The 128,788-nt window shown below is 39.5% G+C and overlaps 12 protein-coding genes across 17 annotated transcripts; 4 read left to right on the top strand and 8 right to left on the bottom strand.

Annotated features, from left to right (window-relative positions):
- Nucleotides 1-10,555: 10,555 nt before the first annotated feature.
- LOC115766157 lies at nt 10,556-12,084 on the top strand. Its single transcript, XM_030709997.1, has one exon. It carries the CDS (start codon nt 10,647-10,649, stop codon nt 11,871-11,873), a length of 1,227 nt encoding a protein of 408 aa, XP_030565857.1. The 5' UTR covers nt 10,556-10,646; the 3' UTR covers nt 11,874-12,084.
- Nucleotides 12,085-22,391: 10,307 nt separating this feature from the next.
- Nucleotides 22,392-25,064, bottom strand: LOC115766027. Its single transcript, XM_030709798.1, has 2 exons — nt 24,560-25,064; nt 22,392-22,435 (listed from the first exon to the last, which is right to left on the bottom strand). Exons 1-2 carry the CDS (start codon nt 25,062-25,064, stop codon nt 22,392-22,394), a joined length of 549 nt encoding a protein of 182 aa, XP_030565658.1.
- LOC115766144 lies at nt 24,509-26,302 on the bottom strand. The gene is made up of 2 exons (XM_030709979.1): nt 26,242-26,302; nt 24,509-26,187 (listed from the first exon to the last, which is right to left on the bottom strand). Exons 1-2 carry the CDS (start codon nt 26,300-26,302, stop codon nt 25,667-25,669), a joined length of 582 nt encoding a protein of 193 aa, XP_030565839.1. The 3' UTR covers nt 24,509-25,666.
- Nucleotides 26,303-47,515: 21,213 nt separating this feature from the next.
- LOC115766083 lies at nt 47,516-54,568 on the top strand. 3 transcript variants are annotated; one of them, XM_030709889.1, is made up of 7 exons: nt 47,516-47,971; nt 48,505-48,803; nt 50,471-51,139; nt 51,215-51,438; nt 52,304-52,476; nt 53,026-53,149; nt 53,970-54,568. In XM_030709889.1, the coding sequence occupies exons 1-7, from the start codon at nt 47,520-47,522 to the stop codon at nt 54,099-54,101; spliced, it is 2,073 nt and encodes a 690-aa protein (XP_030565749.1). In that variant the 5' UTR covers nt 47,516-47,519; the 3' UTR covers nt 54,102-54,568. The 3 variants fall into 3 exon arrangements, with proteins under 3 accessions (XP_030565749.1, XP_030565750.1, XP_030565751.1); XM_030709890.1 differs by lacking the exon at nt 53,026-53,149; XM_030709891.1 differs by lacking the exons at nt 53,026-53,149; nt 53,970-54,568 and adding an exon at nt 52,537-52,934.
- A 5,997-nt stretch (nt 54,569-60,565) lies between these two features.
- On the bottom strand, nt 60,566-61,383 carry LOC115766149. The gene is made up of 2 exons (XM_030709985.1): nt 60,912-61,383; nt 60,566-60,720 (listed from the first exon to the last, which is right to left on the bottom strand). The coding sequence occupies exons 1-2, from the start codon at nt 61,276-61,278 to the stop codon at nt 60,686-60,688; spliced, it is 402 nt and encodes a 133-aa protein (XP_030565845.1). The 5' UTR covers nt 61,279-61,383; the 3' UTR covers nt 60,566-60,685.
- Nucleotides 61,384-61,924: 541 nt separating this feature from the next.
- Nucleotides 61,925-66,838, bottom strand: LOC115766182 (polycomb protein Scm). Its single transcript, XM_030710024.1, has 4 exons — nt 65,944-66,838; nt 64,956-65,873; nt 63,856-64,896; nt 61,925-63,779 (listed from the first exon to the last, which is right to left on the bottom strand). Exons 1-4 carry the CDS (start codon nt 66,430-66,432, stop codon nt 63,642-63,644), a joined length of 2,586 nt encoding a protein of 861 aa, XP_030565884.1. The 5' UTR covers nt 66,433-66,838; the 3' UTR covers nt 61,925-63,641.
- A 4,463-nt stretch (nt 66,839-71,301) lies between these two features.
- Nucleotides 71,302-88,744, top strand: LOC115766165. The gene is made up of 4 exons (XM_030710008.1): nt 71,302-71,697; nt 77,813-78,041; nt 83,856-83,978; nt 87,650-88,744. The coding sequence occupies exons 2-4, from the start codon at nt 77,814-77,816 to the stop codon at nt 88,301-88,303; spliced, it is 1,005 nt and encodes a 334-aa protein (XP_030565868.1). The 5' UTR covers nt 71,302-71,697; nt 77,813; the 3' UTR covers nt 88,304-88,744.
- Nucleotides 80,704-82,075, bottom strand: LOC115766164 (proteoglycan 4). Of its 2 annotated transcripts, XM_030710007.1 has the most exons (2): nt 81,115-82,075; nt 80,704-81,033 (listed from the first exon to the last, which is right to left on the bottom strand). In XM_030710007.1, exons 1-2 carry the CDS (start codon nt 82,073-82,075, stop codon nt 80,897-80,899), a joined length of 1,098 nt encoding a protein of 365 aa, XP_030565867.1. In that variant the 3' UTR covers nt 80,704-80,896. The 2 variants fall into 2 exon arrangements, with proteins under 2 accessions (XP_030565867.1, XP_030565866.1); XM_030710006.1 differs by having other exon boundaries at nt 80,709-82,075.
- LOC115766166 (proline-rich proteoglycan 2-like) lies at nt 85,257-85,773 on the bottom strand. The gene is made up of 2 exons (XM_030710009.1): nt 85,601-85,773; nt 85,257-85,543 (listed from the first exon to the last, which is right to left on the bottom strand). The coding sequence occupies exons 1-2, from the start codon at nt 85,770-85,772 to the stop codon at nt 85,308-85,310; spliced, it is 408 nt and encodes a 135-aa protein (XP_030565869.1). The 5' UTR covers nt 85,773; the 3' UTR covers nt 85,257-85,307.
- A 2,013-nt stretch (nt 88,745-90,757) lies between the features above and the next one.
- LOC115766145 (dynein heavy chain 5, axonemal) lies at nt 90,758-122,444 on the bottom strand. Of its 2 annotated transcripts, XM_030709980.1 has the most exons (39): nt 122,334-122,444; nt 121,206-121,343; nt 120,987-121,146; nt 120,776-120,926; nt 119,568-120,312; nt 118,834-119,044; nt 117,911-118,779; nt 117,730-117,849; nt 117,513-117,669; nt 117,348-117,402; nt 116,709-116,842; nt 116,430-116,650; nt 116,076-116,372; nt 115,568-116,012; nt 114,632-114,831; nt 113,412-114,578; nt 113,334-113,352; nt 113,070-113,149; nt 112,817-112,974; nt 112,307-112,757; nt 112,079-112,251; nt 109,679-109,834; nt 109,380-109,590; nt 106,272-106,658; nt 105,624-106,209; nt 105,334-105,567; nt 105,196-105,267; nt 101,962-104,648; nt 101,653-101,901; nt 99,859-101,596; nt 99,649-99,801; nt 99,293-99,585; nt 97,802-98,294; nt 95,718-95,907; nt 95,486-95,642; nt 93,502-93,597; nt 93,385-93,441; nt 92,571-92,703; nt 90,758-91,048 (listed from the first exon to the last, which is right to left on the bottom strand). In XM_030709980.1, the coding sequence occupies exons 1-39, from the start codon at nt 122,442-122,444 to the stop codon at nt 90,795-90,797; spliced, it is 14,208 nt and encodes a 4,735-aa protein (XP_030565840.1). In that variant the 3' UTR covers nt 90,758-90,794. The 2 variants fall into 2 exon arrangements, with proteins under 2 accessions (XP_030565840.1, XP_030565841.1); XM_030709981.1 differs by lacking the exon at nt 105,196-105,267.
- On the bottom strand, nt 93,640-94,460 carry LOC115766146. The gene is made up of 2 exons (XM_030709982.1): nt 94,352-94,460; nt 93,640-94,295 (listed from the first exon to the last, which is right to left on the bottom strand). Exon 2 carries the CDS (start codon nt 94,267-94,269, stop codon nt 93,751-93,753), a length of 519 nt encoding a protein of 172 aa, XP_030565842.1. The 5' UTR covers nt 94,270-94,295; nt 94,352-94,460; the 3' UTR covers nt 93,640-93,750.
- Nucleotides 122,445-123,205: 761 nt separating the features above from the next.
- LOC115766133 (heterogeneous nuclear ribonucleoprotein H2) lies at nt 123,206-128,308 on the top strand. Of its 2 annotated transcripts, XM_030709954.1 has the most exons (8): nt 123,206-123,340; nt 123,616-124,044; nt 124,111-124,242; nt 125,151-125,295; nt 125,858-126,006; nt 126,501-126,752; nt 127,059-127,546; nt 127,612-128,308. In XM_030709954.1, exons 2-8 carry the CDS (start codon nt 123,642-123,644, stop codon nt 127,888-127,890), a joined length of 1,848 nt encoding a protein of 615 aa, XP_030565814.1. In that variant the 5' UTR covers nt 123,206-123,340; nt 123,616-123,641; the 3' UTR covers nt 127,891-128,308. The 2 variants fall into 2 exon arrangements, with proteins under 2 accessions (XP_030565814.1, XP_030565815.1); XM_030709955.1 differs by lacking the exon at nt 126,501-126,752 and having other exon boundaries at nt 123,209-123,340.
- The last annotated feature ends 480 nt before the right edge of the window (nt 128,309-128,788 follow it).

Below are 128,788 nucleotides of genomic sequence, written 5' to 3'. Positions count from 1 at the left end.
CATAGTACGAATAATATGTAGATAAAAAGACAGAGTAGGAAGAGAAATTATTAACTAGTGAGTGCTTATATTTCTCAAAGCTTATTAACTTCTTTTTGTACAAAGAGAAGGTTTGCAGTCTTGCTCCTATATTTTAAAGTTTTTTAAATTCTCAAACGTGTGTTTGCTGGAAACTTCGCCTAGACATGGAAGTTTACGTGACAGAACTCTAAGACTAGTTTTACACGAGTCAAATCGAAACATTTATTGCAACTGGTTGCGAGTATTGCTTAAATTGTTTCAACTAAAATAAGTTTCGGAAATGTGACAGTTTATGACACTTTGCCGGGGCTTTACTCGTATAAATAAACATGTGTGTGCTGCAGGCGCGCAATTGAAAATTGTGCATTTCAGTGACAGCACATTCAATCCAAATGTTGACGAAATAAATGCGCTGTCAGCGCATTTCTGGAGACCGCAACCCTTTTGGGTATTCCGCGACAAGCAAAGAAACGAATGTTACTGACAAGGGGATTTAAGCATAGAAACGCAGAGAATACAGTTAAAGTCAAAATCGATGCGAAATCAACGTGGCAGCCAATTGAATCGACCCTTTAGTCCCACCTCAGACACACAGAATTTTGATACAGAGCGAGAGTATTTGAGTGCGAACGAGGAAAATATCTTGGTATTGGTAACTAGCATAGCATAAGGTGAGTCTAAAGTACGCAACAATGGAATACAATTTAGAAGCTTTTCCTCTGATTTATTTGTATCGAACGTGCCGTCTGCTGCCTCACAATTCACGATTTCGAAGCTAACATTGTGAAAGGTGCTAACAGGTCTGTGTCAGGGGCAATATTTGCTTATTTGGCTGCCCCAAACAAAGCAGCCCCAGATTTCTGCTTTAAGGTGTTTAATCTCTTAAAGTACATAAAAGCTTTGAGACTAAGCAAAGAACTTATCTGCCTAGACTTAAGATTGCCATAACTATTTCAAATTCGAGTCGCTTATGTAAAGGAATATCATAATATCATAATTTGCAAACTTTAATTTTTTTAAGAGTTACTTAAGTTTAAATTGGATAATGAACAAAAGAGTGACAAGTGAAAGCTATCATAAACTGTAGGCAAAGTAAATAAGCCATGTGCCAAGTTTGTTTGCTGCGCATTGTTTTAAGTTTTGTGCTTAGTTTAAGTTAGTTTGGGATAACAATGGGTATTTGGCTTTGAGCCTAAGCGCCCAACCTATGCCAAACTCATTTGGCAAACAAGCCGGCAATATTGCGAGAATGTGCAGCGCAGTGGAAGCGACGATGGCATGTCGGCACTCATTTATGCCTCAATGCATCACAAGGTCTTTGTTGCTTTCTGTTTAGATCTTGCACAATGATAAGTGCAAATCAAATTAAACTTTTCGATATAACAAAGTTTTTACCCAAGATTAATGTGGAAATAGCATCAGTCAGGCAATAAATTACATTTCAAAGCAGCGTGCTATCAAAAACTAGCCAAACTGGCCCTGTCATCAATAGTGCTAGTAACAGCACCCCTGAGATATATATTTATGCGCAAAAAAAAAAAAAAAACTAAAAAGTGGCTAAAAACGGGCTGATTTTTATGCTCGGCTCACAAAGCGTTAAAGGGTATATGCATTTTGTGCAGTTCCCGGCCGTTTCCTCATATTTCTAAAAGCTAGAGACTTAGAGAAATAATAAAAGTTGTTGTTTCTGAGCAAAGGGCTAAACAATTTTACTTCCTCTGAAGATTGAGTCAAAAATATGGGCCTAAAATGTGTAATGTTTTAAATCATATTGTTGACGGTCAGCAGCATTAAGAATTACATATTTTGATGGTGCCCATACTTTTAAAGAGTTGAGGTCCTTACAACAATTAAATTACTTTTTTTTTACTTTTTCAAAAAACTTTTTTTTTGTTGAGTGAAAAGGTCACTTTATTTCAAAACACCAATGGAAAGCCAATAGTCTATTGCATTCCTTTACATGTTCCATTTTTTTTAGGATAAAGAGAGAAAGGGAGAAAGCGAGAAATGGATTTCTTTCTTACAATTTTTAGCTGTTTTTACACTCTGAACAGAGTATTGCGCCGTCGGTTACCTACGACTTAGAGTTCTTATGTGCTTTTGTTCAAGGCGCACAAAACTTGAATGCGACAATTAATTTTAGTGAATTATGACCGCAGAGTGGAAAATGGCGCTAATGTGATGGTCGCCATTGGCAGAAAACACGAACAGCTGTCAGCAGACGCCAACAGATGCACACACACAAATACACACTCTTTTATGTGTGTGTTACTATGCGCCATGTCCGAAATGTGGTTAGAAAGTTGTTGGCTAACAGCCTTTTGGTCAGCCTTTTTGGCTTAATGCAGCGTAATGCGAACCGCAGTTCAAAAATGTACAACTCCCCGATGTGTCATTTGGCATATATGTATAAATGTGTGTGTTTGTGTGCGTGTGTGTGTGAGACGCCAGCGGCGTATACGTGATATTTGCATGCTTTAAAGGCAGCCTCAGATGTGAGTGCCAACTGTCGCCACATTCGCTATGACATTGCCCATTATTTATGGCCAAACAATTGAGGCAGCCCTGGGTTCAAACTATTGTTCGATGCACGTGCAACAAAAAAATAAGAATAGTCACACACACACACACACGCGCAAACATACAGAGGCAAAAAGGCGGATGACAACAAAACCTAACAAAATGGCGGCAAAACAACGCGGAAGTCGCGAACTCAGTCGAGCTAAAAATGCTCGTAAAGTACAATGAACCGCAAGAGTTGCATTCAATGTGAGTCTATATGTGTGTGCGTGTGTGTGTGTGTGTGTGTGTGAAGCTGAGTGGATTTCAGTAAAAGAAATGCTAGAGAATTGTGCTGGCAAAAAGCAAGGCGCAGTGTTATTGTTTTGCAGCATTTGGCATCATTTATTTTGTGGTCCAAACAAAGCGTTAAGTGGGTTGATATGTACGCCAAAAAGGACACACATAGGAGAGCATCTATAGAGCTGTCTACCACTGGCTTCCATGTGGCACATCTGTTGTCAGTGCCAAAGAGAAATATAGATATGGCTAACGGGTCAAGAGTGTCCATGTGAAGCACTCAATTCGAGCAGGCACAATCACAATCACAATCACAATCATAAGCTTGTGGCAGTTCGTCTCGAAACATTGCCTTGCTTTGCACATCTAGATTTTGGATCGGGCCTTGTGACGTCATATTTTTTACATTTTTTTAAATACATAATTTTGTAATATATTTTGTATAAGGGTATATTGTATTTGTGCAAAATCCAAATGTAAGTAACAGGCAGAAGGAAGCATCTCCGACCCCATAAAGTATATATATTCCTGATCAGCACCAATAGTCAAGTTGATTTAGCCATGTCCGTCTGTCCGTAGGTATGAACGCAAGGATCTCAGAACCTATAAGAGCTAGAGACTTGAAATCTTAGATGTAGATGCTCCTAGTTCAGGCGCAGATCGAGTTTGTTTCCGATAATCGATAACTTCCTCCGTTTCCAAGCAATTGATAAAAATCTATATCGATATCCTGTTTTTTGGACAATTTTGGTAAATAATAGGAGCTAGAGTCACCAAACTTGACATATAGCTTCTAAAATAGAATATATATATGCATTTGATGTTGGAAGAAGAGGGTTCAGGGTATCCCCTAGTCGGGAGCTCCCGACTAGAATCCTTACTTGTTTTAATTAATATTTGCAAATATCAAAGATATTTATTTTACATCAAGGCAGTCAGGCTTAGGCTTGGCTGTTCCATATCCACCTAATCCGATTAGTGCTCGGTACCTGCTAATTACAAAATTGGATATTTGGGTCTTGAACAGGTCTTGTCTCAAATATGTCTAAGCCTGCAAACAAAATATGAGGTTTTTAAGACAATTAATATGTGCCCTGGACAAGCACAAATGAATGAGACAAACAAGTTTTGAAAGTTACATCTTAGATTTTAATTAATCATTTTATATAATGAAATAATATAATTTTGATGGTGCACATTCATCGGCTTAGCGTGGCAAAAGTTGTAATTAATTTTCTGTTATACGTGTCGTATGCGTGATACGCTTTGATATTTGAACACAATATTAACGCTGCTCATCGATTGTGATTATATTTTTTTCTCAGCGTATTATTCACTTTAAGCTGTCATTTAAATATTGAATGAATACCACAATGAATGAGCGTAATGCGTGTTAATTAAATTGTTACATTTTTTGTCGGTTTTACTTTATTTAATATTAATTCAATGATGCTGAAACTGAGCGCATTCATTTCAACAGCTTTTAATAATTAATCAAAATAAAAAGACAAGTGTATTGAAATAAATTTAAAGCACGAGTACAAAAACTGAGCTTGTGTAAGTAAGACTAAACTTTTTGCCTAGAAATATTTTCATATAGTTTAAATGATTAAAAATAATTAAATTAAATCAAAAATAGCGAAAATATAGTTGAAAAATAAACGATGCATATTGAACATCCAAAATTTTGCTTTCAAAAAGTTTTTTGAATATTCAAATTATGCTTCAGATCCGGATAGTTTTTGGAATTCAAGGTTTTATTTTTGTAAAATTTAAATTTGTTTTTAGTTTAAATAAATTAGATTTTTCCTAGAAATTATAATAAGTATATTTTGATTTTTAGTTTCCTAAATACACTACAATTACCGCCTGGTCAACTGCTCGTAAACCTAATCAACTAAGTATAAGAAAACAAAGTGAATAAGAATAAAAATGAAAGGAACTTGGCAACTCGAACGGCAAACAGCCTGCGAACGATAAGCAAATCACGCAATCTGCTTAAACTCGACCTTAGGTTGCAACCGACTTCATGGTGCCTGGTTCGGGGTTTGCCTTATGAACCGCATTCAGTTTATGGTACCCGCAGACGCAGTTTTCAGAAACTTTTTCATTCAATTCACTTAGGTTTGCTGTTTGCGTTTTTGTTGCTGCAACATCTTCTACACTTCGACTGCGAGCTGCTGGCACTCTTTGCTTACCTTGTGGCCTCGATTTTTGTGCTACTTTGCTGCAAAAGTTTGTGTAGCAAAAGTAAAACATGAACACAAGTCCTGGAACTCTCTGCATGCGCAGCCTGGCGTCGTTTTTGCCATCGCAGCTAATGGTGTTTATTGCATTTACTCTCTCCTGCTTGCACTTAAATCGGCATCAGAAGGACAGAACGGCATTCAGCTGTGACACTGTGTCGGCCATCCCACCCGCTACCCATAACCCGGCATAAAGTCAACGGACATTGGGAGCACCTGCAGCAACACGCAAATATTCAGACAGTCAGCAGGCAGCAGCCAGCAGCCACCAGACGGCAGCCGGAGACGACTTCGAGTCCAAGTCAACAGCTGACGGTGTCCAAGAAAGTGCTAAGTAAATTCACAATACAAAGTGTACAAGTTTGGTCAGAGGTCCTGTGGTTCGCCTAGCCATCTGCCCGTTCCGACTACACCCATCAAAATGCACAGTCAGCGCCACGCCCACATCCTGCCTCCCACAAGTGGCGACGATTACGTACAAGATTTGACTGCAGCAAACTTTGATTAAATCACATGACAAACTCTTCGCCAGCGGGAGTAAAATGTTGGGCCACAACCTCAAGACTTTTCATGCTGGCAGTGCTTGGGGCTGGGGTTGGGGCTGCGCCTGGGTCTGGGTCTGGGTCGGATAGACTCAAGTGGTTTGCCACGGAGCCAATTGACTGAGTGTGGTGCCGGGTGGCGGCAGTGGCCGCAGCAGTCTGGGGTAAATAAATTCATTAAGCGATTAGATTCGCTCTGCAGGTGATGCACCAACCAAGAGCCTGGCTGCTGAGTCCTTTTTTGTTGCATATCCTTTGTGCCGTGCTGAAGTATTCAGTTGCTCGGATTAAATGGGTTTACTGTCAGCTATTATTGCCATTGTTTTCCCTCCAGCTGGGGGATAACCACTTTAAATCGTTCGAGCAACACAGCTGAGCACAGACTCTCTGAATTTAAATGAAGAGAATGTTTAGTCGAACTAAGATCAAATAAAAGTTGACTATACATATATACATATATGCAATATGCTGGAGATCAGTCGAAATTATAGTAAATGTTAAAATTTAATAAAGCTCAAGCACGCACGGTGCCTAAAACTTTGATACCCTTTCCAGTTAACAACTGGTATTATTAGTTTAATACAAGAGTTGGTTTACAAATTGGCAGGAAAAAATTAATTAAATACGGCGAATTAACAAAAGACCGTGTTGAGCTTTATTATTTTTAAAATGTTAATCAAACTTGTGAAAAAGTTATTCAAACAGCAGGAAAACAGAGAATTTCTCTTAATTAAAAGCAGAACTTTGATGCATAACCAATATATTTTCATATACATTTTAATAAAAGCCCTTCTCCCTATATTATTTGTTCATTATATTGGGTATGATAAATAAATAAGTGTAAATGTAATTACGCCGGTATTTAAAAATTTGTATTACTTTTAATACCTGTAATAATTCATGGACTGCAAATTAAGGTGCAATAACATAAAGTTAAGCAGAGCAGGTATTTAAATATAATATAGATACATATACATGTACATGTATAAATTATATATTATATATGTATTCCTAAAATTATTTAAGCCCCAAATTTAGAGCTGCTTTCAATTGCATTTCGATTAGCTGGTTTGTCTTATTAGCCATCTTATGCGAATTAGCCATTATTCCTAATCACAGTCCACATGGCTCCATTTAACCAGATTCAAGTCAGGTCGGCCCATGTTCTTTGATGGGGACACGTAATTTATCTCAATTAAACTTGGATTACAAATTATGAATATTGATTTATGGCCGAGTCTGTTTGTCTGCCAGTTAATTTGATTTGGAACAAAGGTATGTGAGCTGTCCAACCCTATTCACGGAGATGGCAACTGCAAATTGTATTGTTTCCTGTAAGTTTTGCGCTCTGTTTGCTGCAAATTCATTAGCAGAAGCTCCTGCTGCTCCTCAAGCTGCCAAGCGAGACAAGATGAAAAGATTGCGCTAGAAAAGGGGGATAAACTGGAGTGCAGGCCAAATTTCGCCTCGCTGCACTTTTGTCTTTTCCCAATTATAGATGAGCGTCAAAGTTTTGTGACAATTTGTGCTGTCCTGATATTACGCGAGTTCTTGAGATAGTTCTCTCCTTTCAACTAAATGTTGAGTAGTTGATTTTTAATTTTGCTTGCCAGCGATAGCTTTATGCTGCTAAGTGTGGAACGCTGTCATAAGGACATTTTATGATTTAGCTGTGCAATCGCTACGCTTGCCTCCTCTGATAGGGCGCAGAATGCAGGACACAGAACACAGGACACAGGGCACAGGGCACAGGGCATAGGACACTTTAACGGCCAACAATAAAAGCAACAAAAACAACACTAAAAGCTAACGTTGACCTAATGAGCTCCCAGCCACAGGCGGCAAAATGAAATTGAGACGCCGCAGCGGCATTTCATTTAATTGTGCAAACTGTGTGGCAGACAGTCCTTGGTCCTGGCTCCTAATGAAGCCGCCTGTTGTCGCTGCTAATGTCGATAAGGTCATACGGGGCGTGGCATCGTAAAGAGGCGCCATAAAAGCGAAACGCCACTTGGCAATGCCGTGCAGCCAGCAGAAGGAATGGGGCCAAGCGGTTGGCGCTTATCAGTGCCGTGTACTGAGCGCAAGACAGATATAACATATATATTATTTATACACATATATATTTCTATATATATCAGGATATGTACATAAATGTGTCCTTGCTGCCTGAAATACGCAGAATTCATTTCATCAGCTCAGTCGCCAAACTTGGAAACTCTAGAATCTTGCTCCTGCGTCAACTTTGGCCCCCGCCCGACGCGTCGTTGACTTTTGTTTGTTGGCCTCAAATTAATGTTCATCTAGTTTTTGGTAACCCCTTTCTTCTCCTTCGCGGGTGGAGTTAATGTGGTTGCTCATTAGTAAAATAATTGCCAACTAATTGGGTTGCGCGACAACAGAGTGTGTTGCCCGGCAACTGGATTAGTCGCAGCGAGATTGCAATATTTCAATTTGCCATAGAATATACATTTCAACAGCGTTTATTGTGCATGATTTAAGATTAAAGAGGGGTTTAGATAAAACACTAAATCTTCTTATCGATTTAATTTGAATTTGTAAGAATCTTAAGAATAAAGGCTCCATTTTGTATTACGCCGAAAATTATATATTAGACTAGAGGGTATTGCCAGGCATTGTCCGTGTAACGTTTTGTGCCAAAATTTTTAGATATTTCCTTTCCAAGAAGTACACGCCCGTGGAAAATTGAAATCTACCCGTTCCATCTTGAACTCCACTTTTATTTAAAAATATTCTTAAAGAGCATTGAATAAAGAACCAAGTGTTGAAATCAGAGGTTTCCGCCATTGTTAGTGGTAAGAGTCTTAAGGCTAAATTAAAAACTTGCGTTTTCAGACCCGCATTTTCAATCCAATAGTGGTAAACTTTGCAAAGGCGTGTCAAATAAGTTCTGATAAAGATCTTTGCAAATTAGTTTGAAGCTGATAATAAATAAATAATAAGTTATTAAGTAGAGCTTTGAAAATAAGTTTGATGCGAATCCAATAAAACTTAAAGCTTCACCAAAAAATTCTTTGAATCGCTACCGAGGCAGCTTTTGTTTTGCGAAAAATGTGAAACAGGTCTCAAATGATTTTTCTTATAGATACTTAGAAATTTATTAAAGCGCGCAACGTCACTCACTAAATCTTTGACCCCCATTTCCGCCAAGGAGGGATGGATTTTCCAAAAAGTGCGCAACACCCCTCAAGATCTTTGAAAATAAGTTTGATGCCGATCGGATGGTAAACAAAAAAGTTTCATAGTCAGTCAGTCAGTCAGGAATAACAGTTTTATATATAGAGATGATGGCAAATTATTTATATATAAATACAGAGCTGCAAAACTATATGTATTATAATATAGATAATGTTTATATATTAAACTTATTATCAATATAATATGATCGATAAAACTGTCGATCATATAAAGCAAGTAAGACGTTCTAGTCGGGAGCTCCCGAATAGGGGAACCTGAACCCTCTTCTTCCAACATCAAACGCATATATGTATATATTCTATTTTCGAAGCTATATGTCAAGTTTGGTGACACGGGATATCGATATCGATTTTTATCGATTGCTTGGAAACGGAGTAAGTTATCGATTATCGGAAACAAACTCGATCTGCGCAGGCACTAGGAGCACCGACATCTAAAATTTCAAATCTCTATCTCTTATAGGTTCTGAGATCCTTGCGTTCATACATACGTACAGACGGACAGACAGACGGACATGGCTAGATCGACTCGGTTATTGATGCTGATCAAGAATATATATACTTTATGGAGTCGGAGATGCTTCCTTCTGCCTGTTACATACATTTGGATTTTGCACAACTACAATATACCCTTATACTCATTCAGGGTATAAAAAGTCAGTTATATAGTTGAAGAATTTAATTATTATTATGTATTTGTTATATTATTATAAATGTTCATCTATTCCATGTTCAATCAATAATTGGCCGTTTCACCCAAATTTGGCATCTACCCAATAATTGGATGAGCTTCAAGATAATTTATTTATTAAACTAATTATCAATAATATCACAGATAAATATGTAATCGATATACATTTGGCAGGTAAATCGATTGGTTGGTGTATGTTGTCACCTGAACCCAAGTTTTGTATTTTATACCAAAATATTTTGAGGAAAAATTGATTTAGTTCGGATGGCAGACCGACTCTAATTGGGGCAGTTGATTTTAGGTTCAATTCATATGCAATTGAAATCACCAAATGCACGCTCATAAATATAACCAGGTTCGAAATATTTAAAATATTTATGTTTTCCTTAGAGTCTCACTCTTTTGGCACAAGCTATTCTCAGTGCTTTTTATATATCCCTATGTATTACTATTCTTCCATGCAACGAGTTCAATTTGCTCTCCAATTAACCAGCAATTTTGTAAGTTTATCGCATTATAGCTTCACCTTTTCGGCTGCAGTTCTCTCCCTTAAATGGAATTTTACCGTATAATTTTCTTTTTTATTAACGCTCTTAATGCTCGCCGTTGCCATAAAAACACAATCAAACTTTACTGATTAAAGTGAAAATGTGAAAAATTATGAATCAATTTTTCACTCAACGAACGAAAGTGCAGTCATCAGCTTTATGCATAAGCCGAGGCCGATTCAATGGGGGCAGGACGAGTTGCTGTAGTTGCACTTTTGCATTTATTTAAAGCTCAGGACAGGGGCGTTTAATTCGTAGCCAATTTTATTTTTCAACATAGCTTATAATAAAATGGCAAAACTCTAAAAGTGTATTTTATTCATCTTTGAAACTCTTGAAACACTCAGTTTAATACAGATATTTCTCAAAATGGTAGTAGCTGTTAATTAATTGTCAAAAAAAAAAAAAAAATCAATAATAGAATTGATAAACCTAGTAGACTATGGAAATTTACATAGTTTAGGTAACCAGCTTTGTACGCTTAGAGCTAGAATATTCAGTAGTTTTTATTCTTTCATAGGGAACGGTTCGTGTTTAGTTCGGCAGTAAAAAAATCATTTTTTTTTACACTTTTTTAAACGATGGACTTTGCGACAGTTGATTCGGTGTATGAAAATCTTTTTTCAGCTCAAAATTTTTTTGCACTGCACGAGCAGCAACAATTAGATAAGCAAAATTACACTGATATGGTCAATACTGCGGTCGGAGAACTAGATATGTATCGCTTTGAAGATGGTGGCGGTGATGCGCGCGGTTCGCTGCTGCTGGGCGACGACTACTGCAGGACCTTCAGCGAGGATACAGTCGGGGCTGCGGCCGCGGTAGCAATTCCATCAACATCTGAAACAGCTGCCGCAGGAACAACAGCAACAACAACAACAACAACAACAGCAACAGCTGTATCGGCAACATCGGCAACTGTAACAGAAACAGCAGCTGCACCAAACACAATAAAAGAAACAGCAGCAGCAGCAGCAGCGTCGAATACAGCATCCTTGTTACAGCCGAAGGACAAGGACGAGACTACAAAAGCTATAAATGATTTTGATCTTTTGACTATAATGGGCTATCGCCCATCAAATGATTGGACATCACAATTCCGGCTGCAGCGTCCAGCGCCGACTATACAAATAGGCGAGGAGAAGTTCGTGCTTCGCTTGGACACGATATTTGTGCTGGGCATGCGTCTGAATGTAACCAAAAATGACATAATTATATTCTTCGGTAAATTGGGACGCATCAAAATGGACGAGCTGACCATGAAGCCAAAGATCTTTGTTTACAAAAACAAGCTAACGGGGCGCTCTAAGGGTGAGGCAACCATTACATACACAAGCCCCTATGCTGCTCAGGCGGCCATACATTATCTAGATGGGGCCAAATTTTTGGGCCAAGTGCTCAACGTGGTGCCCGCCTATCTATCCACACGCCCCGGCAAGAGCGTACGCTTTAGCTACGCCCAGGAGACCGGGATCGAGCAACAGCGCCGTCAGCGACAGAAGAAATGGAAGCCAGCATTTGACAACTGGGTCTGTGAGCTATGCCGTAACAGCAATTTTGTGTGGCGCATGAGCTGCAATCGGTGTCGTGTCAGCAAGAGTGAGGCCATTGCCATGGCCAATGCTGGGCAGAGCAGCAATTGGCGTCCACGGAAGCACGACTGGACCTGTGGCTACTGTTTCAATGTGAATTTTTGGTATCGTCAGAAGTGCAATCGTTGTAGTGCGCCCAAAGCTGAGCTGCATTCCAGCTCGGAATCAGACAGGGACAAATGGGAGCTGGTAGTTAGCCAGACCTCTGTAGTTTAGTTTAATCCAATTCATAATAGGCCTAAACACCTTTCTTCAAATTGATAGTGATAATATATGGTTACAGTTATCGAGCTGCCAGTTTTTTTTTTAATTTAATAACAGTTTGCAAAGGAGCGCCTACTCCAGCGAAACTCAGGCCTCCCAAACTGTCAGTGTTGTTAAAGTTTTCAATAAATGAAAAGTGGCGTCTTTACATGTAAACCTAAAATAAAACTTTTTCTTCAATCCGTTTATACCCTAAAAGTATCCATTGATCCATCCATTCTTTTAAGTCATATTCAAGCCCTTTCACCCTCAAAACGTAAATTAATAAATTACATAAATTAAATTCCATTAGATCCAAGGGATTGAGTTTATATATATAATATATATATACGGTTTAAGAATTACTCTTCTATCTAACTTCGTAATTTTGTCTGGGGCAGCTTAAAATGTTTTACAGTGAGGCACTTCGCTTCGAATTAAAGTCTTTTGATTTATTGCTTGATATTCAAACGCTTTAGGCAAACACTATATTTATTGAGTTGTATGCCGTACGCGTACAGCTGGAGGGCACTGTGTCGCAAAAGCAATTTGCTATTAGCAGATGGCGAACGCCAGGACAACAAAGGATTTGAATTTAACCAGAACCGTAGACAAGACTCGGGACAGCCCCAACAACATTAACCAGCAATTGTTTATATTTTTTGTTGTTGTTGCTGCTGGGGCTTGTTGGGTTTATGTGGTTGTTGTTGTAGTTCTTCTTATTGTAGTTGAATGCCTTGTGCTGCAGAGCAGATTTTGATGTTGCGCAGTCTGTGGAAGCTGTATCCGTGTATGTGTGTGTGTGTGATATACCCTCAGTGTGGAAATACATGCAATAAAATATGTACGTGTCTAAATTTTAATATGCCTGCGTGTCTGTTTAGCATTTGATTCAATTCGCTGCGTGTTTGTCTCCGTGACACTGCCATCTCTTGGTCTGCATTCTCGCCTACGCTCTACTTGGGTTATTTGACTTGCTACTTATTTATTGTACATATAATGAAATTTCACGTAATCCTCATTAAGACCGAAATACCCCACACACACACACACACAAAAAGAGACGAGCCTGAAACAAGGCGAATCATTGACATTAGCTTGTCTCGCTTGCTTTGTTTTTGTTGATTCTGACACTAGCTGAGCTTGGAAAGTCTTTGTACTCTGCGCCAGAACGACAGCCAGAAAATAGATGGAGTAACTAAAGTATTATACCCCTTGAAAATGTACTGAGTTTTGCGCAGAGCTGCAAACTGCTTCAAGCTGGCTTTGATTGAAACTTTGGATCTGGCTGAATGTGAACAGGTAAGTTCACAAAGTGAACTAAAAATAAACCAAAGGTGTGAGTCGTGAACGGATAATTTTCATTAGATTGTTTTGCAGGACTGCAAACTGCTTCAACCTGGCTTTGTGGACAGACAAGTTCACGAACTGAACTAAAGCTGTGCACAGATTATTTTCATTTGATTGTGTTGCAGCCTTGGCTTAACAGTTGTGCCAAGCGGAACATAGAACTACTTTTTGGTTGTTAAAAGTTTTCAAAATATTAAAATGAAATAACAACAGCTTAATTCATTGCAGTCCCTTTGAAGCCCAGCGAACTGTACTCAAAAATGCTTTTTACATAATTTCGGTTGTTTATGTTTTTCGTCCCGTTTGTGCCAGTCAGCTAAAAAATAAGAATATGAGGCAACAAAAAGTGAAGTGTTTTGCAAATTATGCAAAACATAATAATAAAATTTAATAAAAATGCCAAGCAGGGAGACGGCATGTGCAAATGGGCTTACGTAGTGCGATGATTGTCCCAAATGTGGGCGGGGCCAGTCTGCAACATTTTTATGCAAATTCCTGTGTCCGCATTTTCGAGTGGCTCAATTTTGAGGCAGAGCCTGAGAGCTCGAGGCAACGGCTGCCGAGATTATGTGTAAAAGGGCTGCGTTTGTTTTCTTTTTTCCAATCTCCCCTCCTGCCCACTCTCTCTCTTTCACTCACTCTCTCTATCTCTCTCTCTCTCTCTCTCTCTCTCACTCTCGCTCTCTATTCCAGTCTAACAATATGTTTATCAGGTAGTTGTTTATTCAGCTGCACTTTTAAACTAATTTTATTGCATTTCTTGAGAAAGTCTATGACTGAAGACACCTCTCTCATTTTTCCGCGCTCTATCTCTCTCTTCGTTTGGCTTTCAATATCTCCCTCTCTTTCTACCCAACCGCTTCTTCATTGTCGGATTTAAGACAATGCCCATCCTTGTATTGTTGTTGCCATATACGAATGGCTTTTAAAATAGGCAAATAAGTACTTTGTAAGTAATTTGGGTGCCAGCTGCTTGACTTGAGGGGAGGGCGGCAGCTCAGTGGGTTTGCTTGAGGGGCGCCCATCGGCAGACACTCGTAAAAGTAAGTGAAGAGACAGCCCTCGCGCAATGCTGGCATTCAAATGCTAAACAAAATGCGAGCAGGGAAAGTCCCGCAAAGCAAAAAGTTGAAAAACTTTTGTTTTGTTTTATTCGGTTGCGAGGTTATAAAATGAAACGAATGTAGACAAAAGTTTTCGCCGTTTGAAAAGTCGGCAAATACGCGTACCCAACACGCCCATTGACGTCGCACCGCCCAGCTCCAGTGTGGGTTGCCTTGGTGGAAGGGGGGGGGGAGGGTCGTTGTCAGCAGTCAGTCAATGTACAATGGTCTAGAAAACGAATGTTGCTGGCAAATATGCTGAACTTAGTAATTTATCCTCAATACATCCTATAACTGATATTCTAACTAAATTTAAACAACATATAAAACGATAGTTCGATCGACTTTAGTTGGATAATTTAGCATTTTTCTGGAAATTTCTATAAATTTTAAGCTCAGAGAATACTCCAGTGAATATGATAACCAGAACTTAATTGAAAAGGCAAATTTAATGTTTAGTTTAGTTAAAGGGCACCGTCTAAACTTAAATATAACTTAAAATCATAAAGAATATTTCAGAACTCATTTTGTTTCCAAATAAAGTTATTGGTAACAAGTTTATATCACATAAATTTGATTTAATAAATAACAAGGCGAATTATTTATAATATCCACCTTTCAATTAAATTTAAATAAGTTTAGATCAGTCCCACTGTTGCCTAGCCCTGCCGCCTGCCGATTCGAATGCGGCCGGAAACAATAAAAATGCCGGTCCGACAATGCGCGCTGCATAAAAACGGCTTATTACGCCGTATAGTAGACTACGGTATTTTTTCTATGCTGGCCCCCACTCTTGTCGATGGCTGCCAAAGCTTCAACAACAATTGAAATAAATGAATTTGCCAAAAGGATTGCGGTACGAGCGCACATAAATTGGCATATTACAATACCAAGTGGGGGAGAGAAACCAAGGGAAAATATTCATTTTTTGTGGCTGCGAATTTTGAAATTCAATCGGGGCGTTCACCATCTTATTTGCAGCGAAACCTGTACAGAAAATTAAAATCAAATTCATTTCAAACTCGTCAAAAATTGTGTCCAACTCAAGCCGCAAAAGGCCCTACGCGTTAACTTAATTAACTTTGGCAAAAAAGGTGCACATCCAGGGGGCAAGCCCCCTTAGTGTAAGTGGGATTAAAAGAACACACTCCCACACGCACACACCAACACCCACTCTCACACACGCACACACAAACACACACACACACACAGACACTCAAATGTAAGCCAATTTCATGCGTCGTCGTATTCCTGTCAAATTTTGGTCCCAAAAAACTGGCACCTATTTCAAACTCAATTAAACACGGCAGCGGTCGGGCAATGTACCAAACCAATTGGAACAGTTGGGCTGCGAGTTGGCTAAAAGCTTACTCTATACCCTGCCTATTTGCACAAATTGTGCACAGCTGTTTTCAATGTGTGTGTGTGTGTGTGTATGCTTGTGTATTCTCCAACTATAATAACCCTGTTCCACCTTTTTGGATTAACCGGTTGCCAGATTTTTACGCTTTTTCTGTCTTTTGTTGAGTTTTTGTTAATGCAATCGTATATAACATCTAAAAATGGTTGCTTTAATCATATCGAAACTCGAAATTATAACTTTAATCATTCTCATGTTTCTTGTACGCTTGAAATGCTATAATACGATTTCGAAATTAATTGCAGTCTTTAATTCAGACCGATGAGTTCTCTGCTGGATCTTGAACAATTTGCCACTTTTTTTGGCAAACGATTTCACAAATTCCACTAAAATCATTTTGATTGTGGCCTTCGTTAATTTGATAGATTTTTATTCTTCTAAAATCATAAAAATTGATACAAAATGTCATGAATACCCCATTTGTTTCCTTGGTAATAAGTACACATATATTCCTTAAGATTCTATAAGATTATGTCCAAACAGTCATCCAACTTACAGCAAAACGATCAATAAATACCATATTAAACCTGTTTACTCCCTGTAGAGGGTATCTACATATCAAGCACACCCGACCAAAGCGTTCTTACTTGTTTTGTGGTAACAAACAGCAGAAATTGGCAACAGTCTCTTGCATTTAAATGACTTAACTCTGTCATTGTTGGGATTATTTCATTTCGTGCCAACTAAGAAAATTGGCAACGAAAATTTACATATGCATGAAAACTGAACAAGAAGAAGACGAAGAAGATGTAGCACAATAAATTCTCAACTATTTCCGCTCTTGTGTCCCATTCATTTACAAACACTCACAACATACACTCACAGACACTCACTTGCACACGTGTGCACCCTTTTTTGTGGACGGATTGGGTCATTTTGTGCCCCATAAGGCTTTACATTTGAATGGGGCAACTGACCCGCATATGACCACGCATAATTAGATCATTTTTGGGGGCATATTATGGCCCAAATATTTGTGTCGGCAAATTGATTTCCTTGGGCCAGTTGCTTTATTTTTGTATCACATAAAAAGCGAGGTGTTTCGTGTTGAGGTTGCTTATGTTTCTTTAATGGTAATATCGCAAATGATATGTAAAAAGCAATTTAAGGTGCAAGCCTTTAAGAAAAACAGTTTATGGCTGTGTGGCTGTTAAGTGCGTGGGAGTGCTGACAACTTAACCTTCTTGGATTCGAGGAAAACCCAAAAAGCAAACAAAGAAAATTGGTCTTGAAATCGAAACAGAGCCCATTCATTTTTTATGAAAATGCCAATTATTTTCAACATAAACAAACTGTTGACACTTTTTGTTTGAATTGCTAGCTTGTTGGCAAAGTTAGCACATTAGCAGACCTTCAGGCAATACCCTAAATAATACCGTTGGCGAGTTACCACTGTAGTTGATAACATATTGCATGCCTTTTTGTAATTCCAGGTACATAACACGCTTTCAAATGCCATGGTGCTTTATGATTTTACCCCGACTATTCAGTTCGTGTCATCAGCCATTCGCATCTCGACTACTCAACTAATTGCTTATCCGTAGCTATGCGAGCACACAGCCACGCCTACCGCCCCAATTGTTGTCTCTCAAATGTGAGTTTCTTGGGCTGTGCTGAATAGTTGACTGCCTCTGTCTGAAAGAATGATTCTCATCAAATGCTTCTGCATTTTAAAATTCCTGCGTGCAACGTTCAATTCACGCAATAGTGATGCCTTCGGGGCGTGGCAGCCGCCCATAAGCAGCGAACTTGACAGTTGCTGATGGATATGTTGTTGTTGTTGTTGTTGTTGCTATTGCAGGTGGAGCTGTTGCTGTTGCTGCTGTTATTGCATTTGTTGTTGTTGCCGCCGCTATTGCTATTGTTGTTGCTGATAGATTTGTTGTTGTGGTATTCTGTTGCTAATATTGCTTTTGTTTTGCTGTTGATACCGCTGTTATTGCTGTTGTTGTTGCTGACTGAGCTGATGTTTTGATATTCTGTTACTGCTACTGCTTTGGCTATTGTTTTGCTGTTGTTGTTTTTCTGCTGCCCTGTTGATGTTGAAGTTGCTGTCGCTGCTGATATTGTTGTAGCTTCTGTTTTGATGATTGTAGTTGTTAATGGAAACTTTGTTTTTGCTGTTGCTGTTATAGCTGCTGCTGCTGATGTTGCTGTCGACGCACTTGTTGCTGCCGCTGCTTATTAATTTCCTTAACAACGCAGCAGCAACAACAAGAACAACGACAACGAACAGCAAAAGCTACAGCGTTTACATATTTGTACATGTGCCCTTTCATTGAAAAATTCTTGAGCCAGCAAGCAGAAAGCGGCGAAATGGTAGAACAATAACAACAAGTTTTCTATTAGCAAGAACAACAACAATATTTGCTGCAGCTGTCATCAACTCGAGCTGACGTAAAAGAAAATGTATGCAACAAATTGTAGGAAAATGTCATAAAATTAATGGGCCAAAGGCAGGCAATCAGGGCGCATCCATTTTAATGAGAAGGAGCATTTGTTTATTTTTCCCTCGTGTTTATGTCTGTGACACATTAGCGAAATTGCGTTAAATCATTTTTGTGTTGCGGCTATAAATTTAACGTTGCATTAACCTAAGCGAAGGACAACAGCTAATGAGCAAAAGTTTAAAGTCGCTGCTGCGCCCCTTGGCCTGGGACGGGACGGAAGGGGAGGGGGACGGGGGGTGAGCATTCAGTGTCGTTCATTTGCAATCATTTGGCAGCCGTGACTTTCGGTTACATTCCAGAACGGAAACAACCAGACGCTTGCTAACTTCCGGCCGACTGTGAGGCCAAAGTCGTTGAGAATTTTAACATTTCAACTTGGCACATTTGGAGAATTATTCAAATTCTTGTCACTGCAACACGCAAAAAGCACAAAAAATAAAGGCAACGCAAAAAATATATATGTGTATATATGTTAAGACAGCAGGCGAAATAAAAGCAAAGGCAGCCGGCTATAAGAATTGCCAAAAGATTTATGCCAGTTCGCATACAGGCAACTGGCAACTGGCAACAAAGTTAAAAGCGCAAATAAAATGTTTGCTCACATTTTTGTAATTTCGAGAAAATTGCACGTTTATTGCCGCATCGCATGCTTGTCTCTGGCTTCAACTTTAAATTCAGCACGGGCAAAGCGGAGGCAGACACTGAGTTGAAGAGCAGAAGAAATTTCCTTTTACCCTATCTGCATATCTACACGCCACGCATTGAATAATTAATATTGCGCATACGACGTGTTGCCATCACGTAATGACGCAACACTGTGCAGCTATGTGCCATTTACAACACTGACTGCTCCCGTCACATTATTGTGATAATCAGCGCAGACAACTTGCAGTTGCGTTAACTTAAGATGCGTAGTTATTAGTTATGACATTTCAAAAAAGGCTGTTAACGGCGTTGGGTAATTTAAAGTGTGCGGCAAGTACGTAAAAGAAAACAATCCCTTTCTTAAGTGAGATGTATCTGCTCTTAAGTCATGTAGGCAGGTATCCGAATATTTAAATCTCCAAATTTTTGTGCCTTTTCGGACTCCTTAGGATCAGGGAAAAAAAGTGCACATATATAAAAGCGAGATAATATATAAATTTCTTACAAACAGTACTTAATGGTCAAGGAACAGATATAAACTACACTACAAAGATAAGTGTTTATGGATATAGGGTATACCCAAGTTGAGCAGCCTCTAGAGCTGCCACACACACACATCACAGTAATATTTGCCTGATAAAGCTGATAAGCTACCAAATTGGTTTCCGTCAGCTGTGTAGTGTTTAGGACTATCTGAACTGTTGCATGAAATACAAAATCATAATTTACGCTAAGCTGACAACCCTAGCTACTCGTCCATGAAGTTGCCAACACTGTCAAATGCTTGATTGTAAATTATTTAAAGCCACATAAATCAAAGAACACAAAAGCATTTCAAATGTGTGAGGAGGCGACAACATAAACATGAACTTCAAGCCGCCCACTGTGCCACACACACCCATCCATCTACTTATGCGCACAATAACAACAGTAATAGGTAGACCCACAATAACGATTGGGGCAGCGACAACATATTTGTCAACGAACCGCGTAAATGGCAAGCGTTGAGTTCGAGCTGTAACATTTTGGCATTACATCAATGCAACTGGGGCTCGGGCGAACTCCCAAGCGGGGGTCTGGTCTATAGAATAGGAATTACCATGTCATGCATGCAAATTGGCAAAAACGGAAGAAAACTTAACAACGACTCCGACGAGCTTCAGTTGAAGCAACGGAAACTGATGATGCGCTTGCCAGGTGCTGCTTCAAAGCGCGCCAGGTGAATCAATTGCGGTTAACGGGCGGGGCAAACAGGGTTTCAAGTTGTTGAGTCGTTGAGTCACGCTATGAGCCAATAAATAATCAATAGTTATCAATATTTGCATACACATATTCGATTTTATTTCATGGTGAATAAATGTTAATAAAAGCAGGTTTTACTCTACTTAACGTCTTTGAGTAGTTACAAATAATGTACAGTGATAATGTGTGCTGAAAAGGAATCGATAATTATCGATATTTACTCATCGATTCTTCTGTGTTTTACCAATTAATATTATTATTGAAAGCATTATATAATCGAAATAATGGATTAAACTTCGATAACAGTTGATTTTTAAATGTCTTTGATACACTTTCAATATATTTACAGTCGATCGGCTTTTTTTGAAAAGTTCGTCAATTGTCGATAGTATTTGAAATTTGCGTACATTCGATAATTACACAAGTCTGTGCGGTGGAATGTCTGCTGAAAAATATTTGATTATCGATATAGCAATTCAATCGATTTTTTCTTAACTTAGGTAAAACTATCGATAACAATCTCATATTAACCGAATAAATACAAAATGTTCCTTAAAAGGAACAAATTTATTTCTGACTTACGGTAAACATTCGTCAGTTTATCAAGAACGGATTGAGATCAAATGATTGAGATTTACTGTCGGGATTTATGGGCCTTTTACAGAATTGCATAAGTAACCACAAGAAGTTAATTGCGACAATCGATAAAAGTCAAGCGAATCTGCTGCATTAATCGATGGCATTTATCGAGCATTTAAGCCGGCTTCAAAAGGACTGCCGAGTGCTTAATTGAGAACAATTAATTTCGAGTAATGCGTACAACAATTGTTTATTGAATACGGTGTCGAGTAGTTCGTGGCCGTTTCCGGAACAGTTGCTGCAGTTCATTTGTCAATGTCAATTTTAAAGCCAATTTTAAAATGTTGTGCCACAAAATTTAATAAAATTGACTCCTTGCCACTTTGTTGTTCTCGTGCTGCCAGCAACTGTTGTTGTTGATGTTATTGTTGTTGTTTTTGTTGCATGAGCAGAGTACGTGCTGTTTGTTTTGTTGTTGGGCACCCTTTACCCTCTCTCTCTCTCCTTACCCCCGCACTCTCCTTGTCCTTATCTTCGGCACTAGTCGCTTGGCTGTGGTTCAAGAAACTCACAAGTGACACTTGCACGAAAGATAAATGCGAACGTAACTTTTGCCATCAAATGTTGCCAATCTATGCGCACTCCTTCTGTGTCCTTCGTCCTGCATCCAGCTTCCTGCCTCCTGCAGCGACGGTGCCTCTCTCTTTCTGCTAAGCCAAGGCTCTGCCTTCGTTGAAGCCTCCTGCACAGCAAGAATCCCTCAACTGCTTTGGCTGCATTTGGACTCTGGTCCCTTCACCTTTTCGTTCATGCAGCACTTGGGTCAGGCCAGGCCAGTACAGTCGTCCTTTTTTGCCTCCCTGTTGCGCGTCAAGTGTTCGACAAAGGAGGAAGTCACATTTACTTACTGATTTATGGGCGCATCCGTTTTGCCAGCGTTTTATCTGTTAACTTTTCGGCGCAATCATTTCCAGTCAAAATATTTTCCAAAAGACCCCCAAAAATACTTTCAACCTGAACTCCCCATATAATAGTTGCTCTGTGGTTATTTCCCTAGGCAATGGCCAGCAATGCCCGACAACGACTCGTTAATCAATGACACTACGTTTATCTTTAACGTCTGCCCATAAATTTCACACTACAAAATTGCAAATCTTTGACAAACAACACACACACGCACACACCAGTACGCCACACCTCCGGCTACACCCCCTAAAATTTGTTTTGGGTAAAGGGATTTTCAGTTTAGTCAGCTATTTTACATATTTAAAACTTGCCTTCAAACTTGTCAGTTGGGGTATTTAGCTGAGCAATTTATTGTAGTATTCGTAGAAATGTATGTAAGCATTGGCTTAAATGTGAATCTGTTATTATAGGAAAAAGTTTTCTTTTTACAGATATCATGAGGAAACTTTGCTGAGATAATTGTTGTTCTCATTATCAATATTTATTTAATATTTTTATTATTTTTCAGGGTCCAATATGCAATATAGAAAATAAAAATATTTTTTTTGTTTTCTTTTAACTAAATATTAGATGTTTATTAAACGGCATTTAAGGTTGCTAATGGCCTTTAGTTAAGCTCGCTAGGTTTTTATTGAAAAACTAGTTTGGATTTGTTATGTTTCCTGAGGAGAGGTGGCTTCCTCTGGGGATGGTGGGCGAAGTTGGGGGTGGAGTATCTGGGCAAGAGTTTTTCCTCTTAATCTCCTGATGGGACGGGCACCTTAAATAATGCTTGCGAGCCTATTGTTGTATAGGGAATGGATATTAATATTATTATCATTAATTTTTTTATTATAAGAATTACTTATTCCTAGGAGAATAATATAAAAATAATTATTTTTTGTAGAATTTTTAGTAGGTTTACGAAAAAACTGTATCTGTTTCAAAGTAGTTTCAGTTTTTCATATCGATTAAGGGCATTCAATCTTCTGCAATATTTTTCCTACCTTCTGCTTTGCTAATTTGATTAAAAAGTAAGTTCAATTTGGCGAACTTCTCTCTACGGCACTCGAGTGCCTGTGCTCACATGGGTCTCAAAGGTAGACAGACATTCATTTGTATTTGGCTAAATAATTTAGCAAATATGTTTGCCCCTTTGCTTGTTTCGAGTGGCCTGCGGATAGGTTGAAATTAAAGGCAAACCGCCTGTGCTGGCCAACCGAACCGGAAGTTGCCCGGGCTGGCAGTCAATATGCTGCTCTACGACTTTTAGTTGCTATGATTTCAATTATCATATTGTTATTTTTATGTGGCAAAAAATTTTAAAAAGACTGCTTGGAGGGGCTTATGGTTGTTTGTGGAGCATTTAAGATAAACATAATATGTTTGAGCTCAACAAATGAAGCTGTGCTCTGTGCTTACCAAACAATATTTTGATTTAATTTACCGTGTGATAGGGCCGCTCGGGACCACAAGGCCCACAGGGCGTATACGCAATGAGTTCCAAGGGATTTACTCGTTTGGTTTGCCGACTGCGTCGCCAGCCAGCTAATTAATATTAAATCCGTTTGGTTGAACGGCATTGAAATGCCAAAAGCAAACGGTTTCAGTTTGTCCAGCTACGCCCCAGCCTAAATAGACCCCTTTCCCCCTCACGGGCCAAAGGCGTGCCTGGTTAAGGGTGAGGGTCGGTTGATTTGTTTCTGTTTCATGTCGCGTTTTATTCAATGTATGTAATTATTTTACGGCTGTGTGAGCACTGGACATGGACATGAACTCGGCCAAGCCGATTGCGTGCCAAAGTATTTAAGCCCATTACGAAGTGGGCGTGTGCTAGAGGGCGGTGGCTGCTAGTACGTGTTCTGAATGTGCTCTAATGAGGGAGGCGTTGAAATAAATTTGTATTAAACGCATGTAGCCAGCACATAATTCATATAAATTATATTTACTATTCAAATTTAAGTATTATATACATCGCCCTTACACACACATACGCACGCACACACTCACACACACACACACATACACACAATTGCACTCGCATTACGCATACGCCGCGTATGCCCCAAATAACACACATGCGTAGTTACAATTGATGCTGATTACTATGCGAATCACATGCCGTACGAAAACTAATTAAAATGTTTATTAACTTTGCAATTATCACACCTTTACCTACGTGATTTGTACAGCAACAACAGCTGAAGATAGATGTGCACTTGACAGTCAGTTGTCAACATGTCAGATTAGAATGTTAGCCAAAAGGTTATTTACAACAATTCTGTGATATTTTTAATAATAATTATGCATATTTACATCTACCTGTGTTTGTACTCCACATAAGCTATCAATTTATTCAAATATTTTTAAATAATTGTTACATATTATGTGGCATTGTGACATTGTGGGATATTTTGAAAGGAAATAAAAGTAGAAAATAACAAAATGTATCTCGTTTAATCAGACTCTAAAATATATGTTTCCAAAAAATTTGATTATTTTACTGGCATTCAAGTACTTAATGCCATTAAATTATAATTATAATAACAATCTCTGTTAGCGCTAATAATATATAAATATGTTAAAATATTCATGTCTCTTCAAAATACAGGTCGGTTTCTGTTTGTGCATATTTAAATGAAATAATTCCAAATTGAATGAGGCTTAAAATATCGATGAACGAATACGCCGCATATGGCAGCATTCTAACAAAATAATCCACAAGCTATTTACATACTGATGAAATTAACACAAATTACTGAATTGTAAATTTCAATTTTTAATAACTTCATTTTTATATAGTTAAACTCTTTTATAGTGATTTATTTTATTTTGTCTGTCCTTATACTAAAACTGTTATCAAGTCTAGAGTCGACCTTTTACATGTCCTGTCAAAGGCAGACGCGCAGTTGCCCCCACGCCTACCAAAACGCTCCGCCAATAAATAGGTGCGATCCTTGCGCCTTTCCAGCAGATCCTTCGTGCTCGACGGCGTTAAGAGGATATGCAGCAGCTCAGCCAGCAAGCCGCTTTCATGACTGAAAGGCAGCGCCGCGTGCTCGCAGATCACACGCAGCAGGCAGCTGTGTCCAGGCAAATTCATGCTTTGTAAAACCATCTCAATGCCACGATAGAATATCCAGCGATAAACTGAACCCAAGTTTAATTCATCTTTAATACATTTTCTATCCGTTATGGGCTGTGGCTTTAGATAGACGCGTGTAATCTCCGTCGCATTGTTGGGCAGAAAGTATTGCATCCGGAGCGCATAGCCAGAGACAACAGACTCAAAGGGTAAATCCTCGACAGGAATGCCAATGGCGCAGAGGAATGTAATCGGTGAGGGTGCAATCTTTGGATAGATCATTGTACTACTGGCCACAGCAGCTAATGATATTAGGGCAGTTGCTGGTTTCACGATATGCTCCATTGAAGATCTCGCCAAGAACTAAGCGTTAAGAGCTCTAACTTTTATAGTTTTCTTTCGATTTAAAAAGTTCTCAAATGCATTTACACCTATTTCATCTAATATTTCAAATTAACAAACGATACATTGTGTAAAATTTCTTGTATAAAAGATTAATGCTAGCGCAGAGAAATTTCTTTATTTGTCCAACAAATTTGAGCAGTCAAGTGACGACAGGCATGTCAATATTTGGATATGGAATTATGGTTAATGCCAAGTTTTAAGTACACATTAAGAGTGCGTATTGCTAGAATAAATCCACCCACAGCTGCTATGAATAAACCTCTAAATTTGGTCAGATAATATGTTTTTGCTGTAACTCATATTTTTACAAATAATTGGCCACCAAGCTGCTGTCTCTTTTTATTTGGGGTATTTTGAGAATTGTAAACTGTCATCGATAAAAACAGATATTTGTTTTATAAGACTGTCTTGATGATCTTTTTAGCTATAAAGTTCTGTTTTCTTTTGGCTTATTCTCGATCCTAAACACCCTGCAACTGGAACACTGAACAACGTTCTTTCCGATAATGCATTTGATTTCACTTTAATACAAATTTACACAGTCACAGCAACACTGTGATCAGTTCCATGGGAGAACTTGGACATTTACGGCCATAGGCAGCCGCACAGTTGGCGCCACGTTTGCCAAAACGTTCCGCCACCAAATACTCGCGTTCGGTGTGCAGGGCATCGTGATCCGAGGAGCTGGAAGGAGTCAGAACAATGTGCAGCAGCTCACCCAGCAAACCACTTTCGTGACTCAAAGGCAGCGCCGCGTGCTCACAGATCACGCGCAGCAGGCAGCTGCGTCCAGGCAGATTTATGTTCTGTAAAACCATCTCGATGCCTCGATATATGACCCAGCGATACATGGAAGCCATGTTGGATGGCTGTTCCATAGCTTCCATATGCTTTCTGGCCGTTATGGGCTGCGGCTTCATGTAGACTCTGGTGATCTCATCCGCATTGGTGGGCAGAAAGTATTCCGTCTTCAGCACATAGCCCGAGGTGACCGACTCAAAATGCAATTCTTCCACTGGTATGCCGATGCCGCCAATGAACTGGACACGCGTCGGGGAGGTAGCTGGAAATATCAGCGATCTGCTGAAGCGTTTCAGGTGATCAACTTGATAGCTACTCAAGCTGCTGGCCAGTGTGAAGGCTGTCAAATAATAGCAAACGAAAATTGCTCTCAACATGATAGCAGAGCCTCTATACGGTCGAAGATCTTATGTAGAACTGAGCCAGTCGAAGAACCCAAGAATTCTCACACTTTGCAGTCACTTTATTTGTTTACACAGTGGGGCGAGAGAGAGGTACTTAAATCAGTTCAATTAGCAACCACTTGACAGCTTGTGACTCGGTCAACCAGTTAAATCGTTGATCTACTTAAAACCCATTTCACTAAAGCTCACAATAATGTGACAAAGGGCTTCATAAATGGGTTTTTGTACGAGAATTAACATTGCATGTGCTAAACGTCCTCTATAAGAAGGAAATGGTAAACATTTTGTTTGAAGTGTGTCTTTGTTTACCAAACTGAAAGTACAATATATATTGTGTACTTGACCATGATACGGCTAACGCTAATGATTGGAATTTTTTTTTGGGATCAAAGCAAGACTAAGCGTGCTTTAAGTATGATTAAATAGATTTGCGAAGGATAAATAATTCAGTTGAAATACTAATTTGCTTTATTTAGTTACTAAATCAATTTTATATTCCTGTATTTCATTGCCTTTATGCCAGTTAGTTCAGCTATTTACTTCACTTAACTCTAATATCTAATAGGACATGTAATTGATTATTATAATTATATTACATAAAACATTTTTATACCCTGAACCCATTAAAAATGGGTATAAGGGTATATTGTGTTTGTGCAAAATCCAAATGTATGTAACAGGCAGAAGGAAGCTTCTCCGACCCCATAAAGTATATATATAGCCGAGTCGATCTAGCCATGCCCGTCTGTCTGTCCGTCCGTCCGTCCGTATGTATGAACGCAAGGATCTCAGAACCTATAAGATATACAGAAATTTTAGATGTAGGTGCTCCTAGATCCTGCGCAGATCGAGTTTTTTTCCGATAATCGATAACTTACTCCGTTTCCAAGCAATCGATAAAAATAGATATCGATATCCTGTTTTTTGGGCAATTTTGGTAAATAATAAGAGCTAGAGTCACCAAACTTGACATATAGCTTCTAAAATAGAATATATATATATATTTGATGTTGGAAGAAGAGGGTTCTAGAGGGACTAGAACCTCTTACTTGTTAGCTTTATAAGCTTGCAGCAAACAAATTCTTTTAATATGCGCACGTTTTTGAGACTAACTGTCTCAAGAGGCTCGGCTTGAGCCAGCTCTATATTTTCAGATGTTTTCGCTTGATTGGCGCAGATTTGCAGCTTCGTGTGCTTAGCTGTTGCCAACTGTAAATAGGGACCCGTATTACAGCCAACAGTAACTCGACTCGCACAATTACGCCTGGCCCCAGCGCCAGTCCCTCAATCTGCTCTCTATGGTTAAATAAAGCGTACAAATGCACGAACCAAAGGATCTCGCAATGTATACATCTTGGAAATTGTATAAAATGTGTGTGAGCATTGGCATTAAAACACTAAGCGCCAAGCTCAGCGTGTGGGATGACTATACCGCCAGGATTTAAGCGCTCTGATTCTACTCCTTTTTACTCCATTTTTTTATTTTTTTGAGGATTGTAAAGGAGTGCAGAGAAGTGCGGAAGTTATGCCGACAACGACTTGAGTAAGTTAAGTGAATTGCTGTTGCATCAAGAAGTGCAAAGGAAATGCGCCACAAGGCAGGCATGGAACTGAGAATGGGGCAGAGATTAAAGAACAGCATGGAATGGAAAGCGGAATACAAGAAAGCGCCCAGTTCTAGGACGGCAAAAGGACGACGCATAAAAATAGATGACGTTTAAGTGAACGACGGTAAATGCATTTCTGCAGAGCCAGCTTACGACAGGACACGGAATATGTATGTTTATAGTACTATCTGCAACAACAGCAAATAAAGGCGGCTATTTATTAAATAAACGAAACAGAAGCTGAAATGCTGCACGGTCTTCATGAATCATCTTTAAGATGCACACAAATATACTCAAGTGAGCACACATAAAGAGAGCTTTAAATGAAAACATTTAAAGGCTTTTTCTTAAAATATATATTTGGGTTAAGTTTTCAATAGGCTTAAGCTAGTTCGTTCAGGAATATGAACATTTTAGTTTTCTTTATTTTATCAAGAAGGAATAAACAAGTTGAAAGAAAAAGAAAAAAGTGAGCCGTTTGCCTGTTGTGCTATTTTAAGAAGCTTACTATAGAATCAAAGCTTGCTGCTGTCTGGTCAGTCATGGGAAGCCAAAACTCGCTGTGAATTATAACGGCTTTAGCGAGAAAATCAGACAAAGTTTATGTGCTATGAAAAGCATGAACATTATTTTCAATTAATTGATATCCTAAAACATATTCTACATCAAATATTTGGATCAATAGTCCATTTGCTGTCCCCATTCGTTTAAGTATTAGTTATAGCCAAATTGTGATCATCTAATTATGATTACATTTTATTTATTTGTATGTACTTGCCAGTAATCAGTATTTGCCCTAATCAGATACATAAACAGGCAATGCGCCAAACTAAGTGCCAAATGAAAATTCGCAAATTTGTAATTCGGCAAACCAAAATGGGAGACCAACTTTGGCAAAAGCCGAGCAACAATATTGGACGAGGCGAAACTTTTGCTGCAACACTTTGAACTTGGCTTGCAAGTGGCAGTGGCAAGTGGCATGCGGCATGCGGCAAGTGGAACATTTTATGTGGCTCTTTAGACTCCGCAAAGTTCATGCAGCGCGCAACTTGCCGCCGGGCCAAAGTTTGCACAGTGGGTTCAGCTCGGCGTATGCAAATTGCAATTTGAATGGCATCCGAATGTCCAAAGGCAGCGAGTCCTGTCAAAATAGCTCAAGACTCTGAAAGTTGACAAAATCAATTAAACTGCAAATGGGCAATTGCCGCAAAGTAATTGATGAGCCATTGACAGTTGTTGCAACAACAGCTTTAAAACTACATGCAACTTGGGGCAAGTCTAAGACAAGTTGGGTGTGCCCGACTAGAAGACGCCCTACACGCAGCACCGAATTGCTGTATCGTCAAAATATGAGGTTGTTATCGTTATTTATCTGATCTGCGTGCGCCTTAGAAAATATATCTGATATGAAGGTTAAGATTTTATAGTTTCTGTGGTCGTACATAGTACGAACGAACGGAATGATATATGATATACTTAATACAATATATGCATGTTACATACACTCATACAAAACCAGAATACTTTCCATTTACCATGGCTACTGGGTATAATGATGAAAACGTTTAAGAAACTGCAACACTCAAGCAGTTAAGGTTTTGTATGTGCGTGCGATGGTGTCGTTGTGTGTGTGCGTGGTTGTGTGTGTGGGTGTGTGAGTGTGTGCCCAGCCGCATCTTGACCTCATAGTTGCCTTAAGAATTGCCACTTGCCGGCACATGTGAAGCATAAATCCTTTTGCAACGTCTGGCAAATAAATGTATCTTCTGCACATTTAGTTGGAGTGGAAGATGTTGATTAAGGGAGAGGAGATGCTCGGGGCTAGTTGCAATCCTAGGAAATGTAATGAGTTAAATTATTATGCAAACGAAGTCTCTGTGCATGTGCATACACATAAGCAAAACACTTGGAAATGTGTGCCGGGGACAAGCAGCAAAGGCATCTTATGCAGAAGACGATGATGATTCAGATGATGAAGATGATGATAATGTTGCTGTTGATGATGTTGATGAAGCAGCAGCTGTTGCACTTAGGGCAAGTGTCTTTTAAAGCACTTGCAATGCCGACAACGAGCACCTTATAACATTTCCTCACTCAACCCTGCCTCAGACCCCGCCTGCCACCAACTGCCTACCTCTTCCAAGCAACCCCAAACAATGCCTTGCACGCATATTATTCATGGAATTCTGCATCATATAATTGGGTTGCTTCACATTTCAAAGCACATGAAAAGTTGAATGATATCAATTGATGTTTGATGGCGTCGATACAGTAGGCAGGTGGACAGCTGTTCAAATGATGAGCATTGACAAAAAGCCAATTTGAGGAGAAATATACAATGTGAAATTTCTATTGACAAAATGTTGTCAAGCATCAACAAACACTGTCGTCGGCCCATTAAAATGAGAACTTAAACATTGATGAGAGGAAATTGAATACATTGTGATGTATAATTGTCGATTGTAAATTGATAAAGATGGACAAAACATCTTATATCTTAAGTTAGTTAGTTAGTTGGCGATAAACTATATTCACAGGTTTATGGAAGTAGTTTGTGACAGATTATCTATATAGATGGTTAGGCAGTTATAAAGAATATTTGTCTGATCGAGTTTATACCTGTAAGCATTACAAAGTGCAGTTGATTTGTATGTATGATACTTTGTAAAATCTATTTTACCTCAGATATTGATATTAATCAAGCAAAAAGCAGAAAAGTTTGTGCACATATGTATGATAGACAGTATTCCGTAAGTAGCTACAGGGTATAATATCCTGTTTAGTGCGGGGTATAAACATAGGAATTTAAAACCTCGTTGATCTGTAGACTTAATGGACTCGCCACTGGCAAGTACCCGACTAGATTAAGTCTGGTATTAGCACCAGCTCCTTGACCTCAAGAGCTTGAAGCTATGGCAAACGCATTTGAGAGCTCATTAATTATGTAGTCGATTGTCAAGCATTCATGTGGCTAAGCCTGATAAATGCAGCACTTTCATCAACCAAAAGAATACTCAGCCGACTTATGCGCTGTGGGTGTATTTAAATATATAATATATAAAACATAAAAGCAATTAAGCCGGGAAAAGTCAAAATGCGAGGTATGTATATAAATATATATCTACACTCAAGCAAAAATTCGCTGCAAAATGGAATATAATTCCTGTCGTTATCATATTCAAGTTTCGCTTAAACAAAGTAATATAAATATTAAATTCATTTAAAATACCATTTAAATAATAAACAATCTCAATAGCAATAGAATTACGCAATTATGCCCTTAATTAAGAAATTTGGAAACTCTAAAATCATTTAAAATAAAAAAATAATGTTGTGTGCTTTAATATATAAGTATTTAGCCTATATTAATGCTCATATCTTTAAACGTGAACGCCAAATGAGTGTGTGTGTGTGTGCTTATGGGCTTGTGTGTGTGTGTATGGGTGTTGTGCAGGATAATAATTTTCTGGGATCTGCTGCCTGCCCTGCCTGTGGCAAATAGTACTCGTATCCTTGAGCATTAAAGCGCCGTTCATTTATCACACATTTCTCATTTGCCTTTCTCTCTCTCTCTCTCTCTCATTCTCTCTCCTATTCTCTTTCTCTCCCGCACTCAAGTCGAGCCAAAATTAATATGCGAAAATAAATTATCAAGCCAAATGAGCAGCGTGTTTTTCGCCAACAAGGTTTTGCGCCAAAAATAGGTTGGTGGATTCTGGATGCCCAGGGCGGGGTGGGAGGGCCAGTTTGGGAAGATGCCTGCAAAAAGGCATTCCATTTGCACGCATGTTTGACCACATGGAATGCGTTTGGAGGCCTTTTCAGCTTCATCAGCCACAGCATTAAACATCATTTGTTATGCGATTTTACGGAGAGCAACGTCAGCAACTGACTGGCCAATAGGCCGGATGGGGCTGGTACAAGGAGTGCTAGGGCGACTGGTGCAGAAGAAGGTAACAGGTCAGGCGGCAGTAGTCAAAGCTGTAAATGGCCAACAAATAATGTACACCCAGTCATACAAAGCTTACTAAAAAACAGAAAATCCAAATCTTCATGAACCATAAAGACTTTCAACTACTCTTTCCTTTTTTACGCCAGCAACAAGACTCTATGTATATGTTGAGTAATAATTACTCTCGTTATATTCAAGGTAATTCCTACTTATTAATCTTAACTCTGGCATAATGCAAGTAAAATACTTCAACAAATTGCATTTTAATTGATTAATTTAATGTATATTTAAGACACATTCTAACTGTAATAAATTAAATTATTTAATAAGTAAATTGTGGCAACAATTAATTTAGTAATTACTTTTCATTGCTTATTTCAAATAGGTAACATTTTAATGTCGCATTGTGAATTCAACTAATAAAGCAATTTAATTTTAAATACATCTTAAATAATTTCTTAAAATTATGAATCATACTCATATATTTGCAGAGCATTCTGTAGCCAAGAACAGATCACATGGAAGCTAAAATAGCTCGAATGCGTGTCTGGCCAATGCCTGCAGGACCTTTATACACGCATTCGTAGGGTAATTGAAAGTTGGTCAACTGTGAACGACAGCTCTGAAATTGGATAGAGATATGTTTGTGCCACCTCTCTCTCCGCTCACCCACCCCCAACTAAAAGCTAACCCCTGCACAGAGCTCGTCTATTATGGGGACTCTGCTTAACGGCTTGAAAAACGATAAAATTCAACTAGGCTCACAGCTGGGCAGCAGCTTAAAGAAACTTTCTGTACAAGTATTAAGTAGTATTTAATAAACTTTAAAGAAGCCACCGCCAACGCCCAAAAGAAAATCCCAGCACGAGACACATGCACACATGCTATTTTGGGCGAATAATCTGGCAACGTAATGAGCCTAATTTGGGCGCATTCATTTGGAAAATTAAAAATTAAATTGCTCTTGTCTCGCTGTTTTCTCATCATGAAAATATTGTTACAATCTGTTGTAATAAATCTCATTAACGTGCGACAGACAACAAAATGGCATGGCAAAGAAAAAAACGCGCTGACATTCGTTTGTGCCTGAAGGAACTCAAGAGGAGCTGCTCAATTTTTGGTATCAAGTATCAAAAAAACAAAATATATGTAACCAAAATGAAAGATAGACGAGGCTGCCCGATTTGGTGACACCCTGGAAAGAAGCTATGATACGTACGTTCGGAAATAGTTATAAAAGATGTAATTTTTATACCCTGAACCCATTAAAAATGGGTGTAAGGGTATATTGTATTTGTGCAAAATCCAAATGTCTGTAACAGGCAGAAGTAAGCTTCTCCGACCCCATAAAGTATATATATTCTGGATCAGCATCAATAGCCGAGTCGATCTAGCCATGTCCGTCTGTCTGTCCGTCCGTCCGTCCGTCCGTCCGTCTGTCCGTCTTTTAGATGTAGATGCTCCTAGTTCACGAGCAGATCGGGTTTGTTTCCGATAATCGATAACTTCCTCCGTTTCCAAGCAATCGATCTATATCGATATCCTGTTTTTTTTTGGAAATTTTGGTAAATAATAGAGTCACCAAACTTGACATATAGCTTTTAAATAGAATATATATTTGCATTTGATGTTGGAAGAAGAGGGTTCAGGGTATCCCCTAGTCGGGAGCTCCAGAATAGAATCTTTTACTTGTTATATGTATATAGGTATTCAGAGATTGTTAAACTAAAATTATATCACTTATAATGTACTTATAATGCTAAACATAGTTTTCTGTCTTATATTTTTAATATATCTAATTCTTATCGATTTTATAATCGATACTTCTCGATTTGGTAATCGATACTTATCGATTTGACAATTATTAAAAACAATTTGATTTGCATACGACACAATCGACAGACGGACAGACAGACGGACTATATATATTTTCTCCTCTTCTTGTTACAAACAATCGTCAAATTTCGTTAAACCCATTTCTAATCATACACTGTGTTTACTGGATATACAACATAATTTATTTGCATGGAGTGTTTGGCTGTTTTTCTTAGAATCGCAATTCAACAATGGTTGATAATATACGAATATAATTTCGTAAATTGGTTCAAGCTGCGCAAAAGTGTTTCTGAACAATCGCTTGCATTTGGTTTTGTTTGCGTTAATCGCTGATAAAAGTTGCTAAGCAAAGAAACAGAAAATGAGCTGCAATTTAACAAATTTTAACACCGAGCAAAAAACAAAAAAAAAAAATCTAATGGCAGTAGTATAAATAATTAAGTTGCAACTCAACTCTTTTTTTATTTTACCTTATCTGAACCAATCCGCACTTTGAGTACTCCTTAAGCTGTCATGTGATATCAATCAGATGTATATACTGAACCCCAGAAATGGTGAGTCATCGATGATGCGTTGATAAAATAATTGTGTAAGAGTTAAATGTATTCCAAAGATATCGCATATTTATGTATATTTTTTATATCTAAACCAAGTGGCTTTTCATCGCAAAGCATTTGCATAGCTTGAGGTAAAGCTGGGAAAAAAAGGTAACGCAGACAATTCGCTTATGGCAAATGCAGGTTTGAAATTGTATTTTATCGGCAGCCAGATGCTTGGCAACAAATATGGCCCGTAAATATACACAATAACCGGAAAGCAATTGCTTCACGCCATTCGAGCCGCTGAAATATTAGCCTCGTTTGCCCGGCGGCCCAACCGGCGGAGGACCAGTTGTTATCCAAGTCCCGAACCCCTCCTCTTCCTTGACCTGGTTACGGTAGATATTCCTTTCATTTTCCTTTTTTTCTTACACTGATTGAATATGGCCAAACATCTGGTCGGGAAGGGAATTTAAAGTGAAGCAAAAAGAGGTATTGAAGATGTTGCGCACGAATTGTTAAATTAAATATTTAAATATTCAGCAGCAGCTTCTTCAAATTTATGTTTGCATGCACTCTGTAAGCCTGGCATAAGCTGGAGGTCTTAAATTTAAGCAGGTAATTGAGAAGGAAACTCGCAGATCAATGCCGATTGGGAATACTTATGTTATGTAAATATTTATAGTCAGAAATATGACAAAAGATATGGAGATGCAAGGCGAGAGTGGGCATCTTGTAGAGAGAATGCTCTTGGATGAATAATAAAAATCCATTAAGTGCCAGTTTTACAGAATTCCATCGCAAATGTAAAAGCATTATGAAAATCGGGCATATTTTTCTTTTTGCTTACCATCCGATCACGCGTTTTCTTTAAGATATGTGAAAACTGTGGCGACTTGCTTCGTGAAATTCATCCCCTGGGTGGAAAAGGGATATAATAATATATATTAAAAGGGCGAAAGTTAAAGTGTGTATAATATGTTATGCAAAACATAAGCCAATTCGTCCGTAGCAGTTTTACATTATAAAAAAAGTTCTTCACCAATCTATGCGATTCTCGTAAGTCGATGTAAGACTTGCAAGTTTATAATACTTACTTTATAATATAATGCTCTGTTGCCAAAAGATTAATTAATGGATTAGTTATAGATGCCAATCACATAATCATGCTTGTTTATTCGCATTTATTTATATCTATATTAAATATAGTATATTTGTTATCTTTTTTTTTTTATTTGTTGTTTATCTCCAGCTAAACTCATCAAGCAACGTCGTCTAATAATACCAGTTCGTATTAAATAATTGATATACCATTGCCATTTTATTTTGCAACCAAGCACATTTACCGTACCACGCACCCGCATCAATCATCAAGTGTTTGGCAAAATAGACTTCAAAGCCATAAACCCATCAACAGCTTGAAGCAAGCGGCTAACACGGCACTTGCCTCAACCAACTCAAATATTGACGGTTCAGACACACACATAATTGAGCCAGCGTTCAGCGCACTCAAAGAAAACACTCTAACACATCGTTTTTTTATACTCTATTTACACAGCGAAAGAGAGTATATTTGTTGCTCTCCAGTCGACACCACGGTAACTCACAGTTCGAAATGCACGGACTAAATGTAGTCGATGTATGTACAGAGTATGGCCCAGTCGGTTTTACTTGATTGCAGCGGTCATGTGTTTTTTTTTTTTTTGGTTTAGTATCGTTGAGTATTTGGTCAATAGGTTTTTGGCTTTTTGGGCAGTAATAAACTTTTTGCAGGCTCACAATGCATGCTCAGCCGCATGCCCATGCTCCTGCTTATCCTCACTACCCTGCTGTGTCCGCCTCCAATTAGAGTTGTGCTGATTTGGCGTACTTAGCAAACGGCACGCCTCGCTGCCCACCCTCTCCCCTCACCTACCCTTCCCATAAGGGTGGTGTTAGGCTGATTCGGTTTAGCTCGCTTTGGACTGCCTGTTGTTGAAAACCCATTAAGATCATGCTCCATTAATTGAGTACTAATGAAAACGCCAGTCCCGGCCTGACCAGGCCAGGCCAGACCAGACCAGGCCGTACGTACTTGTAACTGGGCGTGTCTGATGCCGCATCGAAGGCGGGGTGGGTGTCAAAATTGTGCATGTACCAAATGGTTTTTGGCTACTGTAACCGCCGTCGAGGTAACAAATTAAGTTACACTTGCAGAACGCCAAACGAATCGTGGTCAGAGAGAAAAACTGAAACAGAGCACTATGAGCCATAGAAATGGGCATGGGAACGAAAGTGGAAATGGAAAATGGGGTAGGCAATTTGCCAGAAATTTTTCCGACTACACAGAGAATAAAATATGCATGGCTATGTTTGGAGTTTCGATGGGACTATGCCGCGAGCAGCTCTCGCCCCGACACACTCCCGGCGATTGGATGGATTGTAATTAGCGTTGAAGCGAATCAGGCGTACAAAGAAGCCGTCGGGATGAGGTCGGAAATGTTTGTAGTAGCTGTGGGTGTGAAATTGGCACACCGCTTAAATTGTTCTAAGTGGGTTAACACAGCCGATAAGGGGCATACGAAATGAGTTAGGATCGTATCGTCGATAATATGCAACACTTTTTCCTTTTTTGGCAGCTGTAATGAATAAGTGCAGAGGGCGTGTTCTACATAGAACGATTGATTTATTTGCTTTTTCAATAATTTATGACTCAGTTCTTGGATCTTTGTTGATGAATCTTAAAAACACTTCACTTTTTTTGAAGCGGGTTTGCTTTTAAGAAAATATCTAAAGGTTACAGCTGAATTCGAAATTGATTTGAGAAGAATGTATTTATAGATTTGTTTAGGTTTGAAAATCCGAAAAATTGTTGCGGAGAGGAGGGAGAGAGGAATATGTTATTTTTATTAAATTGCATTTACAATTACAAATTACATGAATTAAATTATTTATTAATAAATGCTAAAGTTTATTTTAAATTAAAATAAAAACCTTTCCATAAATTAAGCTAATTACGTACCCATTGAATTTCCCACATATTCTAACAAAAACTTCTTAAAGTATCTTTACTATCGAATCTTGTCCCTGAGCGGGCAATACAAAAACTGCCACACAAAATGCACAAAACGTTCCTTACAAAAGGGGATTAAAATGAAGTTGGTGGCTGCTGCACTTAACCAAAACGCAATAAATCAAAACACCTGGCAGGGTACTTATAAACTCTGCCAACAACAAAAAACAATGGCGCGAAAAGAGCAGCAACTGAAACAAAAGCGAAATCAAAAGTTTTGCTACAGGCAAAATCTAGAGAAAAGGCTAAGTAAGAAACAAACTGAGGGCAACAGCAACAGCAATAACGACAACAACAAACTTCCAGGTAATACAACAATAACAACAGGTGTTCGACACAGTTTCTATCAGCCACACACACATACACACGCAGCACACACGCACACAGCACGCGCTTAGCAAATGAACATTTTATGTTGCCTACTTTTGAGCGCCACCTTCCCACGTACGTATGCGTGTCGTTTGTTTTCAATCCGAAATTTTTGAAGTTGTCTTTTAGGTAAAAAAATAAAAGAAGCATAAGATATAACAAAATAAAAACAAAAACGGAGCAACTGCGATAATGCCGCATCAAAAGTGAAAAACTTTAAAGCTGTAAAGTTTTGTTGCACAAAACTTGGCTCACACCTTTTGTGGCTTTGGGGTTGTGTGTGAGAAATGCAGCTGAAAACTTGCCGCCGCAATTCAATTAAAACTTCACTGTAACACACACACACACACACCCACTCCTACACAAGCACACATAGTTGCATCTTAAGCAACACTGGGATGAAATGCCAAGTCTCTGACTTCAGCTGTCGCCATATGTAAACAAACGCTGCCGAACGTTGGCAAAAGAGCAGCGCACACAGCCGGCATCCTGTGCATGCTTTGGCTTCTAGCTGCGTTTTATCCGCGCAGACGCATTTGAGAGGACCGCAACGCAGTATAAAAGCAGCTGCCTCAAAGTATTTGGCAAGCAGTTGGCTCGCGTCGCGTTCACCGAATGCCACAAAACTTGGCTACGAGCGAAGTTGGCAACAGTCAGTTGGACAACTTGTAGATGTTGATTTCGTAGCCAAATAGTGTAAAGTTTTAGTGCCCAAATTGACTCAATTAAAAGCTACTCAAATATATTACAAATAGAAAAATCAAAAAACTTTTAACTCCAATCAAGCAATTTAAACTTGCAACAGCTTGTGGCGCGTTTTAGTTATTGTGTTGCAGCATGTTGCGATTTGCAATTAAGTAAACTGTAATTGGTTTTTGATTGTGGTTACGTGTAATTTAATTGGCTTGGCAATTAGCTGGGCAATCAAACTATTTAATGAAATACTGTGAAATGCGCACAATAATTACAAAGCCATCAGTTTAATGTTAGTTTGTGGTTTTGTGGAAACGTTTCAAACTATTTAAAATTGCTTGAATAAATCTGTTTATTAATTAATACAATTAATTAATTGCTTAAAATGCCATAAATATTTAATTTCATATAATTACTTTTCTCACATGATATTTATTATTTCAAAATACATTTAGAAATTTTAAAAGCAAATATGTTTTTTTACTTCGTTTATATTTATATTTTAACTAAAAAATCGTTTTTTTTTTTAATTCTACATTAAGTTTATGCATTAACATCATAAATAAACCGAGTGTTGTTTTCCTTTGCGCTGTTAAATAAATATTTTCACAATGCTAAGGCCATAGCAAAAACTTGTGAAACTATTTATTAAACTTAATTTAAATGAATGCAACATTTGAATTGAATAAATTACGGCGTGAATTATTGAAGCATAAATGGCAATATGCACACACTACACGGAACGAGCATAAACATTTAATTAAAACTTTCAGGTTAAATAGCAGAACTTTTGTAAGAATACAAATTTATCTGTGAACTTATTTAATCACTTAGATACAGTTTTTTCATAGACTCTGTGTTTCTTCGAGCGGGAAATATCAAAGAGTGGGCAGCTTTAAAGAGAGCTGCAACCAAAAATAACTATTAGGAATTCGCCACAATAAACAAGATTCTAATTAAGTAAGTGTCTTTGATGCATATGTCCACAACAGACATTGGCAAATTTTATCTATAAGAAATTCCAACTGAGAACCAAAATTGAATATGATGGATACTTAAAAGCACCGTGGATAGGTCAGTTAAATCAAGAAAAGAGCGGTGAGTAACAGTTAATAAAACCTAGGGGAAACTACAATACACAGATCCATTTTTAATCTTAAGATGGTTATTTACATGTTTATTTATATTTTTTTATTTTTAATAGGCTAACTATTTGAGAATTATGATAAAATCATATTCTATGCTTTTTGGCTGCCTAATTCGATATCTTCAACGATAGATCAAATTTTAATTTAAATATCAACTTGACTTTTATAAGAATAAATTAAATACTTGCATACTTGCACACAGCTTTTCCAAAACACATACAAATTGTAAACAGAACGGAAAAGACAAGGAACCCACAAAATATATTTAACTCTGGGCTGTCTTTGCTCCCTTATAAAGCTGGCTGCTTTGAAGATTGATTTATGCGCTTGTATATTTTTATGTGGATCTGGGCGGATATGTGTGTTTGGGGCAGAAATATGCTGCAAAGGACACATGTGCCGCATTGTGCATAATTGAATATGGGGCAGCTTGTTTTAAGCCATTTTACAGTCGCAATTGTTTCTATAAAACACAATAAAAAATCTCGCATTGTTAATGGCAATGGGGCAATGACAAAAGCAGCACTTGCTGTTCAGAAAGAATAAGAGAAAACGCTAGAAAATAGACAAAGATAGAAGAGGTAACAGGTTAATGTGAAAAGTTTTGCAGCGATAGCGCAGAATATTCTACGATTTGTATATGTAAAATGCAATAAAATTAATGTATACATAAAGATAATATAGATAATATATGAATGGAATGTGTTTGTGTGTGCGTAAGTGTGAGTGTGTGTGGCTCAATAGTGCCCGCATCATTGTGGCATTCTGATCTATGGTAATTTGCAAGTTAAATGTCCTTAGCGATAATGTTCATAATTTACGAGCAAGAGCATTACAGGAGCGGAATTGACACTAAGCGAGCAGTTGGGCGCCAGTGTGAATGGGGCTGTTGAGCTGTTGAATCAACAATAAGCTACTCAAATTTTTGTTGTTTATTAATTAACGAAATAAATAATAATAATAAATATATAATTATGCACAACATATCTCCGCGCGAAATTATGGCGTTTTCAAATGTCGAGATATGTCGATTTAAGATCTCGTCGAAGCTATGTCGCTTTAAAACGACATAATCGCCCCGTGGTCAACGTCGGTGTTATGTTGTTTCTAAACGTAGATATGTAAACATTAGCTTAAACTTTCTGTTAAGTTGTTCCGGTAAAGTCTGTTACCGCTCCTGAACTTCAAGCGCATAATGCCCATGGCATTGTTAGGGAAGCAGAACAGAAGAAACGCAGGAGCATGGCTATAGGTCTTATGCCATTAAGTGGAATTATAATTATCATCTGCACAGCGAGCAGCACTAAGTGCTGAGAGCAAAGAAGCTTTTCCTTTACCCGAGCAGCTCTTTCACCTATAAAGTTCGCTTTTGATGTGCTCATTAAACCATGAATGAGGCCACTTAAATCGCACGGGTTAACTGCTAATGCTTATGCCGTGGCTACTGCCACTGGTTATCAGCCAGCAAATAAGTATTTGGAGAGGCGCCTAATCACAGCCGAAAATTAAAAGCCTGCCCAATTAGTAAATAAGGCGCTTAGTTTTTAATTGATTGCTCAGGCGAGACAGAAGGAATTAAATGTGCTTGTAGAAGGCGAAGAGGGGTTGGATAATCTTGTAAGCAAAAGATCCTTGTTTTGCTTGAATAGCTTATTGAGCTTAGAAAAATTTGAATCCGATGATTTTCAATTTCATATATAAGTTCTCGGTGGGAATTTTATTCTCATGCTCAAACCTTCGTACCAGCTCATTTCTCAGCATAATTCTAAATTTTTGGTAAACCTTAAATAAAATACGAAACAATTATAAACAGGAAAAATATTCAAACAGATAATTGATAGGGTTCGCAAGAATATGCTTATGACATACTATGGTCCATATCTCATAGTCTATCATATCCAGTTGATAATAAACATTTTTTTTTTTAGATCAATAACACTCGCAGCAGGTGTATACTTTATAAACTTGTAGCGTGCCCTTCTTGCCTGTTAACCATGTTGATATTGTCTGAGATTAGGATTTTAAAATTAATTGTGCGCATAAATTTGCCGGAATGCGCTGCGGGCCGAGGGCCAGATTCAACATCCTTTCAGTTTCCGGTGCCAGGGCATTTGGTTAATGGAGCACACAACCTTTTGGCCTTTTGTTGTTGTTTCTGTTGCTGTTGTTGTTGCCGTTTGCTGATGGGCTATAAATTTACTTTCGTCTCAAATAACTTTGCATAAACAAAAGCTGAAAATTGAAATATATATTCGACTTCTCCGACTAACTTATTTGCTTAGTTATTAAGTGGATTTACGTAAAATCATTATTCTCGAAATTGGCATCAGAATTAAGTAATTTCGATGCCTGATAAATGGTGGAATTAGTGCAACTCCCTTTGGGCCAATAATCTTCAATAATAATTCAAAGGATTTAAATATCTTAATGAGCTCAATCGATTTTGAGTTCCTCAATAAAAGTGAAAAGCTTAAGTAAAAGGTCCAAAATTTAGCTCATTAGCTGGGTAAATATTTAGATAATCAGCTAAACAAAGTTCAGGTATGTTACTTAAAAGCTTTGAGCTTTGAATTGGTCAGAATATTTATTTAATACAAATAGTGGCTACGATTATTTATTTAACTAAAAGCTAACATATTTCAAGATAAACAAGCTACAAATTTCAAATTGGATAAACAGAAGCTCTTCAGAGACTCTTTAAATTCTACAACATTTTACAGCACAGACTTTTTAAATGGAGTACAAATAAGTATATATGTTCTTCGGTGATTATATTATCATTGTCATGCCGAGACAGATGCGTAAAGCTGTTGCTGCTGTCTAAGTGAATAAAAAGTAGAAGACGCATGAGATATAAATCAATAAAATCGGAATTTAATATAGCCACAATACGTGGCTCGACAAAAAGAGAAGAAGAAATGAGAGAAGAGTTTAGAAAGCGCGGGGAGTCGACCTTTGAATACCCTTGCACAAATCTATGTTTGCACAGCTAACTTTATTTTAAATAGTAATCAGCAGAGACTGTAATGTATTCTCTTTTGATTTTATGCATGGCTGATAAAAAAAGTATATATATATACATATATAAACATATATTATTTAAAGCCATCTTATGCCTAATTTTCCACATTAGCCCAGTTTCGAATCTTGATTCGCTGCATTTTTCTTAAATGAAATAAATCAATTCAGGTATTTATTTGCACAAATGTTTATTTATCGAAATTTTCTTGATTAATAATAAGAAGAAACAAAGAAGAGGAAGAGAAAAGAGAGGCTTGCACCAGTTGGGTTTGAACCTTGCCTTTATTTTGGATAAAAGAATTTGGGTATTTGTACAAGGTAATATGCTGAAATATATGATTGTATTAAAATAGCTCAATTCATACAACAAGCGCTCAGCTTATATTATTTTACCCTTATACTAATTTTTTACGAAATACTCATGCCGCATGACACATCGAATGTGCTTTTTGCTAGGGCATACGCGCAGTGCAAGGCAGGCGAACAAAATGCTATGCAGGAATTTTTGCGTTCATTGATAAAGTTCGTCAGCAAACAAGGGAATCAACGCAACCCAACCCAGCCCATCCTGTCATTCGTCTTCTCGCCCCGTACACCCCACTGCCCATGGCAGTTGGCTCAATTGTGTTGGGTGCAAAATAATTTACATATTATGAGAGCTGGCAAAAAAAGTGGGATAGTACGGAAAAACTGCACGAGTGCGTGGCAAATGGCGGGGAATGGAAAACAGGAACCACTCGATTGAATGGCAGTCGCTGCTGTCGCCTGACAATGGTTGCGGACACCTATCAACTACTTGGATGTCCTTTTTTTATCATCTCTATGGCATGTGGAATATGCGACACTAAAATGGAGCTCCAAAGTGTATGGGTTTTTTTTGTGTCTTTCTTTCGAATGGTGCGCGACAAATCTGTGTGGCATATGGGTTGGCAATTGGTTATTTTATAGCAGTTTTTATTGTGGTTTAAGTGCGGATAGAGAAAGCGCAGAAAGCATTATTTATGCCAAGCAGAGGACACGAATATCAGTTGCCGTAATCCGCATAATGGTGGGCCCCAGCTTACGGCCCAGCGAATGTCTGGCTCTTTGAGGTGACGCCATAAAATTAATTTTAAAACATTTCGAGCTTAATCATTCGTGCTGATAAAAGGCGACAGTTGTCCCCGAGGATAATTGCGTATGCGTGTGGCACACACAAGCAACTCAGACCCAAAACAGAGAGAGAGAGAGAGAGAGAAAAAAAAGAAACGAGGATGCCAAGTCAAAATGACTACGTCCAGGGGCATTTAAGGCATAATTTGTGAACAAAATATATTTGCTGGCTTATGCAGAAAATTTGCCTCCCAAACAGGAACCCAACTTTGAACCACCGACCGCCAACAGCCCAGTGGCAATTCTCTCTGCGCCACTTGTAGAACTTTACGAAAACGTGCGGCGCTTTTCAACTCTGGCCAGGCGTACGAGTGGGCGGCTATCAGTTTTACGAGTCCTTTGAGAGTCATACTTGTTAAATTTTCGACCCGTCGCTACTCTCTGTTGGGACTCGGGTTTGGGTGTCCGGGGAACCGCTCGAAACATGCCAGAGATTTGCGTTTGGCAACTGGCTTTTGATATTCAATCATGTCGAGCATTGCTAAAGAAACGCACAACTTACCAGCACACACACCCGGACACACACACACACAGCCGGACAAACGCACACACACACCGATTGGGAGACATTCAACTGGCCTTCAATTTATTTGTAATAATGGTCTCTCATTTTTAAATGTGGCCTTTTTTGCTTTGGCTATTTTTTTCTCCTTTTTTTATTTATTGTCTGCGTTGCCTTTTATTATTCAATCGCAAACGAAATGTATGTTTTTTTTTTAATTTTATTTCTTTTAAAATTCAAACTGAAATGATTCCATGATTTTTTACGGATCAACAGCTGGTCCCATATCAAACTGATTGAGGCAAAAAGTTTCCTAGAAAATGAAAAGTTTTTACTAAATATATTTAATTTGAAAAATGACATTTGATTGATAAATAGAAAAAACATTTTTTTTTTTTGGACAAACGTTATAAATGTGAGAAAAAGTGCTAATAAATGGCGTGCATTATATATTACTTAGCGAAAAAAGTTACATAACTAAAACGCCAAATTTAAAAAATGGAAATTCATTTAAAATTTCTCCTTTGTTATCCATGTTCACTTTTCATATATTGTTTTAGACCTGTTTGTACTAAAATTAACTTTTGTCTAACAAAATACTCTTTACATTTGTCTAGTTGAAATTTAAATGCGCTCAACTGGATCTATGTGGTTATATTTTAATTTAAATTGTCTACTTTCTGAATTCGAAAGCATTTTATCTTGCACATTCGAATCAAATTGTGAGTACATATTCAAAAATTAAATGCGACATATGCATTTAAAATTCTAGTCATTGGAAATTCCATCTCTTAAGCCTTATAACTGGTTTATTTGGTATTCAACTGCTTTTAACCGATTGCTTGTCTATTTGGGAGAAAAAAGTTCAGCAACGAAATAAAAGTGGCTACCAGGGGCAATGGAAAAATAAAAACAAAAAAACAATAACAATTACACTGATTGCCGCCCCCGGAGACTCTGCTGAAAGTTGAAAGTGAACTGACGAATGGTCACGAAATGGAAAATGCCATCGGAACCCCTAGACCGTAACTCGGTCGCTTCTACGGTAGACTTGACCGAGTTACTAGCCCTGTACCCTGAAAACGGGTATTATAAGGTTGTCCCAGAATGTGTCACACATGGCAGTATGCATCTACGATCGCATTGAATATGATCCTGAGTCGAGTCGTCATAGCCATGCCTGTCTTGATGAAATTCGGCATCCGTCTTTTATCGTATCATATACATAAAGATATCATATATATTTCGGGCTTAGTACTTTTTCAAGATAGTTTAAGCTTAAATGTCAATTACAAGCTTTATTGATTTATAAGTATATATATGGACCTACTGTACAGAAGATATATTTGCCACATGTAACATTGTTCGAAAATTGAGTTCTACAAGAACTGTGTTCAGCTGGGAAAGTATGCAAGGGTGTACAATATTCGTCTATTCTGGACATTGTTCTGAAGATTCTTGTTTTTTGTTTTCTTTGTTTTACTGGAACAGGCAATGCCATAAAACAATTGAGAGCTCAATTTTGCACGGCCGGTGGGTTTTATTTTACATAACTCCTTCTGTTCGAGAAAAAGGATGCGCCTGCAGCGCAGGATATGCACATTGCGAATGATTTCAGTGCCAGTCGTAACTTTGTTAGTCCCGCACACACACACGCACACACACCGCCAAGGGGCAACTGCCAACATTTATCTGGCAAAATGTTTTGCCCTGCCATTACTCGCATTGTTTCTGCCAGCAGCAGGATGTGCTGCCCGGATAAGGATGGGGCAAGCTAGAGGGTTATGCATCGCTTATGTGCGTAAAAATTCTATTTGATTATTGCACGTTTATGTTGGCGAAGAATGGCCCAGGAGCCAGCAGCCAGGAGCCAGGAGCCAGCAGCCTGGACAATGCATGGCTATTGAATTTCGTTTGCTTCTGCTGGCTTAGAGAGCTACGAAATAGCTAAAATATTTATTCGAAATATTTATTTCCTGCAGCAGGATACGAAAGAAAATGCATTGACTTTGATGGCGCACACACTGCGTTATCCCCCTCTTTAAAGAGCGGCACCCTATCAACTCGTGTGCTGACCAAAGCAAATATCTTAAATGGACTGCATCAAAGGATTGCGTTTAATTATTTCTGTGGTCTGTGCGGGGAATGGAAGCTAGCTCTTCAGTAACATGGCAACGTTTCTTCTACTTTAATAGCTGCAATAAATTTCAAACTGAAACATTAAACATGTCCCAGCTATATATATCCCGGGTCATGTTGTGCACGTTCCACCCATGTGATCCCCAATTGCATGGCCAGTATGCAAATAAATGTCCAGAATCTGCAAGTAAAATTATTTTCTTTTAAGTAGGTAATCAAGAGCAATGAGCTCGCCGTGCACAGTATATAGTCCGATTGCGCTCATTTTGAAAGGGTTAAGTTTGGATATGCTTAAGACGGGCAAATACTTTTGACTTCTTGCGCTTCTCGCTTCACTTCTTACTTCGCTTTACGCATTGCTTCACGGTTTCTCTCTACGCGTCTCTTTTAATTTATTGCTTCGCTTCTCTCTTTACTTTACATTTTAGCTGCTCCCTTCGCTTCTCGCTTCCCTACGCCTCCCATTTCTCGCTTGACGCTGCTTCTAACTTCGGTTCTTGCCTTCTTAATAATTTGTCTTCTCAATATGTTTCTCGCATCGCTTCCTTAACTAACTTCTCTTCTCACTTTAATTTTCACTGTGCACATGCTGTTTACTTTTAAGCTCTCTTTTAACCTTAATTCGTTTCTCACTTATCTTCGCTTCGCTTCTTACTTAATTTTATGCTTTGCACAATTCACTTCTCACTTCTCATCTCCAATTGTTTCACTCCACTCACCTACTTACCACCCTTTCTGTGCAGTTAACGAGGCTCTACGCCTCGCTTTGTTGCGCAAACTGTCATTTTTCGGTTAGTTTCGTTTCTCTGACGACCTGCATAATCATAAATTATGGTTTACCTAAGAATAACATTCAATTTATTTAAATGAGCTTTACCCATTGTCCCTGCCATCTTTTTTTCTCTAACTTTTTTGTGTGTTTTATCTTTGCAGCATAGAAATGAATGTCAACGCGTTTTAAGGGCGCTCAGCTCTCGCTGCTGGTGGCCCATAAAAGAATCAGGGCCGGAACGTGACTTTTGGCGCAAGTAAATTGAAGCCGCAGAGCAATAAAAAAGTGCAATGCCAACCTGAGCGTAATTCGTTAGCGAAATCAAACAGATAAAGGAGATATATATATATATATATATATATATATATACATAGTTTGTCCATGGCGGCCACTTCAGCTGCATCAGGAATGGGCGCAGCCAGGCGACTGCATCATTTACCCAGCCCGGCCATTTGGATGCTGTTACTGCCGCTGCTTGCCGCAGCTGCGACGGCAGCCCCGACATCAACGCCGACCGCGGATCGTCGTCGGTGCGCACACAAAGGCATCGCAGAGCTTATTCGCACCAGTCCGGTAATTGTCAAAGCTCTGGCAGCTCGCATCTTCACCGATGCCGAACTGGCCGATCAGGCGGTGGACATGGCCTCCGCACCGCAGGCTGCCACAATTTTAATCACATTAACTCCTGAAACGATATACAAAGGCGCCTCGCTGCTCAAAATGGCCAATGGCGCCGCTGCTGGGACAGGCGATGGCAGCCTGGGCGCCGACGGCTTTGCATCCAACGGAGCGCTACGCGGAGGATTTTTTAGCGGTTCCAGTGCTTGGAGCGGGAGCGGTTCAGCCTATCAGTATGAGGGGTAAGTGCAGCTAATTTTTTAATAAAAATCAAAAATCATATTTAAAATTTGCAAATTGCAATGTTTGGATTTATCCTTAAGGAAAGCTCATGTTTCAAGAAAATAACTTTTGATTCCCGATAATCATTAAGAATATTTCCTTAAAAAATTGTTTATGTTTTTTTTACAGGGTTAGCTTCTGAATCTGAAATATGTACAATCTTAGGTATTGGAACAGCTTAGATCGTAAATAAAACTTTTACCATACCTGCTGTATATGAAATATACAATCCAATTAGGGGCATTGCTCAGTATTAAAAATATAAAATGAATTATCGGAGTATCTCGATATTTAATTTGGGGTATGTGCATCGGCTTCATAGTTAATTAAGAACTGAAGTAGGGGAATGCCACTATGAATTGAATGCCTAATTGCATTTTCAACAGATATGTGCATCCCATACTTAGTGGATGTGCGGCTTTTCATTTTGTGCTGACTCTTTATTGGCTTTAACTTTGTCTACCCGTTTTCCCCTCTCTTGGCTCTCTCATAGGCAACTGAATGCCACATTGCAGCCGCTGCAATGCTTCGATGCTAATATGCTGAAAATGTTGCCCACGGAATTAATTGCTTTTGGCAAATTACTGCCTGCCTCAGCGGTAACCGGCACCGGCTTTCCAGGCAGCCCGGGGGGCGCAGCTGTGGCCTCCAGGCAGATGCAGCGACCACCGCAGGGATCAGGCTTGGGTGGTGCCGTTGACATGGCCAACGACAAGGAAGTGCTGCATATCAGCGTCAACGGGCTGCATCGTTGGACGCCGCAATTCGAGAATCATATCTGGAAGCATTTGGGTAAGTTGACCCTTTACGCCTGCTTCTTGTTGTTGCCCCAATTTTCGCAGTGGTTGTTGTTTTTGTTGTTGTGACATTTCCGCTTGTTAATCGCATTTCGCTTGTTGGTTGCATTGTTCAGCAAATCTCCTTTGCGGATGTTTGTGGAGTTTACGTGCATCTCCGGTTCGAGTTTCGGAACAACAACGCATAACTAGCTCGATGGACAGCTCAGTCGGCCAATCAAACCTAAATGCTGGCTTCCAAATTTCCCCCATATCAAGTTTATCCACGTGTATTCGAATTTTTCTTGTTTTCCTTTGCCTTGCCTGAAAGCTATCAGGTTCACTTGATCTGATTTTAAATTAAGCAAATATTTCAAATAAAAAAGAAGAGAAACTTATTCTATGTTATACTATATACATATATTCAATAATTTTATCAAATTATTTTTCTTTAATTAAATTATTAAATTCCAAAGGTTCTACGGAAAATGAACCTTTTACAAGCAAATTTAAAGCTTCCAACCATTTGACAAAACTTATTAAAATTGATTTTCAAAGGCTTTAAGCTTCCTAATTGAGTTGCTTTAAATACAAAATACTTTACAAATGTGTAACGCTTAGCTAAATTATGTTGCAACTTTTAAGGACAACGCGTAGTTCGATATTTTTTCATTCATACCTTTCATATTTCTAATCAATTAATCTGGGATGAAGATTGATAACTGGCAGCCCATTGAAATTACCCAACAAACTTGTTGTCATGCCTGTGTGCATAGCACAGTTCGTTCTATAAAAAAAATATATATACTATATAGAAAAATATTTCGATGATGATGACGCAGCATGTGACTAGCTGCGAGTCCGTGTGTCCGATTATCCTCCTGTGCTGACAGCACAAGCACGAGGCGCTTTCAAACTGGCGGCAACCCTTGAGGAAAGTAACACTTGACTTTTGTGTCAAGAGATAGATAGCATGCCCCCCCCCCCCCCCCACCCACAGACACACACACACGCTAAAAAAATTGTGGCAACAATTCAAGAGGGTTTTTTTTTAGGTGAAAGGCAGAACATAAAAACCAAGCTTAGATTTTTTTTTTATTTTTAGTGATTATGACTGGCATAGTTGCATAGATACAAAGATTCATAAATGTTGTTACATAAATACATGGATACAAAGATGCACAGATACATGCGTACATATACACACAGTGCTCAGCATATGAGGCATTTTCTTTTTTTTTGCAAAAATATTTAGTTTTCCAATGTCTGCTTGTGCTACATATTTTTTGTTGTTTTTTTTTTTAGCCATAGTTGAATTCAGGGTGAATTTCCTGTGTAAGGCCTTGCTAGCTATTTCAACACTTCACATTTGATATTTGATTTCTGCTTTGTGTCGCATCCTCAAATGGTTTTTTAGCAAAAAATAAAATTGCAAGTTTCTCGTTAGACGTTTCGTAAACCTAGTTTCATCACATTTCTTTCAATTTTGAAATTGATTTCAACTTATTAAATATTTACTTATTCGCATTGAAGCAAGGTTTTGAATGTACCCCTTAATAGTTGTCATTATTGTTAACTGCAAAGAGCTAGCAATATGCCGCCTATTTCACAGAGTTTATAAAATGCTAATCGTTCCGAGATTTGGGCAATTTAATGGACAAGTGCTTCATTCATCAATTATAGGCTGGGACGATTGGAGCGATTTTACGCTTTGCAGCGTCACATGCGGCAAAGGTGTGCAGCAGCGTTTCCGTCGCTGTCTGCTGGACAATCCACTGGTGAACATTAACATGAATATGAATCTGAATCTGGACGATGACGATGCGATCGAAGAGGAGGAGGAGGTGGCAGAGGAGGAGCAGTTGGATGTCGAGGACGCTGACGAGCCGAATAATGATGCAGCAGAGACAACGACAGCGGCAGCAGCAGCAACAGCAACAGCAGCCGCATTCAATGCTGATAATAATGAAGTGCTCAGTCAGGACGACGTTGCCAGTGCGGGTGGAACACAGGACGAGCCTGAGGATGCGCTGCTGCTGATGATGCAACCAGCAGCAGCTGTTGACTTCCCACTCGACCCAACGAAGCAGCAGTCGATGAGCACCCAGACAACGACAAGAGCAACTGCAACTGCAAATGCAGCAGCAGCAGCAACTGGGCCAACAAGCGGCGGTAATGAAGCGACAGGCACAGGTGTCAGCTTTGTGGCAGTTGCACGTAATGACCGTCGCAGGACACGTGCAAATAATCAGCACAAAAAACGCAAAGTGACCAAGAGCCTAGCCCTATCCACACTACTATGCGAGGGCTACAACATCGAGCAGCGCAACTGCAACAGTTTCGAGTGTAGCGGTAAGTGTTGCCCTCATCCTGCAGAGTCCTTTACTATGTACTCACTGCCCAGCCCCGCCCCTTGCGCATTTACAGATGATATTAGCGATTTGCTCAAGTTCTACAAGAAGCTGCCCGTGCCAGCCGCTGAGGAGCTGCCAACTGTCACCAGCTATGACAATGCGGCAGCTGAGATCTCAGAGCTGACAACACCCGTTTCTGTGGGCGTGCCCTCCTCGTCGACGCCCGCAAATATGGGCTACATCCGCAGCTGGCGGAATATGCTGAACTTTACATTGATGATCACTCTGAGAGCAAAGGTAACGAAATTGTAAAGATATATTTCAATTTGAACACACTTAACCGATCTCTCAGCAATGTCTATCGATAACTAACCACCGATAGAAATGTTGTCCTAGTTGATCAAATACCGTAGCTTAAATCAATAGATATATCCTACATACATTTATGAAAACAAGTGTAAACGGAACTTATCGATAATAATAATCTTGTTATCGATTTGCTTGATGTAGTTCCTAGAGGGGGCTAATGATTTAGTACCATGCAAAGAATATGAGCGCATGTACTAAAATTATTTATAGGCTTTCCCGGAACTGTTACTCAAGCAAACGGAAAATAATCGCAAGTAAGCTGATAAAGATATTTGGTTAATAGATCTCTCTTTCTCGGCGGAGTTATGTCAGTTTAATAGGATTGCTTTTCAGCTAGAAGATGCTCAGCACAACACTAACACAGGTCCTAACGCGTTAATTGCAACTTGTATATCTCTATATATAAAACTGATTGTCCCTGGCTGACTGACCGACTGACTAGCTGGCTGACTTATTGACTGACTTGGAGATCAACGCACAGCCCAAACCGTAAGAACTAGGAAGCTGAAATTTTCACTGTAGTTACCTTATGTGATTAAGGTGCACTTTAAGACGGGTCTTAGGGGTATTTCACATGCATGTGTGGAAAAATCACAAAAAACCTTTTTGTTTACCATCCGATCGGCTTAAAACTATTTTTTAAAGACCTTCGCGACAATTAATTTTTTACGTGCAACGGGCAAGGTCGGGTATACCCGACACAAAGCATTGCACGTAAAGTAATTATAATCTATGCGTCAGTAAACATTGCCAAAGAGCTTTTCCACTTTTCATCAATTCATTCATTTTGCAGAATGATACGAAAAATGATTCGACACTTTTCTCCATACGCAACGGGACACACAATTTGTATCTGGAGTCGTGCAAGGATGGACTTCGTTTGTATCTGGAGCGCGACAATACAACGGAAATGTTGCCGGTGAAATTCAATTTATATGATTATCGTTGGCATCAAGTGGCTATCAGGTGAGTGTGCGAGAAAGAGAGAGATTAAATAGACGGAGCTGTTGTTGTTGTTTTTTCTAGATAGGCAATCAGTGTGCGTGCTTTAAATGGATTTATGTGGGTGTGCGTGTGTGTGAGCGTGCTTCTTGATGGCCATTTCCGTCATTGACACTTTCATTTTATTTGCATTTTCAATTTATTAACATAAATCGCTTGGGCCAATGAAACGCACACAGTGGAGAAACTTGAAGCACACACTTGACACACATGCAAATGGCACGCACAGTCGCACATAAAAGTACGCACTCACACACGAGCACGCACAAACACTCGTATGCACTCAAATACATGAATATCGAGTGTCGCCTTGCTTGTGGCTGTGGTTGTGTGTGTGGATTTTTATATACGATACAGCTACACCAGCTGCCAAATTGACACTTGGTTAAAGTGGGTGCCATTTGTCATCGGCCGTTGGCACATTTTTCTATGCCACTGTACATAATACTCTGTATGTCTTTTAATTATTTGCACCTCTCGCCACTCGTGTTGCCGCATTTTTGCTGCACACAGCATACAAAATGGCGATTTCATATCGATTTACGTCGATTGCTTGTGGACAAACAGTTTTGTTGTCTCGAAGCGACTGTTTACGCTGCCCCTGGACGCGGATGTGGAAATTGGACGCGGCTTTAATGTGAGTATTGGGACAAATTCCAAAAAAATAAATTGACAAACGCACAGCAATAAATTGTTGAGCACTTGTTGGCTGACATATTTAATAACTATAGCTTAACGCATTTGGTGATAAATTAATCGAAATTACATAAACACTCTGTTGAGAGGCAATAACATTTCATTTAAGATCAATTATTGCTATGGAAAGTTTTTAGTTCAACAATTTTTTATTTTGATTTTAAATAATGTTATCGATAATTTATGGAATTGATAATCACTCTTCAGTTTATAAAGGATAGAATAACTAAGATTATAAATTAATTGGAATTATATGATGATCAAATTTTTAGTGAAAGGCATCATTTTGTGTTTATCAATATATAATATCACCAAATATCATTAAAAGCAGTTTTAATAACGCTTTGACAACCGTTGAATGCAATTTGAAACATTTTCGTACACAGCTGAACCATAAACGGAAACAATTTTTGTATTATTAATTTCCCAATTGATTTTCACCGAACGTACCGCCCGCAGCGCTGCGAAAAACAACGTGCGACATTTTACAAGCAATTTCGGAATTGCAACTGCCACACTGTGAACGGGCATGGTGGGGGTGGGGCTGTGGGCGATAGCCCATAAATTGTGCAAACAATTTAATGCGATAACTGTGAATGCTACGCGGCGTATGCGTTATGCACTTTAAATTCTGCATAAAGCCGATAACGCATACGCCTCATTGGTCCCATAAAAATACTTAATATGCAGATAATTGCCATTCAAACGTTCACTTTTAATATATTTAAGCAAAATACATGCATACATATATATATTTGCAGGGGGAGCTGCAACAGTTGCTGGTCCTGCCGGAGCACCAAGAGCGGCTGCAGTGCAGCAACAAGAGGACATCTATTAACGAGGTGAAGCGCTACATTATTGACACATTCATCGAGGACTATGCCAGCAATTGAGGCGTGACGGCATTTATATATGCATGGTAAACACAGCCTATACAATGCCAATAACAGGAGCCAAATCAAATGAGAATCATAAATGTATTTGAGTGGCAAACATGTGAATGTGTAATGAATAATGCAAATCATTTTGAATGTGGCATTCAAATTCAATGGCTAGAAATTTCAGTCTATAAAACTACATATAAATATGCAAAAGCAAAGATAAATATAAACACACTACATATATACATATATTGTGATTGATGTTTCCTAGCAGCGCATTCAAGTATTGTAAATTATGCTCTCGTGTGTGTGTGTGTGTGTGTTATTTTGTAATTATAAATGCACCCACAGTATACGCACGAGTGTTTATCAAGTACTCACCGTAGTATGAATACAATTACGATTAATGCTTACGATATTGCACTATATTACACATGAACACATGTATGTGAATGCCAAAAAAATGTATTTGTAATAATTTAAGTTGATTTGACATAAAACAATAATTATAATGCAAAAAAGAAATGAAATAGTAAAATCAAAAAAAAAAAAAAAAACGATAATTATATTGATGTAAAATGTGCGGCAAAATGCGTAAATGTATTACGAATATGATATAAGAATGGCGCAAAAAGTAAAAATAAATCAATAAACTAATTAACTAATTAATTTTATGCATAAGTGTAAAATGCGAAAAGCGTTGTCATTTTTATATTTATTTAAAGGTTTTTTTTAAGTTTTTTCTTTATTTAAAGAGTTAAGTAAATGATTAAAATTGGCAGATCTAAAACTTGTACGCAATTTCTGAATTTATTTTGACCGGCATGAATATAGGTATGATATAGGGGACACATCCGGCCAGCTATACGTAAGTCAACGGCCGTGCGATCATAGACCATCCGCTTGGGCTAAGTAGAGTATTAGCGAATATGAGTCACTGGGCTAGCTTCGCTTTAAGAATATTTCTAAAAGAATAGTACCTTCTATAACTTAGTGACATAGCACAAGCACTATGCTTTATCTTGTTATCCTCTGCATTCGAAAGATTCCTTTAAGATGTATATTGCTTATTCAATTTTGTGTTCCAACTCAGAGTTTAAAATATGTTAGTTCTTGTCACTTTTACCCTGACAGTTTGTACGTTTCGCATTTACATAGAATGCAAAATTGAAATCTAAGTATGTATTCTAATAAGCCAATCTATAGCCAATTTTTTTATTTTCTATTTTATTTTTTAGGGCTTTGCTTGTTTCTATGCCTCACTGGCTCTGTCTCTTGGCTGTGTGTTGGCTGACTAAGCTCATTTCTGGCCAAACAAAAAATGTGAATTTACATATTGTTCAGCTCTTTCCAGGCACAGAGAGAGAGTGTGTGTGAGTGTGTGTGTGTGTGTGTGTGTGTGTGTGTGTGTGTGTGTGTGTGTGTGTGGGTGGGTGGGTGGCTGTGGTGTTAATGTAAGTGGTTGGTTCGGTGGTTTGGTGGTTTGCTTCGCTCGCTTTGCAGTCACTTTTGTGGATTTTGCGCATTTGAGTACGCTTGACTGATTTGACAAAGGATCAAGTTGTTAATTTTGCTCGCCGCGCCGACTGCCACTGACAAGTGCCAAGTGACTGGCCAAACAGACAGGGCATTTCGAGACAGCAAACATGAGCCATGTCAGATTAAAATACGACCACATAAGTACATATTTTTATGATTTCTTTTCAGCAAATTCTCTTTTTGTGCGCCGTGCTACAGACTGTTGCAAGTAGTATATGTTCAATCTTTAAACAGATATGTGGCTTAAGTACTTGCTTTAGTCATTTAACCAAAAATAAATAGAGTTTCGCTTGTGTGTAGACAGCTGCAAGTGTCTTACTCTTATATCAATTCAATGAAATGACAGTAGATAGCTTATCGGAAACGCTTACAAATTTGAACCTTCAGGTCAATGATTTCCCATCACATAAACAATATAATACGTCTTCAATCCTTAAAAAATTGCAATGCTTTTTTATAAACTTTTTTCATTTTTCTTAACTTTCTTACTACTTACCTAATTTCTTCCTATAATATACACCTTCCTGCTTAGCGGCACATTCTTATAATGTCATAGTTTAATGTATTAAATACTTTGGCTAACACTCGTTTTGTCGACCAATAATAAATAATAATAAAATAATTAATAAGTATTAGAGATGGTTACCTAAATATCATAGGTAAAGGTCCTTTCATTTCTTTTTCACTTATTCAAAGAGAAAACTCAATGCGGAATACCTAATGGCCAGTCTAAAGTTAATATTCCCTATCACTAGATGGCGCCAGCTCATCATCAAAGTAGCTGCTTTACATTAAATTTGCAGCCTTAAACAAAAATTGTAATGTAAAAGCGAATGGCAAAAAAAAATCATAATTTCCTCTTTGCTAAAAAAAAAATTAAGGAGCAAAGGAAGAAATCGCAGTTGCTTCGCTTCCTTTTGCGTGGTTTTCGCGCTGTCTCCGGCCCGTAAATAAGCCCTGCCCCCAACAGAACCCCAACGTGTCTCCTCGTTTGCTGACATTCCGCTTATTTCGCTTTGCAACGCTTCTCAGAGTTGTAGGCAATTACAAGCTCTACTGAAACATGGGGTACGCCTCGGATGTGGGCAACAGACGCTGCAGACATTGATGAATTTCCTGTCGCATCCTCATCGCCAGTCAGTCTGCCACCAGGTGAGGCAACCGAATCCTACTCAGCGCCATCCACACCTGGCGCAGCGCAAATAAATTTTTATCTGCACAAATGTCGCTCCCTTTGCCGTTTCCCCATTGTGACTTAATAATTTCCTACTCACGTCCTGGCGGTGCATTGAATTGCGCTGCTGAAGATGCTCCGCATCAGTGGGGGGCACTTGGTGGGTTATGCACTTCAAAGTTGATACTTTTTACATGTATATAATTATGTTTGCATCTGCTCATATACGAGATATAGTTTGACAGAAGCCCCCTCGAACTGGGCAGGACGTGTGCATGTATCCAGCTGCATGTCAATGCAAAAATATTGCAATTAGTTTCAGTTGGTTGGAAATTCACGGAAAATGCTCTATCCATGTTAACTTCATAACTTTATAAAAGCTTGACACACAAATAAACTCACACAACTATTTGCATTTGGATCTTCAACTAAACTCAAAACTAAGGGCTTGCATAGTTAAAATACATAAACATACCTGTATATAGCTTGAATATTTAGTCAAATCTTTTCAAATTTTATTAATAAGTTACTATGCGGATTTATCTATAAAATTGTCGATCTATACATTAAAAATCAGCTCATAACCGACGCCTATATTTCCTGTATTTTCATCATGTTGTACTTCATTGTGGTCGAAAGAAACGTTTTAGGATAGAAGACATATAATAATGTCACTCAATGTCAATTGATTTAAATATTGAAAAAATGATTTATATTATTTTAATAGAACTTACTTTAAATTTATGTTATATACTGATAAAAGTAAACCTGATAAAGCTTTCAGTTTTCATCGAAGAATATATTAATCCTATCTCCAGTCCCAGTAGCAACTGCCTGACGAATTTATATAAATGCCGCTCACGTAAGAAACTCGTCTACTTTTATACTGAGTTTCTGGGTTGTATTTCCCCTCTATCCGCAGGACCCCGTTACTTTGACTACGTAGGCGACCCTTCGCCCTAAAATGCACTTAACATTCCTTTTATTATTCTCTTGCGGCAGCATTACGCATGTATGTATATTATGCCCTGTAATCACAGCCAAGCGCATTAGTTGCATAAATTAATAGCTTAACAATTACTAGCATAATTCTATGTGCAGCCTGCTCCCCCTTCTCCTCATTTGTTCCCTTGACTTTACGCGCAACGTGTTGCACTTGATGGGCCGCTCCCCGTTTGCTCTTTTTTTTTGAGTTTCCGCTGCAAATTGCAGACGTAAATCTTGCCAAGTTTTTCCTGACTAGAAACAAGAACAAAAATTATGGGAGCAATGAAAACTTTGTCACAACGAAGCTCAAATACACTTAAAACAAATCTCATTTATAGAAACTATAACAAAATAATTGGGTATACTTTGATATTATCAAGTCTCGTATTTATAGCATATTTGTATTTATTTTAAATAGAAAAGAAATATATATGCTTTATGCATAAAAATGTCATCATATTTCTGGGAATTGTTGGAACTGTCCAAGACGTAGCCCAACGTCGACTTAAGGAATTCGTTTCAAAGTTTTATAAAAAGCGCAAAAATTGTGTGCCACACACAGCCATGCTGACACACACACACATACCTTACACACATTTGTATAAGTAGAATTTTATTTATTTATGACTGCGTCGGCAGCAGAAACAACTTTCACACGGCTTCACGCGCACAAATTTTACTTGCATTTGTCCAATTTCCACTTGGACCCAGTTTTTATGGTTCTTCTTGTGGTTCTTTGACCAGTAGCGTAATTTAAACTATTTAATGCTAACTTCAGTTGGTTTAAACAAGAGAATTTATTGCCCAACTCTCATTAAATGCGGAATTCTCATGGGAAATTGTAATGGGAATTACGCTAAATTAATTATTTATAAGGATGTCCGAACTAGTTTTCTTACGTCTTCCTTATTCCAGCTTATTCCATAGTCCAATCAAGCCTTCCTTAAAGTACTTTAGAATAATTTGTATAACCCATGGAATCCTTTCAACTTCACCCAATAATTTTATGATTTTATCCTTTACATTTGACTTGTAAATTAAACTTAAAATTGATCCAATCATAAAGAAAGCTATAGTCAAAATTTGGAGCTCAATATAATAAAATTAATAAAATAAAATATTTAAAAGCTACTCTAGCGATATATAGCCTATCATCCGCTGCTATAATTTTGCAACAATTCAGTTTCAGCAATTTTACATGTTTGTGTGCTTTCAGAATTATCAATTAAGCAACACTTTGATAACAAATAGATAACACATCAATAGCTTAGTCTAAATTGCAGATAAATACTCATAGTTTCTGTGCATGCTTATATCTAAGAACCCAACTCTACTCCCCTGCCCATAAATTATCAATCAAAGCAAAACTCTTAAAAGTTCAGCAATGGAATTTGAACTCTGAAGGGGTGTGCCGAAACCCTGAGATTTGGCCGGCATGTAGCATGCAAAGTTGGCCCGCAGAAGCCGGCTGAAAACTGTTTTGTGCTCAATGCCAATTCAATAGACCAGGCCCGCAAATACGCCCACTCGCCCACACGCCCACACGTTGACGCCCATATGCAAGGGCAAACTGGGCATTCGCCAAGGCAAATAGCACAATCTGGTTGAGATGGTGCCCACGGTCAGGCCGGGCATGCCGGGCAACTTTGCTTTGGGTGATGCATAAAATGCTTTATTTGTCGAGGGCAAACAAAATGAACTGTAACAATATTGATACAGCTGACAATCGAGGGTTCAAGCACAAAAGGATTGTTGTACAGCCCGGCACAGGATGCCCGACTGCCGTCGCCCTACTCCTGACTGTCACGTCACGTCTAGACGCCAGCCATTGTCCATTGTGGATTTTTGATTTCCGTCGTGGAGCAGCTTCATTAACTCTGCCCACAAAGGTTGTCATTGCCTTTGGTTAACTCACATGATTAAAAGAAGCGACAGGGCCAAAGTTTCAACCAAATCCCAGGCTGTGTCCTGCAGCAAATGATTTGCATGCCAAAACAAAATCCAATTTATTTGCCCTTTTTTTTTTTTTGTCCAACGTCAAAATGCATAAAAAAGCAAACCGCCCCCAATTGTGGGGGCAGTAAAAAATGCCATTTGATTTGTCTATAAATTGAACGATGATCGCTTAAATCCAATAAAAAGGGAAATCAACTCTCCCGCAGCGACAACGGCTGACCGCAAATTGTAAATGCACCAAAGGTGGGTGGCGGGTGGATAATTTGCGGGGTAAGAGAGACGGCTTAACGCTTTTGTTATGCGGCTATCGTCGGACCACGGGCCAATGACATGACAACAACCGATGTTGATTTCACAATGAACCCAACTTTGAGAGTTGGTTTGGAGTTGTCCGCTTTTTCAGGTTAGTTTTACTAACTTTCCGCTTCCTGAAACAACACATAAATCGTATTCTCTTTGTCGACTATTTACAACTTTGACACAATACGAAGGCTACACAAATACCCATGCCGGAGAACAGAATGCTCGACTAAGAGATACCCTGTGCAAAGCTCTAATACAATCCCAACTATGATTTTGTCACGAACCCGTGCGAAATCCCAATAAAAACCAATCCTTGAACCGAAACAATTGACAATAACAATTATTATATTGTATACATCCTTGATGAGCAATAACTTAAGGTTACCCTGCGAAAAATGGACTAATTTGGACTGATTAACTCGATTCTTACATGCGTTCGAAAGTAAGTGGATGTATAAACCTAGTTCACGAATTCAATTTAAAAGCACTTCATTGATTTGAATTAAGAATTCAACTACTGAACATTTTCTTTATTTACAAGGATTCGAAAACTGTTTAACTAAGGAATACATTTTATCTTCCCAGTTTCCTGGAGAACCTAAGCAATCTTCGGCCAGTTAGTCGTGGCTTGACATATTTACAGCCAAATGTTAAATAAACCATGGTAAAATTCTAGGAAGAACATACATAAAAATCTTGATATATCTTGATAAATGAATATTTTTTTTTAAATACAACATTTCCGATAATACAACTAAACTAAAATCGCGAAACTCAACTCAAAAACCAAATTTTAACACTAAAAAAAATATTTCCAAAGTCCTACCCTATAACGCAACCAGTATGACTATAGATTTGCTCACTTTCGATAATATCACGGCCCCAATGGTGCTTTGCTTTACGTTTTGGTGGCTTTTCGGATCCATCGACTGGTGGGTCTAGGCTACGCTTTATTCCCCAACAACGGCGGTGAATAGTTTCCGGCGATTCCTTTTCTAGTTCCACATAATGCTCATCAAAAAGACCCGATCTTGGTATATCAGGTGTCATTTCCTTGGGACAGCTACATTTACTGCTTTCTCTTGCCTGAGCCGGAGCCAGTCGTTTTATATTGCACAAAGGAAATGGATCGTGCAGCTGATAGCCATAATAAACAGATCTTCCGCCTTGCCCAAGGGATGTTTCACTAACATTTATCCACAAATCGTCACCAGTTGTGCGCGATTCCATTTCGTAGTTGCTTGAAGTATATATTTGTTATTTATATTTATATTTGTTAATTTACATGTTTTTTTTAATGATTTCTAAGGCAGTAAAGGAAACGAAAGGTTTGCCGTGATGATTGACTACAAATAAAACTTTTCTATTCCTTTTTAATTTGAGAAAAAATTGTAAAATGCCAATCATCGGTAGAAGAATTATCCAAGTTAACTAAACTGAGCAAAGAGGGTACAAATTTGAATCCGGGATCGAATACAAGTTTTAGAGAGTCGTGTCTTGTACTTTCCCTTCGGTAAGTCCTAAGTTGTATGGGCTAATAATCAATATTGTATTTGGATATAATGATCTCTAATACTTATTAAACACTACCTCTAGCTCTGAATATGAAAAAATACGCCCTACTATGCGAATCTCATTAATTCTCATAGTATTATGTATATATAATATGGTTAGCAAAATAAATGATGAAAACATCGTTAGCGGAAAGTGAAATTTGTAAAAATATTATAATAATATTTACAAATACCAAACACAAATTTTGCGTTTTTTTTTTAGGTTTGATTTCTTAGTTTGATATTTGATACAATTGATTGAAAGCTTAAAACGGAATAAATAAGTCAGCCCTTATAGAAGGCCAACAGAGTTTGATGTTGAGGTATAACATAATTTAATAGTATTTAAATACTTATCAATATGCATATGCTTTGCTTTATTCAGATTTCAATTGTCTGATACAATTTTGTGGTTCATCTCTATACATACATAACGTGAAAGGAATTAAATAACTATTCACTTAGTACCTAATTTAATGTAAATGGCAAAACAAAATGAATACATTATAATAATTTGTATATGAGTGTGTGTATGTGTATTTGAACTAGCGTGTGAATGTGTGGGTGTTTGTGTGAGAGACTGGGTGATTTTAGGAGATAATTGTTTTTTTCGCATATATTCAATAATTGTATTCCAATTTGTTCATTAGTGCTAATTTTTTTTTGGTGTAAGTCGTATATCAGCATCTGATAAAAGTCCGTTAATTTTCTATATATTTGTTTCTAAAGATTAGCCAAGGGTTAATACGGGATATTATTACTCTCGTTTTTCAAGTATACATGAAGTTTTTGACTAATTTTATGATTATATGCAACTGCTTTTTGCTTTATTCGAAATTTACCTGTGTCAATCCGAAAGTTTAATATGTATACATCGTATATTTGGGGCTTATGTATATGAAGTATGTGAGTGTTATAGTTTGGAAGTATATATATAAAATAAGCGCTCTGCAAAACTTAGCTGGAAGAAAGGAGAGCCATAGACCCTTCAGTTGGCAATCTAAAATTTTAGATTGAGTACTACAAATGTTAATACTTCTATGGTTCCTAGCAGTTTCGTCTTTCATAAGCAGCAATTATTATTAAAGTGAAAAAAATAAAATATTTGTTGTTGACCAAGTTTAATAATGTTTACAGTTTGCTATATGTATGGTATAAGTATATCTTATGTGTAGATGTCTGTGAGTTTTTGTGTGGGTGTGTAAATAAACATAATGAGAAATATTGCATAGAAGTGTATATATATATATATATATATATATATATATATATATCTGATTGTGTTATATGTATCCGCTGTCGGTTCTTTCGAGTTAATATAGTTTACAATTTAAGTTTGGGTTTTTCATTTAGTTTTGTATTTTAGGTTTCTTATGTGTCTACAAATAAAATTAAACAGATTGTTCTTTTGTTTGTTTGTTGATTTCACTTAAAAGTAAATTACTAAAATTAAGCAAACATTGTAATAGTTTAAGTTTAAAGAAACGCAATCAGTACATACATAATTACAAAATTATATGTAAAATTATGTACAATATTTTCAAGGGATTTTTTTGTCGTATATATTTTTATTAAATACAAACTGTTTTGGGTTTCCGTGCCTAATGTGCGTGTGTGTAATAAATATTTTGCGTATGCATTTTAAAGGTAATGTGTTATTTTTTTGTTTTATACGTTTTTCTTGCTGGAAAAACTGATATTTTGAATATGAGTTTTTGGAATTTCAAGTTATTTTTTGCTCGACATTTGTTTTGGTTTCCTTCGCGCATGTTTAACATAGTTCGCATTAGAATTTTAGGTTGAAAATTAAATATTTTAAAGTAATTTGTTAACGTTATTCAACTTCATCAATGCCCGAACACATTACAAATATATTCTGCATATCTGTTTTCTATTATGTGATTATCTTTATTTTTTTGTTTACTTTTACTTTTTAAGGAGGTACTAATTTGTTAACACTTCTGCGCTGGCCTTGTTCCTTTTCTTGCGCTTTATTTTGTTCCATTTCCATATCCATGTTTCTTTTATGCTTCTGGCAATTTACAAAGCCATGTTGTTTCTTCGTCCATTGACCTTATTCACTAGATTGCATATTTTTAAGGCTGGCCCCAGCTTAAGGCCCATATATTTCATCATCATCTCCGAGTTAAGTAAAAGCAAGGCTTTGCCATCAATTTCCTGCAAGATTAAAGTCAAATGTATACAATTCATGACTATTCAGGTATATAAGATCTATCTCATATTGGTTACTCACGTGCTTTCTGAAGAGATCGCCATGCACGGCCAGCGAGTTGTCATTGCTCTCGATATACTGGATGACCTCTTCGATGGACCAGTCGATAGGCTGCGCTCGTAGATGCGAACAGGCCGTCGATGTGGGTGTGCTAAGCGGTGAGGTGATGGCTGTACCCGCATAACTGCTGGATGCAGATGCAGCCACTGGCGCTGTTGCCGCTTTGGCAGCGCTGGCAGCCGGCGCCGCCGGACAGGCCGACTGTGAGGCGGTGAAAGGCGTGGATACCGAAGACGGAAAGGAGGCGCTTGATGATAATGTAGTTGGCGATTTATAGTAGCTGCTGGGCGGCTTGGCGCTCAGCTGCTCTGGATGCACCTCGGCGACGAGTGGTGCCAAATATTTGGCATTTGCTGTGCCGCCGGCTAGGCTATTGCTACTGTTTCCGCTGCTGCTGCTACTGCTGGAGGAGTTAGAAGAGGAGGAGCTGTTACTGTTGCTGCCAGTTGAGCCCAAGTTGTTGCTCGTCTCCAGCTGGCAGTTGCCATTGTTATTGTTGTGATGCTGGAAGCGCACCTTGCGCAACGCCTGTGCTTGATTCTGCGCTGAGGCTGTCGCTGGGACGCTGTTTGGTTCCACTTTGATGGCCAGCTTGGCACTGCTAACATTATTGTTGCTGTTATTGTTATTGTTGTTGTTGTTAGTGTTGTTGTTGTTGTTGTGGCTTAATGTCTCCTTAGTGGCTTTGCTTGCGGGCTGCTGCGTCTGCGCCTTGACGCCCGCCTCCTGCTTGATAATTAGCGGCTTCTCGGCGGGCGATGTGGGCGTGGGCGTGGCGGATTTCGATTGACGGCTGCGTTTCTCGGCCAGCACAGGCGACGCTGGCGGCGTTGCGGTCTGCAACAACTGACGCTTTCGGCTGTGTGCGCACTTCTTGCACTCCTCGGTCTCCGGCATCAATGAGATAAGATTTGCACATGCTCGGCATGTGATGCATAGCGTCTCAATAAACTGGGCCAGGCTTTCATCATCCTTCATGCGCAGCGGCGAGGGTATTTTGACCTGAAAAACAGCAGGGGATTAGCTATAACTGGAAGTTTGATAAATTAACATGAAATTACCGTAAAATTCTTGCCAGCAGCGGTCACAATATGCACATCTCCGTCGAGCGCGAAGAGCAGCTTGGACAACTGCTGTGTATCTGTGCTGGCGGCCAGCACCTCCTGAAGGCAAAGCTTGGCGAGCGTCTGATGCGTCGGCCCCGTCACCATAGACGGCAGCTTGGAGCCATTAATAAAGGGTCCGCCCTTGCAGTTGGTGTGAAAGTGCGCCGTTACCGGGGAGGCGGCCACCATGGCATCCGATTCAGCGACAACGGTATATCTGGGACGCGGGCAACGCTGCTTGCCAGAGCTGGAGTCCATGCGCGACTTATGACCCGGCGGCTGCATAGGATGGCAGCTGCGCGCGCACCATCCAGCTGGGAAAATGTCACGAGAACGATAATTGCACCAATAGTCGAAGGCGCCGCGCCAGCCATCGAAAGTGACATGAATTTGATCATCCTTGATGGCATCAACTGTTGCGCAGCAAATCAGTTGGGGATTCTTTTTGTCCACCGCCTCCAGTTTCTGGCCAACCTTAAAGAGATTCTCAGTGGGCGTCGGAGGCTCCGGTTGGAATATCTCCTCGGGCGCAACCATTGCATTGTTGAGTATCTTGCAGAGATAGCCGGGCCAGCTGGAAGCATTCATGCGGAAACCAAGAGGCGGCTGCAGCATGCCGCCATTCTTCTCGCAATGCCCGATCGCATGGATCTCCGTCGAGTCGACCAGGCGCCAGAAATCGTTCTGTGAGTCGCTGCCGTCAAGCCGCAGGCGCAATCGTGAGCCCAACACACCCACTACAGTCGCAATACAGGTGGAAGTTACGTTGCGTGGATCCAGTGCCTCCAGTTTCATCCCAATCTTAAAATCGTTGTTGGGCGGATTCAGCGCCTGCTTGAAGCACTCGGCGGGCGCCGCATCACTGCCAGTTTCCTAACACACACCATAGACAAGCAAAGATTAGGCGATCGCTTCAAGAGCTGCTAGCAACAACACTACTCACCTCTAGATAGGCATCCCAGTCGAATACATGAAAGCTCTCGTACTGAAAGGGACCCGTGGGCGCCGGCGCACCGCTGCTCAGCAATTTGCGCTCCCCATCGGCGGCGCCACCAGCGCCCGCAGCACCACCGCTGCTGTGCCGCGTCGACCCGTTCTTCTTCTGATGCTTGTTCATACACATCATGGAGCAGAATTCCTTATTGGGCGCACCCTCGCGTATCACGTTGTCACACTGCGTGCACGCCCCCTTGCTGTACGCTTTACGGAACTCGGCGATGCATGTCTCCGAGCAGAACTCCTTTTTGCCCGTCTGTGTGGGCAGGACGTACTGCAGCGGCAGTTTCCCTTCGCCGCACCAGGTGCATGTCGCCCGCTTAGCCGGGCGACCGCGGGCGCGCTGCTGCGTCGGCGTTTGCGGTGTGATGGAGTTGGCAGCGCTGTTGCCGTTGCTGCTGCTGGCGCTTGCGCTGCTGTCGCGTCCGCCAGACATTTTTGCGTTGTTTTCGTTTTATTTACCACGTACTTTTTATTTTTATATTTTTACCTTCACTCCACCTTTATTAATCAGTTAATCTGCATCGTAGTGACGCATTTAGCTCACGCAGTGTTGCATTTGCATTAGATATATTCGCTTTAAGGTAAAATAACACTTTTTGCCACGGCTCTGTGAATTTTAATTTTAGCGGCGTTCTCGAGGTCACGTAATAACAAATTTGTATTTGTGTTGACTGTGCAATTCGCATTGCAGCAACAAACAAACTCACATACGAACATGAGAGAGCGCACAGTTAGAGCTATTAATTTCCATATACTCAGCAATTGTACATTGTACGCGGTTAAATGATGCTTGCGATTGCGAATTAGTTAGTTTTTTTTATTTTTCTTTGCATTTGCGTTCCGCCATATTTGTTTTCCTAGCGATGAGAAAGTGCTAGAGATGTGCAGCATTTATGTAACTGTTACTTATCGCTGGAAACGCAAAGCGGCGGGTCACTGTTTGAACTACAAAATTACTTACTACAGCTTTGCAAAATGCGATTATGTATAAATATGAAAGATCTACCTAAATTATTTTATTTAATCTTCTAAGGATATTATTTTTATCATTCATAAGTTATATATTTACATGTGAGTGCAATCAATAGGCAGTTGCTACTGTGACAAAGAATGCAAGGTACTCTCATCTCTATAGTGGTTGCTAAGTGCAGACAAATATATCGATAATATGCTACATCGTTATGTTAATTTTAACGCGATATGTTAAAAATTTGCCTTTGCTTGTGCCTATTATTCATTTACAATATTAAAACATAGAAACATTAATAGTTAGTTATAAATAAGTTTACACAAAACGTTAAGTATCACTTTGTTGTTAGCGACATCTAGCTGGCGCCCTCTACATTTGGTTTGTGGATGCCTTCTCAACAGTTGCTCAACAGTTAGCAGTAAGCTGAACGAAGAGAATTCGCGCGAATTTAACTAAAAACTGTTTGAATCTAGAAAACTTATTTAGCTTTATTTCAAATTAAAGGGTTCGTATGACCTAGTTTTGTTGCTATCATAATGACATTAAGTGCGCAGCTATAAATTGCCCAGCTCTACACGAAATTAACCAAGTAATGCAATTAGGCGCAGCAAAATGGGCCCATACCCTGCTGTGCCATCCAATCCGTACCCTTTCCACGCACCCAAATCCATTCACATTGATTTCTCTGGCTTATTTCTGCATATATCACAACGTGCTCATAAATCAAATTTGGACCGGCCGCAGGGGCGAAACAGTTGACAAATGCTTTAGCACAGTGGGCGTGAATTGCGAGTAGGTGCGTGTGTACTTGTGTGTGCACTTTTAATCGCCTCCAACAACAAATCAACGCCAAAATCGGCGCAAAAAACGAAAATCACACACACATACACTGACAACTGCATCTCTGTGAAATATATTCGCCAGCTTTTCGCCTGCATTTGTTCATGTGTTCATCCATCTGGCAGCCCTGGCATGCAGCTATATTTTACCCCACGCACACGAGCAGCTGCTCCGTAAAAATCAGCAAATGCAAATAAATTTGGGTGAATTTTTGGCTACACACAAAAAGCTAACAAAAATTTGCGCATAGTTGAGCGATTCACATTCCACGACCACCTGTTCATCTAAATAACAAAATCAAAATCAAGCCCAGAAGCTGCACCATTAATATTTCAGTCACAGTTAATGCCAAAAGTTAAGCGCCAAGCACTTCGATAGCTGCCTAAACCAGAAACTTCTTCCCTGTAATTATTGCTGTCCAAGCAGAAAAGTTTTTTCTTTTTTGCCTTTTGTTCTTGTGGCTTTCTTAGTTAACATTTCGCTTAGCTCTTGGCCAAGTTTAAGGGGATTTCTCTGCCTGCTTTTGCTTAACTTGGCTGTAACTCGGTTTCATTTATGGCGCTTCTTCTACAGGCAAGAGCGAAAGCAAAAGCTGCTCAAAAATTACGATGCAAATGAAATTAACTATACAAAAAGTTTGAGCCAGAAACAATTTGTTATTACAAAGAAGCCCCTAAAGTCAATTTAAGATTTGCAAGCGATTTGGGTTCGCGGCACAGTAGTTAATCAGCCAAGCAGTTAATCTCTGCTGAAATATTGAAATTTAGTAGATAGCTTGAGAGAATTTGAATTCTTAGAGTGCACAGTGCGGTGTCTTGTTAATCAATTAAACCCTATTCATATATGAAATGCCATGTAGGCAGTTTGGGAGCACGTCATAAATTTAATAATTGCTTATGTTTATCGACAGCAGCTGTCAAGATGACCCTCAGGTTCCTTGACACTGCGACCAGAGACTGCCGGCTGCGAAGGAGGGTGTTGGGTGGGTGTGAGGGGCCACATTAACACGCATAATTGAGCCAAGTGACGTTTACCGTTTAAACGCTTGTCAAATCGACGCTGCGCAATTAGAAATTGTCGCCTCATTGCGAGAAGGCTCCCCATTGACTTATTACGCAAATCAAACAAAAGATTGAGACTCGAAGGGTGGTCGGGCGCGGGGATTTGAACTTTGTCGTGATTTTAATCAACATGTTAATGAGTTTATCTCAGCCAGCTCGAGTGTTTCATCAGTGTTAATGATTCTGTTATTGCTTGACGGCTATTGACTGACGATCAAATTGTTGGCCCAGGCTAATGAAAATGTTTAACTTTGACACCACTTGAGCTGGCAAACTTTTGTTCGTCTGAGCTGTTTAAGTGTGGGCAGGGGAAAGGGATTACAACTTGCAGAAGCTTAGTTAAATGTGCAAAAGTTATTCCTAGCTTATATTTAATGGTCATTTTGGCTGGATTCTATGGTTGTTTAAGATAAGTTTGTTTGTCAAAGCGTATTTAACCAGTATTTTATGCATTTAAAAAGCTTTGAAAGCACAAAAAAACTTCTGGAGATCTTTTTTACTCAATACAAAGTTTGAAACGTTTTGAAACCATATTAAAGCGTAAAAAAGCTTTAGTGCTATTCATTAGTTGCGTTTATTTTTTAAGTATTTGCTAAGATACTCTACAATCTTCTTAATGTCATCTCAAATCTTTTTAACAACTTACCAACACCGCCATTCGCTAATTTCCAGCATCCAAACATCTTAATATACTCACAATATGAGCTCCTCAGCTATTATTAGTATATCTAATGATTGATCATCAGTTTCTATTCCAATTTAGTCGCATAAGTATTTTCTTAACCATTTGAACTCAATTATAGATAACTAGTTTTTCACTGCTTTTACGACATCAGATTATCATAATAAATAACCATTTCCAACACACACACACCCTCCCAGAGTCGTCATATGTGAAGTGGTAGTCAGTGCTGTAAAGCGTCAGCAACTTTTTGACAGATTTCAATCAGCCGCAAGGCAAATGGTTAACACAAAGGACAACAGCAGCAGTTGGCGTTGGCAACGGGTAACAGGACTCGGCCCACGTGTTTAATTACACTCGGACACCCATTGACAGCGATTAAAACGGATGACAAAGCTGTTGAGGAACAGGCGGGGGGGGGGGGGGGGGGGGGGCAATGTGTTTCGCATTCTGATGAATGGTGGCAACACTGTTGCGGCGACATTTTGACAATTCATTTGAGCAAAAGGTTAAATCGGAACGAGGGCCAGGCACAAGCCAATATCCATAAAACGCATGAGTTGAAAGATGTGCACAATGCTATCGTCAAGTGCATCGAGGAGAATTCCTAAAAGAATTATAAATGGGATTCCCTCAGGATCAACTTATTTGCTCTATTTGTAACCAAGCATATGGTGCAGCATATGGTGTTTATATAAATATGTTTGCATATTCTTTCTGTTTATTATTACTTTTCTTTTAAAATTTAATTAAACCATTAAAAAGAAAAAAACTAATTTTTTCCTTTAAATTTATTTTGGTTTTTAGATTCAAACATGAGTGTTGAAATTTAACACAAGACAAGTCACGATTAAGTTTCTTCTGTTATGTAATATATTTTTTTATGACCAAAAACATCAAAATTTTAATTAATGTTTAATATGCTAAAATGCGGGTTTTTAACATAAGAATACCCATCTACAATTATTTGCATAATAATTTTTAACCACCTTAAAAATGTTGTTCGACATGAAAAGAACATCTCTTAAGTACTCACACTTTCATACTCTCACTTAAACACCTGGATTGTTTCGTTTTTTTTTTTTTTTTCAGAAATAAAAATGACTGGCGTGCAATTTCACACCTGAATGATGATCCGCGACTGAACTGTCAAAAGCCGTTAGCCACATGGCCATAAGGTTGGCTCCATGTCGAACCCTTTCACATGGCTTAAAAAAGAAAACAAACAATTGATGTGCAAATAAAAACTCATTAAATATTAATTGAGTTCGATAATTAAAAGACAAAGTGGACTTGGAAAACAAACAAAAATCGGTGGTCAAAAGTTGCTGCAACATGTTGTTTACTCACAGTTGGCAACAGTTGCCGTTAGCTCCTGTGGCAACATGCGAACGTTTGAATTTTGTACCTGTAACTGCCATTGTCCACAGTTTTTGTTTGGGGCAACATGTGAAGCCACCCACGGAGGTGCGTGCCGCATGGTTTCATTCATAACTAGACGCGTGGCGAAATGTTGAGGCTTTGTCCTCGTCCTGGTGCTCGTCCTGTCGTCGTTGCTGCTCGGCTTCGTGTTGTGGCACTTCGTGTAGCGCTCAGCGTCCTTGCCTTGCAATATAAAAACAAGCGTCCTACGCTTCGAGCTCTGAGTTCTTCGCTCGTCGTCAGCCTGTTGCGTTCTCGGACACAGCCCAAAAAAAAAAAAAACAGAAAAAGCCCAGCTCCGTCAGAACAGGACCAGGTCCTTAAGACCTTCTTTATAGCCCCCAGTTAAAACTTGAATTTCAATATAATTTTGTGCAAACAAGAAATACTCAAAATATTCAAATTTCAAAATTTCTCTTGTCTCATTTGGTTTAAGTGCCGTCGCGCGTGAGCACATAAAATAAAATTTGTGAGCCAATTTAATAGGCCACCAAGTCGCAAATCTTGAAAACCATAAATATTTACCCAGTGTTAAGATCAAACGAAATATTTTCCCGGCCAATTACCAAATTGATAAGGTGCTACCGTTTTTATGTGAGAAAATTGTTACCAAACAGGCAGAAAAATAAAATAATCGAAACTTATTCGCACTTTAGTGTCATTTAACGCGTTATCAAGCGAACGATTTGCATTTTGGTGGATTTGTCCATATCAACATAACTGGTGGGTAAAAGTCATTATATCTTTTGAAAAGATTGTCGATAAATATGAGAAGAATATGTATTACTATTTTAATTTGCCAAATATATTAAGCTAATTAAGTTAAAATGAATTAAAAAAACTTAAAAAAGTAAAATATCGATTAAATTGTGGAATAGAATAAATCAGAGTTCGCATCTATTTTTATTTAAAAATGAATTGGAATTGTATTAAAAAAAAAGTAAAATATGGTGAAAAGTGAAAAAGAGTTAATCAGAGTTAAAAATTTTATTAATATTAAAAATGAGCTTAAAAATTCTTTTGAAAATAGCAAAAAGCTTACATTCTTCTTGTAATGTTGCGATTAAAAGCTACAGATGAGAACTTTTGAAACAAAATGGATCGATATAAGAACTCTTGCAAGGGACTTCAAGAAGATTAAAGTCAAACTCTTAATCTTTGCTGAGAAGATCTTTTTTTAGAATAAGTAGAGCATGATTTTTTCTTAATAACTCTCAGATCAAAGAAAGCATCATATAGTTATATTTTTTTTTTTAAGACAGACTTACGTTAAATCAAGCAAAAAATAAACCGTTCTTAAAAACATGACAAAGAACTTAACCCTTTTTTGCGTTAATCTAGAATGCACTTTAAGTATCAAATATTGTGAATATATCAAATAAATCGTTTAGGAATTGAGAAAGTTTAATCGCCTTTTTTTAAAAGAAGTTACATTTGATAATTAATCATTTATAATTAAAAAAAATATTAAAGATTTTGAACTTTTGCGTGCATTTTGTACCCATTTAATTTAATGCCAATTTACATTTGTTTGAGGCACAAAGCTTAACCCGAAAGAAAGCATCAGTTAAATGAAATGATTTGCAATTAATTATGCCTGAGGCTTAATTTATAGATGCCCATTGGTAAAGGAACATTGGCCAATTTCATTATTTGTAGGCGATTAATTTGCTGGTGGTAGAAAATGTATAAAATCGCAGCTCATGCAAGCAAAGGCGACTTATAAAATGCCAAGCACCAGAAATGGAATTCAACTTCGCAGGCAAAATATGGCCTTTAATTTGAATTTTTATATAAAAGGATGGAATTAATGGCTTGTTTAGTTGACAGATTCCCAATGGAAGACACTAGCTAGCTAATTAGTTGTTCCCTTTATGTAATTTTCACATTGTTCGGCAACTTCTGCTGCGGCTCCTTGTGCTCGTCCTGTGTCCTGAGCCTGTAATTTAATAGATTGTAAACAAGATTTGAAGAGAATTTTCCACTTTTGATTGGCTACGAAAACTTGCCGTCCTGCTACTTCTATCAAGGAGAGCACGGCGATAGGTCACGTTTGCTGGCGCTCATAAAAGATTGTTTAAGATCGTAATTGAAAGACTTGCGGCAACATTTCCAATTCGATATTGTATTTAATTTAAAAATCTTTGCTGCTGTGCATTTTAAGTGTAAGGCTTATTTTGTAGATACGAATATGGTATACTCTGGTATATTTTAGAGAGGGAAATATTTGATAATAATTACAAAATCATTTTTTTACCCCGTCAACTTTTTGCAAAGTGTATAAATCGATAGATTAATACATATACCTTTAGTGTAGTGAATTATTTGTTGTTGTTAAAGGATATTTAAATTATATTTTATATCCTGACGGTTTCTGGTAAGGCGGCAGGAAGTTAAATATGTGATGTGCTAGAGATTAAAAAAACATTCATTTATTCATTTAATATATCTTTTGTATACCTTTATGATAATAGTTACCTAATAGTCGCAAGTACCCGTTCAATTGTGGACTTTTGGTTAATAAACGAATAGGAAATAGCCTCAAATAAGTCTTCTGCCTGCCAATGGATATGTGACTAGTCCATCATACCCGCTAGGCTGGGCTGAAAGACGATTAAATCACAGCATTGCAATTGAATCACAACATTGAGTAGCAGTGAAAACATTCATTCGCCCATTTATTCACTCCATGGATCAGCGGGCAAATCAAATTGTTCGCTTGTAAAAATCTTTTTATCGACCGAAACTTTTGCCCAACTTCGCAGCTATTTGCATACATGTTAAATGCAAATAGACGACAAGACTTTTGCTGTCTTATTTTTTTATATTTTTTATATATTATTTTATATTTTAATGCATACTTTTTGATTGTATTTACAGCACAGATAAAAGCGAGCGAATTCGTAGGCACAATCGCTGCAGGCAATCACGATTTCTCAGTGGGGCAGTCCCTTTATTTATCGAAACCGTAAACAGGGGGAGCAGGTGGGGCACACAGTGGGGCAGGGCAGTTTTTATTAGGGCATATCATGCCAAGCATTGTTTAACGCTCAAACAAAATATATTTATTTGCTAAACTTCAAATGCAGCTATTTTCGTATGCTGGCATTTAAACAATGTAATTTCATTTTAGGCGGCCGACGAATGGTATTTTCTCAACATTTTTTGGCTCCAATAGAGCACAGGAGCGCACAGAATTGACACATCTATGAATATTGCTCTCATGCAGCTGCTGTCAACATTTCAATATTCGAATATTCCCTAACATTCGCAAATCCTGGCACATGAAATGGCCCCAAATATGACAGTTGCCCGAATCCCAAATGTCATTGCTGCCACTTATTACAGTTACTTACATATGTCTCGTGGGCGTGTCGTAAGCTTCCCAAATAGTTAAACATCCAGAGATTTGCGCCAAAGGCTTACGCTGACAGCTCAGCTTTACTAGAGCTCAGTGTTTGATGGCCAGGGGTGCAAAGGTAAAATAAATAAGTTAGAGGAACAAGTAAGAGCTTCTAGTCGGGAGCTCTTGACTAGGGGATACCCTGAATCCTCTTCTTCCAACATCAAATGCATATATATATTCTATTTTAGAAGCTATATGTAAATTGCCCAAAAAACAGGATATCGATAATAATTTTTATCGATTGCTTGGAAACGGAGGAAGTTATCGATTATCGGAAACAAACTCGATCTGCGCAGGCACTAGGAGCACCTACATCTAAAATTTCAGCTCTTATAGGATCTAAGATCATTGCGTTCATACATACGGACAGACGGACAGGCGGACAGACGGACGGACGGACAGACAGACAGACAGACAGACAGACGGACATGGCTAGATCGACTGGGCTATTGGTGCTGATCAAGAATATATATACTTTATGGGGTCGGAGATGCTTCCTTCTGCCTGTTACATACATTTGGATTTTGAACAAATACAATATACCCTTATACCCACTTTTAATGGGTTTAGGGTATAAAGATAGTAGAAGCAAATGGAATAAATTGTGCCCTACCTTTCGATAACTATTTATTTAATGCGTGCAATAAGATATTAGAAATTATTATTATTATGTATTATTATTATTATTATTATTATTATTATTATTATTATTATTATTATTATTATTATTATTATTATTATTATTATTATTATAATTTATTATTATTTTTATTAATATTATGTATTATTATTATTATTATTATTTTATACGCATGTTTTTCGTTTCTTACAATAATTTCAAACTACCTGAACTACGTATTTCATTTCACTAAGGGACTTCCTATTGTCTATTAAAAAATGCCATAACTTTTACCATTTATCCATTAAATAATATTATATTTAAGCAAAATTATATTATAAACCGCAAGCCAGTTGCTTTCTGAACACAATTAAGGCCAAGAGATCTGACTAAATTTATAATATCAAAAGGTTTCTGTTTGCGCCCAAAAGTATGCAACAGAAACTAAACACAAAGCCCGTTGCGTATACGTCACGAAGTAAACGCTGCAATCTCATGTTATAATTGAAAAGAAAAAAAAAGAACTTATCTCGATTTGATGACAATTCAAAGAGCAGCTAACAGACAGATGACGCACGATAACTTGAGACTGACATTTGGCCGAATTTCAATTAACAGTTGGACCTTAAACTCGAGATATGTTTATATGTATAGAAAGTGAGTGCAGTTTGTACAATATTAAAGCTTTTTGCTGACCATAACAAAGCGCATTAATAAATATGTGTATGCGGGTCACAGGAAAGTACATATTTTTGTGCGTCAATGGGAGCCCTCATAAACATTGCTGAAAGCTATTCGAAATAGTCAAAGGATGTGACGATGAATAAATGAGAGGAAGTTACAGTGGGCACCAAGTGAAGGCAAAATCAATTTTCATGCGCCCAACCCATTTAGGGTTTGCAAAAATAGGCACTCGGCAAAGCCACAGCGCTTCCAAAACTGTATTTACACAGTTTTTGCATCTATTTATAGATAGCGATAGCGACTAGAGATGTATGCCCTTTCCTGCTCTAAGGTCAAGCGGAAATTGTAAGCCAATTTCAAGTCATTGGACTTTTGAGATTTTGTATACAATTCGTCCCTTTATACTCTGCCCGTGGGCTATTATAAATTTGTAATGCAATGTGTAACACATAAGAGCTGGCAACTACAACAAGTCCAGTTGATTTGGCCAGTTAGTTCTGTCAATTTGTCTCTTTGTTAACTTGTCTTCCCCTTTTAAATCTTTCTTTATGAAAAATAAAAAAATCTTATTAATGCCACATATTGAACCTCTCTTATGAACAATCGACTGGAACTAGTCTGTTTTTAAGATAAACTCTTTTAAATATGAAAATTAATTGCACATTTGCTAAAAGTCCGCAAGGGTATTTTGTCTATAGTCTAAAGCCGAAAGCTAATTGTTAAGTTTTGTTTGCATAATCAAGCTGGCGCACAAATTGTCCTGTGGCCACAAATGGAATCCCTTTGGTTAGCTGCATTCTTATGATGCCTCATTCTGTCAGTTTCTATACACTTCACTGCTCCACAGCGTGTCCATCTTCATCTCAACCCAACCGCAACCCAACCGCAGCTCGTCAGATCCTTCCATCTGTTTATGTTATTTCCACACATTACGTTTATGTTTCGCTGTCGCTGGGCAGAGTCATTTGGCGAGTCCATCCAGCTAAAGTGTTCAGTTCAGTTGAATGTGGGGTTAGAAGAGGTCATGCATGTGCATGAGCCATAAATTATAAGTACACTTCACGATGTCAAAAGGTTGCGTATTTCCACGCAGCGTTTCTCACATATTCACGACACGCTTGCAACGTGCAATATCAATGTCAAACTCCAGATACGTTGCGTACTTATATATTTTATATACATATATTCTAACAATAAATATTCCCTGATGTTGATAGATTGCCCCTGAATTATGCTCTTAACTGTTGTTGTGCGAGAGAGCGCACGAAATAATAAATGTTATAAAAGCTCAACATGTGTAGGTGTCAGAACTGGTAAATCGAAATGTAACAAGTTTTAAACAGATCTTTTAGTATAAATATATAGCTGCTTAGCCGACTATTTAAAGTAATTAAAAATGAAATAGCATTTTGTCTCTTCTACAGATTTCACATTAACGGTCAGTAGAAGTAATAAGTTTACAAGCTGCTTGTAAATTATAAAGAAGCTCGTGAGGAAAAGAGCTAAGCGAGCATATTATTAAACAAAGCGCAGTATATGTATATAGCATTTATTACTTGTTAGGCCGTTAAAATCAAGTTTTTTTTTATCAACCAACCATATTTTGTTGAAGTTTCGAAATTAAATTCAGTATAAAAACACACGGATAAATAGTTAGACTATGAAATGTTGAAGCATATGGGCATATTCTATAAAGAAAGAAAAAATTGAAATTCAGGAATTCTCATTTTACAAATATGTACACTTTTTTTTTAATTTAATTTATTTTTTTTTTAGAAAAAGTTTCTATCGAATATATCAAATTGATTAGCTTACTCGTCAAACCTTTTTGATAAAAAATTGTATTACATTTCAGGTATTTTCAGGTAATGCATATTTTATAGATTACAGAGATATGCATTTTGACGCTAGATTTTTGCACAACATAAAAAATGATGCTTCCAGATGATGGGTCAGGGTCGGTTCAGTATGCAATTATTCAAGCAAAACGATAAAATTCGATTTTCATGTAATTTTATGCAATTTGTGGCTCGGCATGCTGTTAATCGCCCGATTCATGCATCCGTTGATTTTGCATGCAAATATTATTGTTTTTATTTATTTATTTACATTTTTTTGTTCAATTGCAGAATGATGAAAGCCACAGCGTGGTTTTGCCCGGTGCTATTGACTTTACTCAGCGCCACGAGGCTCGTTTGTACCGCACAGCGGGGTGCGGCGACAACAGCAGCGGGTGGTGGTGGTGCTGGTGATGCTGGTGGTGCAGGCGGTGGCTCAACACCAGCAGCAGCAGCAGCTGGCGGCGCGGGCTATGCCAGCGGATATCCGCTGGACTATCTGGATGCACAGGCCGTACAGGTGAGTAAGTCGTGCCCTAACAACTTTTAATTCTCGTTCACCTGCCTTTTGTGGCTTTCACCAGTTGTCGCTCATTTTTGTGAGAGTTTTTTGTTTTCGGTCTCATATTTCATTGGACTTTTTAAAGGTGAAAAAAAAATTGATGAATGCTTTGATGTTGCCATCAGAGCATTTATCTGTATGCATTTCATTTACAAGAGTTGACTGGAAAACCCGAAAAACAAATGCTTTTTTTAATCTCACTTAAAATAAAATATAACGTATTTAACCTTATACATAATATACCTGTATATAGTTAAGCCATAGCAATAGAGTTATTACAATTTGTGATAAAGTTTATAAAAGTTTTTGGAATTTTGAATAACAGTAGGCCAAAGCTCCCCTTCTTAGACACACTACTCAAATATGTAGGAATCTTAAGCCAAATTTTATACGTGGGCTCTTCTACTTCATTTAAAATTTGGAAAAAATCGGACTCAAAAAAGAGTCAAAATCAAAAACTATTTTAAAAAACATTTTGCAAGACATTTAATTGTGCGCTTTACAACCTTTTAAGTCCAAGGCTTCGAAACTTGTTATTACAGCTAAGGCCAAGCAATACATATTATAAATCTTTATTTAATATCTACTATATAAGGCAGTTAGCTTACAGTAGCCCCATTTAACTAAGTATCTTATCGCAACTTAATTTACCTAGCTCTCACAGAATGCATCAGAGTTTCCTGGTAAGTTTTTTTTTATCAGATAACAATTATTGAAGTAGGATTTCCGATGAAATAGCTCTTGATTTCTGCCAGAGACGCAATAAATTTGAAATAATGGAAGAACTCTCAATGTTATTGGCAAGTGAAACGCATTTTTTCCAAATACTCCCAACTTATCTTATCGACAGACCGTGAAGCGTGACCACCGACCAAACATGAAGATTGAAAAGCCTGTAAAACAAACAAATTAGTCAATGTATAAAAATGGATTCCCAATTTATTTTTTGTTCCTTGTTGAATTTGTTCAATGGAAAATTTTTAATAACGATTTATGCACGCTTCATTAGACAGGCGAAAAAAAAACTTGTAAACAAGAAGTAAACAAAACATATTATTACCTTGTTTATTACATTTGACAAGAAGATAAATAAAACTTGTAGCTTTGTTGTTTTACAGCGCGAATAAATCGCCAAACAAAGTTGACAAGAAAAGTTCAAGTTTTCATGCTGTTTAATTTGGCCAACGTGTGCGTTCCTCTGTGAACAATAGAGCTGAATACCTGGAGGTATGCGCCCAACACCTGTCAAACCGACAGCTTAGCTGATGAGCATTTCAAAGGACCAACTTCTGGGCCACTCAACACCTGGGAATGTGGTCTTCATATTCATGCATTCACTTTTCGTTAGGGCTATCATATTTTATCAGCCATTTGGCTGCATTGTGAATATTTTATCCGGTCGAGCATTCAAAACAATGAAAACTATTTAAGGCCGAGCTAAAAGTTTTCCAGTGTAAATATTTTAGCCAAATTGAAACTTATGCGGCAAGTTTGTTAAAACAATTTATAACAATTTGGGCTGAAACTGTGCATAAAAGATTTTGATGAATAGCTGATACTCTGTGCTCTGCACTTCCATTAATTATTGCAGCTGCTTTAGATACCAAATAACAATCATGGAACTATATTCGATTTTCTCAATGAACCAAGACACCGCACTGTTTATTTGCCCTAAGATCAATTAAAAATACGTCAAATTAGAAGTCAAAAAAAAAATGTTCTTTACAGAATGACATTTTGAAAGAAGGACAATTGGGAACCGTATTTTAGTACATCGAAGTTCTAAGCATCCTGATCAGCGTCATCGTCAGCATCTTCATCCTGATCATCATCATCATCATTATCATCGTTTTCATCTGCATCATCATCAGCATCTTCATCATTATCGTCATCGTTATTGACATCGTTATCATCATCGTCATTATCATCATTGTCATCGTCATTATCATCATCCTGCTGAGGTCCACGCGATGGCCCATGTCCGGGTGGGCCACGTGGTGGTCCGTATCCGGGCGGACCACGCGGTGGTCCCTGAGCAGGTGGTCCACCTGGACGACCCGGTGGTCCCTGGCCGCCGGGACCGCGCTGCGCCAAAACGGCGACAAACAAGACGGCAAAGATGGCTAATGTAATAGCTCTCATGATTAACTGTTAATTGCATTGGCTGCAAACGCTCTTTTATAAGCCCAACTCCAGCTGTCGCTTATTTGAACAGTTGCCCCGGGTCAATAGAACAAGACAGTTGGTTATGCCAATCTATTGGCATTGGGCAAATAATTCTCGCAACTAATGCAGTCTAAATGCTTACGTAGAAAGTTTTCCATTGCCATAGTGCGAATATAAATCGATCGAATGGCATGACTAATAGACCCGGTTTATTGTTTTATGTGCTGAGATAAGGGCTACGTTGGAAACATTGTGCGATCTATCGGAACTGACAATTGTTCAACGATTAAAAAGCTAAAATAGCAACGAGAAACATTAACTTTTTTATGAAAGCTACTTGGTAACTTATCTTGAGTGCTCTAGGCATTATGATAATGTCATGTTGACATAACGAATTGAAAGTCTGGACAAATTCTTTGTTTTAATCTTTTCGAGTGCCTTTTTGAAAAGTAGTCTAAAGTAAAGTGTGGAATATGTGATTTCTCAATCGTATAATTAGAATAAAACCAACTACTTATAATAACATATCATTTCGTTCCTTAACTATACAAAAAAACCATCACTTGGTTTTCAATTGCCTTCTTTTGCTATCTTCACGTTACATCGAACTTATAATTAAATTCCTACTTGTGCTTCTTAGGGAGTACTTATGCACTTGCCGATCCGCTGCCCTCCACTGATTCAGTCGTTGACTCAGCGGATTCGCCGGAACCCTCGGTCGTTGATGCTTCGGGTGCCTTGGTAGTCTCGGCCGGCTCCTCGGGTGCCTTGGTTGACTCATCAGGCTCCTCTGTTCCCTTGGTAGACACTTCAGGCTCTTCCGGTGCCTGGGTAGACTCTTCGGGTGCCTTGGTTGACTCTTCAGGCTCCTCTGTTCCCTTGGTAGACACTTCAGGCTCTTCCGGTACCTGGGTAGACTCTTCGGGTGCCTTGGTTGACTCTTCAGGCTCCTCTGTTCCCTTGGTAGACACTTCAGGCTCTTCCGGTGCCTGGGTAGACTCTTCGGGTGCCTTGGTTGACTCTTCAGGCTCCTCTGTTCCCTTGGTAGACACTTCAGGGTCTTCGGGTGCCTGGGTAGACTCTTCGGGTGCCGTGGTTGACTCTTCAGGTTCCTCTGTTCCCTTGGTAGACACTTCAGGCTCTTCGGGTGTCTGGGTAGACTCTTCGGGTGCCTGTGTAGTTTCTGTCGGTTCTTCGGGTACCTTAGTTGATTTCTCAGGCTCTTCGGGTGTCTGGGTAGTCTCAGTTGGGTCTTCTGGTGCCTGAGTGGTTTCGTCAGGGTCACCCGAACCTTCGGTTGTTGAATCCTCTGGTTCCTCTGGGGTTTTAGTGGTTTCTACGGGCTCTTCTGGCGCCGGAGTAGTCTCCTCAGGTACATCAGGCGTAGATACTTCTGGTGCCTGGGTAGATTTCTCTGGCGTTTCTGGGGTTGACTCTTCCGGGGCCTGGGTGGATTGCGTTTGGGGTTCCTCAGGCGTTGATTCTGGAGGTTCTGGAGTGCTTGGCGGTGCTGGCGGCTGTTCAGTGCGAATTTCATGCTTGTTATGATGCTCCCAGCGCTCGTCTCTATGCCAACCGTTGACATCGCTATGCCAACCGCCAAAGTTGCCATGCCATCTATCCCCATTACGATTCCAGCGGCCATGATCCAAATTGTTGCCCCAGCTACCTGAGTTACCATGCCACTGATCACCGTTGCCATTCCAGCCGCCACGCTGAACATTTCCTGCCCAGCCTCCATGGTAGCGTCCCCAACCAAAGCCATTGGGCCTGGCAGGGACCACGGCGCAGAGAACCGCGAATACCGCAATTGTTAGAACCTTCATTTTGCTATTGTTCGATGTATACTAATCGGCACTGAGTATAGAACGGCTTTTTATATGAAGAAAGCAGGTGGTCATTGTCAGCGCAGTTACCATGGCTCTCAGACATTCTGTCCATTCACTACAAAATATTATCTAATCGCAATCTCAATTATAGTGGCTGATAAGCAAAACGGCAAAAAAAAAAGAAAATAAAGTAAATTTCATTTCGTACTAACCACCGACAGGTCTGCGTGTAGCAATACGTGTTCTGCTGATTTGTTTGGGGATTTTGTTTTCAATTGTGTATTTTTTATTTTATTCGAATAATAGATTATGTTAATCTTTCGATGATGAACTGGTTAACGCCTTGGTGACTTGAGTTGGACAGGTTAGGGTTTCCTTTAACCTCAAATTATTTTCCGTTGTAAAGTATACAAGGTTAAGATTTAAGATAGTACTCTGTTTGGCAACTGTCGAACCTTCGGTTATTTTCCATATTCAGTTTGGCTTTATCGCAACTCAATTGGCGGGGTCTATGGATGGGCTGAGTAATCGATAATGAATTACCAATCGGAATGCGTTAAAATTCGGTTGACTTGATAGCTGGGGGCGTTAACATTTTTCAAGGCTTATCAGATTGAAATGAAAGAGCGTACCTTTAGTTTGCTACGACAGCTTTTAAGTACCTTTTACTTCTACAGACTAGGTTTATTGAACTAAGGACAACACACGCATTCAAAGATAATTCTACATAAGCCCAAATGCCGTCCATTGTAATACCACTTATGTTGCATTTGAGCTAACATCAATATTTAAATCAAACCATCAACTTTTATCTAAATATCGATAAAAATTATTTTGATAACTATTAAGTGCCTCACTATATCTTATCCATATCTTAAAATTGTAATCTACATATGTATATATTTTCCTACGTATAAATACTCCATATTAGCATTTGATAAAAGAATTTCCCACACTCAACATTTATGTCTGGCCCTGATCATGATTCCTTTACGTGTTTTCTTTCATTAGTCACTCAGAAATCATCTAGAATTTTTCGTTGTTATCTGCATTGCATTGTTTACCCTATTTGGTATCTGAAAGCTGTGCGACTTTGCAAATTATTGTAAATATTTATTTATGTGCCTGCAAACACAGCGAGAACATATAACACATTATGTTTTTTAATTAGGCAAATAAAAATATAAGAAAAAAGTGAAGTAGTTCCACGGAAGCGCTTATCAGTGAGAGGGGCTTACCCATCACGCAAAATGATTAATCATCTGATCATTTAAAACTCATTTACTAAATTGACATTCAATAATTTGAATGTCGGCGCATGATATCTGAATATTTTTTAATGTGTTCCGAGTTTCACTTTCTCCTTATAATAGAACAAATTTTGGGATCATAGATTTCACAGAATGTGTAATTTTGAGAAATTCGTTTTTATAGTCGATATGATTTTTATGGATAGGAAATTTTTCTTAGGAAATATCTTCTTTTATTATAAAAATCAAAACAGATTACAACTAGAAAATTTTTTTATTTTCCTCTCTCTTAGCCTCTCCCTCTTTCCTTCTCATTATATGTATTATTATGAAGTCCATGAATGACTTTTTTATAGCTTCTATAAATTTGCCATTCATGCTGATATTTCTTTCAGACAACTGTTTAACCAAGTCAAACATTTGCTAACTTGAAAACTTTTTGTATTAAGAACTTCTTATGCGGTGCAATCAGAAGTTGAAAATGAATGCATATAAATGGATCTATCCCCCTCTTTGTCTTCTTTCAGGCTGAGTACTCACTGGTGAAGCGAAATAAACCGTCGCTGTCCATTGTCAATCCGTTGGATGTGCTGCGCCAGCGGCTGCTGCTGGAAATAGCGCGCAGACAGATGAAGGAGAACACACGGCAGGTGAGGAGTGAAGAGTGTGGTCTGAGTTGGCCACCATTGTCCACTTTGGTATTTTTAATAAGCGCAAATGAGCACAAGGAAAACTTTTCAGTTTTGTTCCATTCAACCTGCAAGATAAACAAAGGAAAAACCAACGCAAAGCACAATTTTATTTTATACTCTCTGGCAGTTGCGAGTTGAAAGTGCGATTTGATGTAAATGGAAAATTGTTGCAGCTAATCAAAATTTGTGTTGCAAATGGCAAAAAGAAAATAGTTGGAAAGAAACTTAAAAGGTCATGCGCATCGTTTTGCGTAAACTTTTTTCATTTAGCGAGCAGCTAAAAGAACAATAAATTTATGTATTTGCAAATAAGCGTCAAATGCCTAGCCAGTGGCAAGGTCGTCTCACGCTTTCCATTTCCCATTTTCCTGTTGCCCGTCTCTCGTTACGTTGCGGTCCATTGTCAGACACTCGCCCAAAGGCGCATCTTATCGCTGGGCATTGAAAAGCCCGCATGCTAGCCATGTAAATAACACATAGGTAGATAACAAAAGGAAAGCTGATATAAGCAGGAAAGTATGAATGGGTGTGAATGACTTGAAGATGCCCTCTGACCTCCGCAAATATAGCCTGAGAACTGACCTATACACTCGCTTAAATATTAATAAAACATTTCCTTAATCGAATCTATAAGAAATATGCTTCTTGGATATCCACAACATGTTCAAAACTAAACCAAATTTTTATAAGGAACACCATTTGGGCCTTGGCTTAAAACTTAAGAAAACTTCTTTGAAGCCATATAATACAACATACCAAATATTTTCCATGTACAGGGTACAAAATAAAAAGCTTCTGGAGCTTAAGGCTGTTGGCAGCCAACAAGCAAAGGCTTAGTGGCATCCCGTTTGCGTGTATGGGGAAACCAACGCGTCGTATAATATAAATATTTCACCATGGCAACAAAGCGAAATTTATTTGGTTACCAAAATGTTGATGCACCCCACAGCGTTAGGTAAAATGTGGCAAGAAAATCAAACGATTTAATGGCAGGAATTCAAACGATTTGGCCCTTGGGTGCCTCTCGAACAGAGATCCCGACTAAGGAGTGGCTGTGCGCTCCATTTACACATGTCAAATCATATGTATATTGATTTGTCAAAGGGACACCATAAAGTGCTGCATGAATGCGAGCTCCGTGAAAGGAAAACTCTTCAGTGCACTCGAATAATTGAGTTTTGGGTGTAGAAAAGGCGGAAAACTCGTGTTCTTAAATAACAAATGGTGATTCATTTAATAAAGTATTCAATAAGAAATATTTTCATATACTTAAGAGTATTTAGTATTCTATAGTGTAGTATTTTCCTCAGGCGCCAAGGTCGTGGAGTTCTCAGGCTCAGCTGTAGTGGAATCTTCAGGTTCAAGTGTGGTGCTATCCTCCTGCGGCGGTAGGGTGGGGCGATGTCCATGTGGTGGACGCTGGCCGTGTGGTGGACCCTGTTCGTGGTCGTGAGGAGGACGTTGTCCCTGCGGTGGACGCTGATTCTGGTCCTGAGGAGGACGCTGACCATGGCCTGGTCGTTCTAATAGAATACCAGAATTAAAAATAGATCAGTTAAGAACGAACCCAAAGGACTCACCATTCGAGTCCTCATCACTGCTTGGAGGGCCCACTGGCCGCTGGTTCTCGGCTCCTTCCTGTGGTGGCCTCTGCTGTTCAATTGCTCCGTCGTGGCCAAGCCTTTGTGGGTAGGCTGCTACCAGCACCACCAAAAGGCTAGCTGCCAGCACTGTAATTACTATAGATTTCATGGTTGGATTGTTGGTTATAACTGTTTGAGCATTTGGCTTTCCTGGTGGCTTTTATAAGACTACGCTCATGTGGGAAAACAGAATTCTCAGGCATGCGATACATGTTGGTATAATCTTATCGCGCCCAGACATTCCAGGGAATATCCCAAAAAGTGACTAAATTGTTTTTCTATTATCTAGCAGCAATTTAAGTCGTCATAACATAACAACACGAACTGCAATTCCTCAAGTGTATCACTTCTATGTACGTCGCACTTAACAACTATCTTATGGGGTATTCCGATTACTAACTGCAAATTGTTTGCTGATAAGAACATTGATAATTCAGCTATTGTATAAATTCAATTAGTTTTTACAATTATATGCGGTGATTACCTATAATACTTTTGTACTTAATATAATGATTGAACAAAGGAATATATAAATGTTGGGAATAATTAATATTCGATTTAGAATATATTAAAATATGGTAAAAAATGAAAATCAAATTTAAACAAGTAAGAGGTTCTAGTCGGGAGCTCCCGACTAGGGGATACCCTGAACCCTCTTCTTCCAACATCAAATGCATATATATATTCTATTTTAGAAACTATATGTCAAGTTTGGTTACTCTAGCTCTTATTATTTACCGAAATTGCCCAAAAAACAGGATATCGATATCGATTTTTATCGATTGCTTGGCAACGGATTAAACTGTCAATTATCGGAAACAAACTCGATCTGCGCAGGCACTAGGAGCACCTGCATCTAAAATTTCTCTAGCTCTTATAGGTTCTGAGATCCTTGCGTTCATACATACGGACAGACGGACAGACGGACGGACGAACGGACGAACAGACGGACAGACAGACAGACGGACACGGCTAGATTGACTCGGCTATTGGTGCTGATCAAGAATATATATACTTTATGGGGTCGGAGATGCTTCCTTCTGCCTGTTACATACATTTGGATTTTGCACAAATACAATATACCCTTATACCCATTTTTAATGGGTTCAGGGTACGAAAAAAATGTAAATGTAAGTAACACAAGCTATATTTTATATTAAACGCAGAACAAGTTTCATTACTTCTGACAATTATCCAAAATCGATAAATATCGCTTTGTGGCTCCATTTCCCTTCGAATTTATCGTTGATTGAAAGAGCTTGTGATACTTAATTGATTGAGTATGTTTGTTCTTGTCCCACAGAAAGCAAATATTTTCGCTCAAAAGTAAATAATATTTTGAGATATTACCTTGGTTATTGGTATATATCCATAAGTATCTGAATATCATCTTTATGCCTTATAAATGTTAAAGTCGTTGGTTATGAGCAGAAGAAACTTAATAACAAAGAAATATAATCTACGGCATATACTCGACAGATATCTGATGAAGTAAACAGTTTGCTGCACAGAGTATTTATTTTACGGTTCTTGCCTGATTCAAGTAAGTATATATTATAGCATACTTTTCAGGCGATTCCATTGCGCACAATTCGTAGCGTACTATTTGGAGTATTCAAGTAAACTTTTTTTGCAAACAATTCAGATGCATTTAAATTCACCAAAATTATTTCTAAATATACGGCAAATATAACACTGAAATATATATTCAGTCTTGCGAAAATTAATTTAGACAGGAAATAAACAGACTAAGACCTGAGAAAACTGTAAGTTTAAAATGCAATTAAAATTGTTTAATTAGAGCATAAATCTAATTGACAGTGTGATAAATTAAATATTTATGCTATTTATGTGGGGCGGAAAGTGGAGCGAATCCCCAAGGAGCTGTGGCGTGGCACACATTGCGAATTACTCGCAACATTCCCTCTACTCATTTCCTATAATGTCAAACGTTTTTCCTCTTTACTTTTCACACCCTGCGCACAGGTTGAGTTGAATCGGGCCATACTGAAGAACGTGGGTAAACGTGTGTTTCTGGAGCCGGTGACTTGGGGCAACAGCCGCTACCAACAGCAGCAACAGCAACAGCAGCAGCAATTGGAGCGACAGCGTGAGCTGCTCCGTCGCGAGGAGCTGCAGCAGCAGCATTTCCCCAGTCAACTCTGGAGCTACGGCTGGCCGCAGTCCGACTCCGGCTCTGTCGCCGGCTCTGTCGCTGGCAACGCAGCAGCCTCTCCCGTCTCCTCCTCGGCGATAGCTGCCTCACGGTTTTTTGATTTTCTACAGCCACCGGCAAAACAGCAGCAGCTGCTCGACGATGCCAACAAATCCCTAAACGCCGGCGCCCTCGGCCAGGGCATGGCCAAACATCAGCAGCCAAACGGAAATGAAATTGCAAACGAAACAAATCATTTAAATGGCAATCGCAAAAGCGCAACAAGCCTTCTGGCTGGCATGGAGGAGGAGCAAGAGGATAACGGCGAGGACCAAGACGAAATGTTGGATGAGCTTAACTTGAACTGGGCCAACGAGCAGCCGATGGATGATATGGACAGAACCCTAGAAGCAGCAAATGCAAATGGACGGCTACCCTGGCGTCTAATCTATCGCATGCACAAAAATCCACACTTTGCTAATTAAGTGACAGCAGCTAAAGATACAGATACAAATGCAGATGTAGACGCAGATACAGATACAGATACATACACAAATACAGATACACAACGAACACAGACAGACACTGTTACAGATACAGCAAACAGTTTTAGAGTTTAACTAGATGTTAGTAGTTGCTAAATTGACGGTTCCTAATGGCTGGCTATAAGACAGGCATATTGTGTGTGCAACCCTCCGATAAAGAAATCCTCCCTCCCCCCCTAAACGACCTGTTGCTAAATGCACTCAAAGCTCACACTCACACTCACACTCACTATTTGAATTTCGTCTCGGTATTTGTGACTAAATGGTTTATGTAACGATTCATGCTACCTCTTTCTCAGATGCTCTACTTAAACAAAATATATAAAATCCACATGAAACGAACGTTCCCTTTACTCAACGTAATTATACTCAACAATTGTATTTATTGACTAACAGAAAAATTAAAAAAAAAATATATATAAAAATAATGTCAAAAAAAAAATATATATATATATATATATATACATGTATATGAATTTGTTTAATAGCATAAATGATGTTGATTGATAAAAATAAATAACATGTGTAGTTTTTAAATAAATATTATAAAGTGCAATATGCATGCTTAAATACATATACCATATAATGTATGTGTGGATCATTAAATGCTTCAGCTATTCAGTTTAATATTAATGTATTAAATAATGAATTTTTTAATTTTAATTATGCTTTTTATAAAAAAAATATCGCTGAATTCGATTTCTTTGACAGCAGTTTAAATTCTCCGCTGGCGGAATGCGTATTTTCTTTAAGCTTAATATTTTTTCAACATTTTCAATGAGCATACAGTAATTTTAGCTGCAATATTTATAATGTTAAGATGCTCAAAATGAAAAATAAATAGTTCTGATTGAATTTTAAAGAATATTTACAATAGTAAAAACCTTAAGGATCTCACAGAGTTTAAACTTACTGTCAAATCGGAATGTAACTGTTAACTTAGTCATGCATATTGTATCATTATTTTCATTAATTTCTTCGTTTAGCTAAGATATGAAAGATGTAACAAAGTTAAGAAAAATGTTGAAGACACAAAAAATGGTTGCAAATCATACAAAATACGACTAACGATTTTAATGTAGATGAGCTACTTAATTCTAACCTCAAGTTATGCATGTGAAAACTAAAACTCAATTAAACTATCTACATATATATGATAAACAAATATATTAAAGCTATTTGTTGGAAATGGATCGAGTCGACACACAAATACACTACCAAACACATACACACTTATGTTAATTTATGAGTTTTATGCAAAACGAAAAGGAAACAAAGATAATTTTCTATATGTAAATAAACGATTTTCTCATACAGATAATAAAGCTGAATAAACGAAAGTAAACGCGAAATCAAATGATTCAAAACTATATATATATGTTTATATATTACATGGATTATAATCGTATATGTACGCATGTATATGTATGTATTTATTTTAATGAAACCAGTGAATAATAAAAAACACAAAATATGGAAACGGCATTCAATACCAAAGCGCTTGATTTTTAATGGGTGCGATTCAAGGAAAAAACATATAATATTGTTCGTTTATTGTTAGTTTATTTTTATTATAATTATTAGCCTTTTATTTTAAATAGTTAGTATAACATTAATGAGCTCTCAACTAGTAGTTCCTTCGACAAATAAGCCACTAACCTAGGGGATGGAAACAAGACACAGACAGACCAAGGAATATATGAACATTAGTTAAAAGTGTACTGACAGATCGAAACTAAAAGCTTGCTGAACATTTGAAATCTAACAACATTAGTCATTTATTCCATCCTCGTACTTGAAGTAATATTATTGTGGCGTTAAGCATCTATTGATTAAGTCAAAAATCTAAATAACATTTATTTAAGTTCTTTAAAAACACAAGCTGTTTGATGTCTCTTTCTTACCAGCTGTTATATTTGCTTTGTCGAATATATTTTAAAACAAATTTCCCCGAAACCATATTAAAAAATTAATTTAGGCATGCTAGATAAGAGGGGAAACGTTTATTTTCAGTTGACAAGTGTATTTGAAGTGTAGATTGTGGCCAAAACACTTAAGCGTAATTCTAGACATGGGCCAACAGCTAATTATGGTGTACGATGGATGTGCCCTTGGGGTTGCCACATGAAAAGCTCGAGGGTATAATTAATAAACTTGTATTATCTCTGACGTCTCTTACACGAGACGCTCAACAGACACACAAAACAGTGCCCGGAGTATCCGTCATAGGGGCCCAAAGAATAGGAATAGGACTTCCAAAAACGATAATTATCACAGTACCATTACGAGCACGAATCACGTACAAAACAGTCGACAGCAGAACAAACAATGACAGGGACAACAAGTGGAGTGTATGCTGTGGTGGTGTGTATTTTGTTGTGTGTGGTTGTTTTGTTTTTTTTTTTTTTTTCTTCCTTGTGACTCTCAGTACTCATTTGATGTCACAGAGCAACGCAACGCCGCGCAGTGTCCAGTGTTTGGGATTGAAATCGGTCTCGAAATCAATGGAACCCACATACTTGAGGTCGGTGCGCTGCGGCTTCCTATAAATTGGGCACTCATACAGCTTGGGATCCTTGCCGGCGGTTGTGTTAATGGCATATATATATATGACCGGCATTTGTTCATACAGCACCTTCATTTTGGACTCAATCAGCTTGCCGCTGCGTCGATCCAGTGAGGCGCCTGCAATAAAAGACAATAAAAAGCCAATGTTTAAATCCACGCCAAGTTATGCTTACACCTAATTGTGGGCATGTTAATAGGTTGGCCAGCATAAAGTTGGCCTACGTTCGGGGAATATGTGTTAGGGCCCACGCATGTGCTTTCCCTTTTTGCGGTCCCAAATCTTTATTAGCCTGGCAACAAGATTGCCGTGTTTTAATAGACAGGCGAAAAGCCAGGAGAAGCCCCCATTCTAATTGTCCCCATTGGCGGGGCACGTGCAAAAGGCGGGCAAAACTTATGTACTATAGAAAATGTACATTAGTCCATTTGTGTGTACGACGCTGCGTATGCGTTATTTAATTTTGCCGCCAATTGTGCACACGCATTTGGCACTGCAGTCGGATTTATGCAAATGCCAAAATTGTCGAATTCAGCTGTAAATGCATTCCCTTTTTATTGCCATATGCTTGAATTTGTCTTATCACGTCACGTATAAGCCATTAGAGAACTGCTAGTTGGCACTTATCTATCGCATTCAATACACTTTTTTTGGCTATTGTATAGATAGATCTATTGAGAATACAAAGCTTTGTTTGCCATGGAAGTTTTGAGTAAGCTGTAAAAACACCTGAGAAAATCCATTGACAATGCACGCCTTATTATTATTAGATTGTGACGGAAGCTACCCTGTACTACATATAGAAGTTGAAGAAATGTCAGTCATATGTATTAAATTCTATTTAAGCTGATTAAGCTTTGATTTACAAGAGTTACATTCTCTACTTGAAACTTGTAAGGATGGGAGATTGATATAATATTTCAGGAAATACCCTTAAACCAAGGAGCTCAGTTTTTTGGTTTTCCAAATTTAACTACAAAATTTAATTTAAAAGTGGCATGTAACATCAACCATGTACATTTAATTAACAAGTTCAGCTAGCATGTGGAGCATAAAAGCCCTTTTGCAAAGAATTGAAAACAAGCCGCAAAAACTCGTACGAGCATGACAAAAAAGTCGTAATACCCATTCTAGAAACAATGTACATGTAAAATATGTTACAAATATGCACAAAAGAAGCCTTCGCTTTGCTGTTCGGTGGAAAATTCTACAACTTTTGGGTCTCCCACGCCCCCAGCTAATCAACAGCTGACCACAACAAAGATCTGCAGGATAAGCAGAACGCACGCAACACAAATTATGCCTTTAACATTCGTATTATCACACACAGAATTTAGTCAAGCAAAAAAAAATAATAAGATGGATAGAAGCCGCACACACAAGCCGGCACCAATTTGTGTGGTCAACAAAAGGGCATGAACCTAGACCAAGGACTAAGGAAGCAGATGACATTGTAAAGCAAATATATATATACATATATATAAATATATATGGCGAATGCGGATACATTAGGTGCAATATATACAAATACAAATGAGATCCTGAATGTGAAGTGTAGCAAAAAAAACTAACAATTCGCACCGGCATGGCATTTAAATGAGATGATAACGCGCGGTGGTAAAGGCAGGTGTTGATACTTACCTTCCAGAAATAGTCCATGCACGTATACACCCTCTGTGGGATACTCGGTAATGTCCTCCTTGTTGTACCGCGTTATTTGATTCTGCAGCACAACCGAGTCGAGTGCCCAGCCTTTGTGTGCTCGTGTTACCTCCTGACAATTCCAGCGGCACACGCGACGTATACGCAATGCCAAAGCAGCAGAAGCACCATCAATGGCCCAAGCCAGCGCCCAAGTTGTGGCATATAATAAAAAAGAGGAAAATAATTGCACAAATGTGTGAATAACTTGAAGCATATTGAATATCAATAAATGGTAAGAGGAATATAGTTTCTTTTAGATGTGGCAGGAATGTAAATCTTTGTTACTTACCTAGTACTACAAGTACTAGTACTACAAGGATTTATAGATATCCAACATATTTTGTTGATTATTAACTTGACATCGAGCCAAGCAATATACAAAAATCAATACAAGGTCTGTAACTTTTATTTGTAATAATTTCTGTATCAAGGTTAACCTAACAATAATAACTATAAAATGTATATACAATTCATTGGGTATCTATAAGTACAACGCTTTAAAATGCATCGTACACACGTTTTTAAAGTTGAATGTTTATCATATCCCTAGAGCAAAAACACGCCGCGTATGAAGTAATTATTGACACGAGTGCCCAACAACTAGAAATAGCTTATTATCCAGCTTAAGTCCGTTTAGCGTTTTAGGAGTTGTGGCTGACTTTTTTTGTGCTAATATGTTCGCTCTTTTGTTATTCAAAAAACCGATGTCATAGCAAATGGCAGAAAATGCAATTTATTTTTTTATACTCACTTGCCGCATGGCCGTCAGAAAACCTTGTGGATTAAAGAACCCTGTCATCCAGAAGACCTTTTTGAACGTTTTGACAAACATTAAAAAGAAAGATAAAAAACAGGTGACTGGGCTTACCTTTGGACGATCCGTGGATATCCAGTTACGAAATTGTCCATTGCGCTCCAGCAGCTCAGTATACCAAAAGCCAAGCGTTGTGGACTCCCAGGATATCTGAAAGGTACAAGCGGCATGACAAGAATTACCAACTCGCCGATACAAGGGAAACTAGTTGCCAGTTGTTTATTAACTGAGAATATGTGTTTAAATAAATATACATGTGTATGAGCGATATGTGTACTATAGTGTAAAAAGTTATATTTGTATCTAGTTGTCAAAGCCCTTGCTAATCTTGATGTTCATAGCACGACAGTACTCCTCCATTTCTTGCAAGGCATGCTGGTGAGAGTCTCGCTTGGAATACTTGGGCAGTTTATACTCAATTGTGGGATGATACATATCGCTGGTTTTCTTGCCGCGCGTTATGGTGAATTCGCCCTGATCGAACAACTTTCGTTTCATTTCAAACGTCATTTCCGTATTGTGCGAAGGGGCTTGCGCTAGTAGCGAGAGTGAAGATTCACTGGAAAACGTTGACATCGATTCAGACATAATCGAAGAAACTGAACTCCGGTGGACAGTTTGCAGACGGTCCGTCAGCATTTGTGAATTGAGGGGAACCGTGTTCTTTGGAAACGGAGTGGCCGTTTTGCCGGTCTTCATGAATCCATAATCACGATTTCTCAGCGGAATACGTGAAGTAGCCTCCACATTTTCCCTCTCGAAATCCAGGTGCTTCGGCGTGGTAGGTTTTGCACGCGATTCATGTCCAGTCCCCTTCAACATGTTCGAATTGAATTTTTCAACCACACCTATTATTAATATCTACGCATTAAATGCAGGTGCTCTAAATGCTTAAGAGACATACCGTAAAAAAGAAATATATAAAATTTACGATTCGCTTTTTTTGATTCAACCGCTCGTATTTTGAAAGTGTATTTTTTTGTTTTGGCGTGTGAACTGCTTCAGTAAGGGAATAGAACTGAATTTATGTCTCATTATTTTTACAATCTCCCATTTTCGAATATCCCAACGCTTGCTTTTCATCTTTATTTGTTTTGTAAAGGCACACTCAAATCCAAATTTTAAAAATGAATCCATCCTTTAATAGATTTATAGCACTTAATATTTTATCTTATGATTAATGATTTTTTCCAAATTCTTTACTAATACTCTATGCGTAACTCTAAGATGTACCATTATTTCAAACCTGCATTCAATTTTCCCATTATATTTAATAGTTTGCTTTTAAATGTCATCCAATTTATCCAATAATTTACACATCGCTTCATCCTAAAATCGACCACCAAAATGTCGGTAATTATCTCACATTATTATCATACGTAATTTGCTACATTTATTTGCTTTGATCCCAACCCCCAACTGAGTTGGCAATTATTGTCCTGACCCAAGTAAAAAAAGACAACCCCAAATATGGAAAAATATCCCACAATCGTCTGCCCTCCTCTTAAACCGCGTGTCAATTAAAGAAGATGCGGCGAGGCGTTAAACGTTTACACGCATAAATATTAAAGGCCCAAGACCCACCGCACAAAATCAATCAAAATTTTATAAGCGGCAATTGAAAACGCGCCAACAATTTGGCAGCCGACTAAACAGTCCCAGCACTGGGATAGCAGGAGCTGTTTATATGCTATGTATAGTATCGTATATAAGATATATATAATATGTTATATATACATTTATTTGAGAAGCTCTGTGCCCAGTTTCGGGTCCAAATTTGTTTGTGCGCCGATAAAAATCTCGTGAGACAATAAAAAAAAAGAACCAGGCAATGGCCCACGCTGAGCAAATCGTACGTTAAGATTACTTTCGGCCACGTTTCTCTGTGGGACACCACGAACTGTGCATAAACTGAATACAGTTGGCCGGCACCTGAGAGACCATAAAATGTGCCCACACTTAAAGTTAAAGCAAATGCTAGTGCGTAAAATGTGCTCTAATTTAATAGACGCACACACACGCACATACGCACACCCACCTTCATCCAGGTCTCCGGTATACGGGCATCATACATGGCATCCAGTGACTCCTTGAGCGCCGGACTCATCACAATGGTCCCATCTATGGCCAGCTTTAGATCGCATAAGCATGTGTGGACGCGTTTGATGACGCGTTGCATGCGATCGATTTCCTGCCTAAAAACGTATGCAAGTAGGTTAATCAGATCGGGTCTGGACTGGACTGGACTGGCTGTCCCGTCCTTGGCTTACCTGAGAAAGATGTTCATGGGCAGCAGGATGCCCATGCGTGTCAGATTCTCACGCACCTCGTACTCATTATATTGGGCCGGTAGCTTGCGCAGCATATCCTCAGCCAGTTGATAGACGATGCTTTCCCGGGTCTCGCCACCTCCGCCGCCACCCTCCTTGGGCTGCACACTAAGTATGGTATCGAGTATGCCTGCAACAACAAAAACAAGTAAGAGGTTCTAGTCGGGAGTTCCCGATTAGGGGATACCCTGAACCCGCATATTCCAGCACCAACTGCAGCACGCGTTACGCGCTTGTTTGTAGTAATAAATATAAAGTTAAAAAAAAAGTTCCCTCGGCAGAGTTCAAACTTGCAACTAACCGCACTACTTGCCCCCGCCTCTACTCAACAGCCACACCAATCATTAAGTCATAATGAGAAAAAAAAACGAATTCAAATAGCAGCACAGAAAAAATACAATCACAATTGCAATGCTGTTGATAGAATTCGAAGCAGACGCGCATGAATGTGTGTGTACATGTATACAGAAATGTTTGAAATTGGCACTAGCTGCCGCAAACACGTGTTTCTTAACTGATCTTAATAAAATTTTCTACAGTATATCTTATTGTACCATAGAATATTTGTGTATTCTCAAAAAGTCAATTGCCCTTAAATTGTGGCTTAAATTGGTGGGCAATATAAGTTGGGTTATTAACTTGATTTATAGCTCTGCGGTGGTAGCGGGGAGGTGGTGATAGGAATAAAATGAAAGATACTTGACATATACATATAAAATATTCTAGAAGCACTATAGCAAGTTTGGCGACTCTAGCTCTTAATATTTACCCAATTTGCTCAAAAACAGGATGTCGATATCGATTTTTATCGATTGCTTGGAAACGGAGTAAGTTATCGATTATCAGAAACAAACTCGATCTGCGCAGGCAGTAGGAGGACCTACAGCTAAAATTTCTCTAGCTCTTATAGGTTCTGATATCCTTGCGTTCATAAATACGGACAGACGGAAATGGGTAGATCGACTCGGCTATTGATGCTGGTCAAGAATATATACTTAATGGGGTCGGAGATGCTTCCATCTGCCTGTTACATACATTTGCATTTTGCACAAAAACAATATACCCTTTTTACCCATTTTCAACGGGTTCAGGGTATAAAAACAACAAAAGTCGCCTGTAAACAATAGCGCAATACTCTGTTCTCATTAATGGGTAACTCCAAAACTGTGGCCAACAAAACCTTAAAGCTGTATAGACACGATCCATATACCCTTCATCCAATATACACTTTTTCACATTCTGAACGGAGAACAAATGCAATGAGTCGCCCGTAGGTCACTTATGCAAATGCGTTAATTACCTTGCGTGGGTCGCTGATTGGTTTTACCTTTTGGAAATAAGCCACAAATTCCACAACTAAAATGTATAGAATTTATTTATCGGTTTCACACAACACAGCACACACAACACACGCGAACACACACCTTCCCACGCACTCAAATGCAAATTGTGTATTAAATCGAGTGCATTTCTAATTTATTGTCTGGTTTTCTATGCACTGACGTCACAGAAATGAAGTGTGGCACGACTAATTAATAGGCCACCAGATATAAATAGCAACAACTAAACGCTGTCTAATGTCGACTACGCGATATCCTGTGTGCAGTGCTGTAATACTTCAACCAAATAAACCTTACCTTCTTACCTTTATTTCTTACCTTTTAATCTTCGAGACATGCTTGAAAACCCAAGCCTGCATACTGTACATATTTTTTTTTAGGGCAACGAGGGTGGAAAATGTCTGAATATGAAAAGCTATACTCCAAAATTCTAGCTTTTAAAGGCTTTTAGATATTAGCTAATTGAAACAACAAACAAAAATAATAAATACAACTGCAAGAAGTTGAAGTATTTAAAACCTTCTTAGGCGGACTCCATGTGGAAATATAGCGAATTTTTTAAGCTTCAGACCAGAAAACCTTCGACAGGCAATGCCATTGACCTGACCACACAAACAGAGCGTTAATTTCAATTCCCTAAATCAAAGCCAAAAAAAAAAAAAAGAAAATTGAAATCAGACTCACCTTTGGCCGAGTTAATCTGGTACGTGATGTCAGCATTGGAATGCAAGCCAAACACTTCGGGCGTGTCGTAGGCGGGCAGACTATTGATGTAATCGATGAAGCCCTGCAGACTCTTTGTGCTGGGCACCTTGTAGCCCTTGTAGAACTCAAAGGAATTGGACAACAGCTGTTCGCAGAACCACACCGAGGTGAATGTGGTCAAAAGGCGCTTGTCAAAATCATCTGTGACACGGCCGCCGTATTGCACTTCGCCAATCATATAGACAAGCGTTTGCCAGGAGACGCCCTTCTTGGGATCCATTTCATCCAGGTGATTCTGTATAAACTGCACGCTAGCGGCAAAGTCCGCTTGATTGAATTCATAGGGTATATTCCAGCCGAGCGGACCGAATTTGCGTCGTTCCTGGACGATGGTGTGCAAAAAGGCAACTGTATACAGCAAGCAAGGCCATTGCGTCGCGGAGGTGTAGTCCAAAAAGTCCTGCGTAAAGGACTGCAAAAGGGGAATGATAAAAAAGGTGAGAGCTGGAGATAAGATTGGCTACACTTAAAACCATTTTTACTTAACTCTACAACTATTTTGGTGTGTGCGTAAAGAACATTGTTGATATAATAAGTGAAATTGGTTTCGCAACACTGTATTGTGAATAATAACTTAACAACACAGAAATACAGACAAGCACTCATTCATACAAAAGTTACAGTGTAGTAGATTTTTAATACATAAATTATACATACATACATATATACATTATACATAACACATAAATTCTTGGAATTTGTGCTTGCTGGAGCTGATACAAGGAAAGTCAAAGCACGTATTCTTTAATAACGTTTGTGTTTCTTAACCGATCTTGATGAAACAGTACATATTATTGTGCATTAGAATATTTGGGTATTCTCAAAAAGTCAATTGCATTAAAATTGTGACTTAAATTGGTGGGCAATATAAGTTGGGTTCTTAACTTGATTTATAGCTCTGCTGTGATAGCGGGTCGGTGGAGATCGGTATAAAATGAAAGATACTTTATATATATATAATATTCTAGAAGCAACATATCAAGTTTGGTGACTCTAGCTATTAATATTTATTGTCGATATCGATTTTTATCGATTGCTTGGAAACGGAGTAAGTTATCGATGATCGGAAACAAACTTGATCTGCGCGGGAACTAGGAGCATCTACATCTCTAGCTCTTATAGGTTTTGAGATCCTTGCGTTCATACATACGGACGGACGGACGGACGGACAGACAGACGGACATGGCTAGATCGACTCGGCTATTGATGCTGATCAAGAATATATATACTTTATGGGGTCGGAGAAGCTTCCTTCTGCCTGTTACATACATTTGGATTTTGCACAAATACAATATACCCTTATACCCATGTTTAATGGGTTCAGGGTATAATAAACATTTATAAATTGGTTTGAAAATTATTCATATGTGACTTTAAACCAATATTTTGAGCAGTGTGCAAAGGACTCACCTGGTAGCTGCGCTTCAGACTGGCGCGTATGCCCTGCGGCGGCTCGTTAGTAAATTTGAGCGCCATCTGCAGCAGACCAATGGGAAACTCCGAGTGTGGCTCGGTGGTGACCCACATGCGAAAGGTATCATCAATATGCTCAGTCTCGACCAGCATATCAATGACCTCCGAACAGAAGGGCAACGATAGATGCACATTTTGAAGCAACACCCAGCCGCCATTGGCCATAGACTCCATGATCATTTTGCGCGCATGATACTCCTGACCCTGGCCCATAGAAACGCATTTCAGGGCTGCCGAAAGAAGATATATGGTAAATATGAAATGGCTTAAAGCTGCACTGTAACTGCACTTACTGATGCCCTTCTGCTTGGCCAGTGCACCAATTTGTGTAGTCGGATCCGAGCCAATGGACAGTAGGCAGACAAAAGGTGTGCGTGGCTCCGACTCAGCCCAGGTAGCCTCCAGATCTAAGATTTGCATCTCACTATACTCGGGGCCCAAGGATTCTGTGTTAAGTTGAACATTAGAAGTGGTTGAAGTGAATGCTGAAGTCAAATACAAACCTTCTATATACTTCTTGGCCTGGGATATGGTGCGATCCGGACACCAGGAACGTATGAGCAACAGCTTGCGAAAGCTGTCCAATAAGGCATTATAGCCACAAGGTATCTCCTCATTCTCCGGCTTCTCACACTCATACCAGCTACGCCAGTCTCGCTCGTTTAGCTCTATGATTTGTAACACCGTGGAAAAGGTTTCCAGCTTGCTTATCTCCACCAAGTTCAACCAGGTGATATCTAAAATCCAGCGAAATGGCTTGGGCGCCACAGCATTCAAATCCAACGAAGCGCCACCCTTGATAAAGGTCAAGAACTCCTCATGGCTAATATTGCCATTATGGTAATCAATCTTAATAGCCAGCATTAGGGTGAAGAGCTGCTTGTGGCGCTCGTAGAGACTGCGATTGGTGAACTTGTAGACCTCGTAGGTGAGATAGCGTAGGATAATATTGATCCGCTCCTCGGTAACGCTCGACTTGGTAGACTTGGTAATTGAGTTGTTGAATATGACCAGGAACTGCTTCAGAGAGTTCTGATACATGGCATTCACATTGCTCATCTCGACAATCAGAAAATATAGTATGGAACCCCGTTTTGCCACCGCACGGAACTCCTCGCGCGCCTTCATAATCTTGCGTTCGGTTACCTCAGAGATTTTAAGCTTCTGATTGACCTCTTCGGCGGTGGTTTTAGTCACGCGCAGCACCTCGATCAGCGCCTCATCATCCACCAGTGAGCCCTGGGAGGAGCTGAGGCGCAGCAATAGATTCGCCTCGAGTTCCTTCATGTTGCGCTGATTCTGCATGACCGTCTCGAAGAGCGCTACTCGTTCCGCTTCCAGATCGGATTTCTCCATGAGTATGACACGTCCCAGCAGCTGATCCTCCAAACCACGCATGGTCACTGTGAAATCAATAATTGAGGTCTTGGCGCTGACCTCCGGACTGAAGGCAGGATTGGGCAGTTTGGTGGTTATGTAAAGCATAAAGCCAGGCATTACATCGCACTCCTTATCGCCCACCAGCACCTTTTCAATGCTACCCGACTTGATGAAGTTCTTTTCCAGCACATTGTCTATAACCGGATCCAGATCTATGCCCACATCCTCAATAAGCAAGGGTCTGCCCAGGGACAATGAGTCCTCAAGATGCGTGCGAAAGTATTTGTGATTCAGCGAGGTTATCTGCAGCTCATTGCGATCCTCCTTGCATTTGATCCAGATCTTGCCCTGCGTCTGCGGATCCACCAGCAGCGGATAGCTACTCGACTTGGTCGCAATGAGCGCATTCTGCACGGATAAATCATCATTGGGCAGTCCCTGGAGCGTCCACTCGGACACAGTTGAGGAGTCCACCAGCATATTAATAATGTTTAGACCTGTGGTGAAGGGTATGCACTTCTGCTTCAGTATGCCCATCCAGGTCCTAATTAGATTAGCTCGAAATTCTTGATTGTAGGGGCCGCAATAGGATAGAAATCCTGTGGCTAGAAGCACATCGCCAACCAGCTTGCCCAGCTGTATTTTGAACTCCTTACTCTGGTTGGTCCAGCGATGCTTTTCATCGGACAAGCCATTGATAAGGGCCGTGGCGGCCGTCATCTTGCGCAGACATACATTTGCTGCATCCATAAGGCGTTGCTTTTCACCTACGGCCTTGTCGTACTGATCCTTGACCGCCTGGAGTGCATCCTCGCGCTCGCGCAGCTGCTCCTCGGCACCAGCTAGATCGTCCATAGCAAGCTGGAGAAGAATACATGCGAGTTTAGGGCATTTCACATTTTACTTAGCAAACCTACCTTGAGGCGCGCCTCCTGCAACGTGAGATTTGCCTTCAGCGGAAGCACCTCCTTGTTGACGCTATGAAAGAAGCCCATGGCCTTTGTCCAGGAAAGGAGACCAGCAACGTCACCACATACACGACGCGCCATGTCCATGTTGTAGTCCTCCATGCGGAAGTAGGGCTGCAGCAGATCAATCATCTCGTCATTGATTGTATCCTTGGGGTAGTTCTGCAGTTGCAGCAGGAACGTGGCGCTAGCCATCATCTATGGATTATCAGTGAGTAGCCTGGAGTAAGAATTAGTTTGGAAGCGAACGTGACTGACCTTTAGCGACTCCTGCCAGGAGGGTTTGGGGCACGGTGTACCGGAGTCGGGTATGCAGGGATGCAGCTTACGTTTGAACAGGATGAGCACGCAGTCCATGATGCGCATGATGAGATGCGGCGGTCGACCTAGCTTGCGCACCGTGGCTATGTGAGCGGGTTTGATAGTGTTAAGCGCATTCTCAGCCTCCTCCAAGGCAGGCTTTGCCGCCTCCAGCTTCTCCTCGGCCAAGGCCTTCTCATTAGCAATGCATGCAACGAGAGCCTCGGCCTTGTCCTTGACAATGAGCACCTGATTCTTGACTATCTCCGCTTGCATTGCACGCTCGGTAACCTCAACTAGCACAGATTCAGCGTTTTTTGAGGCTTCGACTAGCTCTTCCTCCATGACGACTAGATCTTTTTTAAGGATCTCAACAGAGGCGGAGGCCTCTTTCAGTTTCTCCAAACCTGTATCCATCTTCTCCACACCATCGCGCAGCTCTTGCTGCTTGAGCTGGTAAATGTTCTTGTAACCGGCAATGAAGTTCAGATAAGACTTGGGTGTCACGTGAGTGGCGCGACGGAAACGCTGGAAATATTCGTGCGATGTTTCCGCAACAATGTCCTGAATGGAGCCGAGCGCATTAACCAGCTCTTCCTTAACGGCCGGTGTACACTCAATCTCGAAGTGGCTGAGAAAGTGTCTGGCAACCGAGACCAATGCGTCCTTGGGCCACGGATGCAGCCAATCGATGGTGCAGCCGGAGACCAAGGCGGGAAAACGCTGCACCCGCGACCTAAATGTCTCACCCACGGGCGAGAAACAAAATGCCACATGCAAATTGGTGCAGGTGCGCGCCAAAAAGAATTCCATCACACTTTCCGGGGTCGCTGTTTTGCGTTGATTTTCGCGTTTCATGACCGGCGTCAACTCCTGCACGATTTCGGCCTGTTCATCGCGCGAGAAGAGATTTGATATGACACCGCTCGAGAGTATATTATTGAGATACTCGAGGAAACCTTCCTCTTTGATATCCATATCGGTGAAGAGAAAGGTTGTGCCCTTGCCCTGAACGCCGCAGGTGCGATAGAGCAGCTTTAGGTCCTCTAAAAAATTGGCCACATTGTACGAACGCGTCAACGCAATTTGGAATGTCTTGTAGCCGGCAATGAATGATGCCAATTTCGTCAGCGACTGTTTTCCAGAACCTCCGACCCCGACCAGCATGACGTTGCCTCTCGGATGCCGAATGATGCGGGAGATCTTCACCAAATGCAGCATTGCATCTGGGAAGAACACCAAATCCATTCCGGAGCCTCGCACCATCTCATTGAATTGGGCGAGAAACATAACGAGACGCTCGCGAAGCGCTTCATACGAGTTATGAGAGTTCACCGGCTCATAGACCTTGGGTAATTCCATATCAGTGTCCTCGCCCTCTTCGCCAGTCGGCTCGGGGGCATCCCGCATGAAGTCCACAAACACCGGATTCGGTATTATCATTTGGGAATGGGACTCACCCAGCTCCTCGCGCACTAGCGCCGCCAACTCTGAGCCGAACCATTCCTTGTCCTGGAATGTGGTAAAACGATCGGCAAATACACGCGTACACTCATGCTTCCACAATGACATGAGCACGCTCTCCGCGGTAATCACTGTGGATAAGGTGCCAACCATGCCCTGCCAGATACGCGACAAGTCGCGCAGACTGAATACGTAGTGGAATTTGGCCGGCGTAGGCAATAGTTTTTCGCGCGTGCGCTGCCACAGATGGCGTGTCACCAGGATCAATTTCTTGACCAGATTACGAACTTCGGGCACAAAGCCGCGCTTGGCATTGTAATGACCCTCACCGATAACGCGGAAGATCTTATCAATGGAGTCGTTGTCGGGTATATTGCAATTAAAGACGCAAAACTGTCGCTTCAGGCGAGATGGTATATCATTGCGTCCGCCGCCGGGCAGGCCCATGGCCGCCACATATTGTACATCCACAATGGTGGTGAAATCGCCTGGTTTCTCCAGGCTATAGAAGCCCTTCATGTCCATGGACTGTCGCACAATCTCGTTGGTTATCTGATCGCCCCATTCATTGATCTCGGGCAAATTGATGTCATCGATGAAGACGATCAATTTACGACCACCGGGTGGTCCAAAAGTGACACCAACACGCTTCTCCACATAGCTTTCGATTGTGCGCTGAAACTGATAAGGACTGGTTGCTGATGAGAAATTAAACGACCTGCCCATGTAGGTCTCAATGTTCATTTTCCTCATGAAGTTCTTCATAATGACGGTCTTGCCGGTGCCCTGTTCGCCGATGACCATCACGGCGCGCTCCTGATTGGCAATGGTGCCAATCAGATAGTCGATACGCACATTATCCACAATGGGCACCAGAATGCTTAAATAGTCCGGTGTGGAAAGCTCCGGATACATGTAGGGTGTGACTAGCGTCTTCCACGACTGCCACACGCCCGTTGGAGAAACGAAAAAGTCAAATATTGTATTCTCATGGGAACTACCCTTCGGGTAGTCCAACTGCGGAAACGATTCCTTAACAAACAGATGCATTTTAACGCGATCGCTAGTTGAGAGATAACCCCCTAGACCCCAGGCCAACGCGAATACATACAAGCGCTGCAAATGCTCTGGCGTACACATATCCTCCTTCTCCAGCACGGCGCTTTCATCGGGCACATCGTCTGTTAAAGTAAAGCTCATCATTTATAATGACTGTAGTTAATCATTAAGATACGGACACACATATAGCATACACATAGACGACACAAATGATGAAACACAAATATTGGAGAGGTTAGTGAAAGACAGAGACACAGGTTTACATAGGAACGACAACAATTGGACGCACACAATGTGGGAAGGAAAGGCGAGTTTGTATCAAAACGTATCCAGAACGAATTAAAAACAAGATCCAATAACATTATATACCCCTAGTCGCATAATTGAAGAGCAAGACCGTTAGAAAATAAAAACATTTAATTTAGTGGACGATACATTTTAAAAACAAACGCCGGTTTCCTTCCCTGAACACACATGGAATAGTAAAGAGGGTGCAATTAGTAGGATTATTTAGGGAATTATTAAAGGGTTACAGCACCAGCTCAATACAAGCATACAGAAGCAGTTTTTAGCAGAGTTAATTTAAATGATTTTTTGGAAAGTTAGCTCTACGAGAACAGTTTTACGTTTTACATTTATCTATTAGGTATTACAAATTGTATACTTTACCGACAATCTGACTGCCAATCGATTGCCGTCGCGCGTCTTCGATTTGTTTTTGATGCTCAAAACGCTTGGCCGCTGATGATTGAATGTTTCGGATGGGTATAGCTGCTATGGGCTAACTCGTTTTCAATAACAACTTACCATCTTGACTCTCCTTGCTGGACAAGCTCACAGCCTGCTCATCATCCTTTTTGGAGGGTATTAGACCCTCCAATATAAACAGCATCTGCTGCACTATATTGCACTGTAGCACAGGCATTTGTAGCTTCACATTCTGTGCACCCCAATTATAGACCTCGACAAAGGTCTGCTCAAAGAGATGCGAGAACGTAGACTTCTCACCAGGCGCGCGATTCTTGAGCCATGCTTGAACAACTGCCGGATTCAAAATTGTGAATAAAAACAAGCTTTTTTTTAGAAGAAAAACTTACTCGGTCGAGAATCCAAGCCGGAGGAGCTCATGTAGACCATGCCGTTGCGTGAAACCGTTGCCGGCGACGCATTATCAATATTATGTGGCTCAAAGATGATCTTAACCGTAGGCGCCATGGTCAGCCGATCGCCATTGGCCAGGGTTAGGGTCTTATTATCATCCAGCACAGAGTTCAAGTTCTCTATCCAAATGCTGTCCACAGGGCCATCCAGAACCAGCCAAATATGCTCGCCAGCTTTTAGCTTAAGCGTCTTCCGCCACAATGCCGAGAAGATGCCATCGGTCCAGTCATTGGTGGCCACATCGAGGCGTCCAAACATCTGAGCCGCCGTTATGGCCTTGGGATTCATGCGCATCTCTCGATGGTTATCGCCCATTTGTGTCATGGCTTTCATTAGGGTGTGGATGCAGGTGCTTTTGCCTGCGCCACTGGGGCCCAAGGTCATGATGCCGTGTCGCACATTCTGCGTCTCATAGAGCTGTATTAGCTTTAGAACCCATGGAGGATGGTAGACCAGACTAGCCTCTTCCGTTTGGTGTAGTATAGCTGCTTCCAATTCAGGGTAGTTGGTCTTTTCGAGAGTCTGTTAGAGAAATTGATTAGAAATACCCATTTATTTTTTATAGACATCGATTTTTAGCTCACCTGATTGGGAAACAAATCCGACACCAACGAAATGAATAATGGCTCATCGTCGTCTATTAACTTGGATAGATTCATGTCGCGCAGGACCCGCATCACAATCGTACTCTCGCTATCCTTAGAGTTCCGGCGCTTTGCTGCGCCCAATGTGCGCAGCACCGATAATATATTTCTTAGACCGAAATCATAGTGAACTTGTTTGGTTAGCTGCTCCTCGCACAGCTTGTAAAGGGTATAGAATTTGCGTGCCAACGTGATGTTCTCCAAAAAGCCACAACTAGCCAATTTAACTCTTATGATTATCTGTCTATCCGGCACCATCATGGCCACCGTGCGAAATTGAATTTTCAAGTTCTCCGGCAGCTCCTTGCGACCAGCATATCCAGGATTCTGAATGCCACGTGGGTAAACATTTAAAATCGCTTTACACAAGTTTCTATTGCACTGGCTGTGTGTACAGCAAATAAATAGCAAATGCTTGCAAATATTGTGCTTGGTTTACGTTAAATCCTAACACACACATACATAGTACGATAAAACCACACACACCTCTAAAATCCCCTCCTTATCCCACCCTTTTCCCTTCGCCACCTGGCAGCCATTATTCAACCACCTGGTGGTACATTTTGATGCATCTGCGAGCGACTCGCATAAGTCGCAGTCATCAATAAGTTTATCAAATACAAATTGATTTATCATACTCGCACTTCATGCGCTTCTCACCCATTCACAAGTTCAGTCAGTCAGTCAGGCTGGCTTTCTATCAGTTCGCGAGCTTAGAGACTGTTAGGGAATGAAATAAGGCTGGTTGAAAGAAATCCTCATGGAATTTTTAACAAAAAAAAAAAATTAAAGCTGTGCTATTTAAGACCTTGTATGAGAGTAAAGATAGTTGGATAGATGGATAAATATATAAATGTATGAATATGGAACTAAATTTTAAGTATGCCTCAAAAAAGTTTGCGCTCAATTATAAACAATCTTTAAAAACAATCTATATGCACTTGTCTAAAATTTGTAAGCCTCGTAAGGACTGGACTTGAGTTGATTTTAAATGATATTCGATTGCCAGCATATCCAATCAAATTAGTAGCAAGTGGTTATAGCTAAATTGGGGGAATATAATCTAGACATGCAATCAACTTGTTAGACGGAAAAGCTGTCCCATGTTAGCCAAAAGTGAAAACTCATTTGTCAATTTACGGGGACATTTGATATGAGCAGCATTTGAGAAACTAGCTATAAAAAAAAAAACAAAACTTAACAAAATAGCCCCAATCGATTTTGAGCTACGCTAATCCAAATGTAAACAGTGTCCATGCGTTGGAGGAGCGAGGTGGGCGTGGCAAGCGCATGTGACAAGCGTTATTGTTGGGCTGCCTGCCTGGGTGTTGCCTACAGAAATAAGCAAAGCAGCCACAACAAAGGATTTAGCCAATAAACTGGGTCGCACATACAGGGAATGCGACAGCGGGACAGGGTGTGTGTGTGTGTGTGTGTGTGTGTGTGTGGGTGTGGGTGTGTGTGGGTGTGGGTGTGTGTGTGTATGTGTGTGTGCGTATGTTTATGTGTGTTAGCTGTCACATAATGTTTCATCAGAATCAAAATGCACGCTAAAGGGGCTAAAAATGTTACATAAATGCGACCAATAATTCAGTTAAGCAAATTAAAATTGTGCATACGACACGAATACCCAAAGCCAGCCAAAAGCTGCCCCGTTGTCACTGTTGTTGCCACTGTGTGCACATTATATAAGAGTTCCGGCTTTATCACTAGTCGGCAGCAGCTAATCACATTACCCATTGATAGTTGCCAACGTTGGTAATTAAAATACGGCACTCGCCAGTTTTTGGCTGTCTGTGAATAAGCCATTTACTCGTCTAAAAGCCAGGAATAATCACATTCTGTATACGCTCTCAGAGAGGATAGCAAATGTGGCCCAAAGTAAATACATGTCTAGCTGGTTGTGTGTATGTGTTGCTGTCAATTTTATTATCGCTTAAGTTGAGCAAAATTTCACATGACTAATAACGCGGCATTGCAAAAGCTGCTGTCACTTTCTCTCACCTCCCAGCGACATTAATGTGTTTGCTTTTTATGCTTTATTTTTTCCAGACCAGAGATTGCTGTCGCTTCTTTACAAAAAAAAATTTTTAACGAGAACCTATATGTATATTTAATAAATATCAATTTGGCTTGAAAGCCTTGCGCTTGACACATCTTTTTGGAATTTTTTTTTTAGTGTGTTTTTGTGGTGCATTGCATTTTTGCCTGGTTTTTAAATTTGGCTTGACTGAAAAAACGCTTTTGCAAAATATATTCACATAGCATTTTTACAATTTTCTATATAGCAAGCAATAAAAAAACGTTCACGGCTCGAAACTGGCTTTAGTTTCAATCGCTTAATATCCCCTAGCACATTTTCATTAAAAAAAAAATACACATTGAAAAAAAAAAGATTTTATTGGCACTAGTTTGAGCTAAGCAACTGTTGCCGTTTGGTTTATTGTACAAATAAAATTGGAAGTCTTAGGCCTGAGCCTTATCTTTATTTGATAAATTTAAGTCAACGTCAGGCTAAATTTAGTACATTAAAATCTATGCACAAAGTACACATTTTGGTGTGTCAGCCTTTATGGATTCGGACGAAATGAAACGCACACAGACAAAGGGATAACATGTCTTATTTAAAAATAAATTTAAGTACATATTACAGACTGCTGCCTGTTATATATCCATATGAAAATTAGGCAAGCTGAAGGATACTCTTTATATACTTTTTATGTGTACTGGGTATAATCAAAATATTAATAGATCAATTTATGGCCCACATAAATGAGCCATTCATTGAACTGGGAGGTAAGAAAGCAAAAAGCGTTACTTGAGTTTGTCAAAGCCAGCACACACACTCTTTCTCAGACACAACATAAGGTATGCATCAGGTGCAATTTGCGATGCAATTTAATGAAATAAGCGTAAAGTAAATTTGAAGAAAATGCAATTGAGCTGAGTTGAGTGCGTGATAAAATGCACTAGTTGAATTAGAAGACTCATTAGCTAGGCACCAAGGGCTGATAGATAGTGTAGCAGAAAATAATTGAAAATACTCACCATGGTTATGAAGATGCCAAACTCGGGATTCATTTCGATGGTGTCGCCGTCTGTGAATAGAAATGTCTTCTTTTTCTCCTTCTTGGCGGTGAGGACAACGGCCACCTGTTGGGCGGCCACAGAGAGAACGGGCAGCTCAATGCGATTAAATTCGTCGAAACAGCCCCAGCTGCCGGACTGCGCCAGACCCTTGTAGATGCGTCCCAGACCCCTGGAAAAAGAGAGTTGTGCGAAATTGAATGAGTTGTTGCCCACCGATGTGGGCTGCATTTTAAGTACTTTGCTTGTGGGCGTTTTACCTGTAATCCATTTGATCGGAACAATTAAAAACGACAACATACTTGGCCAACGTCTTGCCCATATCCTTCACTGTTTCCGTTTTGCCCGTGCCCGCCGGTCCACATGGTGCGCCGCCCATACTAAGTGTCAGCGCCTGGGCCAAAGTAATGTAGCAACTGGAAGATGAAGACGAAGGGGACGATACATGGAAAGGCCACAGAAAATTGCATTTAAAATGCAAAAGTCTAGAAATTAATATGTTATATTTATTTTATTATTTCTATTTTCTTTATTTCCTTGGAGGCAACTGAACTTAACATGAGCATGAATTGCGTATACGCCGCATAACACAGCCCATTTAGCTAAAGCAGGTGCTGGCAGCCAAATGCTAAGCTATTCCCTTTGGCATCCTTGCCGCCAAGATATCAAAATAGACGCAAATTTACAATGACGTACAGCAAAGCATCGAGCCCAAAGATTACGCTGAGTAAGACAAACAATGGTGGAGCAGGAGGCGGTGCGAAAAAAACGAAAGATAGGCAGAAAAGCTGTCGGCGGCAAGGCAAAGTTGAAATATCCTTGCACCAATAGATATATTAATAATTAATTATATAGCTATAACAACTTGAATTCTGACTGAAGTCTGATATATATTATAAAATTTCTTTATTTATTATCGTTAATTGAGAAGTTGGATTATGACTTCTGAAGAAACCTACAAGAACTCCATCTTCGACCAAATAAAACTACGTTTGCATTACGATATACTTTTTCGATTCATTAGAAACATATATACCAAATGTATTCAAGGCAGCCTGAAAGCTGAGATATGATGATAAGAGAATGGGATGCAGTCCTCAATAGACCAGTTGTATTAAAATAAATTAATAAATTTTTTATAAAATAATAATAATGTACATATGTCTAGTCCAGTTTATGGCTGCCTAGCTCCCACCAACAATAGCACCCACGCTTTGCGACTTAATCATAATACCCGTTGTAAGTGTATGGAGAAAAACGCCTCGGGATGTTTGATGAAATATGCCGGCACTTGGCTGGCTTTCCGCGGGGCCCTTAACAACGTTTTGGGTGTCCAAAAACTTTATTTATATTCCGCTAAGTGAAATTTATCTTTGCGAGCATGTCAACGACGTCGTCCTGGTAGTCGTCGTCGTCGTCATCATCGTCCTACGTGGGCTGCCAGTCGTTGAGCAGGACCATAAAAAGGATTCCAATGCTGCCACAGTGGCTGCCACAGTTTGTTGCCACTGTCTGTTGCCATTTGGTATCGACTTTGAACTTGTTTAAGTGCCGACCAGCAATTGTTGCCCATGTTTGAGTTTTGTTTGGCCAGCGCAAGGAAGTGCGGCAAATGCCCAACCCAAAAATTTGTCGATTGCTGTGCAAAAGTTTTAGCACGTGCCACAAGAAATGTAAATACAATAAATTAATTTATCTTAAGTTCTTCCTCCGGTACCCTGCGTGCAAGCAATCAAGTTGAATGATATGACAGTAGCTACGAGACTGAATTTTAATTGGGATTCCAAGTGAAGCTATGAGTAAGCCAATGATTATGTGAGTAACCTGTTAGTTAAGCATTATTTGTGGCATGTATTGTCTAAAGTTGGAGAGTTTATTGACTAGCAAAATATAGATTATAATTGGTACGCATACTTTGCGTTTCTCGTTTCTTAACGCTTGTAATTTTTAACACGTTAAGCACTTGAAGAGACGACAAGGCGTTTGCAACCCTAGAGTCGGTAAAAAAGTCTGACGTTAATAGAACCGGAAGGTTCTCAAAAAAGTTAATTATATGCTCATTTTTTTATTTTTTTAACTTATTAATTGACAGTAATTATTTATATAAAAAACGCCAACCGGGCCACCTAACATTCATAGTAGAGGACGCGGGGCAACTCCTGTCTAACCTATAGAACTTTATGGAGCATTTGCGGCAATGTAAACAGAGAATTTCTGTTTGAGATAACAGAATTAAATCATTAATTTAGATGAAATCTTAGGCAAACTTCCAGCAAGTATTCTACACAAAAACTCTTTAAATTGTATTAAATAGGTAGAAATATGTTCATATGTACAACAAGCTAAACTATTTCAGACCTCGCATGTGGTTTCACTTGACATTGTCTCTATGCAAAATCTGAATGATGCCACATTTCTGCGCACAGATTGTGATTTGCCATTAGCTTTTATCTTTTAGTTACTTACAATATGGTTAAAGCTTCAAAGTTAAAATTAACTTTACCAAGCTGCCAGTTTTATGCAATTTAAACGGAAACTTTTTAATTCAATTTATAGCAACACCCACACATGACAAGAACTGAAGCGTATGACGTTGACGAAAAATTGAATTAAATTGTACAACAAAAAAAAAGCAAATATTGTGTTGATAAATCACATACCGATCCGTTAAGGGCGTTATGACCAAACGATCTGTGCAGCCCAAATACTCATTCTGATAGGTAAAGGTAACATCTGTGACAGATATCCAGGTCTTGTCCAAATCCTCCTTGAAATAGAAGCGGCATTGCTTCAGCCACTCGAAGTCGTTCGAGGATTTGATGTTCATGCGGTACTTAATGAAGGAGTATATGTTAGAGAAGTGTATGCCTTAGTCGATAATCTCCTACCAGTATATCAAAGATATCGCGCTGATGCACATGAATAGTGATTAATGTTTCAAAGTTAGTTCGCTCACGCTTGGATAGATTGCGTGTCGTCTGATCGATAAGGGTGTTGAGCATCTCGAGGAACTTATTATTCGTCTCAGACATGACTTTCCTCTCATGCCTGGCCTGCATCAGAGCCATTTCTGCATCGCGTGTCCAAATCATTTGTATACCCAATAAACCGATTTGAGCCGGCACCTTCTCAAGGAAAGTCAACAGCGTAAAATTCGGATCGTTTATTGTCGCATATGCGGTGCGTATTATTGAATGCAGTGACTGCTGTGCTGTGACCAGCAATTGAGTTAGCCATGTCTCGACCGAGCCCTCGGCACGTATGGCCCGATCCAGCTGTATCATCTCACCCTCGCTGCTAATAATCGCCATCATTTTATTGTACTCAACATCATGGAATCTGAAAGAGTAGAGTATTTAATTGGTGCGTGTGCTGGCTTTCATTTTATTTGCACTCACTTGACGCATTTGGTATTGTCGAAGATGTTCAGCAAATGATTCTGTATAGTATGGGAATCGGAACCCTGCCCAAGTATCTCGAGCAGCGCTGGATCCGATACGAAGAAGAAACGCGGAAACATAATGCGTTTGCGTTCCAAATAACCGCTTAAGGATTTCTATGGTGCGAAACAAATACAAATAATTAATGTAATCTAGATAGAGATTAAATACATAAATGTATTTTTTCTTCTTAGTTTTATAAAATTAGTACCTGGCAAATTTCTAGCTGCTCCTGAAGATGAGGCAGCAGCTGCTTGAGCAGGTCATCGCCCACGCAACAGGCCACAACGCCTGTTTTATTATTTTAAAATCATATTCAAAGGATTTATAATTATAGTTATATTTATGTTTAAGGGAAAATGAAATAGTTAGCGTTAGACCTATGTTATATGTTATATAATGGTATGTTATACTTAAATATAAACAATTAATTTCTATGAAAAATATTCGAAATAACTTTTTTCGTTTGACTTACCTGGAGTCTCGTGAGCGCGCTGCACGAAAGAATTTAAAAAATGCGATACATGAAAATCAAATAAAAACTATTTTGTACCTGCATGATTTTTTGCCAGGACTTGTCGATTTTAGAGAAGCGCTTGGCTTCTTTGGGAAGCTGCTTGGCTATGTCGCCGCCCACAAAGACAGCCTCCAGATAGACCCACATGTTTTGAACGAGCAGCCAGCGTTCCAGTATCTCGTTGGAGTTGGACAGATCGTAGACCCATTGCTGGATTTGTTTGCGGAAGGGCGCATTATAGCGATTCGATAGCAGTGAGCCAAGCACCATGAGACTATCCTCTAGCTGGCCGATGGTCTCCGCTGTGGTATCGCCACGCAGCAGCAGTTCGCCGCGATTGTTGAAACTCATGAATTGCAGCTCGTGTACGGACCATTCGTTGGTCACCTGCTTTAGCTTGGCCTCTATATCCTTCTCCTTCATGGCACTAATGCAAATGTCTTCGATGTCCTCTTTGTGCTTGAGTAGCGGCGCCTCCAGTATGTTCTTGAGCGAGAAACCCTCCGAGTCGAACTCGAAGATGTAGCGAGTAACGTCCATGATCCGCTGCCAATGGCGTGGCTTCATGGCTTTATTCGCCATCAACTCCAATAACGGGCACATGTCATTGAAATCATCGATGGTCTTTTTCAGAGCATGAAAGGCGGGCCATTCCTTCAACCCCTTGGGCAGCTTACGACAACGATTCTGGAACTCCATCAGCTCATTGTTAATCTCCTCAATGTCCACCTCGTTCCAGGGTATATCATAGTAGCTGCTAACCCTATCAATAACATCATTATAGAGCTTGTAGAGCTTTTGCAGCAAATTGAGTTCCTTGCGTATTTGGCCCAGCTCTGGGTAATCCGTTTGTGGCAGACCGAAGAGTTCCTCGCCGCTTTGGTACGTCTGTAGGCGGCGCCACATGCCCTCAAAACGATTCTGGAACAAAATCAAACGGTCCGAAGCCTCGCGCGGGGTCAGACCCGCCTGCATGGGTCCCGCTGTGCGATATTCCGTCACATAGGCAAACTTATCCTGCTTAAAGTTGTCTAAATTGTTGCGCAAATCGCCCTGGAACGCCGGCTGCATATCCAACAGCTTCACCTGCGCCTGCAGTGCTCCGGCTAGCAAATTCTGAAACGTTGCTCGCAAATTGTCCACCAAATCGAATTGTTCCCGCTCCACCTGCACCTCATAACGGGTGAGAACATTGAAGGCCTCCTGGTAGTTGGGACAATGAATGAGCAAGAATCTGTGGCAGATTTAGAACGCACCTCAATGGGATCTATGCGCATCTCCATGTCAACCTCCTGTTCCCGTATCTTGCTTAATGTCTCCATTATCATGCGCACATCGTCCAGGTCACGTATGGGCCGGTCCAGTTTACGATCCATTTCATTGATCACCGCATAAACATAATCCATTTCCTTCTTATACTTCTTCTTCATGGCCTGGCCAATTTTGTGGTTGCAGGCTGAAAATAGAAACAACCGAAAAGTGTTTACACCTACGAAGAATATCGAAACCCATTAATCAATTCGCGCCAAGCTGACAATGCGGGGCAGGGGGCTAATTGATTTTCGCTTTGGCATTCATGGATTCAGACATGGCAACCTATCAGGTGTTGTCTGTCCCTCACAAACGCACATTTATTTCCCGGTGCTTCCTTTGCACAGCTAATTCGGCCAAATATATTTTATCACTTAATTGGAAACCAATAAATTTGAATAGCTGCCTGCTTAAGACTATTTGTCTAGCAATCGTGAGTGCGTGTGGGTGTCAAATTTGTGGCTGATAAGCCGCTAAATGTCGTAGGTGTTGCCGTTGGGAATTAGAAACGAACTTTATGTGGGTTAGACAACACAACAAGGTAGATGGGTGGGGAAATAAATTGTTGGGGTAGCCGAAGGTAAGAAAAACTCAAGAAAGCCTTATTAAAGCGCAAGAAAGATGTGGATGAATATATGACCCATACACTCATCAATATATAGATTTAGATATTTAGTTAAGATACTTCACCGAATAAATACTGCGTATAATCTATGATAAGCTTAGAAGACAAAACTGCAGGCAAAATGATAATCTAAGTCCATTTTAAATGAAACTTGATCTCTATCAACACTCAACAAATAAATCAAAATGATGTTGAAGTTGTGCTGCTTTTAAAATATCACTTATCATATATGATAAAAACCAGCTGGACTACTCACACTTGATCTCAATGGCCAAACCATACTTGAGCCTTTCATTATAGACCGCTACGCATTGTCCAAAGATCTCCATGTCCGGTTCAACGAGCAGATTTGCATCCAGTTCCGCCAGGCAACGCAAAGTGGACTCAAATTGCTGCAGTCCAAACTCCATCAGCTGCCGCGTGGTGCGATCGTTTTTCCAAAGAAAGTGATAGGGCTTCCAGCGTTTGATGTAGGTTTGAATCTCCGGCTTGATGTTCTTGGTGCAGCTGGAGAGCTGATTAAGTGCCTTGGCCACCTCTTTGTTATCCATAATAGCCGAGTAGAAGCTCTTGAGCATATGGGGCATCTGTGGTCGTTCCTCAGAGGCTAGGCAATAGATTTTGCGGCGTCGATTCTTTGACCCACCAGCGGCGTCCGTGTGATTGCGCCCGACGCGCGGCTGCGCCGTCATCGAAACTTGCTGCGGTTGGTAAGACAAGATTTTTGTGAACATTGCGAAGCTATTTAGCGGTGTGGTACGAACCGGCGGATCCTTGCCGCTAGTCCATTGCGCCACACCCTTCGCAATGCCAGTGATATTCTTGCCAGCCGTCACCAATATATCCTGCAGCTCGTCCAGACTCGGCTTGATAACCACATTTGGTATCTGCAGCTGCGCGTGTAACGCAAAGATCGGCTTCTTTGATGCCGTCTCATGCTCATCGGCGATGAACCGACGCCGCATTGTGTCCAGCGCCGCACGTATCACCTTAATCAGCACATCGATGACCTTGCGACTATAATAGCGACGCATTTCTACGACGGCATTGCATACCATGTCCTAAAACAGATAAAAGGTCATTAAGTGCGTCTCTGGTTTGTCATAAGAAGAACTCACTTGCATGCCCTTGGGCAAACTATCTGAAGTGGAGAGCAGCGTCAGCGGATTCTCAAAACAGGACCACAAAATGCTCCAGTCCTGCTGTTGGCCGCCCCCACCTGTACCAGTTCCAGATGTTGCTCCTGCTCCTGACGTGTTTGCACCTGAAGTTCCTGCAGCTGCAGCGCCGTCCTCCAATTTGCGTCCTCCCGAGCCCGTCTGTTCGCCCTTGGGGGTGGCTATTGGCCAGAGTTTTGCATATATTTAGTTTAGCTACATAACAATTGCACGACTTACCATCGAACAACGTAACCACATCATCCCCGGCAATCTCCTTAAATTTCTCCGTTGCCTTGTCCACCAAATTCAAGACTTCCTCCACTGCCTCCGAGACCATTTGACTTTTCCGATTAAGTTCAATGGCAGCTTTTCTGTAGATCAAAAATATATTATAATTATATATATATATATATATATATATATATATATAAATATATATATAGTTGCACGTTAAAACAAAAAGCTTTTATTTGCTGCTGATTGACTACGCATTCACCTGTAAAATCGTTTAAAAATAGTGAATAGAAGAGCAAATCAAATAGTTTGGGGACAATTCAACTACACTTAATGACGAATGCCCTGAGAATATGCTTTCATTAAACTTAAAAGTTGAGTGCAAAGAAAAACCAATTGTGCTTCCCTAACCCACTCGCACACACCGCACACAAACACACTCTTTCACATGCAGATCAAGTTTTCTATCTATGCAAATGGAAAACCTCATACATAAATTAAAATTGATAAATTCAATAAATCACACAAAAGCCAACAAAGTCTACCGCAGGCAGCCAAGTTGATGGCAAAGTTCAAACGAGTTTTGTTGCCACATGCCACACACGCACCAGCGCTAGCTGAGCTGACAGGTAGCAAATTTACCTGCACGCCTCCTCGCTGCGCTCCAAAAATTCATCAACTGTCCAGATCTCATCGTCTGCGTCAGGAAACAAATGTGCAAAGTTTTCGAGAGCATAAAATTAAATATAAACCCAGGTATGGGGTTCAGCAATTATATACTGGCAGCTGTGGCAGTAGAGTACCCACCTGCTGGCAGTATTTGGAGCGATACCTCCTGCATCCACATGAGCACGTTGAGTATGCGGTTCGAGTAGATGTCATGTACGCGCGCCACCAGCACCTCAAAGGTCTCAATGGCCTGTTTGCAGCGCTCATAGAATTGTGTCCAGTTCTGGTTGGTCCACTACAAAACGGAAGCGTAATTGTCAGGTGCTGACGTCAGCGTAGAGAATGCGCCACTTACATTGATGCTATGCAGACCCGGCTTCAGCATGGCCGTTAGACGAACCAGCTGTGGCAGGAACAGTGGACGCACCTCCAGCTTGACAGCCTTGACCGTTGACAGAAACATTTTGATAAGGCTCTGCGCACAGAAATGCAAATTAACAAAGGAAATAGTTGGGGTACATCTAGCGCAGACTCACGTTCAGCGAGTCCTGAATGGTAATGAAGTACTGTTGTCGACTCATCAGCGTGGCTGCCACAATGGGCAGCTCGATTTTTAGCTTGGCCAGCATCTTGGCCTCCCGTATAAGCAATGGAATTGTCGGATGCAAATTTACAAACAAGCGATCGCCCTGTAGACAGAGCAGCGGCTGGAGCAAGCAGGCATCTGCCACACTTATGTCCTGATCCAACCAAATGGATACAATCTCATCCTCATATTCCTGCAGCACGTCCAGCACATTATTAAAGCGGACATCGAGATCTCTGGCCAGCGGCAGAGTGCTAAGAACCCCATGGTCCATCACCGCATCCATCAGCTCAGTGAGATGTAAACTTAAGGCGCGACACCAGTGAATGCGACCTGCGATGGGCGGAAAATTGCGCGCCAGTGGCGGATCGTCACGCTGCCGGCGAAAGGTTTTTAAAATGCGATCGACCTCCTTTTCCACATAGCGTAAAATTCTCGTATACTTCTCATCCATACGGGTCAGTGGTATCTTCTCGCTGACCTTCTCAAAGCGCACCAGGAAGCGTATGCATTGAGGCGTCTCCCAGACAGTGTCAAAGTCCCGCTCGATCAGCGTGGCAATCGTGTCCTTTAGCGAATCGGTTTTATTCATGAACCGATCAAAGTCATCATTAAATTCGGCATTGCGATGATCCAGATAATCGTATTTCTTGGAAGTGATCTCCTTTTTGGCTTCCTCAAAATGATTGGAGGCATCCTCCAAGGCTTCGCCCAGCAGCAGACCCTCCAAGCGACGCTCAAACAAGTGATTATAATCGTCAATCAGATTGAACATATTTATTATCTTCGAGAGACGCTCGCAGAATGTGTCGAACTTGCCTATACAGGAGCGATAAATAGGATTAGGTATACTATACTATTTTTTTCCCATACCAAAAACAAAGTTCTCAGAGAAGCCAAATGGTGTCTGATGCGGCAGAAAAGGCTGCTCCCGAACTGTATAATAGGTCTCATGATAGATGTGGTTCAGTTTGATGCAGTTGCTCAGCTTTGTGCGTATGAGACTACGATCTTGAGACCAAATTGTTTCCTTGCAGCGACAAGTGATGTAGGATTTGCATGTTTCGATCATTTGGTTTGTTATCTGATAAAAATGTAAAGCAAGCTTTTTATTATAAATGTAACGTTTTCCGCGCCAAAATATACATCAATACCAATGCAACCATGTGTCTTACTTAACGATGCAAAATGAAATTTATTTTTAAAACACCTTTTAGGTCATATTCAATGCAAATATCAATGCACTTATTGTTGACAGTCCCATGTTTTGACACGCGCGGAAGGTGACAGCTACAGCAAGGTGCAAAAGGTCAACGAACCAATAATATACTGAAAGCTATTCAAGCAGCTCTATTGCAAATTCCAGGGTAAGTGAACTTTATAAACTCAAGCACCATATAAGCTGCTGCCCCGCAGAAAATCAATCAATTCAGCTGCTCAATAAAATAGAAAGCTTATGGCAAAAGTGGCGGCACGAGCAGAAAAAGCATAAGGCATAAAAGTAAACGGAAATTGCGCTCTTGAATGACGACAGCAGTGCCAATAAGTATGTATCTCTATTTGGAAGTTAAAGATAACCAATAGATAACTGCCTTCCAGGTACTCACCTTAACCATGAGCGCCGAGGTGCGCTCTGAAGTATTGTAGAATTGTGAGACACTGTAGATGAGACGCACCGTCTGAAGCAAAGCCAATATGGACTCCTTCATGCTGACAGGATCGTCCAGATACAATGAATGGCAGCATGTCTCCATGGCCTGTATAAACTTCGAATTGTCGCGCGCTTCGTTGTAACAGAATGTTATTTTGCGATCGGTTTCCTTCCACTGCCGCATTACTCTTGAACCGGCGAGAAAGAGGCAATGGAGAGTGAATTGCACTTCCTTGTCCTGCAGATGGGCGAGCAGCTGTGAGAATTGAGCGCCACGCTTCTTCCAATACTCCAGCTCGTCCTGGGGTCCGCTGTGATCGTTCTCCTTGCGCAGCTGCTCACTCTCGCCCAGTATTTTGAGTATGCCCTTTGTCCAGTTGTTGACGCGCTCCTCCAGCTGCGTGCAGAATTCCTGATTCTTGGCCATGTCCTTGACCTCCTCGACAGCTATGCAGCCATCAAACATATCGCACCCATCGGTAAACACATTATAATGATCGCAGACCTGCTCACAAACCCGCAGAGCGCTGCAGAAGGAGCGCAATCCCGGCAGCAGTTGCCCCTTTATGAGACCGCAGCTCACGTCCTCCTCATCGCCTTCGAGGCTGGGAAAAGCCAATGCCTGCATAAACACAAACTCCACAATACGCTCTATGGATGTGACCAGGCCAATATTCTTGGCATCGATGACGCCACAGTATCTGAATAAATTAGGGAAGAGAAGGCAACCAAAATATTCAATTACCAATACCCTCGAGGAGTGTCAGTCAATCATGTGTGCGTGTGTGTGTGTGTGTGCGTGTGTGTGTGTAGGATAAATCCCCGATAATCCGCGTGCCAACAAATAAACCAAAAATTGGCTATTCTTAGATAACAGTTTTTAAGTTTAGCCGAAACAAAAGGAAATCTATGAAAGATAAACAAAGGCGCAAACTAAAACGGAAAACAAAAGTGAATCAGTCAAGAGTTTCCGACTAGCAGATACCACGTGGGATTTGATTCAAAGCGAAGATAAACTGGTGGAAGGTATTTAACTCTTATCGATATTTATAAGTTTTGATACTAATATCCACTGCTTTATACAAACGGAATGCACAGGACCATTATACCCCTTAAAACATTTTCAATGGGTACAGAATATATCAACCGCAGCGAAAAACTTACAAATCCTTTTGAAATCCCTCCTCGGGCAGCTGCTTTGACGTGTTCACGCGAAAGATATAAATACACACGCCGGTAAAAGCGCAGGTCCAGCCATCGGTAAGGAACAGTTTCTTATGTTTGGATGCCGGCAGGCCGCTGGGCGAGGCACCACCTAAAAGGGTAGGCAATATATGGACTAGATATTGGTATATCCATTTGATGTGCAACATACCCTGTGGCGTCTTCGAGCTGCTTGATGCCATGCCTGTGCGTGAAGGTCCTGGCTTATTGGCATCCACCACTGGCGGAGGTTCCGGCTCATCCACCTCCTGATAGAACCACAGAAGCTTGTTCTTCATGTTCGGCAGAAACAGCTGATTAATCTCATCGAGCTGGTAAAACATATAAAAATCAATATAATGCGGCCCAGGCTAATTAAATGAAAAGCTACCATATCCCCTTCGAATATGTAGTCCATGAGCTGATGCCGCGGCAGCTGAGTGGCATCTATCAGCAGCTGGAATGTGAACTCCAAACGGGGATCCATCTCCCCACGGCGCGCCTTGCGCTCGCATTCTTCGCGTCGACGCTGCGCTTCGTCAGGGTCCATGGCCATGTTTATTGTTTTATTTTATTTAATCAAATATCCATATTAATGGATTATATATATTGTTTTTTTTTGTTGTGAGTATTCAACGCGTCGAACCGTTGGAGTTACCAAAAAATACGCGCAGTTAAAGGTTATCAGGTGCCGCAGAATTTTCAAACATCGATATTGATTTGATTTCAATATTATCAAATATAATTTATAAAATTATAGGTTGTTTTGTTTATCATTTTAGTGTTTTCGCCATTGCAAAATTCAAAATTGGGGAAAGACCAAAAATATGTATATATTAGTTTCAAAAACACATGTCTTGTCGTTGCTTGCGTTGCAAAAACTGTTGACGCAATATTAAAATAAATAAAATATTTGCAAAATACAAAACTACTTACAACAATTGCCATAACAAGAACAACTAGAACAACTTTTACTTGAACTTTTGCTTTTACGGTGCAGCTAGAAAAAACAACAGGAACAAACAACGTGTGAGCACAAAAACAAAAATTTGTTTTTCAGCTCACTAAAAAACACAAAACGCATTTAACAGTTACAATTGTTTATAGTTTTTAGTGTGTGTATGTGTGTTTATAGTCTTTCAATATTTTAAACTCGAGGGTTATTTCTGCAACGAGAGTGAAGTTGCATAAGACTGCATTACAAGTGTACTAAAAAATAAAATTGAAATTTATGGATTAGTTGAATATGTTTATCTTATTTATAAGCCAAATTTCTTTTTAGCTTTGTTCAACTACAGCGCATTCTTATAAGTTAATTTGCAATTTTTCATTTTTCTCTTTTGTTTTTACACCATTTGAAGGATTACATAATCAGCCAACGAGTACAAGGAGCTAAAGGGTTACATTACATTTCGTACTGAAGCAATAATTATTTATAATAATCTTGCATTGAACATGTTACAAATTTAATTGGCAACTAATTAATTATTTAATTGTTTAGTTGTCTCTCAATTGGCACCTGCAAAATGTCGCCCTCGTCCTCCTCCTCCTCATCATCATCGCTGCCACTGCCACCATTTGCACGCATTGCAAGTACATGCTCAACCAGTTTTTTCTTTTGCACAAACATTGTGCCAGCAATATTAATGCAAAGAAAATAAAACGCAAAAAACGCAATTAATTCTATAAATTTACTAGTTTTGCAAATTAATTTTCGGTCACTGTTATTTTGCACTGCTTTCTGACAAAAATCAATGCACAAACTTTATTGAACAAACAAACTCGTACAGGAATCGAATTGCGCGCCAATTGTCATGACAACAAAAGTCTCCAAAAGGTCTCCAATGCGACCGCCACGATCATTGGAAGCGCTAAAATTCAAACTGGTTTCGTGAGTGCGTTGTTTTGCCAGTATTTATATGGAATTAAAGAACAATTTGAGCTTTAAAAGTCTTATGATTTTCAACAATATATTTAAGAACCCTTAAATATAGTATTTTTCTCTTCGAAGTTGTGCTTGAACGCTCTCCAACACTGTCACACCGATAGCCACTGACATCGATACTTAGACAAATCGATGATTTACTTCAGCCCTGCTCAGCGCCTAGTTCTTTTATATCGATAGGATGACATACTTGTTCCGTGTCATGCCTCTGTTAAATTTAAACTCGATAAACGCCAACATTTTCTATTGCATTATCTTTAAACTTCAAGTGTTGCTAAATAAATTGCAATATTTAAAATAATTTGGAAAATATCAGATATAGTCGAAAATGTCCAATTTTTAAGATATAATAGTATTTCAGCCGACTGTTACTATAACAGTGACAAGGGCAGAACAAAACGATGCGAACTAGATGAACGACAAATCGTTCATTCAGTTAAGTGAGTCGCTCCGTCGAGCTGAAAGATTCGATACAACTCTAATCTGGACGCGTGCTGTTCCTTATACATAAAAATTGTGCAAAAAGTGCCGAAACAAATTAATAAAAAGATTAGTAACAAATTCTAAACATCCAAAAAGAGGTAAGCTTTGAGCTGTGCATATGTGTAAATAAATTTATGAAATTTCGAGCTTGAAAAAGCTGTAATTGTGGAGAAAAAATTCGACAGAAAAATGAGACTAGCAAAGGCAAAATCAAAATGGCGTAAGCGCCGCAAAAAAAAGCAAAACGAAGCGGCATTATAGGCAAACGTTAAAATACGTAAATGCAATAAAGTTGAATATAAATTAATGGTTATTTGCTGAATAGTACGCATTGATATATCTGTATATTATACATGCTTTCTCTCCATCACAGAATTGCCGCCCTCGAAAACAAAAACCATGTCGAACGCAGACGTGCAGTATAATCAAGGATTTGCCCAGAATCAGGACAACAATGAGGACAACTATAACGATGACAATGATCAGCAGCAAGAGGATGATGACCAATACGATAATGATCAGAACGATGCTGACGATGATTCCAACGTAAAAATCGGCAACGTTGGCGAGAGTCCCAAATTTATACGACTACGCGGTCTGCCGTGGTCGGCAACACACAAGGAGATTCTTGACTTTTTGGTCAATGTAGAAGTTCTCAATGGCTCGCAGGGAATACATCTGGTCACCAGCCGTGTGGATGGCAAGAATACCGGTGAGGCGTACGTCGAAGTTGCCAGCCAGGATGATGTCGAGGAGGCACGGAAGCTTAACAAGGCCAGCATGGGTCATCGCTATATTGAGGGTGAGGGTCTCTAGTCTTCAGTCATCTTTCCCAAATATTAACTTGTAACTCTTCTGTGCTTCCAAGTCTTTGTTGCCACGCCCAAGGAGGCTAAGGAGGCAATGCGCAAGACGGGCGGCCATGGCCACGCCTTCGTTGTCAAGCTACGTGGCCTGCCTTATGCTGTCACAGAGCAGCAGATCGAGGAGTTCTTTACCGGTGAGTCCATGCGCTAATCGTGTGTGTGCCTCTGTTTTTTCTTAGATGTATTTAGTGGGCAAAGGAGAACTCGTAAAACGTACTGATGCAAATGCATCTATACAACATGTGTATAAATATATATATGTATATATATATATATATATATATATATATATATATATATATATATATATATATATATATATATATTTCTACCCACATATATATATTTCTATAGCGTTGAGCCACGAATTGAGTGTTAGTCTTGGGCTCCATTTGAGTTGTATACCCAAACGTCTGGGGTGTTTGCATCCAAGGACCAGGGGTCGTTATATGATGAAGCCTTATTCAAAATTCATTTCATTTCCATTTCCAATACGCACACATACACAAGCACGCACACACACACACACACACACACGCTAAAATTGGAATTTATCTAACCAAGTACAACGTTTCTATTTTTTAATGCATTTAGAATTGTTAATATATGATACCAGTATAAACAATATTAATTGATATATGTTGTCTTGCCCTCTAATCATTTCTTTAGCAATTAAATATTTTGTTTTATTTTAGCAAGTTTATTCTGTTAAATTTTGTATGATCTTTGTATTAACAATTCTACTGCACACTTGATATTAAAGTTAACAAAATATTGATTTCATCGTCGTATTGATAATATAACTTGAAGGCAATCCTTTAAATTAGATGGCCCTCAAGGAACTTTTACAGTTCCCTTCGAGGGACAACAATAAGACAAGCAAACAATTCACTACTTCTCTATAAAACAAATATATATATATATCGTCCAATCTCTATCTCTCATTCTCTGTATCTATCGTTAACTGCATTATATATATATATATAAATATATATATCTCTATATATTTGTATAAATCTTTGTTGGTTATCGTCATGGGCAGGGTTGGAAATCAAAACGGATCGGGAGGGCATACTTTTTGTTATGGACAGAAGGGGTCGTGCAACTGGGGAAGCTTTCGTTCAGTTCGAAAGCCAAGATGACACTGAGCAAGCCTTGGGCCGAAATCGGGAAAAAATTGGGCACAGGTGGGTTTCTTACACATCATATTTACCAACTACAACAACAACAGCACAACAGCCAATAAACATTCAACATTCAAATGGTAACATGAATCAACAACAAATTAAACTTTTCAAATGTTGCAATTATCAGCAAATGAAAAAATAAAACAAAGCTAATTTATATACATTCCTATTTCAGTACAAACAAAAAACGTAATTTAATTGTGCATATATATACACATACTTTATATATAAAGCACAGGCTATGGGTCTGGTTGGGTGCAACAACGATAGCGAATTGATAACACCTATTAACCAGAGAAAGTCTTTTGATAAGTTCTATATACTTCAATTAATTTAACTGTTTTACCCATTTAGTATATTCTTATCAAAAGTCTCAGAGCATTGACTGTCTGTGTTTATCTAACCAAGGACATTCTTTAATAATATGGATTATTGTGTCATTAACTCACAAAAAAAAAAAACGCCGCCGGCCATAGCAAGCCCCTCTCTATAAGCATGGTACTTTTCTCTCCACAAGCCTGCTAATATGATTTCACCTTTTTCTCATTTTCACTGCTCCTAGGTATATTGAAATCTTCCGCAGCTCCATTGCTGAGATGAAGCGTGCCACGGGCGGCGGCGGCGGTGGTGGTGGCGGTGGTCGCCCTGGACCCTATGATATACGCGATCGCGGCGCCAATCGTGGCGGCAACGATTTCGGTGGACGAAATGGTAAGTTTGGCCCCAGAATGCCCTAAAATGGGTTAGCCTTTGAAGCATTTTAGATATACATCAGAATATATTGATTGACTCACTCTTTAATTGAAGATTAATATATGAAAAGTTCCTTGCGAAAGTTGTTTAGAGATGTTTTTCACTTTTTGTGGTATACTCCACCTAAATGGGTGGAAAATGGGGATTCCATTTTTGTCTGATTGTCATCATTTCGGAGATATACCTATATATACATATACATAAATATATATATATATATATATATACATATACATTTTTCACCGATTTTAGTAAATCCACCATAGCGGAAAACAAAGATAATGTCCAGAGATGTAAAATTGTAGGCTTAACGAACAACAAATGGCATGGAAAAAGCCTTCACGGCTTATCCCTGTATTAAATCGTCTAGAATCTTGACTCATTTGCCTAAGTATATGATGACTAATTAGGAGCTCGACTAATGTTCAAATTTTGAACATTCTCTTTTGCAGACTGGGGCAACAACAGCAACTTTGGCGTGGGCGCCAATAATATGTTGGGCTTTAACAATTTGCCCAGTTTAATGAACTCGGGTAATTTTGGCAATAACTCCGGCGGCGTCGGCGGCGGTGGTGGTGGTGGCGGCGGCGGCAACAATGGCAATTTTGGTCAGAACACTGGGAATTTTGGCAATTTTGGCAACGATTTTGGCGATTTTAATAATTTTGGAAATAATCGCAGCAACAACAATGGTAACAACTTTGGTAAGTAACAATTAAAGAACCAACACAAGAAATCGTAATCTTTGGGCTTGCGTTTAATTCTATACAAAAATCCTCGGGCATTCAGGGGCTTTGGTTTGATTCAATTGTTAGTGCAAGCAGCGTTTTGGACAGTTCCTAATAATCCTCCTGCTCTAACTAAAGCAAAACTAACTCGTATAGTTGATTTTTCTCTTCCTATTTAATGTACCATATTAGATAGTTAAATATTTTTAACCCATTTTGGCCAAACCTAAACCAACCAACTCACTTGGTTCTTTCTAATGAAAAATTTGCTTTCCATTACAGACATGCCTGGAAATTTCGGCAACAACGGCGGCGGTGGCGGCGGAGGCTTTGGTAATTTTGGTAACAACTCTGTTGGCGGAGGAGGCAATGGCTTCAATAATGGCGGCGGTGTCGGAGGCTTCAACAACGGAGGAAATGGCGGTGGTTTCAATAACAGCAGCAACTCTGGCGGTGGCTTCAACAATGGCGGTGGCGGCGGAGGTTTTGGTAACTTTGGCAACAATTCCGGCGGCGGTGGAGGAGGCTTTAACAATGGTGGCGGCTTCAACAATGGCGGCGGTGGCTTCAACAATGGTGGCGGCGGCTTCAACAATGGTGGCGGCGGCTTCAACAATGGCGGTGGCGGCTTTAACAATGGAGGCGGCAATTTTGGATCGGTTGGAGGCAATTTTGGTCCCATTGGGGGCGGTCGCAACAATGATGTAGAGTATTACACCATCCACATGCGCGGTCTTCCCTACAATTCGTTTGAAAATGATGTGTTCAAGGTAAGCATCAAAAGCAGAGCAGCCGATGTGATTCTTTAAGATAACCTGCTTTCTTCATCTTTCAGTTCTTTGATCCCATACGCCCAGCTAACGTGCGCATTAACTACAATAAGAAAGGCCTGCACAGCGGCACCGCGGACGCCTATTTTGACACGTACGACGATTCGCAACTGGCTATGAAGCGGCACCGCGAGCAAATGGGCTCCCGCTACATTGAGCTCTTCTATGATGGCAAAACACGCGGCGGCGTTAATGTCGGTGGCGGCGGCGGCGGCGTCGGCCCCGGTGGTGGTCCTGGCAACATTGGTGGCGGCGGTGGTAGTGGCTTCTCACGTCGCATTTAAACGCTTACCTTTACATTAATTCCTTACTTTTACAAACGCTAATGTAAACGCAAGTATTTTATAAGATTGTGGACCACCACCGCAACCGTCGAGCGCACCTTATAAGCAAACACGAAGGACATAACATGTCGCTAGTACATAGAATTGCAACGTTTCGATTGCATATGAAACACATACACATCTTTTATATAATTTAAGCAAAAATGTATCTATACGAACCAAATGGTTTATACTTAGTTTTGGTCGCAAATGTAAAGAGATGGTGGCCTCCCTTCCATAGGAATGAAATAATAACAGGACAAATGGATAAAGATTTGGACAAAAAAGAAATGTCAATTTTTTGTAATTTCTGAATCAATCCTGACATGACAACAAGAAATTATAAACATTTAAAAGCAATAAAATTTATAAACCAATACATCGATTCGTACTCCACAATAAAAAGATTGTTTGTACTGCATAGTATGGGGTTCAATTCTTTGTTAAAAGATAATCAAGATGACAAGATGAAGATCCTTTAGTTGCCTTTGGAATCAATTGTTATATAAAAAGAGGAAGATCAGTGTGGATCGGGTAATGCATTATTTTTAGTCTCGATCTGTTTCTTATTGAATTAATATATGTTCAAGCATTTTCCCAGAATTGAACCGCATCAAACCGAATGGGTTCTAAGTTTCCTCAGCACACGATCGACTTGAAGCAGCAAGTATTTCCCAGACTATTCCAATTACAGAGCTATACTATAGAAGTCTTGATCAGCAATAGATCGTGCAATACTGTAGACTTGGTCAACAAACGCCGCGCCACTTGCATTATTGTTTTTGTTGCTGTGGCGAACGCGCGCGCGCATTCCACGAGTCTAAAATTTTACCCACATGCCAACAATTGGCAAAGGGGA

The sequence above is a fragment of the Drosophila novamexicana genome, unplaced genomic scaffold (assembly GCF_003285875.2).
Source record: "Drosophila novamexicana strain 15010-1031.04,08,12 unplaced genomic scaffold, DnovRS2.1 tig00001062-arrow-arrow-pilon, whole genome shotgun sequence".
Lineage (NCBI taxonomy): Eukaryota > Metazoa > Arthropoda > Insecta > Diptera > Drosophilidae > Drosophila > Drosophila novamexicana.
This window is presented reverse-complemented; position numbering and strand designations above follow the sequence as displayed.

Bases quoted from the DNA above. Each gene is read 5' to 3' on its own strand.
- LOC115766157 (XM_030709997.1), top strand. From the start codon at position 10,647: ATGGACTTTGCGACAGTTGATTCGGTGTATGAAAATCTTTTTTCAGCT.
- LOC115766027 (XM_030709798.1), bottom strand. From the start codon at position 25,064: ATGGAGCATATCGTGAAACCAGCAACTGCCCTAATATCATTAGCTGCT. The intron at 22,436-24,559 runs GTAGGCGTGGGG...ATACAACAATAG, and splicing joins TTTATTGGCGGAGCGTTTTG to GCTCGCAAGCATTATTTAAG.
- LOC115766144 (XM_030709979.1), bottom strand. From the start codon at position 26,302: ATGTTGAGAGCAATTTTCGTTTGCTATTATTTGACAGCCTTCACACTG. The intron at 26,188-26,241 runs GTAGCTATCAAG...TGATATTTCCAG, and splicing joins CACACTGGCCAGCAGCTTGA to CTACCTCCCCGACGCGTGTC.
- LOC115766083 (XM_030709889.1), top strand. From the start codon at position 47,520: ATGGGCGCAGCCAGGCGACTGCATCATTTACCCAGCCCGGCCATTTGG. The intron at 47,972-48,504 runs GTAAGTGCAGCT...GCTCTCTCATAG, and splicing joins TCAGCCTATCAGTATGAGGG to GCAACTGAATGCCACATTGC. The intron at 51,439-52,303 runs GTAACGAAATTG...TTCATTTTGCAG, and splicing joins TGATCACTCTGAGAGCAAAG to AATGATACGAAAAATGATTC.
- LOC115766149 (XM_030709985.1), bottom strand. From the start codon at position 61,278: ATGGAATCGCGCACAACTGGTGACGATTTGTGGATAAATGTTAGTGAA. The intron at 60,721-60,911 runs GTGAGCAAATCT...TGTTCTTCCTAG, and splicing joins GGGCCGTGATATTATCGAAA to AATTTTACCATGGTTTATTT.
- LOC115766182 (XM_030710024.1), bottom strand. From the start codon at position 66,432: ATGTCTGGCGGACGCGACAGCAGCGCAAGCGCCAGCAGCAGCAACGGC. The intron at 64,897-64,955 runs GTAATTTCATGT...GCTGTTTTTCAG, and splicing joins CTGCTGGCAAGAATTTTACG to GTCAAAATACCCTCGCCGCT. The intron at 63,780-63,855 runs GTGAGTAACCAA...TTAATCTTGCAG, and splicing joins GCGATCTCTTCAGAAAGCAC to GAAATTGATGGCAAAGCCTT.
- LOC115766165 (XM_030710008.1), top strand. From the start codon at position 77,814: ATGATGAAAGCCACAGCGTGGTTTTGCCCGGTGCTATTGACTTTACTC. The intron at 78,042-83,855 runs GTGAGTAAGTCG...GTCTTCTTTCAG, and splicing joins TGGATGCACAGGCCGTACAG to GCTGAGTACTCACTGGTGAA. The intron at 83,979-87,649 runs GTGAGGAGTGAA...CCCTGCGCACAG, and splicing joins TGAAGGAGAACACACGGCAG to GTTGAGTTGAATCGGGCCAT.
- LOC115766164 (XM_030710006.1), bottom strand. From the start codon at position 82,075: ATGAAGGTTCTAACAATTGCGGTATTCGCGGTTCTCTGCGCCGTGGTC.
- LOC115766166 (XM_030710009.1), bottom strand. From the start codon at position 85,772: ATGAAATCTATAGTAATTACAGTGCTGGCAGCTAGCCTTTTGGTGGTG. The intron at 85,544-85,600 runs GTGAGTCCTTTG...GTATTCTATTAG, and splicing joins CAGTGATGAGGACTCGAATG to AACGACCAGGCCATGGTCAG.
- LOC115766146 (XM_030709982.1), bottom strand. From the start codon at position 94,269: ATGTTGAAGGGGACTGGACATGAATCGCGTGCAAAACCTACCACGCCG.
- LOC115766145 (XM_030709980.1), bottom strand. From the start codon at position 122,444: ATGTTTGTGCAAAAGAAAAAACTGGTTGAGCATGTACTTGCAATGCGT. The intron at 117,670-117,729 runs GTAAGTGGCGCA...TCCGTTTTGTAG, and splicing joins CGGGTCTGCATAGCATCAAT to TGGACCAACCAGAACTGGAC. The intron at 99,802-99,858 runs GTTTGTATTTGA...AACTTAACACAG, and splicing joins GGCCAAGAAGTATATAGAAG to AATCCTTGGGCCCCGAGTAT.
- LOC115766133 (XM_030709954.1), top strand. From the start codon at position 123,642: ATGTCGAACGCAGACGTGCAGTATAATCAAGGATTTGCCCAGAATCAG. The intron at 124,243-125,150 runs GTGAGTCCATGC...CGTCATGGGCAG, and splicing joins GATCGAGGAGTTCTTTACCG to GGTTGGAAATCAAAACGGAT. The intron at 126,753-127,058 runs GTAAGTAACAAT...TTTCCATTACAG, and splicing joins CAACAATGGTAACAACTTTG to ACATGCCTGGAAATTTCGGC.